The sequence below is a fragment of the Acomys minous genome, assembly GCF_964271855.1.
Source record: "Acomys minous genome assembly, chromosome: 10".
Taxonomy (NCBI): domain Eukaryota; kingdom Metazoa; phylum Chordata; class Mammalia; order Rodentia; family Muridae; genus Acomys; species Acomys minous.
The window spans coordinates 17696663-17839237 of NC_140491.1; the positions used below are offsets into that span (position 1 = coordinate 17696663).

Here is a 142575-nt window from a genome sequence, read left to right on the forward strand (position 1 = left end):
TCCAAGGCTGGGTGAGTGAATGCAAAGGACACCAGCACCAGGAACCAGCCAGGATCATGGCAAGTTCAGGTGTGTGTGTGTGTGTGTGTGTGTGTGTGTGTGTGTGTGTGTGTGTGTCTCCTCATGGAGTCCCACCCTAGCCAACAAGGAACATGTTATCACCATGGTACAGACAGAAGATAAGGCTTTGAAAGGTGACACCGTCTGCTCTTAAGCATTTTATATCTTCCAATGCAAATGTTCTGTGAGCCTTGTGCGAAATAGAAATGGTGATTTCTGAATAAAATTTAGACAGGCTGCAGGAGGCAAGAGAGAAAATAAAATCATAAAGGAGTGGGCGGTGGTGGGCTGGTAGGAATTTAACAGCAAGTGCCAGCATGGGGTGGGCGGGGGGGGGGGGGGAGCAGCAGCAGGGGGACATGGGGGAGCATGGGGGGATGGGGGCAGGGAACTTTTACAATAAGTAAATATTCCCACGGTGATCCCATTCAAGAGACCCTCCTGAAGCTTGCAGACTTCCCAATAATTTCACAATCAGCTCTTCTGAAAGGTGCAGATAGGGGGATGTGTGTGTGTGTGTGTGTGTGTGTGTGTGTGTGTGTGTGTGTGTAAAATATCAATTCAAACAAAGTGTAAGAAACACTTCAGTGAAGCAGATAGTAGCAAGGGGGAGGGGGGAGTCTGGTGACTGAGAGGAATAGAAGCTGAAAGGTGTGAGGGAAAGATAGAAAAGCCAGAACCCAGGCATGGGTTTGAGGTCTCCTCCTGCTAGATGGGACCTGGCTGGAAGTTTAGAAAAGCCAGAAGGATCACAGATACTCCTCGCATTCTGTGCCCCAGCCTCCAAGGTGGAGTTTATGGGTAAGGCTGATGGATGCTTCTGGAATGCAGAATGAAAGAGTATTAAAGAATTCGTCTTGTTTGAAATGCACCATGAGATGGGATGTATTTGGTAATTTTTTGTCAGCTTGACACAAACTAGAGTCACCTGGGAAGGGGACCCTCAGTCGAAGAACTGCCTCCATCAGATTGACATGTAGGCAGGGCTATAAATATTTTCTAGATTAATTATTGGTGCGAGAGAGCCCAGCCCACTATGGGCAGTGTCACTCCTGGGCAACTTTCCTTGGGTTGCACAGGAAAGCAGGTTGAGCAAGCCATGGAGAGCAAGCCAGTAAGCAGCACTCCTCTGTGGTCTCTGCTTTCAGTTCCTGCCTCCAGGCTCCTGCCTTGAGCTTCTATCCTGACCTCCCTCAGTGGTGGACTGTGATCTGTGAATCAAAAAGAAAAGAAAGAGCCAGGCGATGGTGGCACACACCTTTAATCCTGGCACTCAGGAGGCAGAGGCAAGCGTATCACTGTGAGTTCCAGGCCCAGACTGATCTAAAAAGCATGCCCAGGACAGCCAAGGCTACACAGAGAAACCTTGTCTTGAAAAACTAAAAACAAAAACAAAAACAAAAAAAGAAAGAAAAAAAGAAACAAAGAGAGAGAGAAAAGAAAAGAAAGAAAAAACAAAAACAAAAAACCCAACCCTTTCTTCCTCTAAGTTGTGTTTTACAACACAGGTTGTGCTTTACAGCAACAGGAATGTAAACTAGGAAGGACAGTAGGAATAGAAGGAAGAAACTCAAGAGGAATCCAGATTTACAAGGGCAAAGCTGTTCATCCACCAGTTTCGAAGGACATGTGAGTATATGGGCAAGAGAGTGAGAAACAAACAATGGATGGTCTGCTGCTGTGAGAGAGTGCGAGGTAGCCAAGCAGCAGGGGAAGGGAGAGATCTGTGGTGAACGGACCATGGGCTAGTGTGTGTGTGTGAGTGGGGATGTCGCCTATCAAACGAGCATCGGAGCACCTAAGCTAGACAATGCAGGAAGAATGATGCAAATGCACAGTCCTTGCTCTCCGTCTCCTTATCGGAAGACGTCTCTGGGAGGGGACGTAACTGTAAAACAGTTCAGAGCTGAGGTGACTCCTGCACAGAGGTGATGGCCTGTGTTATAAACACAGGGTCACGGAGTTTGAAGAAGGAAGACCTACTAGAGACTGGATGCATTCAAAAATATATTTTTTAGTTAAAAATACCTTATTAAGCGTGGTGTGGTGGCTCATAGCTTTGATCCCAGCACTCAGGAGGCAGAGACAGGTAGATCTCTGTGAGTTTGAGGCCAGCCTGGTCTACCACATAAGAGAGTCCAGGACAGGCAGTGCTCTCTAAACACAGAAAAACCTTGTCTTGAAAATACAAAAACAAAAAACTTTAGGTAACTATTTGTTAGTGCCAGGCACAGTACATAAGTGGGTCTTCATACACATAATCAAATTTGTTAGCTATCATAGATATTTATATACACACACATATGAGTCTTAGCTGTGCTACACGATGAATGCAAGTACTCCCACAGCCGTATTAATTTCTATAGCGCAGAAGCGCAAGAATTCTACAGTTAAATTTGTCACTTCCTGTTTAATTTCTCCCATTGTTTTGATCTTTCAAAGGCTCTACCATCGCTACAAAGATCTCGGCAATAGCCTCTCATTTCGGCCACATTTTAACAGTCACGTGGAATTTCTGAGCAGCATCCAAAACATGACAAGGAATGAAAAGTAGGTTTGCATTTTTCACAAGTAAAAGTGAAAATAGAACAGACTGAAGAGAGAACTTGTATATTGTCCCTGCAAATAATACAGAAGCTGATGAGCAATGACCGTCCACATTCCATCATTTGGGTGAAGAGGAAAAAATATGAAGAGCAAATTTTCAAAAAAGGTTCTGATGAGCCCAAGGAAGCATTATTTACTATCATGCATTAGATTAAAGGGATAAACTTTCTACAAAGATGGGGACCCAGCGTCACACAGCCTATTCTTAATGATAGACGCCAGTGCTGTGTATACAGTTCAGAACTGAGGTAGGAGTTCTCTGGAGAATCCTGCAGATACTCCTATCAACAATCTGAGTACTCCTACAGAGAGAGAAGGATGCACACACACACACTCATAATTAAAAATAGAAAGTAAATAGAAGAGATACTACCTTAAAAAAAGAGAGAAGGACACAATCAGCTCCTGAAAGTTGTCCTCCGATCTCTACATATATTCCATGGCATGTATATATATACACACACACACACACACACAGACACACCCACACACATATACACATGAGATTTTTTTTATATATACTATATTTTTAAGTGTTATAAATATATATAAGCATATAATTATTTATATATAAACTATATATAAACTATATAAAAATATATAAAACCATATATATTTACTTTTTTTTTTTTTTTTGAGTAACAATTTTGAGCTCAGCCTGATAGTGTAGATCTGTACTCTGAGTCTGAGACTGAGGTAGGAGGGTTGAAAGCTTTAGGTCTTCTGAGCTACAGACAAGTTCAAAGGTGGCTTGGTCAGTTGAGAGGGATGTTGACTCAGTATATAATACTAGCAATAATAGTAGACTAGGATGAAGCTCCACAATAGAGCCCCTCGCTAGTGTGCACAAGACCTTGGGTTCCGTTGCTAGTAACACAGAAAGAAAGAAAGAAAGAAAGAAAGAAAGAAAGAAAGAAAGAAAGGAAGGAAGGAAACCAGCTGGCCAGGGGCTACAGATGGTTCAGTGGTTAAGTGGCTGTTCTTCACAGGAGCTCGGCTCGATTCCCAGAGCCTTCTTGGTGGCTCCCAACAGTCTGTAATTCCAGTTCCAGGGGACCTGCCCTCTGAGGGCAACAGGCACTGGTGCGTGCAATGCACAGGCACAGATGCAGACAGAACACACATATACATTTAAAAAAAACAAAACAAAACAAGTGAACAGATGGTCCCAGTTTGGGTGACTGTGTGGCTTTGTGACCTTTACTGGCTCATATGAGGCCTTGGACAAAGGAGTGAACAGAGACCAGTTTGTCCCTCAAATTCCATGTGTCTCAGAATTATATTAAACAACCAGAAACATTGGGAATCTCTTTTTCTGAAAGGAGAGAATTTTTAAATTGTGCTCTTCTGTGGCTGAGAAGTACTATGCGGGCAGGAAATGCTGTGCTAAGGTAAGTTAAATAAAAATAGTTTAGCATTTTCCCAAACTCCCAAATTAACTTTTTTTTTTTTCTGGTCAGAAAAGCATATTCAGCAAAGAAGTCAATGGTCAAAAGCTGGTCTTTTAATGATTTTGAAAACAGACATAAAAATGCATATTTGAATTTTGTAACATCTTTAATTTGACTGTTAGAGCCATGGTAAAAGGAGATTAGAAAGTTTTTTTTCAGCTGCTTGAGCTTTTCAATGGGTTCCCTAAGGATGTGGATGGCTATCTTTGATTTTTTTCTGATCAGGCCGATTAGTAGGAAGGAACTGTAGTGTCAGGCATTAGGAACGTATTTTTGTTATCTCACATTTGTGCCATTGACTTCCTCTCTGCATCTGAAGCATACTTCCTAATGTCTTGGTTGATATGGGCGAGGGTATATTTAACAGGCTGCAGCTGTGCGTGGAGAGAGCGGGTGGCTGGCAGCCCACTCAGGCTGCACAAAACTACCTTGTACAGGGAAGGGTGGTCACCAAGGCCCAAAGTCCAGGAGCTCCAATTCATTGGAGTTCACACCGACGAGAGGACAGCTGACTCACAAACAAGCAGACTTTCTGAGGAGGTCAAGGTAGAAGAAGGTTGAGTGATGGCCAAGAGGGACAGGCCAAGTCCTGGGAAAGCACTGAAGAGTTACTCTTAGAAAGAACTGGTCTGTCAGGGCGAGGGGAAAACAACCGGAAGCTTCAACAGCAAGTTGCGAATACAGAGTAGGGCCAGTAGGAGTGTGGCCAGCGTGATGGCTCAGCAGGGAAGGGCAGCTTGGGCCACCTGATGCCATTCCTGGGGACAGTACATGGGGAAGGCAAGGACCAACTCCCTTATCTGTGCATCATAGTGTATGTGCATGTGTGCATCCATGTATGTGTGTGTGTGTGTGTGCATAAAATAATGAAATAATAAATGAAAATTTATTCTTTTCTATTCATTCTTTTATTGTCCGTGCAGGGTTGGGCATCTACGTGTGGAATGCAGAGGACAACTTAGTCGTCATTCCTTAAGTACTGTCTCTCTTCGATTTTTGGTTTATTTGTTTAACTTTTACGTGTGTGGATGTTCTGTCTACAACTATGTCTGTGCACTATGTACATACAGTGTCCTCAGAGGACAGATGAAGTTATAGGCAGTTGTGAGCCTCCATGTAGGTGCTGGGAACTGAGCCAGAGTCCTTTGGAAGAGCAGCAAGTGTTCTTCACCGTAGAGCTTGGGCTTATCACCGCCTTCTCTCTTTATTTATTTATTATTTGTTTTTGTTGTTTTATGTGTATGGGTGTTTTGTCTGTGTGCCTCATGTGGCACTTGGTGTCCCTAGGACTGGAGTTAGACCACCATGAAGCATCAAGCAGGTCCTGGGAATTGAAGCCAGGTTCTCTGGAAGAGCAGTAAATGCTCTTAAACAACTGAGCTATTGCTCCAGCCTCTGTCGACCTCCTTATAGTATGTTTTTTTTATTTTATTAATTTATTCAGATTACAACTCAATTGTTATCCCGTCACTTGTATCCTCCCATTCCTCCCTCCCTCCCGCTTTCACTCTATTTCCTTCCACTAGGTCCATGACCAAGGAGGACCTCCTCCCCCACTATATGGTCATAGGCTATCAAGTCTCATCTTGGTAGCCTGCTTATTCTTTCTTTGAGTGCCGCCAGGCCTCCCTACCAAGAGGAGGTGGTCAAATATGGGGCACCAGAGTTCATGTCAAAGTCAGTTCCCACTCTCCACATAACTGTGGAGAATGTCCTGTCCATTGGGTAGACACAGACTAACTGAATGGATACATAAACAAGTATTTTTTTAAGAGTGTGTGTGTGTGTGTGTGTGTGTGTGTGTGTGTGTGTGTGTGTGTGTGTGTCTAGCCCTGGTTTTCCTAGAACTCACTCTGTAGACCAGAGTGTAAAAGTAACTTTTATTCTTCTGATTTAATTGTTGTCTTCGGTGTTACTGCCTCTACCTGCTAACCTAGGCCTAGTCCTGGAAGCCTTAAGCCTCCATATACAACCTAACCTAGGTATAGAATGTTTTCAGCCTCTGAGACTTACTTCTGAATAAACTCACCCTTTCTAGTTCTTTCTGAACTCTGACTGTTGTGCCTCAAACGCCCCTCCAAGTTGACTGGTTCAAATCTGGCCTGTCTCATTTCACACTGAATTGCTCAGTGTTGCCTCATACTGACTCTGGCAATCTGTTCTAATCTTCTGGCTCCTTCTTATTCTCTAGATCATTCTGTGTTCACCTGTGTCTCGCTTGTTCTCTCTCTGCAACCTGCCTCTGTACAACGGTCCCAGTAAAACTGCCTCTGGACCTGTGGTGAACTCAACTCCATTGTACAGTTTCTCTCAACTCACTGACTCAACTGAACTGCCTGAACAGAACTGCATAAAACTCAGAGATCTGCATGCCTCCATCTCCTGAGTTCTGGGACTAATGGTGTATACCACCCTGCCTGGACCTATGCTGTTCTTTACCTGAGATTTTCTCTTTACCAGGCTGCCCTTAAACTCAAGAGATCTGCTTGCCTCTGTCTCCCGGGATCAAAGGCCTGTCTGTATTCCAGCCAGATCATGCAGACCTAGAAAATCTTTGGATGTGATTTCTTGCCAGAGCAGCCATGTTCCAAATTAAAATTCCTTAACACCAGAGTGAACTCAGAGATCCACCTGCCTTTGTCTCCCGAGTTCACCACTGCCCTGACTCATACTAGCTTTATTTTAAAAAAAAGAAAAAAATCTGAAGTTCTTAGAAAATTTTAGAAAGGTGTTTTCTCTCACCGTCTTCCTTTGATCATCTACCCAAATCTTAGCACAGATTGGCTGAGCCACTGTTAACCCCGTGCAGTGCATGCTTCTGTAATCATAAACAGATAGGAGCCTGCACACACACACACACACACACACACACACACACACACACACACACACACACACCAGTGTGCATCAGTGTGCCCTCCTCACTCAGTACTTGTGAGAATCCTCCATTCCCTGGAAGTTCTAGTCCCACCTTGGAAGTCTAGTATTTATGAAGCAGAGACAGAACTCAGGGGGAAAAAAAAGAGGATTTATTAAACTGTTCCCTCATGGATGTATTCACTTTGCTTTTACTTTTTTGCTACGATAATTTTGCATAAAGCCTCTCATATTGGTTCGTTGTTAATTATTTCTACATGCCCAACTCTTGAATCACCGGGTCAAAGGTTACTTAGATTCATTATTTTAATAGATGTTTCCAGACTATTTTCTCTCAAAAGGCAGTAACAGTTCACAGTTTCACAAACCACGTGTGAGACTGCAGCAGTAACAGTCTTCTGAATGTTTTCAGTCCTCGGGGCATGCGTAACATGGTGCCTCAAAATCAATGGGAGTATTTTTATTTGGTGACTTTAAGCAGCGCCTCATACAGCTCAGGATGACCTCAAACTTACTATGTAACTGAGGCTAGCCTTGTTCCTCCTGCCTCTACCTTCTGAATGTGGGGTTATAGGCTTATGCCGCCACACCTGGCTAGATACTGCACTCTTATTCTAATTTTCAATCCCCAAGATGCTGGTGAGGTTAAAAACCTTCCCCGTGTTTACTAGTCACTTGGACTTGTTGTGCTGTGAATTCCCTGGTGATGCCTTTTTGCCCCTTAAAAAAAAAAAGTTTTCTTTTCCTGGTCAGTTTCTGTGAGTTTTCTGTGTGTGTGAGAAATGTTTGCTCTTTATGTCTCATCTGTGTTGCGTGTGCTTTAACAAACACGTTTTGACGTGGCTTGCCTTAGCACCTTTCGTCATTTGAAAGTTCTGCGTTTTGTTACCTCACGTTCCACATTTGCTGAGTTGCTGGGGTTTGGTTTTCAGAACGTGCTCTCCATCGCCTGCGTGCCCATGCTGCTACCTGAGTGCTCCTGCATTCCCATGCTGCTACCTGAGTGCCCCTGTGTCCCCATGCTGCTACCTGAGTGCCCTTGCGTCCCCATGCTGCTACCTGGCTGCCTCTGTAAGGCCTGTTGCTTACACTTCAGTTTTTAACCCAGCTAGAATTTGTTTTCAGACTTGTGAAATTGAGACCCAAGTTCATTTTGTTCTAGATGAATAGCCAGTTATGCCAGCAGCATTTATTAAATAAGCCATCCTTTCCCACAGGATCGAAATACTGCCTTTGTCACACATTAAATTATGATATATGCGGAGATCTATTTTTGGATTCACTCTTCGGTTGCACTGGTTTGTCTGCCCTGCTGCCGAGACCATGTCGACTGTGTCTTTATCGCTGCAGCCTTCAGTTGGATACAGGCCTCTCATTATTTATCTTCTCCCTAACTTTTCTTTGCTCTTCAGGCATCGTGTATTCGTGTGTGGTTTCCTGAATGTTTCTGTCTGATTTATTCCACCTTGTAGAAGGGAGAACAACCAGGTCAGTGACTCGGACTCGACTGCTTATTAAAGAAGCGCATCGCTGTGCACAAAAGTATGTGAGAGGTTCAGCAGCTTTTTTAAAGTGGATATATTTTTATTTTATGAGTATGAATGCTTTGTCTGTGTGTGATGTATGTACGCCACATGCATGCAATGCTCATGTGTTCTATCCCCTGGAACTGGAGGTATTGACAGTTGTCATCCACTGCTTAAGTGTTGGGTACTGAACCCTGAGCCTCTCACAAGAGCAACGTGCTCTTAACCACTGAACCCTCTCTCCAGCCCATTTATCACATACGTAAACTTGAGTGATTCCTGATACGAGGATATCTCTAAACACTGACTGCTCTTCTAATTCCCCAGTTGTCACATGGCTTACTTTGCTAGCTTCATTCTAACTAAGGCCGTCAGGGAGGTCGACGGTACTAGGGGATAGGCTGTTTTAATCCACAGAATCTGCTCCCTTCTCCCATCCTTTACTGAAGAGAAGAAGTTGTTTCCCAAGACCACTTCCTTAGCCTGGGTTTTGGTAGCTGCGCCTTTGAGGTGTCATCTAATATAGTCCTCTGTGCCCTGTAGTTCCCACGCATTAGTGGTTAGAGCTAGAGGTTTGATCAGACTCAGGTCAAATTTCTGGTAAACATTCCTCTAGAAGACAGCAGAGAAGGCCTAATTGTCATGCTCAGAACTCCATCCATCCATCTGTTGGGACTTCCACAATGTTGAGTAGATCCATCCGGTTAGTACTCTTCCCCTCAACCCCATCAGACAGGGTTTCTCTGTATAACAGCCTTGGCTGTCCTGCAACACGCTCTATAGACCAAGGCTGGCCTTGAACTCACAGAGATCCCCTGCCTCTGCCTCCCGAATGCTTGGATTAAAGGAGTGCACCACCACCACCCAGCCTGTTTCATCACTCTTAGGTGGCTTTAGAAGTTCCCTCTACAAAAGCCGGTATCTTCTTTCACCACCTAGCGCTTCGGAAGAAGAAAACAGGACTGGTTTAAAGGTCTTGGTCACCTCAATCCACTAAAGACAACTTCTTGTTTCCTTCCAAACTGCCTGCTAGTGGATATGGTTTCACTGTAGCATAATTGTTAATGCTATGTTGCTTGACAGCTCTGTAGGAGATTTTTTTAGATGGCTCTTGAGTCTTTGGATACCTCTGGGAGTCTTTGAATCTGACAAAAGGGGAGAAAGAGAAAGAGAGAAGAAAAAGAAAAGGAAAGTCGGGTGCTCAGGTCTTGTGCATTTCCTGCTTGGGCACCACAAGGCTGTAATGCAAAGGGTTTTGCTGTCCACCAGAGCAGCTGTGTCTAGAAGCCCTGTCAATGCACTTTCTGATATTTGCTAAGTCATTGCATTGGACCTTTATCTGGGGACTGAGTAGAAAAATGCCATTTGCTTAAATATTTGCATGTCATGAGATCATACTGACATTTCAGATTCAACTAAAGGATTTTCCTATCACTCAGTGATGTGTTTTTTCCCACACCAAACAACTGTGGTGTGGACAATCTCACTGAAACTCCTTGCTGAATTTAGGCCAGGATTTATTATACATTCCTTGCAACTGATTTTCACTTGAAATTTGTTTCCAGTGCTGGTGATCAACCCCCCTTATGTATGCAAGTAGTCTATCACTGAGCTACAACCTCAACTCCCTGCCTCCGAAATATGTACATATGCATATATGTACATACATGTACATATGCATATTGTACACACACATATATATATAATGTTCATAAGACAGATAGGCAAATAAAACATTTGCTGGGAACAAATCATAAATAAATTTACTTTAAAATAATTAAGTGGGGCTGGAGAGATGGCTTAGAGGTTAAGGGCACCGACTGCTCCTCCAGATGGTCCTGAGTTCAATTCCCAGCAACCACATGGTGGCTCACAACCATCTATATAATGTGTTCTGACACCCTCCTCCGGCCTGCAGGTGTATATGCAGGCAGAGCACTGTATACATGATAATAAATAAATAATAAATCTTTAAAAAAAATAATTAAGTGGTACAGTTGGTTATATTTTAAAGACTTTTGGAGGGAAAGGGTTGAGAGGGTTTCTCTGTGTAGCTCTGGTTGTCCTGGAATTCACTCTGTAGACCAGGCTAGCCTCAAACTCAGAGATCTACTTGCCTATGCCTCTAGAATCCTGAGATCAAAGGTGGGTGCCACCCATGCCCAGCTGACATTTTTATATGGATGTGTATGTATGACATTTTTACTGAATGCATATCTGTTTCATGGGGCATGTGTGGAGGTCAAAGGACAGCTTGCAAGAGTCAGTTCTCTCTTTCTTCCATGTAGATCCTAAAGACCAAACTCAGGTCATCAGGCTTGACAGCATGTAGCCCTCTACCTACTGAGCCATCTCATACATCTGGTGTGTTGACCATCTTTCTGTCAGTTTGACAGAGGCTAGAGCCAGTTGAGAGTGTGGAACCCCAATTGAGAAAACACCTCCATAAGATTGGGCTATAGGCAAGCCTGTAAAGCATTTTCTTAATTAGTAATTGATTGGGGGGGGCTCAGCCCATTGACTTATGTGGGTGGGGTCATTCCTAGGATGGTCACTTTAGATTCTATAAGAAAGCAGACTGAACAAGCCCTGGGGAGCAAGGCAGAAGAAAGCAGCAGCCCTCCATGGCCTCTACATCAGCTCCTGCCTCTAGGTTCCTGCCCTGTTTGAGTTCCTGTCCTAACTTTCTTTGCTGATGAACGATGATCTGGAAGTGTAAGCCAATAAACCCTTTCCTCCCCAAGTTGCCTTGGTCATAATGTTTCATCCCAGTAATAATCGTTCTAACTAAGACGTCTGGTATGGTCTGGTATGCTTTTAATATCAGAGGATCAAATTTGCATATTAATTAGATGGATCATGCTGTGGTTTGAATGCAATGGGGCTCCAACAGGCTCATGTGTCCCTTGCTGGTGGGGCTGTTGAAGAAGCTTTTAGAGGCTTTATATGGAAGGCTTGCTGGAGAAAGTAGTTCAAACACATGAGCGCTTGGGGGATGGAAATAGGTGTAGGACCAGCCACTGGGGTACGGACAGGGTACCAGTGACCACGCTCCGAAAGAAAAATGACTTTCCTAGTGCCCAGTACTCATGAACTGCCCATAGTTTGCCCAGCTAGGAGTAGGTACAGCTTTGTGAAATTCTTGCTTATCCATGCTGGACTGTTGATTGGCTTGATCTTGTATAGGTCTTACACAGGAAACTACACCTCATAAGTACAATAGGATTCCATGTCCAGAAGACAACTTGCAGAACACTCCACTCTATGCTCAGGCTATTACATTCTTTCTGCACCATTTTGGGGAGATTTTTTTTGTGTGCATTGTTTGAAGATAGCCTTTGTATTATTCAAATGCTGACTTCTGTACTGGCAGAAATCTGATTACAGGCAGACTTTGGTATTGTTATTTTTTTTCATAAAGCAACTCCTGCCTCAGTATTTTGTGAACACTGTTCTCTATCACCTTCTGACCAGTCAATAACTGAGGCAAGAGAGGGAGGCAGGGCTTCTGGCAGAGACAGGGATTCTGGGAAAGAATCTCAGGGTTAGGGTTAGGGGTGTAAGGAGTCACCAGCTGGACACGCAGGAAGAAGCAGGAGCCTAGAGCAGAGACTAAGATGGACAGGCAATGGGCCACCTGGTGGGACATAGGCCACGCCAGTATAGTCAGGTTAAAATAGCTGAGAATCTGCCCCAGCTTTAGTGCCATAGCTTATAATAAATATAAAAGGTTTTCATGTCACTATTCAGGAACAGACTGTCTCCAAGAAAATCTTGTTTTAGTGCCCTCTTTGAGATATTCCTTGACTCTTAGGAAAGGTTGATGTAGATGTCGCTTTTGGGGTTGAGCACTCATCAGTCCACACAGTCTCAGCAATTTCATCAGTTATAAGTCTACATTAATCACTATTTACTGAAAAAAGAAGTTTCTCTCAATAAGCTTAAGAGCACAAATCGACAGGTACAGATGTAAATGTTTAAAAGATTGTTTGACAACGTGCCCACTTAGTAAATTCACAGTAGTAAATTTCCCCTCTAGGTCCTATGACCTCCTGAAGCTATGGAATTTGACAAGCATCAATTTTCTACTGAGGAGCAGGCTTCAAATCTAAGTAGAAAGTTGTTGGTTACTCACCTCTTTAGCATTTATGCCACTGTTATATCAGTGAATATGTCTTGCCTAGAAAGTATATTATTTAATTCTCTTTTTTTCCTCTCTCAAGTCAGTCTCACTATTGATCTCTGGCTGTTATGAAACTCATTATGTAGACCAGGAGGGCTCAAACTCACAGAAATCTGCCTGTCTCTGCCTTCCAAGTGTTGGGGTTAAAGACATGTAACACTATGCCCAGCTATGTGATTCTCTATGTAAAAATAAATTGTATGTATGTAAATTTGCTTTTATCTTTATAAGTTGCAAAATTACATGTATATCAAGGAATTGTTTTAAAATATATTTCTTGATTATTTATTATCAGTAAATATTTGATATATGTTCCTATTTTATACACCTATATACCCAGAATTACATGAAAAAAATTCTTGGACAAAATAGGAATTGTGAGTTAAAAAGCCTAAGAAATCTCTAACTTGGATTTTAGAAATCCATTTTAAGGAAAACAAAAGGGAAGTTTTTAGCCTATGACCTCACTTTGCAAGGTCAAGAAAAGAAACAAAATTTCTATATACCCATAACCTGGGAAATAATAAGATGAATAGAGAAGTGATATCTACAGAAAAGATGTGACGAGGCATGGTGGTATACTCTTTTTTGTTTGTTTTTTCCAGACACAGTTTCTCTTGTAGTCCTAGATATCCTTTTAGACCAGGCTGGCCTTGAACTCACAGAGATCCTCCTGCCTCTGCCTCCCAAGTGCTGGGATTAAAGGTTTGGGAGGCAAAGGCAGGAGGATCTCTGTGAATCTCAGGCCATGTTGGTCTAGAGGTCTACTGGTCTGCTCCAGGACAGTCAGGACTACTCTGTCTCAAAAAAATAAACCAAAACAGAAAGAAAGACAGAGAGGTATGGAAGAGTCTCCGGATCTCCAGACAAGGTTAAATGGTGCAAGTTGTTTTCTTTTTTTTTTTGTTTTTGTTTTTGTTTTTTTCGAGACAAGGTCTCTCTGTGTAGCCTTGGCTGTCCTTGACTCACTTTGTAGACCAGGCTGGCCTCGAACTCACAGCGATCCACCAGCCTCTGCCTCCCAAGTGCTGGGATTAAAGGCGTGCGCCACCACGCCCGGCCCGCAAGGTGTTTTCTTTCTATAGTTAATTAAGAGTGTAATAGGCCTAGCAGAAATGAAGGTATTTGCCAGAGACTCTCATGTCTCTCAATCTATCAGGTTATTCAAACAATGGAGCCCAAAGAAAAAGATAACTTCTCCAGGATCCTCATGCTTGGGGAAGAGAAAGGCAACAGTCAGATTAGGGAACTTGTTCCTTAAGAAGAGATTTCCCACAGTTCTAACAACTTGTCAGAGCACCAGGATGAGAACGCAGGGTCAGTGGTGGGCAGAAACACACCTTGAATGAGAAGGTTTCAGTGTGCAAGCCTTTGCCCATCTATTTAAACTTTAATCTCACTTCAAGACCCCAGAGACAGACCAGATATCCTTGTCCCTCTTTCTGATGTGGCTATATTGAGTACATTCCTTTTCTTTTCTTTCCATTTGTAATTTGGCTTTTTAAGAAGGCTTATTTAGGTCAGGTGGCCAGACCTGTCTTGGGGCACAAGTCATCACTTCCAAGTTTCACAACGAGGCTACAACAGCTGACTACTTCTTTAAATGGCAAAGGAACAGCACATGGCATCGAAGAACATTTAAAAGCAAGACACGATTAAAGGAAGTGTAATTTTCTAGAAACTGATTCAGAGAAATGGGCACCTATGGATCACCTGACAAGGGATGCAAATAATTGTGTTTGAGGGGAGTTCAGTAAGCCACAAAACAAAATGGTGGCTGGGGGTATAGGTCTGTGGTAGAGCATATGATGTGCACGAGAGTTTCTGGAAGGAAGCTGCAGAGACTGATTGGTTAGCACTGCAGTGCTGTGGAGAGGTTGGGATGTTGGGTCAGAGGACTAGTTATCTTACTCTGGGCTAGTTCTAGCCCACCTCTGTGTATGAACTACATCCTGTGACTAATAGACGGTAACATTAAGATAGGGTCAATTGGAGAATCAGAATTAAAACGATGGCTGCCAAGAGCTCAGGTGGATCAGGAGTCTATTGAAATTAACACACGGGTTAATGGGTATAGAGATTTGGCTAGGGTGATCCAGAGAGATGGTTCAGGGGTTGAAAGTACATCATAGGATCAAAGATCCGTTCCCATTGCCCACATGGCAGCTCTCAACCATCTGTAACTCCAGTCTCAGGAAATCCACCCTCTCCTGGCCTCCATAGTCACATGGCGTGGATATGGTACATAGACATACACGCATGCAAAACACCAACTCACATTAAAAAAAAAGAAAGAGATAAAACTGCCTGGAGTGGTGGTGCACATCTTTAACCCCAGCACTTTGTGGGTGGTAGTGCACATCTTTAACCCCAGCACTTTGTGGGTGGTGGTGCACATCTTTAACCCCAGCACTTTGTGGATGATGCTGCACATCTTTAATCCCAGCATTTTGTGGGTGGTGGTGCATGTCTTTAATCGCAGCACTCATGGCAAGTAGATTTCTGGTCTACATAGTGAGTTCCAGAATAGCCAAAGCTACCCAGAGAGAACTGATCTCAAAAAGCAAAACAAAACAAACAAGCAATGTTTAGAATCATTAAGAATATCATCAGAGAGCATCTTGGGCCTATAGAAGGCCTCCTCCATCTTGCTGTAATCGCCTCTCTAATGGACCCACAAATACATTTTATTTTATTTATTTATTTATTTATTTATTTATTTATTTATTTTGGTTTTTTGAGACAAGGTTCCTCTATGTAATAGCCTGGCTCTCACTTTGTAGACCAGGATGCCCTTGAGCTCACAGAAATCCACCTGCCTCTGCCTCCCAAGTGCTGGGATTAAAGGCATGTGCAGCCACCACCACCCAGCCAGAAATAAATTTTGAATTGCCTTGATTTATGACTGTTTTTGTTCTGTAAAGCTATCAAACTTCATGAAACCACTTCCACATCAGAACATGGGGTCTCGGGGGTTGGGGGACCTGGATCTGTGTTCTCAGGCCGTAATTACTCCACCTGGCTCCAGTATAAACTATCTCTTATTCCCTTGAAGAGCAGCACTGTAGGGTTTTGTGTCAAGTGTTCATATGAGATTCTGGGGTCAATCCTGTAATGTCAGAAAGTCAAGAATGTAGAGCTGTATGTAGTTCAAGAAAATAAGTAAAGCAACGTGTGACATAAACAAGTGGGATGAGGAGACGGGAATCTAAACCAACTGAATGGGAATTCTGAAGCAAAAAAAAAAAAAAAAAAAAAGCCATACATAATGTCAACAGCATACCCTATCAAAAATATAAAGATAGAAGAAAAACTGAGCTGTGTACTGCTCCCCTACTTTTTCCTGTCCTAACTTCTTAGGTGCCCCACCCCACCTGCACTTTCTCTGTCTCTCTGGGGTGCCCTTCCCCCCCTTCCTTCTCTTCCCACACTTCTACAATAAATCTTTTACCATACATGTACTGTGGTGCGTAAACACTAAGGACTTATAGGAACACCATGGTGACACTGCTGTTACAGATTATAAGGCGCGTGGCGGGCAGAATTTGTTTAAGGAAGTAGTAGCTATGGCTCTGGAGCTGGCTCAGTGGTCAAGACCACTTGTTACTCTCACAGGAGATCTGGGTTCACTCCTAGTCCCTGCATGGCAGCCCACAATAATCTGCAACTCCATTTCCAGGGCATGAGATGCCTTCTCTTGACTTTCTCGGGTACCAGGTATGCATGAGGTGCACATACATACCAACAGGCAAACTACTCATCCACCTAAAATAATAAAACATAGAAAAAAATTAAAGAAAGAAATAACCCAAACCTTCCAAACTATGGGTAAATAAAGTTCAACTATCCCACAAATATATTTAATCTAAAGACACATTATAGTCAAAACAACAAAAAATGAGACTGGAGATATGGTTCAGAGGGTGGAAACACTTTGTTCCTCTTGTAGAGGACCTGGGTTTAATTCTCAGCACTCACATGGTGCCATACATAACTCAGGTCCCAGGGGATCCAACAGGTATGGATGTAGTATATACATGAAGACAGGAAAAACATTCATATACATAAAGTAAAATAAATAAATAAATACATCTAAAAATTATTTGCTGGGTGGTGGTGGCTCATGCTTTTAATCCTAGCACTTGGAGGTAGAGGCAGGCAAATCTCTGAATTCTGGGACAGCCAAGGCTACACAGAGAAAGCCTGTGTCAAAAACCCAAAAATCTAAAAAAAAAAACCAAGCAAACAAAAATTGAAGACAGAATTTTGAAAGCAACACAAGTGAACAGACTAGTCACATACAAGTCTAACCCCTCTCTCCTGTAAGACTGGCTGTGGGTTTGTCCTGAGAATTCCTGCAAGTCAGGCATGTTGAAAGTGCTGAGAGAAATTGCCAGCCAAGAATACTTCGCCCAACAAAGCTACCCCTGAGAAATGCAGAACCGATAAGATGTTCTCAGACAAATAAAAGTCAAGGGAGCGCATTGCCACCAAACCTGTTCCACAGGAAATGCGAGAGATCTCCAGGTTGAGATGACAGGATGGTAATTAGTAACTTCAGAGTATATGAAAGGATAACACTCACTCACAAAGTATGTTGGCAAATTAAATTCTCTAATATACTGGACACAGTGGTGCATGCCTGCAATCCTAGCAGGTGACAAGCTAAGGCAGGAAGATCACAAGTTCAGTGGCATCCTAATGACATAATGAGATCTTGTCTCAAAATCACCCCAAACCCCCCAAGACCCGCAAACGACTGATAAAACAAAAAACAGTTTCTTTCTCTCTAGGATAGTAGATCTTTAATGTTCTTAACCCCCTGCCTTCCCACACCAAAAACCAAACCAAACAACAACAACAACAACAACAACAACAACAACAACAACAACAACACCCCTCAAAACCCTGTGAAGGCTAGGGATGTAGCACTTTGATAAAGTGCTTGCCCAGCATGCAAGGGTCCTGGGTTCAATCCCCAGCACTACAGAATCTGAGAAGCTTATACCAGGCCTGGCAGAAGAAATGAAGATATTCTGAAGAGACACTTGTCTCTCGTAGTCTAAAGACATGGGAATTTCCCAGGGAATCCCATACTGGAAGATGAAAAAGGCTTCAGCCAGAGTGGTCTCCAGAGCAAGGCCATACAACGATGGGTTAGCAGTGGGCAGGAGCACAACCTTAGCTGGGTTACTTAGCTGTGTATATATCTCTGGCCTTCTATTTAAACTTTCATTTCAATTCAGAACCCCAAAGATAGAATGGTGGGGGAAGGTGGGCTAAAGAATCTCTTTGTCGCTCTTCCCAATATGGCCACATTGAATAAATATCACCTTTCTGCTTTTTACTATTAATTTCACTGTTTGTTTTAAAGATTTATTTATTACATATACAATATTCTCCTGCATGTAACAACTGCAGGCCAGAAGGAAGCACCAGACCTCATGCTGGGAGTTGAACTCAGGACCTTTGGAAGAACAGCAAGTGCTTTTAGCCTCTGAGCCACCTCTCCAGCCCCTAATTTCACTGTTTTATTGGCTTAGGTGAGTGGTGGAACTTGACATCTTTGGAGAGAGAGCCTGTGACCCCCAAGTTAATAGCAAATAGCTCAGTTGATAAAGATGAAGCCTGGAGATCCAGGTTCAATCCCAGGACCATAAATAAGGAAAGAACTGACTCTGGAAAGTTGTTCTCTGACCTCTACGTATGTTCCACGAAGCATGCGCCCACCATATACAATAAGTACATTAAAAAAACAAAAACAAAACAGAGGCTGGAGAGATGGCTCTGCAGTTAAGAGCACTCACATGCTGCTCTTCCAGAGGACCCGAGTTCAATCCCCAGCACCCAGCTCACAGCTATCTGTACCTCCCGACACAGATAAACACGTAAGCAAAACACCAATGCATATAACTTAAAGATAAATAATTTAAAAACCCAACTTTAAAAAAAGAAAAATAAAAGAGCTATGTGTGTTGATTCACATACTAATTAGCTTTATTTTGTTAATGATCATGTGATGTTTATGTATATAATTGATAAAGATTGTTCACATATATCCTGAGCTCTATAAAACCACGAAGTGGAATTGCAGGCATGCAGAAGGCAGACACTGTACTTTGCCAAGCAAAGCCTAGGAATCAACACTGGAGAAAAATAATGGCAGCCATCTGTGGACATGCTGCCTCACAAGAACAAGAACCAAAAAGCAAGACCACACAGTGCCTCATTAATTCCTCTCAAGGGGAAAAACACGGACGAATGACGTCAGGCTGGTACTGGGATGCTGAACTGGTGAGCTCCTCCTGAGACTTCCCCAAGAGCGGATGTATGTGCAAAGTTTATAAAAAGGCAAAGATGGAAAGAGAAGCTGTGTCTAGCATAGCACATACCTAAAGCTCCAGGCAGAATATGTGCCTCGGAGGTTGAAAAGTTTGGTGATTTACATGTACCATCAAGGAAATATACTATAAGAGAACCAGGAGGTCACCCCACAAATAACCTGTTAGACTCCAGGGACCTGAGGCAGACTGGGATATCTGTAAGGCAGAGAAGTTACCTACGCTAGCACTCTCATCACAGGAATGCTGTGATAGTGAAGACAGCTTGCTGGAGACAGAATGTTCTTAGAATACAACTCCAACTCACATACATATGGCACAGGAGGAGGTCCAAAGCATTAAGGCAAACAGCTAGCCTCTCAGACCACATGACCCTGCACTCAGACCACATGGCCCATTGGCAAGTCCCAATGGGAGAATTATAGTGTGGATTTTGGATCAAAGCCATACCAACTGCAAAAGAGAGTCATGTACCTTTCAAAACAGCTTTGGAGCAATGCAGTGCCCAGATGGAAACAGGGAAGTGGGAATATAGGAAAGCAAAAATTTGCTTTCTATTATGATTGATTCCAAACTGTCAATATGGCACCCACAGGCCCACAACAGGTTCATAAGGAAACATGTGGAAGTGGGCACAGTGTAAAGATCTTTCTTTCTTTCTTTTTTTAAAAAAATATTTATTTATTTATTATGTATACAGTGTTCTGTTTGCATGTACACCTGCATGCCAGAAGAGGGCACCAGACCTCACTATAGATGGTTGTGAGCCACCATGTGGTTGCTGGGAATTGAACTCAGGACCTTTGGAAGAGCAGACAGTGCTCCTAACCCCTGAGCCACCTCTCCAGCCCCCAAGAGCTTTCTTTCGTGCATTCATACCTATTACAAGGCGTCCATTATACAGAAGACACTGAAAAGTCATATCCTATTCTATTACGTCAGCCAGCCCCCATCACTACTGTGAGATTAATTGCACTATTGCATCAGGAATGAACACGAGAGAGAGAGAGAGAGCCGGGGGGTCCACTGTTCATATCACACACTGCAGTACCCAGAGGCACCAGCTGGAGGGGACACCTTACACAGATGACATGCTACCCTTCAGAGCACCATGTGCATTTTGAATGAATGGCCTGTAATGCAGCCATTTCCCTAACAGGTAGAATACAAAGGTCTGGGGATCAGAGAGCAGGAACAGGACTCTCCAGGCCTGCCTGCATTCCCAGCAACCCATCTTCAGTGTTCTCTCCTAGTGGAGACTCTGGGGATCTAGCACTAAGAGTATTTTTGAGGAAGGGTGATTTCTTTGTCCTATCTATAAGCTATCTATCTGTCTGTCTGTCTGTCTGTCTGTCTATCTATCTATCTATCTATCTATTTATCATCTACCTTCCTTTTTTTTTTTTTAACTGGGTTTCTCTGTGTAGACCTGGCTATACTGGAACTCACTGTGTCGACCAGGCTGGCCTAGAGTACAGAGATCTGCCTGCCTCTGCCTTCTGACTGCAGGAATTAAAGGTGTATGCCACCACTGCCCAGCTATTTTATTATTTTAGGATTTTAGGTGTATGAATATTTTACATACAGCTCAAATTTTTTATTTTTCCAGTGATTTTTTTTTTTAACAGAGGATTTCAATACATAGCCTAGGCCAACTCTGAACTTATGATCCTCTTGTCTCTGGCCTCTCAAGTGCCCATGCATGAGAACGGAGGTCCAAGGCTCAGACTTGCCTCCTTAAGGATAGCGTTCAGGGATACATAACAGGTAAGAAGCCAGTGACATTGACGTGAGGAAGTGTGATTGGCTATGAAGGAATCAGTGTCTGTCTATGTAGTCCCATAGCTCACTTTTGGATACACTTTCCCAAAATGGTGGTGCGAGCATGGTCTGAGACTGTGATATTGGCTTCATGACGTCAGAGAGCTCAACCACTGGATAGCTGTGCAAGCCTAGAGAGTCAGTGCTTTGAACCAAACCCTAAAAGGTTAACCAGGCGACTGTTAGCATAACACATTTCAAAGTTACCCATAACAAGCCAGTGGTAGGCTGCTAACATAGCTCAACATAGTTGTATGGCCAACAAAATTATGACTTGTAAAGTCAACCTGGGTGGTGGTGGAGCACGCCTTTAATCCCAGCACTCGGGAGGCAGAGGCAGGTGGATCGCTGTGAGTTCAAGGCCAGCCTGGTCTACAAAGAAAGTCTAGGACAGTCAACGCTACACAAAGAAACCCTGTCTCAAAACAAAAACAAAAACAAAAAACAAAACAAAACAAAAATACCTAAAACCCTAAAAAACAAAAACAAAATAAAACAACAACAACAACAAAAAAACCCACCAAATAAACCCAAGACTTGTAAAGTCAACTATAAGTATCTAAAGGTAAGTGATGCCAGAGCTTCAGGTTTTCCCTCAGTTTTAATGTCATGGCTTCAGGGGAGAGCGAGCTTTCTCTCTCTCAGAGTTCTAGCTTGGCCTTCTCTTATTATGCTTAAGTCCTGGCACTTAGATCTCAGTTTGCTTTCCCTTCCCAGGGCACCTCAGAAGATCCTCTGCTCTTTGCTCTTACTCCAAACTGAAGGGAGTTCTGTTCTGTTTTTGTTTGTTTGTTCGTTTGTTTTTTGAGATACTGTCTGCCGCGGGCACACTACAAATCGGAGAGTAACAAGGCACACTGGCATATGTCTGTAATCTTAGTGCTCTAGATGTGGGGACAGAAAAGCCAGGAGTTCAAGGTCTTCCTTGACTAGCAGGTTGGAGGCCAGTCTAAGACACAGGAGTCCTTGTCTCAAAGAATAAAATAAAATTACAATGTAATAAATAAATTTTAGGGCAATCGCTCTTCCTGAGTTCTTGTTGTCACGGTTTCTCCCATATTTGAGAACTATACATTTTTTTTGGCTGAACAGCACAGGATCTTTCCCACGTTCTCGTCTCCAATACACTACAGGTGAAAGTTGCAGTCGTTTGTTCAGTTCCTGTGGTAGCTATGTATTCTTTGATACCACTGATCCATTGATGACAGAAATAAATTACTAACTCTGAGTCCAATCACAGTATATGCTTTCTTGGATCATTCCTGGGGTCAAATAGCTGGGTTGGGTTCCATGAAAGGTACATTCCAGATCAAAGATGAATGATAAGGAAGTTCATAAAAAAGCATACTTAGGACCATCAATAAAGGAAAGAATGAAAACAGCTGGGCATAGTAGCATCTGCCTTTAATGCCAGCACATGTGAATTACTATGAGTTTGAAGCCAGCCCAGTCTACACAGTGAGTTCCAGGCCAGGCATAGTGGTATAGTACTTACTTAGCATGAGCAAAGCTCTAGGTTTGAATGCTAATACTGCAGGAAAAAATTCATATACTGAAACTCAATAGAGCTTCTTTGTTTATGAAGATGGTGGTATATAGCAGGGCATGCGTCCTGATCCTATAGGAAAAGGGCCACAGGTTCTGACTGTATTCCCTTACAATGAGCACGTTGATTCCTTGAGTTCTGCAAGCTATTCTAACCAATTGTTCAACCAGAACTTGCCCCTGGTTGAACAGAGGTCAAGGCAGTCTGAGGACCACTGAGTTTATGGATCGCAGCTGCGGAGAGGATGTCTTCAGGGTATTTTTTTTTTTAGATTTATTTAATTTTGTGAGTGTGTTTTACCTGCATATAATTATGTGCACCATGTCCATACGTGGTGCCTGTGGAGGTCAGAAGATGGTGTTGGGTCCCTGGGAAGTGGAGTTGTAGATGGTTGTGGGCTGCCATGTGGGTGCGAGGAACTGAACTTAGTTCCATGACGGAGCCTTCATCTCTCTAGCCCCACATCTTTAGTTTTATTAGGGACGTTGACCTTAACTTTTGGGTTCTGAGATAGCCTCACATAGTTCATGACCATAGTGCATCGTGATCCAGAGACGCCATCTGTGTTGGTTGCTCCCCCATCACTGTGATCGAATTACCCAGGGTTGACAGCTTAAAGGGGGAAATATTTGTTTCAAGTGTTCCCCCATCAGGGCAGAGGAGGCATGGTGGAGCAGCTCGCCTTTACAGTGTGATGTGTCAGGAAGGAGAGAGTGTGGTCATGGGAGTGAGGAAGTATCCTCCATAGTCTTGGGCATTTAAATACTTAGTCCCAGTTGGTAGCGGTGTTTGCAGAGGTCTAGGTGGTGCAGCCTTGCTGGAGGAAGGATGTCACGGGAGGATGGGTTTTGAGATGAGAAAGCCTCATCTACCTCCAGTTTGTCTTTTCTGCGCTGTGTTTACAGCTTGAGGTGTGAGCTTTCAGCTTTCCAGGCTTGCTGTTTGCTGCTGTGCTGTCCCTGCTATGATGGACTCACCCTCCGGAACTTCACCTCAAAATAAGCCCTTTCTTCTATCCAGGAAACATAGAGGGAAATAACTGATGAGGTGGACTCTTCAGTAATGTAGTTGTCTGTGAGCTGCTCATGGGACTTTTCAGTGACACTGCTTTTTTATGAGTCATTCATGCCATTGGTGGGGTGCCAGTGTGTGTGTGTGTGTGTGTGTGTGTGTGTGTGTGTGTGTGTGTGTGTGTGTGAGAGAGAGAGAGAGAGAGAGAGAGAGAGAGAGAGAGAGAGAGAGAGAGAGTGACTATGTAGCTCTGGCTGTCCTTGGACTCATTACGGAGAAGAGACTGACCTCTGCTCACAGAGATCTGCTTGGCTTTTCCCTCTGGAGTGCTGGGATTAAAGGCACAGGCTACAGAACCTGGCCTAATAGATTGTTAATGTACATTTAAGATAGAATTTGTATTGGCTATTGTGAAGGTAACAGACACTCATTTTTCTTTGTATTGTCCGATTTGTGACAAAAGTAGAAGCTGTCAACTTCGATGTTTCTGTTGCATTTAAACTTCAAGATTTTGTTTTGTTTTGTTTTCGTTTTTTTTTTTTTTTGGTTTTTTTTGAGACAAGGTTTTTCTGTGTAGCCTTGGCTGTCCTGGACTCACTTTGTAGACCAGGCTGGCCTCGAACTCACAATGATCTCCCTGCCTCTTCCTCCCGAGTGCTGGGATTAAAGGCCTGCGCCACCACCGCCTGGCTTTTAAAGACTGTTTTGATGAGCAGGCGCTGGCCACATCTTTAGACCCAGCACTAGGGCGGCAGAGGCAGGTGGATCTCTGTGAGTTCAAGGTCAGCCTGGAATACAAAGCGAGCCCAGGACAGCCAAAGCTCCACAGAGAAACCCTGTCTCAAAAAAACAAAACAAAACAAACAAAAAAAGCAAAAGCAAAAAACAAAAACCCCAAAAAACAAAAAAAGCAAAAAAGACTGTCATTTTGAGATTGTGCAAGGGACTAAAGCCAAGGGGCAGCCAAAGAGAGCCTTAACATGAAGGGATACCCCGTGTTGGGGCTGGTCGTTAGACTTCTTTCTCCAGCACCTCAGGGCATGAAAGCAATTTAGAAAACACATAGGCTGTAGGCAGGGAGACTCACAAAACTCTTACCAATTTACCAACTTGCCAGCACAGCGGAGTCTTAATGGCTGAGTTAGTTGTTGACTTGCTTCAGTCTAGGTGATTACGCTATAAAAAGCCTTCCTGGGTTCACTCTACTAATGAGGACAGAAGCCAGGCGTGCTGGAGCATGCCTTTAATCCCAGCACTGGGAGGCAGAGGCCGTAGCAGCAGTGGCTAATCTCTGAATTCGAGGATAGTCTCGTCTACAGAGTGGAGTTTCAGGACAGGGAAACCCTGTCTCGAAAACCAAACCAAAAGAGGACAGAGATAGGGCTAACATTGCCGAGTGCCTAATTATGTACTCTATACACACAAACGGAGGAAGACTAGGACAGAGGATTGGAGGCAAAATAAAGTGCACAGTCTGATTACCGCCAATTTTCTGCACCCTGTCCAAACAGCTATACCTTGAATAAATAGACGTTATCCGTTCCGGGATAAATGGGCAGAACCAGTCACGGTAAGTTAACATTTTTCTCACCGCGGCTGGGGACCTGGCTCAACAACTGCAAAGTCTCGTTCTGAAGTTATAAAATAATTGTGTCTTGCTCTGCAATTTACCAGCTCTGTGATCTTCACTGTTTTCTTAACCTTCCTGAACTTCAGACCCTAAGAGCTAAGGTTAATACACGGATGGATAGATTTCCTAACTAGGGTTAGGCTCTCTCAACTTTCGGTGTCAACTCCAGGCGGCAAGTGACAGTTCGAGGCATATTTCTGTCCTGGCCGCTGCTTTAGCTAAGCGCACGGCTCCGAGGAAGAGGGCGGAGCCCTCGGCACGCAGAGACCTTCAGCCAATCGCAATGTGTGCGGGCCTGGAGTTCCCGCCCTCGGAGGGCGTGCGCGCGCACCATGCCGGCACGCCCGCTGCGGAGGCGCGCGCGCGCAGGCCCAGCCCTCGTCGCGGCCGCCATTTTAGCTCCTGGTTCGGGCCGCACGGAGCGGGCTGTGGCGGCGGGAGGGGAGGGGGTCCCCGCGAGTTGAGCAGCGGGCCTCTTCTGTCGGGATCCGGCTGCTGGTGTCTCTCTTCCTTCCTTCCTAAGCGTCCGCTCTGGGAGTGCGAGGATGTCCAAGCGGCATCGGTTGGACCTGGGGGAGGATTACCCCTCCGGCAAGAAGCGTGCGGGGACCGATGGGTAAGGCAGGCCGGGGCGCGCGGTCGCGGCCGCGGCTTTTGTTGGCTTGTGGTGGGGAGCAGGCCCGGCAGGCGAGTCTTTGTCTGCCATCGGCCGGCTAGGGGCGCGGGCAGAGCGTCTGCGGCGAGGGCGAGAGGCCTGTGGTGGCCACGAGGCCGCGGGGCGGCGGGCGTGGGGAGCGGGCCGCGAGGCCTCGGTGCTCGCGTGGGGCCCTCAGCCGGGGAGAGCGTCCGGAACCCGATCGTCAAGGGCAGCCGGGGGCGCGGGCGGCCCCGGTCGGCGGCGGGAGCGGTCTACTTGGGGCTAAGGGGCGAGCCTACCGCGGGGCGCACTGTTTGGCGGGAGACGGCGGGCCTCTTACCATTGAGGCACTTTAGAGGATGCCGTTGCCAACTTCCGCCCTCCGCCTGCCCTCCCGCCATCTCCTTTATTTCCTGCTGTGCTTAAAAAACCGGCCCTGCAGAGCATCGCTGGGGTAGGACTGTGGAAAGATGTATTATTCTCTCCCCGCCCCCCCACCTCCGCTGCATAAGTTAATTTCTAAACGCACGTCTGAAAAAGTGATCTTAAGCAAGTATGAACAAACAACACCCACGTGCAGATTGAGAAATGCTTTCACCGGTTCTTGGTCTGGCAGTTTGGTTCCTTAGACTTTAGCAAAGGGAAGACGCTTTTAAGCATGTAAGCAGTTGTATTAAAGTTATCGTTTTCCATTTATTTTTTCTTTCACAGTTCATACTTAAAAATGTACTTTGGTTTATATTCTATTTTAGTCCGTTGTATGTATTCACTCTGGCATTACAGAGATCGTTTGGTTAGTTAAAAAAAATACCCACCGAAGTCCGAATATCCAAATCTGTTGTATGATTTTATCACTTTCTCATGCCCTTTGACACTGACTTACTGTCAAGTCATCTGTGTGGCCTCTGAGTTTTTGTTCAGGGAAAGTCCTTTTGGGATCTGATTCCTGACTATCAATATTAAGTATAGTGTTCTAATGCTCTTCTTAGAGTGAAATATTGAATATGGAAAGCAGGTTTGCTAACGTTCTGAGTGTGTGTGTGTGTGTGTGTGTGTACATACATGCACACATATATTTGTATACTTGTAATCCTAGACGTTGTAATAATGCAACATCACAGGACAGTTTCAGCTGTCCCCTCAAGCAAAAATCCCAAATTAGCATTTGAGCTGGGCCACCGATTTTAGAGGTAAACAGGGTTCACGAATATTCTTCAAGAGAGAACAGAGTTATGGTGAGCTCTTATGTAATTTATAGTGGCATGTAGAGTTCTGCTTTTCTCGTCAGAAACTTAGTACTGTACTTAGGCATTACCACCTGTCATAATAACATTTATATTGGGTCGGTAAAGTGGGGAACTTTGTGAAGCCAAAATGAATGTCTCATTGGGCTAAGATGCAACTAATTTCCCTCCTTAGAGGTCACATTGGAATAAACACTGTGAGTCAGTTATTTTAGTGTTTTTTTTTTTTCTGTGTATGTTCACCACTTAAAAGGATTTTATTGGGATTAGTGGTTCCATATTACAGTGTATATAGTGACTTCCTTTTTCGTGCAAAACATGACGTTGGTAAAATGGTAGCTTCATGTTTCCTTTGAGTATTAAGTATTTGTTAGTAAGTACAGGAGAGTTAGCTCAGTTGTACAGTAATTACTTAATTTCTAGAGATTCTGTAGGGCAATGTTTATAGTTTTCCTAGATTTTTAAATTACCTTTTCTTACAGAACTGGTTTTCTTCAGTGAGTTTGTGCTTGTCATCTTTTCCCCCTTTTCTCACTTAGTTTGAAGGCCAGAGTCTGTTGCTTCTCTTTCCCTTTCTCTTTGCTCTTGTTAGTGTATTTGACAGCATAGGCTTGTTCATTTTGTCACCCCAGCTGTCACCAAGCCCTACTGTCTCATCTTTCCAGTACACTTTTGTGTGTGGGGGTGGGTACATGACTCCTGCTTGTGTGTGGCTAGTAGAAGAAAACATGGGAGTCAGTTACCTCCTTTCACCATGTGGTCCCCAGGGGTCAACTCAGTTTTTCAGTCTTGGTGGCATGTGCCTTTACCAGCTGAGCCATCTCACCAGCTCTGGAAGAATCTGAAGATGAGGACATTTTCATTCTAATGGCTTTTAGTGTTTCTGATTAGAACTTTTTAATTGTGGAAGAGTATCTGATACTGTTGTAGGTGCTTTGTATGTAGAAATGGGTTTCACTTCAATCTTGTGTCATAGCTGAGATTAAATAATTAGATGTACTGGGTAAGAAACTTTCATATATAAATGTATTAAAAAAGCATTACATTACTCCATATCTTTATTTCCATCTTTTGAGAGCATATTTATTCACAAATATGAATTATAGTATTCATGAACTCTTGGAGTTTGTGTCCCATTGGTTGTGTAACACTCCAGTTTTAAGATGCATCTTTTGTCTTACTGATGTTAAATAATTTACTAGAGGTTTTTTTTTTATTATATGAGGTTTATTAAATGAGCATGGAGAGAAGGAGGGGTACAAGAGAGAGAGACAGAGATAGAGACAGACACACAGACACACAGACAGACAGGAAGAGTAAGAAGATAGAGTAGAGAGGGAATGGGGTTTTGGGGGAGGTAGAGAGCTTGTTTTGTTTTTTATTTGTTTGTTTGCTTGCTTGCTTGTTTGTTTTTTGAGACAGGGTTTCTCTGTGTAGCCTTGGCTGTCTTGGACTCACTTTGTAGACCAGGCTGGTCTCGAACTCCCAGAGATCTTCCTGCCTCTAACTCCTTGAGTACTGGGATTACAGGCATGTGCCATTGTGCCTGGCTAGAGCATGGCTCTTTTTCCTTTCCCTCCCATCCTCCCTTTTTTCCTTCCTCCCTTTTTTCCTCCCTCCCTCCCTCCCTCCCTCCCTTCCTTCCTTCCTTCCTTCCTTCTGTCCTAGGAACTATGTAGACCAGGCTGGCCTCCAACTCAGAGATTTGCCTGTTTCTGCCTCCTGAGTGCTGGAATTAAAGGTGTGTACCACCACTCTGAGCTTGTTTTTATTTTAAAATTTAAAATTTAGCAAGTCTAGGACAGGTAAGGTTTTTCCCAGTCTCAGGAAAAAAAAGTATTGTTTCAACTAGCAAATTTTATGAACAAAACTTTTATAATAAACTTTCCTGTTAATACAAAATGTGTACATGGACAAGTCTGCATATGAAGTGGACAGAGAGTCACCCTACAACAGAACTTTTTTACCTTTGTCATTCAGAGTAGCCAGTGTGAACTGCAACAGCATTCCTAGGCCATTGAATTAGTTTTTTGCATCTTCCTTTTTTTTTTTGAGGCAGGGTTTCTCTGTGTAGCCTTGGCTGTACTGAAACTTACTCTGTAGACTAGACTGGCCTTCTGTCTCTACCTCCCAAGTGCTGGGATTAAAAGCATGGTCCACCACCACCCAGTCCTAAATTTTTTTTGATTGTTATTTTTTTTCACCTTGCAGAAAATAGATGAAGTGAGCCTTTGCTGTGGTTTTTGCAGCTGTGGTTGCCATGCCCCTCTATTTCTTAATTTAAATTCTTACTTTATTGATAAACAAATCCTTGTGTTTTGCATTGATTTTTTTTTTTTCTGTTATAGAAATGGGGTGTCCTGGAAAAGAGTTTTTATGTGGGTATTTATCACATAACATTACATAGATTGCTTTGTCTTGTATCTTTCTTCCTCCAAGTTTTGTTGCTTTGGAAAGGTTAGGTCCTTAATAGCTTGATATTTTACTTTTGGATATGGACAATGCTTATTAAATTGGTAACCTCATATGTGAACCCTTTTTAGATTTTCTCTGTGTGGTGCTGGGTGTGTGTGTACCTATTCTAATACATCACCTTGTATGAGACAGGGTCTCACTGAATCTGAAGCTGACTGTTAAAAGGTAGACTGGCCAGGAAACTCAAGCTTTATCTGTCTTCCACTCCTTCTCCACCAATGCTGGGGTTATAGGTACCCCAAGGCCATGCCTGGTTTCCATGGAACTGCAGCTTTGAACCTAGGTTTCCTGTTTTCACAGCAAGTGCTTTTACCCAGTGAACCACTAGTCCTGCAGGGTATCTAGTCCCTGAGCTATTTGAGTCTACATGCCTCCTTTGCTTTATAAACTTTCTTACTCACATTTAGGGGTGATATAGTGCCCAGTTAAGGAGCACCTAGATGAGAAGCAAAATTAAAAACAAAGGCAATGGCTGGGATATATTTCAAAGATACTAGACTATGGTTTCAAATTCAAGTGTGTGTGTGTGTGTGTGTGTGTGCGCGCGCGCGCGTGCGCGCGCGCATCTAGATCTAGTCCGTGCATGCCTTTTGGTTGGTAGTTCAGTCTCTCTTAGCCACCATGGGCCCAGGTTAGTTGACTCTGTAGGGCTTCTTGTATCCTTGTCCCCTCCAGCTGCTGCTAACCTTTCTCCCACTCTTAGAACTCCCTGAGTTAGACCTGTTGTTTGGCTGTTGGTCTCTGCATTTGTTTCCATCTACTGCTGAATAAAGCCTCTCAGACGGTAGTTCCTCTAGGTTCTTATCTGCTTAGCCATTTCCATGCCCTGTGGCTCAGTCATTTTTTTGTGTAATACATAATAAGCCTTGGCTGTCCTGGACTTGCTTTGTACACCAGGCTGGCCTTGAACTCACAGAGATCTACCTACCTCTGCCTCCCAAGTGCTGGAATTAAAGGTGTACACCACCATGCCTGTCTATATCATATTTTCTAATGGTTCATTGAGATTTACATGTTTTTAAAAAATCACTGATTTCTAAATTTTTATTTTTCTAGGAAAGACCGGGAACGAGATCGGGATAGAGAAGACCGATCGAAAGATCGTGACCGAGAACGTGATAGAGGAGATAGAGAGAGGGAGAGGGAGAAGGAAAAGGAAAAGGAATTGAGGGCTTCCACCAACGCTATGCTCATCAGTGCCGGATTGCCACCGTTAAAAGCCTCTCATTCTGCTCACTCAACCCACTCTGCTCACTCAACCCACTCTACACACTCTGCTCATTCAACACACACCGGACACGCAGGACACACATCACTTCCACAGTGCATTAACCCATTTACCAACCTGCCCCATACTCCTCGATATTATGATATTCTAAAGAAACGGCTTCAGCTCCCTGTTTGGGAATACAAGGATAGATTTACAGATATCCTTGTTAGACATCAGTCATTCGTGCTGGTTGGTGAGACTGGGTCTGGTAAAACAACACAGGTGAGTTGTTAAATGCCATGGTAAATACGTTATGTTCATATTTAAACTTAACTAGATGTGCTGACTTGATGATGGTAGCCATTTCACATTGTCTATTAACTCATTTCCAATCGTCTGGCTTATAGAGTACCTTGAAGAACAGTACTTTGATGAGCACTTTTTAGTTACTTTAAGGGTGTGATTCCAGTAGAGACTGTTTACTCATGTTTTCTCATCTTGTTAATTCAAGTATGGCAGGAATAATGTCTACCACATTTTAGTTTGTTTTCTAGTAGAGAGATCTAACAGTTTGATTAATACTTTGTTAAAGTATTTTGCCAAAAAATAAAAATAAAGTATTTTGAATTTATGTTTGATTGCCAGCATACCTTTTAATTCCAGCACTTAGGAATCAGGCAGGCAGGTCTCTGAAGTCGAGGTCAGTTTTGTCTGCATAATGAGATCCTGTCTCACAAAAAGAAAATGCTTAGACATGCACAAAGTCTCTAGTTGTGACCTGTCCCCATCTGCCTCCTGAATACAGTATTAAACACTGTTACAGCTATCTCATTAGGTGCTCACAGGTGTCTTTTGAGGGGAGGGATCGAGACAAGGTTTCTCTGTGTAGCCTAGGGTGTTTTGGACTAACTTTTTAGACCAGGCCTGCCTTTAATGCACAGAGATCTGCCTTCTGAATGCTGGGGTTAAAGACGTGCACCGCCGTGCCTGGTGGTTCCCACATTTTGTAAACATGCCATTACTTACTAGACCTTGTTGATAGACTTGTAGCCTTTTTTAGTATTTTGTATATTATTACATCTCTTTATATCTGTGGGTGGATGCGCCCACGCCACAGCACATGTGGCCATCAGAATAACTTGGGAGAGTCCTCTTCTACTATATGGGTACTGAGGACTGAACTCAAGTTGTCAGGCTTAGTGACAAGTGCCTGTAACTTGCTGAGGTGACATGCTATCCTTAGGCTTTGTTCAGTGGCTCAAGGAGCAGATGTTTATAGGTTTTGAAGTGACTGAATTTTTTGTAGTTGTAACAATATGTGTGGCCAAGTAGCCCCTCTTTCCTTACGGAGCATACATAGACTGTTTGGTTATATCCCTTAACTTGAATTCTATTAATCTGATGGGTGAAAGTAGTACTTGTGAGGTTCAGTATGCACTTGCTTGCTGAGGTTGAGTGAAGTTAACTGTTTTTCGTGTGTTCTAACCTGAAAGCCAACTGTTAAAAAAGAGTTAGGGCTTATTTTCTTTTTTGAGTACAAAAGTTGCTGGACGTGGTAGAGAGTTTGTAAAATTAAGGAAAATATTTGAAATGAACTGAATAATTGCCTGTTCTAATATGCTTTTACTGGCTTATTTCATTTTTATTAATGTAAGATAAACATTGAACATGCTGCTATTATTTAGCTGTATATTCAGCCTTTTTTCTTTTTCTCCTTTCTTTCTTTTTTTTTCTTTCTTTCTTCCACTTTTGCTGTGTAATCTGTCTAGGCTTGCCTCTGGTGTGCTGTCATCCTCCCTAACCTGAGGTGTGGAGCGCATGTCTGGCTTAGGATTTTTAAAAAGTCTTTTAAAAATTACGTGCTACAGACCAATTTGAATATTTCAGAGGCATTTTGATACTGTAGCAACCAAAAATATTAAAAAGACTTAATTGAGGGACAATTTGCTGTTGGTAAGAACTCAAATTTTTAGCTGTGTGTGGTGACACCTTTATTCTCAGCACTTGGGAGGCAGAGGCAGGGCAGAGAGAGACCCTGTCTCAACCTTCAAACTTTTTGATTTAATGTGTTGAAATCTTAAAAAAAGATTCATGAAAGAATATAGCTGTAAATTTTTTAATGTCATAGAATTTTAAGTCATTTCAGATGCTTTGCCAGTTATTGTGTTTGCTTTGTATTAAGTCTTTGTTAATTAGCACTTTTGAAGAGTCAAGCCCTATTTGTTTTTCATACTTTATCCCATTTTAAGTTTTTTATAGCTTTCCATTGAAGGGAGTTTGTATTGTGTAGACGAGCATATATGGAGAACCAAGTGCTCTCCTTTCTAACAGTGTGGACATTAGAACTGAGAATATGTAAAATATGAACCCTACTAGAAAAGTTTTGTATGAAAAATGATTTTTTTGTGGAAAAACTTTAAGTTTAGATAAGATGGATTTTTCATTAGGAATTAATATATAAATCTTTTACTTTGTCATCAATTATTTTAAAATTGAATACAAAGGATTCTGAAAAGGTTGAGATCTGACAAATTAACCCAACTGTCTTGTTTCTAAAATGAGATTAAATCATTCATTTTACTGGATTTTTAAAAATCTTAACATTTTTAAGAATTAATATAAACTGTTCCTTTAGTCTGCTGAATGGTGCTTTTGAGTTTCATGTTGTCTGATCACCACCACATTTTACTTTCTAGATTTGTAGGTGAAACGAAGGTAGATACTTAGAGCTTTCCTGGAAAAGCACTATGGGTCTGTTGCATCACAGAACTGAGGCGAGACTGTTATTTTAGTTAGTAGTTTGCTTTATTTAAGCCCTTGAAAGATAATACTATTTTCTTTGGAGAAAAAGTTTAATTGCCTCCCTTTTGAGTTATTTATTTTTATGCATTAGTCCAGTTGCTGAAGTAATCTAACTAAGTTATATAACAGTATATCAGGCATTTTTTTTCATCAAATATCATCATATAAATTCTTAGATCCAAACCCTCTGTATTTTATAGCATTAGAGGAAACTTTGGTTTTTTTTGAGACAGGGTTTCTCTGTATAGCCTTGGCTGTCCTGGACTAGCTTTGTAGACCAGGCTGGCCTTGAACTCACAGTGATCCACCTGCGTCTGCCTCCCGAGTGCTGGGATTAAAAGCGTGCACCACCACTGCCTGGCTAGAGGAAACTTTGATGGAGACAAATCTAGGTGCTTGTAGCATAGGATTCTTACCGAAGGAGGTGAACATTTCCATCTTCCTATTATTTTCATTTAAATGGGTAGAAAACCCAACAATGAGAGACCCTCTTCATGTCTACATGGTATAAGAGGTCACCATAATGGCCACCTTGAGCTTCGAATTTTCTTTTTCCTTGTTTCTTTTGGTTCCTGTTCTCAGTTCTATTGAACTTGAAGATGATGACTTTGAGAACTTACTTTTAAGATGGTAGCTAAGGTACTGTCACTATCATACCACTCCTGAGGAAAAGTAGCAGTGTTAGGACCTTTTGATGACTTGGAATTTGTAGGCACAAGAGGTATGATACTCATGTCTGCATTTTTTTTTTATTCAAAATGTGTGATTATGGTATATTTCGCTTTTGAGACTTAAAATTTTTTAAAGGGTAGAATTTAAATTGAATAATTTTTTCCATTGCTTAGAAAAATAATAATGGTACAGCTGTACTGTTGAGCATATTGAGCAGAGTGTGAATGGACCTTGTCCTCCCAGGAGTATAATTATGCCACATCAGTGTTATGTATGATCCCTTCTGCCTTGAAAAGTTCATGTTATTGTAATCTGAGTCATAAATATTTTGTTTGCATAACTGAATTTTGTTTTAAATTATTACAATGAGATAAAGTATTTGATGATACATGTAGCTTGTATGCACACAGAGTACAAATAATTTAAATGTGAAATTATTTCATAGATACCACAGTGGTGTGTGGAATATATGCGATCATTGCCAGGACCCAAGAGAGGAGTTGCCTGTACACAGCCCAGAAGAGTAGCTGCAATGAGTGTGGCTCAAAGAGTTGCTGATGAGATGGATGTCATGCTAGGCCAGGAAGTTGGATACTCCATTCGATTTGAAGACTGCAGTAGTGCAAAAACCATTCTGAAGTAAGTAGTTTATCTTTAAATGTATGCTTCTCTAATTGCAATTTTCTGTCACTAGTTAAGGAGCTTTACTGATGGCACTACCAGTTTTAGAATAGTATGAAGTAGACATTCTTAGACATGCCAGGCGATTTTTTTTTTTAATCATTTTTTCCCCCTTGGTGGTGATATATTTAGGCCTTCAGTAGAAATTCTGCTTCAAAGGTCAGATTTTAGTTATGTGGTACTATATTGTCTGTGAAATGTTACTAATAGCATAAAATGTGGTGTTTTAGTAGATTGTTCAGTTAAGTGTGATAAAGAGGAAAAATGTCTGTTAGTAAAAGTTGCTTTTATAAGAAATGATATGTGGGTGGGATGTGCTTTATTTATGGGTGACGGAAGTTAATAGTGCAGTTCTTGCTATGTATAAGCTCATGGAGGAATCTTGTTCTGTAATACAGTATTTATGATATCTCTTCAAGATCCTGCTGCTTTATAGCTGGTATGCTCTTGACCATAGTGAGCCTGTAACTTACTTGCCCAGTTGTTTTCTGTGTCTTACTGTGTTCTGCAATCTTGACCAGCAAATCTTACTTTCTCCTGTTCATTTTGCTTATCTACATTTATAGGACATTTAGTTAGTTTTAGAAACAACTTGCTTACAGTACAGTTTCCAATTGCATTGTAAAAAGATAACTTGGAATACATGTCAAGTGGTCATGACTTGAAACTGGTATGGATATGCCCCGTAATAAGACAGATGAGATGGGTTAGATTAGGAAAATCGTATAGTATATAAAATGTCAAGTGTCTAAGGTAGAACGGTATGAGGTTCAGTATCTAATATCTTCAATCTTTTTGTTTCATCCATATTGAACATTTTGGCTGTCATTACTACTTTAAATTGGATCTAAATATTAAATGTTTTTGAATTTGAATATTTAGTATGCCTCTTTTTATAGATGTATAACTTAAAACAATTCTTTAATCAAAGAACTTTTTTAGCTAATATTTTCCTTTTTTTTCCTTCCCTTGGGTATGTTTCATTTCATTCAAACTTAATAATTTCTTTTCCTCTCCTTTTCCTCTTCTCTTCTTTTTTGGTGTTTTCAAGACAGCTTCCTGCTCTGGCTGTCCTGGAACTCTCTTTGTAGACTAGGCTGGACTCAAATTCACAGAGATCTTGCTTTGGCTTCCCGAGTCCTGGACTAAAGGCATGTGCTGCCACACCCAGCTTACAGCTTCATAATTTCTTAATAGAAATTCAACTTTAAAATACCTATCAGCATATATTTTTAACTATTAATTTTCATAGAATATAGGCCTTGAGGTGATACATTACATGTGATTTGTAATTACAGTATAATTGGCTATATTTGCATAAATCAGCTCTTTTTATGATATTATAAAATGCAGATGTCAAGGACTTAAGGAAAATGAAGAACATTTTGACATTTAATTGTGTACCAAATTATTCGCAGTAAGTTACAGTTAAGGGGAGAAAAGAATTTGGGATTTGAGAAAGTTACAAGCCATATTAATAGCATGTGTGGTAAAAAGTAGAGAAAGGGTAGACTTTGAAAATATTAATCACTGTGAAATACTGGTTTAGTTTATAGGCAGTAACAAACAGGTGCATTAGTTCAAAGTGAAAGCATTTTGACACTGTCGTGTTTTCTCACAAAGCAATTCCCAAGAATTATAGTTAAGCTTTAAAAATTCTAGATCAGGTAAACTTATTGGTGTTCTACAATCTGTTCAATAGTTACAACTAACCTGTCATTAACGGAATTAGATTTTTTTCCCCCCAAGACAAGGTCTCTCTGTGTAGCCCTGGTTGTCCTGGACTCACTTTGTAGACCAGGCTGGCCTTGAACTCACAGCGATCCGCCTGCCTCTGCCTCCCGAGTGCTGGGATTAAAGGTGTGCGCCACCACGCCTGGCCTTAGAAATTGGTTTTTTTTTTTTCTTACCTTCAAGGAGAGAAATTGTAATGTAACTCTTACTAAGTAGGAAGAATGTCCAATGGTAGTTTTAATTGATAGGCTGTGTCATTAAACAGTGTTGTAAAAGTTTCTGGATATATTTGATATAGTAATGCATTATTAACTCACTGAAAACCCAGATAAGTAAAAGCTAAATCCTTAATAAACTGAAAGCCAGTTGTTTGTTAATTGAGTAGGAAGAACATATACATACAACAGCTCTTTACTCTGCATTAGCTAATTTCGTATCTAGAAATTAAAGTCCTCACATACTTATCAAATAGTCAAGAGAACTTTTAATAAAAAAGGGGCGAAGACTGGATTTTAAAGGTTTTTCTTTTCTTTTTTTAATTTACATTCATAATTTTATTTTAGTTTTTTAAAAATTTTAATTTTACTAATTTATTCAGATTACAACTCAATTGTTATCCCATCACTGGTATCCTCCCATTCCTCTCTCCCTCCTGCTTTCACCCTATTCCCCTCCCCTAGGTCTATGACCGAGGAGGACCTCCTCCCCCACTATATGGTCATAGGCTATCAAGTCTCATCTTGGTAGCCTGCTTATTCTTTCTTTGAGTGCCACCAGGCCTCCCTACCAAGAGGAGGTGGTCAAAAATGGAGCACCAGAGTTCATGTCAAAGTCAGTCCCCACTCTCCACATAACTGTGGAGAATGTCCTGTCCATTGGGTAGATCAGAGTAGGGGTTCAATGTTTACTATTGTATTGTCCTTGGTTAGTGCACTAGTTTGAGCAGACCTCCTTGGACCCCGATCCACCCATTACGATGTTCTTGTAGGTTTCTAGGACCCTCTTGGTCCTTCTATTTCACCATCTCTAAAGGTTTTTTCTTGAATGTCTCAGAATTTAGCCAGTTTGAGGCTACATTTGTGTATCTTTAAAATTGGTCCTGGTATCCATAATATTTTTCAGAGTGTGAGATGCATTAAATTCTACATCAGATACTGTGCTGTTTGTAGAGGATTTGATCTAGTACAAATTAGTCAATATACTCTAGGCCCAAGTGACTGACTACCCAGACTCAGCGGATAATTTAAGTGGTTTTTATATTTTGTTAGGTCTCTCTAGGCCTCAAACTTATTTTCCTGTTACTTCGTGGGATGGAAATTATAAACAAAATTGGGTGTGGCATCAAGGAAACTAAACAGTCTAGTGTGAAAACTAGTGGGTTAGAGATAAATGGATTGTGACAGTCACGTTAGAATATCTTGATTCATCGTGATGGGTTGAAGAAGACATTGACACGTAATACCATTGTGATGGATTGAAGAACTTCATACTGTGAATTGTGACAAATCAGGATATTTCTCAGTTTATTTTCAAGGAACAGATAATTTCGGAAAGGAAATAGCTTGATAGTCATACCTGTAGGAAAATATTTTAGAGGTGACTTTGTGGTTAACATTACTGGTAGTTAAGGGGCTAAAATCCCCCCTCCGCACCTCCAGCTGCACAATTATAAGTAGTTTAATATTTGAGGGAACCCAAGTATTTCCCAAGAAATACTCAATAATTTAGCCATAGTGCTTATGTGTTGGGACAGTGCAGTAGTAAGAAATCAGTCTGAACCATTCCTATTAGAAGCAAATACAAATACAATGTTTCAGATATCTGAAGCAGAACATGGTGTTTATGTGGAAGAATAAACTGGAGATTCACATTTGATGGAGAAATTGGTGTTAGGTGTCATGGAGTCTAACCTAGGACCTTGAGCTTGATTGACAAGTGCTTTACCAGTGAGCTGTATATCTCAGGCTTGAAAGGTTGGATTCTGAAGTCTAAGATGCAGTTGAAGCGAATGAAGGATTTAGGTATAGGGTGAGAGGATTCCAGGCATATGGGGTAGCATCTTTCTCATTTTCTTTGTTGTCTTAAGGGAAAGGTTAGCTTTTAAGCCTTGAAATATATAATTTATAATAATATAATTATATAACACAATTTTTTGAGCACAGCCTAGCATGACACTTGAGTATATACCAGAACAACTTGTGTTCTCTCTTTACCATGTGGATTGCAGCTGATCTAATTCAAATTAGGTAGGTGTAGCCGAAGTGCTTTCACTCGCTGAGCCATCTTTTCATAGTGATTATGTATGTGTGTGTGTGTGTGTGTGTGTGTGTGTGTGTGTGTGTGTGTGTGTTGAGAGAAGGTTTCTGTAGCCCTACCTATTCTGGGCTTTGCTATCTAGATCAAGACTGCCTAGAACTGAGTTAGTTCTGCTTGACTGCCTGCTGAGTGCATGTGCTACCATGTGGAACAGCTACTTTTGTTTTTAATTTCAAAAAATTAAGCAATGAACAAACTTATAAGCATTATATTTTTAATGCCAGATTACTTTTAAGATATTAAAAAAATAGATTATTATGGACACAGTATAAGATCAAAGGTGGCATTTTTAATCTGTCTTGCTTAGTTGTACCATAATATTTTTGGAACAGAATTTGTTTGGATCCTGCGCTTGCCTTGTATGTGGAACTTTTGTGGGTTCTTCCTTTTCCTCTTAATCTGAGGATATAAAATAGGCAACAGAACAATGTGAAACTTGTGACTACAAGAATCCTGATGAATACTTAGCAACTATAAGAGAAGGAGCAGATTCGGTAACAGACTTTTTTCTGCCACCCTTAAAATTTTTGTTGGTGAAGCAGGCCTTGGATCTAGTGATCTATGTAATTTCCTTTTTGCTATGAATCTGTTTTGGTTATGTGATTAAACTTTAGTTTTGGAATTTTAAAGGCGACTCCGTCTGGGGTTATAAGGCAAAGTATAATTTTGGGGCCACATAACAGAACATTTATTCTGATACTCTACTGAGAATTTTATCTTGTATATAATTTGAGGGTAAGCTGCTAGGAAGCCAAGAAAAGGTAAAGATAGGAGTACACAGTTGAAATATATGATAAGGAAACATGAATGGTAACCTTGCATTTCATTGTGATAAACTGTTTCGTGTAAAGCTAAAGGAAATACATGTTTAAGAAAAAGTCTTTGTACAATCTAGAAATATAATAGAATTACAGTTGAGGAAGGTTAGCATGATTAAAATTTAATATTTGTCTTTGGAATGAAAGTAGACAAATACAGTCTGCTACTACTTTAAGCCACAACTGTACAATTTATTAGTAATTTATAGTAGTAGGCTCTGTTCTAATTGAAGCACAACACTTAAACTAAGTAGTTTAGTTTGACCTTTGTGCTCTTAGAAAGGTAGGGGAGTAAAATGGTTAGTTGACCATTTATTTAAGCATCTCTTACAAAACCTGAAATATTGTTACTTTTCAAATAGAATTCTTTATTTTTTAAACCTGTGTGTGGGCAACTTGTGCCACACTACTTGTAGAGGTCAGAAGTTGGTTTTTCTAATCATTAGACTGAACTCGGTTCTGTAGGTACAAGGGTGTAATGCTCTCCCCCCATAAATAGAATCCTTTTCACTTTTATCAGTGTAAGCAAATTTAATTTTCTACATATATTAGTAATATTTATGCACTTGCAAAGGATTAGTTGTAGGCTCATTTTGTTTACACTATGCCAGTATTCTACAAAATACTGCATAGAAATTACAACTTCAGTTTCAGTTATGCTGTTCTGGGGGTAAAAGAGTATTGCCTTCAAAATTTAGAATTGTAGATGTTGTGAAAGTATTTAAAAATATTTTGCTCTTTTTGCAGTTAAATTTTTAGCCTTTTTCCTGACTAGGTGTCTTAAATTTAAAATAGGCTAAATATATTAAAAATACTTGAAATAACAAAGCTGTGTGTTCAATGTCTTAGGTGTCTGGGCTGTGCATTTTAGCCAACAATGAATATTTTTTTTTAAACAATGAATATTGTATATATCACAAAGGGGCTTGATGTTTTCTGGTTTTTGCTTTGTTTGCTTTATTAGAGCATTAAGGAATTTAAATACAGATGAGCACCCACATCACATCTAGTAGTTCTTACAGTAGCTGGTAATATGCTTTACTGATGTACTTCTTGTCAGATTGAACTTGATCCTTGAACTTGATCCTGTAAAAATTACGAAGAAATGTTGATATATTGAGCTACCTTGAACTAGTGTAATGTTACCTTTTATATTAGGATGACAAGTTCTTCAATAGCTGTAAGTTATTATTTAGGAGAGTTTCATGAATTTAATATCATTTTGAGTGACCTGTTTAATAACAGAAAGAGTTGTTTAGTCGGTTGGCTCTGGATATATATGCAGACATTGAGATTATTAGCCATGTTTTTATTTAATGGTGTAAGTTTTTGAGCTAGCCCATCAGAAATCCCATGTTTTTAATACACAGATAATCCTAAAGTTGACCTACTACCCTAGGTTGGGGACCGTCTTTTATCATAGATCTGTTTTATGCTAAATGAAAGCCATTTTTGCTTTGTTCTCTGTGTTACTGTTGTCATCAGAAATTATTATATAGCTAAAGGCTGTGTGGTAAGGAATACAAAAGTGAATAAGAGTACACACTGTTCATTTTACCTTTGTGAAAATGAAAGTTGAAAATAATCCAGAATAAAATCTATATTAAACTTCGACACTTGGCTTTTTCTTTCTTAAACAGTACAATTTTATGTAAGATTTGCATTCTATTCTGTGCTGTACATCTAGAAACTAAAAATATATATAGGAAGATATTCAGAGTTACATGCAAATACTAGGCAAATTTACATAAAACTTCAGAATCCACGTAGATGCTTAATGCATTGGAACGAATTGTTCAAGAATACCATATTCAAAACATAGTATCTTTCAGAAATGGTGATTCTTTATAATTTAAATAAATTGCTTCTGCTGGGTCTGGTGGCACACATCTTTAATCATAGCACTCTGGAGGCAGAGGCGGGCAGATTGCTGTGAGTTGAAAGCCAGCCTGATCTACAAAGTGAGTCCAAGACAGCCAAGGCTACGCAGAGAAACCCTGTCTCAAAAAACCCCAAAACCAGTTTAAAAAGTAAATAAATAAATAAATAAAATGCTTCCTATAAGCTTGTTTCTGTAGGTATATTAATGTGTTCATGTTTCTTTTATATGACCATATTCCAGATAATTAACAGAAGGAAAAAAGTGTATTTTGGCTTACATTTTAAGAAGGGATAGGGTACACCATGAAGAAGAATGCATGGTGGGCAGAAGTATGAGGCAGCTGGTCCAGTCCAGGACAGCAGCTTATGGGATAACGGCGCTCATATCTAGAGTGGGTCTTCCTCCTTCACTTTTAATGTTTCTAGAAATGCCTTTATTGATATACCCAGAAGTTTATTTTCATTAGTACTCTTTAGTTAGGAGAAACTTGCATGCAGGTTATTGGTAACTTTCCTGTGTCATATGTACATATTAGTTGAAAAATACTTAAGCTACTCAGCAATTCAGGTTTTTGTATATTTTATTTGCTTTTAGTTAAATAATTATGGTTGTAAGCGTGTTTAACTTGCAGACTTATGTCAGTTTTGCAACTTTCTTGTAACTTGAGATATGTCTTAGAATCAGTTGAAAGCTTGTAATTGATAGGAGTTTAGGAGTTGTCATTTCTTACGGATATTTGGTATAGATCAAGTTTTGTGTATTGCCCCTTCAAATGCATAGTGTGAAATTTTGAAAAAAAAAAAAACAGGCTGAACTAATTGGCAATTAAACTGCTTTCAGAATGTAGGATTTCCTATAGAAAAGCTAGCAATTGATATTCCAGAAAGGTGTAGAAACAGTACTGAGGTATAATAGGTATTTGAGCAAATATTGTTGAAATAAGAACCAATTCTTTTATGTCCCTCTAAAAGTTAAAACAAGAGTGCCCAGGTACTTATCCACAATTACTTTGTCACTGGATTGCCTAGCTCATGACAGAAATTCATCTGAAAACAACAATTGCCAAATGCCCTTAAATAGATGAAAAAATTTCCAAGGCGTCTAGAAGCATTATGTGGTTTATCAGGTGCTGGGCTGAATTGTTAAGACAGTCTTTGTTTCATTGATAGTAATTTTTCTTTTGTGTTCTTAAAATCTTGGAGTTGGTTCCAGAAATGGTGGTGGTTATTTTGAAAAAAGAACACTAAAGAAACACAAACTGGGGACCAGGTATGATGATTCTTGCCAGCGCTCAAGAGACAGAGGCCACCTAGTGCTATATAATAATTCCTTGCCTCAATTGACTTACATGCATGTAGTGAAAGTATACTTGTTTGCCAGGTGTTTTAATAAATTTGGAATTACTCTTAGTTGAAATAGAGGGGCTCACTATGTTATTTGCCATCAATTGCTGAATTTAACTGCTTCAGTGTATGGTATAAATTGAAGTCAAGTTGGTTCACGAAACATGAGGTATTGTTAGATTATGGGACAAAGAGCCAGAATGAAGTCATAAATGATGCATTCAGATTTTGTTATACCATTTAAATTTCTAAATAAAATAATGTGCTTTTATTTAACTGACCATGAACTTGGCTTTAGCATTTAAAGGCATACTATGTTTTTGTCCAGGTGCCAAACTTTTAAAGGCTAGTTGGTCTATATTAGTGACTGCACTGGCCACAGTGGCTTGGACATGAGATGGCTGACTCATACAGTGTTCTACTAACCACCACCCTTGATCTGATACTGCTCTACATGAATTCCAAACGCTCTCTCTGAAGCCATTTCTAAGTCTGCTTTCTTTCCTTTTTTGAGTCACCGTTTAGTCTGATACCTTTTGCTTTTTATTTTACATTTAAGTATTTCCTGGTGCTAATACAGGAGTCATTCCTAGAGCCTTTATGAATACACTCGTTTTTGTCCTTTAGGTCATTTTCATTGGTGCTGTTGATGGGGCATAGTAGACTTTTGTGCTGTCAGCTGTTGTTGCATTATTACCTTAAAAATTAGTATTTCATTTCCCCCCAAAATGTACATTTTGCACATAGTAACATTTTAATAGTGTAATGGCATGAAACAACTTAAAATTGGCTTGTTTTAAATATTTTTTAAGGATTTTTAAAGAGACTTCATTTAAGTGACAAATTAGTTTTATGTGAAACCATGTGATCATTGTATGCCACACCAGGAGTTATGTTTCTCATTATATTGCAGTATTTGGTAAGATTTTGTGATAATAGAACTTTTTGGTGTACTTAAGTGTTCCTGAAGCTTAATTTTCGCAATTGTAACTTATGTCAGATGATTAGTTGTAAAATCACGTGGTTTTGACCAATGTTGTCTTTGTGACTATAGGTATATGACTGATGGGATGCTGCTTCGTGAAGCTATGAATGATCCCCTCCTGGAACGTTATGGAGTGATAATTCTTGACGAGGCTCATGAAAGAACATTGGCTACAGATATTCTCATGGGTGTTCTGAAGGAAGTTGTAAGGCAGAGATCAGATTTAAAGGTAAAGAAGTAATTTTTTAAACTGTTTGTGTGCATATGTAGGAATATGTACATGTGTGTGGGTGCCTGCAGAGGCCAGTATGATGGGGATGACCATACACAGGACCATCAGCCCCCAGAAGACACTTTTGCTTACACTCTTGTGTGAGTGTGGTGGCCCCTTCTTGTAATTCCAAGGCCAGGGATGTGGGTATGGGTACATCCTTGGGCCTTGGTGGCCAAGCAAGTCTAAAGACCTTAGTGTTATTTTTTCAAAATATCCTGTGCTTATTAAAGATAATTCAGAAGAAAGGAGCAAATTCCTATTTGGTCTATCTGATTTTTAGCTCCCAGCTAAATCTCCAATTTGGAGATAGTTAAATCTGTACTATTGTACTATTACATATTAATATCTCTTTACTTACATAATGTATAATGAATGTATCCCTTACATAGGCCCTATGAAGATACATTCTTTACTTGTGGGGTATTCTAGTATTTAAAAATATAAATAACTCAACTGCAGTTTATTTCTTTCTGTATTTTATTTTTATTTTTTAAAAATAGGATTTCACTATTTAACTGTGGCTGGCATTGAGCTCAGTGATCCACCTGCTTTTGGCTCTTGAGATTTGGATTGAAGATGTGTGTCACTACTCCAGCCTCTGTTTTATTTTTAATTTTTCTTTAAGGATTGTCTTTTGGGAGGACAGAGGTGAGAGTAGGTCTTACTATGTAGTCTAGCTGTCCTGAACTCATTGTGTAGACAGGTTGGTCTTGAACTCACAGATACTCTTGCTTACGTCTCCCTAGTTCTGTGATTACACCGTCAAGCCCAGCCTTAAAGGCTGTCTTTATCACTGATAGTATTTGTTTAACTAGAAGAATAACTACTTGTTTCCTTTGACGTTTTCTAAGAATTTTTAGAGATAAAACTTGAAAAGTAATTTGCTGTTTTCTCCTGCAGGTTATAGTTATGAGCGCTACCCTAGATGCTGGGAAATTCCAGATTTACTTTGATAACTGTCCTCTCTTAACTATTCCTGGCCGAACACATCCTGTTGAGATTTTTTATACTCCAGAACCAGAGAGAGATTATCTTGAAGCAGCAATTCGAACAGTGATCCAGATACATATGTGTGAAGAGGAGGAAGGAGACCTTCTCCTTTTCTTGACTGGTCAAGAGGTATCATCATATGCTTTATGTAGTTTTTGTGTAGTAATTTTTATTAGCCAGCAACTTTATATTTAACATGACCAAGACTGGCCATATTATTCTCATTCCAGTCATTCAGGTTTTTCTTCAACATAATTGTTTAAGTATATGAAATATTTAACTACCTTTTCCTATATACTCATATTTAGAGGAGTACATACTGAAGAAAAATATAAAATGAATTGGCAGATGGTTCCTCTAAATTTTTGGACACCTTTTACTGTAGAAGGTCTGAGTCCTAGAGTCTTCAGTATGGTCAATAAGTAGGTTAGTAGGTTTTTGGTGTGATGGAAGAGAATTTGTTAAAGCAAGTTCTTGTTTCTGTCCAGTGCTTTTTGAAATAAGTCTACATTGCCTACAGGCTCCTTGGGTCATTTAAGACATAGAGTTGTTTTTCTATAGGAGGGTTTTATAGTCCAAAAGGTTTCCACTATGACACATAATGACATCTAAACAGCATTATGGAAAATTGTTCTAGTCTCATGCAAACCAAAGGTATGCCTCACCACACCAAAACCTCTTTATTATCTAGACGATCATTTATCAAACGTCATTCAGTTAAGAGCTATAAATTTGTGATAAGTTTTTTAAACCTGAGGGTTTTTTTTAATTGTCTTTATGATTTGTGCCTTTGGACATGGTTTTCTTGTAGAGTATGCCTTTTCAGCCTAAATACTATTTATGTTGTGAGTTGAAGATCTTTGTGTTGTCCGATGCCTGTGCATTATAGGACATTGATTTATCAACATCTCCACCTTTTCCATATTAAATGCTGCAATACTTTGTGAGGTGTAACCAGCAGACATTAGACATTGTCAAATAACTGAGGTAAAAGTGTTGGTAAATTCCCTGTAGAGATTTACTCTTAGTTCTTTTGTGAGCTAAGGTGTGTTGAAAATGCAAGTTTTCTGGATAAAGTCTTTACACTTTTGGTACTACTCATCCTTTTTATGCAGTTCAAGTAGAAAATTTTCTATAAAGCTTCTCCAAGACTTACTAACTGATTTTTGGATTGGCATGTAGACAGCATTTACGCTCTGTTGATGCTGTGATGCTTGTGGGTTGCTCATTTTGTCCTCTTGTGTTTGGTCTCTACAGTTTCTCACTTCCTCTTGACTTAAATCTGCTCCAAAAAGGCATTTATATGAATAGTATTGGAAGTTTCAGATGATATCCTGGAGAGAACCAGAATGGGTTTCCCCCCCTTCTTCTGAACCAGCTTAGTACAGTTCATTTCATTCACTGGGGAGAGGAAGGCAGTACGCCTCCTGTTCGTAGGTGTATGCCGCGTGTTGTGAGATGAAGTAAAGCTACAGTTGGGAACTCTGGAGGTTTTGAATTTGAAGATTTTCAGCTGGTTTGTTTTGTATAGATTGTATTTGTTTGTTTATTTATTTTGAGGCAGGGTTTCTCGTGTAGATTTGTAGACAAGGCTGGCTTCAGACTCAGAGATCCTCCTGCCTCTGCCTCTCTGAGTGCTGGGATTACACGCTTGTGCCTCCATGCCTGCTGACTACATATTTTCTAATGTGTGCTGACATTAACAGATCTGAAAAATTGGGAGTCTGATTTTCTTTATTTAACGTCTTTTTTCATTTTGATAGGGATTTTAATACCATATTTACATGCCAGCAGGGGGCATTCTGATCTACTGAGATCATTTAAAAGCATTTTTCCCCTAAAATTTTTTTCCCCAAATATACTCAACTTTTATATTCTAGAAACTTGAGGTCTCAAAAGGAACTTTGGATTCTTAATAGTAATTTCTTCTGTCAAAAGCTTGTTTTATCTAAGGATCTAATTTTTTTTTGAGATTTATTTTAATTTTGTGCCTATGCATATTTGTATGTTTGTACATACGTACTTGCACCTATGCAGGACACCAGAACAGAGCTGGAACTGTAGCTATAGGTAGTTGTGAGCTGCCATATGGGTTCTGGGAACCAAGCTCTGGTGTTCTGTTACAGCTAGTGAGTTTAGCTGCTAAGCCGCCCCTAAATTTTATATTCTTTAACACAGAAACAGTTGTAAGTTGGATTAAAGTCATTTTCAGGAAACCTACTTATTTATTTATTCATTCATTCATTCATTCATTCATTCATTTAATTTTTTGGTTTTTCCAGACAAGGTTTCTCTGTGTAGCCCTTCCTGTCCTAGACTCACTTTGTAGACCAGGCTGGCCTCAGACTCAGAGCAATCCACCTGCCTCTGCCTCCCAAGTGCTGGGATTAAAGGCACTCACCACCACACCTGGCCCTAGGGAAACCTAATTTGATACAAAGCCAATTTACCAAAAATTCGTCTTTTCTCTTAGTGATAATTTTTGAATACATAACTTATTGGCTAGGATACTCTACTGCCTAGTTAATACATTAAAGATTGTTGAATATTTTTAATATGTTTAAAGTTTTAATTGCTTCAGCCAAACATTTATTGTCCAGCATCAGTCTTCCCTTTTTAAGCCATTCACCACCTCCAGAGCTACTGCTCTTCTCCAGATCTTCCTTTAAAATTGTATTTGAATATAAATGCATTGTATTAGTTTGCCCTGGTGGAGAACATTCTGAAGCAGCTCTGAGGCATTTGTGTCAGCCTACTCCCAAAGTATCCATGTTGATAATATAAAGGTGCTTGTTCTCATTAGGTACAATGAAGCAGTTCCTCCATATAATTACATTAGTGATATGTGACATTAAAGCCTAATTGGCTTATTTTAAATATCTAACACATCAGTTTCTTTTAGATTGTGAAAATGAAAAGGTTATGAGTGCAGTTAAATATTCCTGGGTGAGAAATTTCAATTTCAATACAATTTGTTGAGAATTAATTAGGACTTCCCAGAAAAGGAGTATTAGATTACAAATACAGTAGTTACATATTTGCCTCAATACAGAAGTCTTTGGTGGTTTCAGAATCACACTGAAATTTATTTAATTTTGGTTACCAAATTTAAAATGAGGTATCTTAGAAAGAAAGTAAGATTGTGGATACATCAATGAAATGCATACAGTGAGGATTATAATGAATACGTTTATATTTTATGATTTTTGTTTTCATACTCAATATTTTTGTTTTGTAGGAAATTGATGAGGCTTGTAAGAGAATAAAGCGTGAAGTTGATGATTTGGGTCCTGAAGTTGGCGATATTAAAATCATTCCATTGTATTCTACACTTCCACCCCAGCAGCAGCAACGAATTTTTGAGCCACCACCTCCAAAAAAACAGAATGGAGCAATTGGAAGAAAGGTAGCATTCAGTATTCTCTATAATCATATTATTGATCTTAAAAAAGTCATGATATAACCAGTTATAAAGAACTATAAATTAAAAGCTAGATGTCATGGAACATGTCTGTAATTCTCGTACTCTGGCAGAGGAGGCAGGATGATAAAGAATTTAAAACCAGCTGGGGCTGGAGAGATGGCTCAGAGGTAAAGAGCACTGACTGTTCTTCCAGAGGTCCTGAGTTCAATACCCAGCAACCACATGGTGGTTCACAACCATCTATAATGTGAACTGATGCCCTCTTCTGGCATGCAGGTGTGCATACAAGCAGAGCACTGTATATATAATAAACAAATAAATAATAAAAACAAAACTAGCCTAGTTATGAATGAAACCTGCCTGAAAAAAAATTACCACAAATTCAAGGCCAGCCTTGTTTGGTTTACATAGTGAGAGATACTATCTCTAAAAGGAAAAGAACAGCAACAAAAAAAACAACATCCACTGTCTCACTCAAAGTTAGGGATAAGTGGTAGGACACAACAAAATGGTTTACATTTCAGAAGTAATGTAGTAAGGTCAACTGCATTTTTGGATTCTTCTATAGGACGATGAGCTACTTCCCACAGAGGCAGTTTATTTTTAGCAGATGGAAGAATGCTTTGGATGATCCAAGAAAGAGAGGAAAATTAACTAAATACTGTCTTCCTCCTATTAGATGTATGACACTCCACAACTAAGAATTTTTTTTTTTTGAGGTCAATTCTTTATTCCCTTCCTAGAGTTTTAAGAAAATAGTCAACACATGTTAAATCTATATTCTATAGATTCTAAATCATTAATCACACTTGAATAAATAAATGGATTTTTTGAAGAGAGGAACCTTAACATTCTTCTGGTAGAGGGATGTGTAGTCAGCCTAGGTTAGGGAGCACGGATACTACAGCTGAATGAAATTCAACTTGAGAAAGTTCTTAATAATTTCTGGTCTAATTGGTGCTTTGTTGGGTTGAAGTTTCCATTATTAGAAGACCTCAATGAATTCTCTGAGACGTGGTAAATCACTTCCATGGTAGAGTTAGTGTGCCCTCCAGGAAGACCCTGAGGGACTAAATTTGTGGTGAAAATACTTGTATTTCTTATGCTTATAGTTTTAAAATGTTGATTTATCTTGAAATATTTCAGGGAGCTCAAGGCTGCACAGAATTGAAAAACAACAACAAAGACAACCTCTACATATAGTCCAGTCTGGTCTCAGTGATCATGCTACTTGCTTTTCATCAGTGTTGGAGTAGCAAGCATGAGACACACCATTTCAGGCTAACGTAGTTAGTTGGGTTCTTATCTGTAGCTTAACCTATAGCTTACTAATTACTAGTAAGTCTTAAAATATGGATTGCCCTGTAAAAAGGGACATGGCCCTTGTGGGGATGGATCCATGGTTTTGAAGAAAGGGTTATTGATCCATTTTTTAAAAAGATACTTACTGTGCCGGGTGGTGTGCACATCTTGAATCCCAGCACTCAGGAAGCAGAGGCAGGCAGATCTCATGAGTTGGAGGCCAGCCTGGTTTCTAAGCAAGTCCAGGCCAGCCAGGGCTATTATTTGAGAAACATTGTCTCAAAAAGCAAACAAACAAAAAAAGATAACTGCATAAGCTAGTATCTTTGAATGGGAGGGGAACACACCTAATGTTCTGGTAGCTAAAAAAGAAAAAAGCTGGACGTGGTGATGCACACCTTTACTCCCAGCACTTGGGAGGCAGAGGCAGGTGGATCACTGTGAGTTTGAGGCCAGCCTGGTCTACAAAGTGAGTCCAGGACAGCCAAGGGTACATACAGAGTCCCTTTCTCAAAAAATCAAAACAAAACAAAAAACCAAAATAAAACAAAAAATCAAAATAGAAAAAAGTAAATTAAGTACAGTTTCTATTTGGATATAAGTTATTGAGGGCAACTTAAATATTTTAGTATTGATGCCAATTGAGAGCTTATTCTATGCTGTGGGTAATTGCTGAACGTGGTGGCACACTCTTTAATCCTAGCATTCGGGAGGCAGGCAGGTGGATCTCTGAGTTCAAGGACAGCCTGGTCTACAGATTGAGTCTAGGACAGTCATGACTGTACAGAGAAAGTATCTCAAAAAACCGAGGGGGTTGGGGAAAAGATAGTTTCTTAGTCCTGAGAGTTTAACACTTTGCAAAAGGCTATTTTTGAACACTTATCACAAAGTTGTAGTCTAGAAAATGCTCGAAACATTCCCATGTGAATCCCTCGACTAATTCAGGATCACTTTATCTGCTTACTAGTTCCTAATTGAATGATGAACTATTACATTTAGGTCAGATTTACTTCTTATTTTACCTTATTGATGAAATGGCAAAGCAGCTCTATGAACTATCTATTGTATTTACTTGTTTATTCATTTTTTTTGAGTGTGTGTATTGTGTATTTAGCTGGAGCTGGTATTTTCAGATTTAGTGGTCAAGTCTATAGAAGAAATAATCTTAATTCTAACAACTTTTGTGAAAACCTTTTTGTTCTAAAACTACCTTTCATGGTTTTAAAATTCTGTTATGTGTATGGTAGTCTTCAGTAACTGTCAAAGAAAAGTCCCCAGACTCCAAAGACTCAGCTAACATGATGGGATTTTATTTGTGTCTAGCAACAGATAACTTACAGGTAATGACATGGAGCTTGGTGAGTTAGCATAATGCTGCTTCTTAAACATGTGGAAGGCTACATGTGTCTCTATGCATATGTTTTTTGGCAGAAAAACTAGGTATATTTTAAAAATTAGAACAAGGAACCCTGCTCCACAGTTTTGCTTTCCTTGGTATTAGTTACTTGTGGACATCATAGTCTTTTTTCTTTTTCTTTTTTTTTGGGGGGGGGAGTGGGTGTTTGGGGGCGAGGTTCAAGACAGGGTTCCTTTATATAGTCTTGGCTGTCCGGACTCACTTTGTAGCTCAGGCTGGTCTCAAACTCAAAGAGATCCTTCCAGAGTGTTGGTATTACAGTCATGCACCACCATGCCTGGCTGACATCATAGCTTTAAATACTAAAGTTTTAGGAAAAACTATAATGGCCAAATTTATGCACTTTTCTAAGAAGCAGGACATTTTCACCACTGAGCTCCCCTTTTGCACATGATGTATATCTTCATCTGTTTGTTCATCATATCCTGAGGGTGCATGGTACTTTAGGATTGATTATCAAATGATGAACAGTGTTATGTTTTAACATAGATGCTTACTTGTAATTTCCTAGAGTTGATCACATCAAAAAGTTTTATTACATTGTATATTATGAAATGCACTTATAACAGAAAATAATTGCCTTACATATTCGGAACCATTATCTTTAGTTCTAGAAGTCAAAAGTACACATAATTCTAGGTAGTTTATATGGCATTTTAAATACCATATCTCCAATCTGGTTCCCCACAACTCTTGTTAACTAATTTGCAGAGTTTTAAGAGCAAACTGACTCATTCACATTATTCTGGTTTAATTTCTAGCTCTTGCCCTTGGTATAACTTTGTTCCAGTCACAACAAAAACCTGATTTTTACAAGAATAGTGTAATTGGGTTGTACTTTTCTTACCATTATTGTTGTATTTTATGTTTGTTTGCTTTCTGGTTATTGATTGTGATCTATAGAAAGTAAAAATAACTTCTGCCATTTGTCATTTTTTTGTTTCTTTTGGTTTTTGATTTTTCCTTTTTCCTTTGAGACAGGGTTTCTTTGTATATCTTGACTGTCCTGGATTTGCTCTGTAGACCAGGCTAGCCTTGAACTCAGAGATGCGCTTGCCTCTGCCTCCCTGAGTGCTGGGCAGGAGAGTGCCACCGCGCCTTGCTGTGAAAGAAATTTTTTGACATTAAATGATTCTGTAGTATTTGTTGGTAGATTTCAAGGTTTTCTGCTATATTTTGGGTAATCTTTCCATTAATCATGAAATCAATATTTTTATAGTAGTGAACATTAGTCACTGAATTTAAGGATCTTGAATTAAAAGATGACTTTTTTTTCCTGAAGTAAAAGAATGGGGATAAAAACAAACCCTTTCAATTTCTGTGTGTTCTGTCTATAGTCATACTTACATGTAAGCAAGCCCTTCTAAGTCGACTCTCCGTGGTTCTTAACATTCAGTCCCTGTGCTAAACTATTTTCATCGTTAAGTAGACAATAACTCCATTTAAGTCTCAAAACATTTCTGTCATTTACACCTTCTGTGTCTAATCTCACCTTCAGAATTGTAAAGGCATTGCAGGAGCAGACTTAGATGCATCTGTGTCAACTCTTTGCATATATGTTTCCAAACAACAGCATTTCCATCTGCTTTCTTTTGTTTTAATAGAAAAAAAATATTTAAAACCATTTTCCAAGTCAAAACAATTTTGTGTATTTCTTTTTTCCGTTTCTTTGGCCAAACCTAGTTTCTTGGCTTGCTAGTCAAGCATTTTCTGAGCCAAATGAACCCTCTCAAATGATCTTCTGAAGACTTTCTAAAATCTAGGAAGAACATGCAGATTCAGGAATAGTCTGTCATAATAGTTTGTGAATGCATTAAGTATCATTCCCTGCTAATAAATTATTTTTATTTTTGTAAAACAGTATATTGTATAATGTAGACACTGCTTTTTTATATTTTATTGTGAGGATCTGCCAATTCTTACTGGGTTGTACTTTGTTCTGTGCTATTTTTATACAAACTGTGTGTGTGTATGCGCGTGCGTGCGCGTGTTCTACAGCTATAAAAGTTACATTGTAAATAATTGCCTAAAAATCCCAGAAGAAATAAATATACCGTATGTTAACTAAGGGATATTCAATTTAAGAGGTTTTGTACACTGCTTAATACTATTTTTTATTACTTGCCTTTTGATGCTACATTTTTATTTGAATAATGCATGCTTGATAATCAAGTTGGGTTGATAAAAGAAATTGCTGATGTAAGTTGAAATGATATACTTTTAGTTTGTCTTTTAAGCCCTTAGTCATTGAAGAGAAATACTTTTTAACCTCTTACTGATTTAAAAGTTCTTTTGTTAGTGACAGTGTCTAGCTTTAAGTCATGGTAATTTTACTTGATTTCTGAACAGGTGGTGGTATCCACTAACATTGCAGAGACCTCTTTGACAATAGATGGTGTGGTGTTTGTGATTGACCCTGGATTTGCAAAACAAAAGGTAACTATACTGGAGCTTACCCTTATGCAGTGTGAACCTGAGCATGCTAAATGTTTGCTTATTTTGTGGCTACAGCAAATTTTTAGGGTTACTTCCCTAGTTTTGGGTTTTCACATTTCTAACATGATCTGATCCCTGTCTGACTTTCAGAAAGTAATGCTGTGTATAGTAAATCTAGGCTACACTACCCATAGAAAAGGCTGCTTTAAAAATAAAAACAAACAAACAAAAAAACCTCCTCAGTATAAAAGGCTGTTTTGATATCCCTTTTATGTATGATAGTGGATTAGGCATGTGGTTTCCTACAAGGAGAAAGACAGTAGTAATAGAAAAGCCTGGATCATACTTCTGTATGTCGGCCACTTGTTCAGAATTAGTTTTATTTTGTATACTGGCCATACTTTTGGTAAAATGTAATCTTCTATGGTAAGGAATACTAATCACGTCTATCTAAGTGAATAGTTGCTAAAATGTTCTGTTTTGTTTCTTTGAACATGCTTGGGTTAGTCATGTTATAATGTAATCTATAGGTATATTATTCACAGAAAAATTTCCTGTTAAAATAATGCATGTAACTAACTTAACTTATTTACTGCTCATTCTTAACAACAGATACTGAATTAGCTGTCTGTCTTCCCTTGGGATAGGGTGGGGGGGTTGTAGCAAAATTTTTCCTTTACTGAATAACATGACTAAGTTTAAGTTAAGAAAACCAGAAGTAAGCCATCCATGTTAGAGATTTTTAGATTCAGTCTTTTGGAATGGTAGACAGAATGCCTGGTAGATGGTGCGATGAGCAGTGTGGAAGCTGATTAGCATGGTCAGTAAAACTACCTGTTATTTTGCTATTAATTGTGGCCTGTGAATGATTGTTTTGGGTTTAGTTTTGCGTTTTGCTGAAGAAAGAATCATAAGTTGTTTCCATTCCAATAGGTGTATAATCCTAGAATCAGAGTTGAGTCTCTTTTGGTGACAGCAATAAGTAAAGCTTCAGCTCAGCAAAGAGCTGGTCGCGCTGGACGTACCAGACCTGGGAAATGCTTCAGGCTTTACACAGAGAAAGCGTATAAAACAGAAATGCAGGTAAGGAGTAGCACTTTATATCTTGTGCATTTAGAAGAGTAAATTTACTGTTGCAGTTGAATAAAAAGAACTTACTTTCTTTCATCTAATTTTTCAGAAAAATTATTTTCTGTGGGTTATCACCCCCTTTACGGTGTTGAACGACCCTTTCTCAGGGATTTCCTGAGACTGTTAGAAAGCATTTATGATTCATAATGCAAAATTACAGTTAATGAAGTAGCAATAGAAATAATATTCTTTTGGGGTCACCATAACATGAGGAACTGTATTAAAGGGTTATAGCATAAGGAAGGCTGAGAACCAGTTTGGGAGCCTTAAACTCCTTTCCTTACTTTTACCCCAAATGAGTTATGATATAACATATTTAATACACATCTGTTTTTACTTTTAACATTTTAAGTTGTTATAGAACATATATAGAACACATATAGAACATAGTTATAGAACATAAGCTCTAAAAGTTATGTATTATAGAAGTAGTTGGAAGAAGTCGACTGATTTTTCTTTTCGGATAACATCAAATATTTTCCCCCCATGAGATAGTTACATACAAGTTACATAAGGCCAAAGCAAGAGGTTAAGGAGGCAGAGGCCAAGGGTATTATTAACCATAACATGTGCTTTTTCTTTTATTAGGATAACACCTACCCTGAGATTCTGCGTTCTAATTTAGGATCAGTTGTATTACAATTGAAGAAGCTTGGTATTGATGATTTGGTACATTTTGATTTTATGGATCCACCAGGTACGACTTAAAACAGGACCTTTTGTCAGCTCTATTAACCTTTTTTCTGTGTATCCTATAGAGCATATATGCATTAAGTACATTTTACCTTTTATCTCCATTATACATTAAGATTGGTTTTAAGGGGTAGTATTAAAAACTTTTGAAAAGGTGGCAGTTATGTGAGTGGATAAGCCCCGTCTAGATGGTATTCTGGGATTTTAGCTTAATTGAATTATTGCCAAGGCAAGGAAACTTAAAAATTGTAATACTTTTATGAGAAGGTATGTAATAATTTTATGAAAAAATAATTTTCTGCTGGCTTCAGTCTTACTAAAGACGCCCTTAGACTGATCCTCCTAGCTTTTAAATGCAGGAGTTATAGGTATTTGCCAAATGCCTGGCTTACAACTCATTTTAGTATGCTATTGTTTGCTCTGACTGTATCATTGAATTTGATGACAGTTTGAGTTCTGCAGTGGGTCCAATAATGAAGGAAAAATGAGATTGCTTATAATAGTTCGCACTTTGTCATGCTTTTGCTTACTTAAGACAACTCATCTAATAAATTGCCCTTTTCCCCTTAGCTCCTGAAACTCTGATGAGAGCCCTAGAACTTTTGAATTATTTGGCTGCTTTAAATGATGACGGAGATCTGACTGAATTGGGATCCATGATGGCAGAGTTTCCTCTAGATCCACAGCTCGCTAAAATGGTTATTGCAAGTTGTGACTACAACTGTTCTAATGAGGTCCTATCTATTACTGCTATGTTGTCAGGTAATAGAGGGAGAGGGACCAAAAGCCCAGCTCTTCAGAGTTTGGGTGAACTTCCCTTTTGTTGGTTTTTATTATCATTATTATTATTGCTATTACTGTTATTACTATTACTCAGTATGGTAGATTTTACAGATGGTTTTAAGGAACTTAGTTTGTTTACTAAATATTTTGTAAATAGCTTTATAAAAATCCTTACAAAAGTAAAGTTTTTGTGCACAAAATATAGTAAAACATTGGCTCTGTTGAGTGTAAATATAAATTGCAATAAGAATACAGTTGAATGCAAATGTAACTGCATTTTTTTCCTTTAGATCTATCAGTCCTATTTAAAAGGTTTAGTGAAAGTACAAAAACTTTGTTAGTACTTGATATTATTCAGTAAGCCTATGTTACATTTAAGTTGAGCCTTGCCTACATGTATGTGTATTCAGTGACAAACATGAGGTTCTAATTTAGTGTCACATAGAAATAGTAATGAATAATTTGGGACTTAAAACCAGAATCTGATTTTGATATTCTTTTACAATGGCAGAAAAACACCTGCTTAAATACACCTTCTTGATAAACTTGGTAATTTTTAAACATTAGATCTTACATTGAGAAAATAGTGCTGTTTCTTAGTAGCAGTAAAACCTAAATCTCACTTGGAAATCAGATTTCCAATAAGGAGAAGAAATTGGAAATGAAAGGGTTTTTTTTGTTGTTGTTTTTGGGTTTTTTTTTTTTTAAGCTAAAAATAATCATAGTACTGTATACTGCTAGTTTCAGTACTGAAGAGAATTGACTTTAATTGCAGAGTGGTTTATTGGTCGTGATAACTTAATGCCATAAATTCACATCTATTGAATTAAAGAATAATCAAGTTTTCTAAATAGTAAATTATGGCATAGCTCAGATGTATGGTAAATTCTAATGGTGTGACTTTTACTAAAGTAGCTAAATATTTTCTTGCAGAGTTATGATGATCAGACTCAGAGCAGATGGGCAGGGCAGTATCAATGTTCTAAATAAATTGTCTTATTTGCAGAGGTGGTGGTAGGTTGTTGTCTGCCTTGCTTATATATTTTGGTATATTCTCCCAGTTGTATTTCTCCCCAAGATTTTAGATTTTAGAGAAAAGTTGGGGCAAGAGTTAATAGATGGTGTGTGTGTTACCTGCCAGGATTTCTTTTCCTGCAGGTTTTCATGTCAGACCTAGGAAACAGCATTGTTGTTGTGTTTCAAGTATTAGACCTTTACAGATGATTATTGTGAGATTGAATTTACCCAGCTAGATCTTAGTCTTAGGTGATGTAGGAATTAGGAAAACACAAAAGTTTACTGGTGGTTGTCTTTAGACTTGAGAATAAACATATACATGTATTTTAGACAAGCCATTTGTGGACAGTGTTAAAATGCACAGTGAAGGGGGAGTCATGGCAGAAAGCAAAGCTTGTGAATTTTTTGTTTTTGTTTTTGTTTTTTGTTTTTGGCCAATTAGTTTGAGGTCCTGAGTTGCAAGCCAGAGGCCTATGGGGCTTTATTTGTTGTCATTCCACTCTGGTGGCTGTTTCATGATAGTGTTTAGAGCTGTGAGATGTTTCTGTACTTGTATGAGTTATGTTGCTTCAGTTATATTAAGCAAGATCATTCATATTTACTATGATTGCTTTGATGTCTTTATTTGGCTACTTGGGCATCTTTACAGGGGAAAACTGTATGGGAAAGAGTAATTGATGTTGTGCTTGATCTCATTGTCGATTATTCCCGTTTTCTTCTATCTGAACTGATAATTCATGATTTTTATTGGTAAGGTTATAAGAGCTTCAGAATATATTTAAAAAGTCCCAAGCTTGTTAAGTATTTATTTTGATGCTGCTTTTTCTAACTATGGAATTGCTAAAGCAAATTAAGGAAGGTTGTATTAAAAAAAAATTGTAGTGCATACTTTGTAACAACGTAAGTTTGTGAATTAATCTTGAGGCTCTAAACAGCTACTGTAGTTTGATATTTTGATGACCCTTGAGATATTGTCTATTTCAGACTAATTGTCAACTCTTTAATATTGGATTTACTTTTATATTGAGGGTTTGATTAATTTTTTTTTAAACTTGGGGCTTCATTAACTAATTTTTAAAAAATTAAATGCTGCAACACTAGACTGAATATATCCCAGCCTTCTTGAATTTTCTTAATTCTAAGGCGGTTTAACCTTCCACCATTACTGCTGTCATCAAACCCAAGATTTCTTGAATTTTTTTTTTAATATATGTTTGCATATGCTTTCGCTCACCGGTGCTAATAGTGATACCCGCCAGTTGTTAATAGCCACAGATTTAGGGAAACAATTTTGATAGGAATGTGGCAGTAGACTGGTTGTTTTAGTTACTCTGGGCAAGTACGCTTCCTAACTATAGCCATTCAGTGGGTTGAATGGATGGCCTTTTGAAAAATTACAGGTAACTAAAAGGCTATTGACACCTGTACTTCTGGTTACTGGTAGAGCTATCAGCACTGGTTTTTGAAATAAGTTGAGCATTTCTAGTAATTTGATGGCCTTCAGAATAGCTGTTTTGATGCCTACTTTTAGATCTAGTTAAAATAATCAGGTACTCTGTAGCTTTGAAACCCTCTTGTCTTACAGATGTGGTTAGGTGATGTACCAAATCAAGGTAGTAAACAGTCCAAGATGCAGTTGGAGGCCATCCTGCCCTGCCCTATGCTCTGTGAACTGACCTAGCTAGGCCTTGTTCCTCTATCTGTGAATGCGTGACTCATCGATATGGGCGTTTGTGTTGGGCCCATACCAACCTTGTTTAGTCCCACAGTGTTTTGTTCGCCCCACGGAGGCCAAGAAAGCTGCAGATGAGGCCAAGATGAGATTTGCCCACATAGATGGAGATCATCTGACACTGCTGAATGTCTACCATGCTTTTAAACAAAGTAAGTAAAATTAGATTGAAGGCATTCTTTTGTCTAAATGTCATCTGTAATGTAGAGGATATTTTTTCATCTCAATTTCATTTATAATTTGTGACATCTTTACATTAAGATTCATTGAGATTCATTAGAAAAACTCCTGACTAACATTTAAAATAAAAATTGCCAATCTTTTCCAAAATTGTTTAGGTTTATAATCAAAGGAAAGAGGAACAGTTACAGAAAACTTGAAAAATACAGTGATTAAAAATGAGAGCTGATTAAATTTACTAATAACAGAAAATTTGTGATGTGCTTTGTTTTATTTCTAGATATCGTACATCTTTAAACTAATTTTGTATTACTTATATAATCATCACTAACATTTTTATAATAAAACTTAACGAATTGAACGAGCAATAGGTGTGAGTTACTGTTCTTGGTCAAACTATGAGTAGTCTGTAAGAATGAAGGGGAAAGTTCACCTGCATTATTTCTCACCTGTAAAATTAGAAAACATTACCCACTAAATTATTAAATTTCCCTAATTTCAAATACTGCCATTGTTACAATTAAAATAGGTTTTGAAGTATCCTCAATTTCATTTCAAAGCAAGTATAAAATTGAAATTATACTAGTAGTGTTTATTTATAATATATATATACTTTTGGGTTGGTGAGTTTGGTGAAAATATTAAACAAGCAGATATTCACAGATGTCTTACTCTGTGGACCAGAAGCCGGAGGGGGAAAATGAATTAGAAAATAACATTAATTCTCTAGATTATTTTATACTAAATGCTTCTTGTAGAAAAACCAACCATGGTTGGTTTTTAGACCTGTTCATCTTTCCTTGTATCAGAGGCAGCAAATGTATTTGTTAAAACAGACTTCTTCAAAGTAGAACAGTTAGCCTTTATTCACTAATTGCCACCTTTTAAAATACAAACTTTGGAGGCTGGAGAGATAGATGCTCAGTGTTTAGAGCCCATAGCTGCTCTTCCTGAGGACCTGGGTTCAGTTCCCAGCACCCAGACTGATAACTGCAACAATGGTTAACTCCAGTTTCACGAGGATCCAAAGACTTAGGCTTCTACCAGTGACTGTACTCATATGCCCCCCCACATAATTAAAGGTTATTAATAAAACAAAATAAAATAAAATGCAAATTTTAAAAGAGCATTTTCCAGGTTACTGTACAGTTACTTAAATGTTCCATATCCTATTTATTGGACTTTTTTATTTTTCTTCTGGATGGCAGGAGGTCCAGTCCTATTTTCTCCCCTGCCCAGCAATTCAGCTGCTTTATTGGCATTTTAGGGGAGCAGGGTAACAGAAATTGACATTTGAATTACACAATAACCTTATGCATATACCCAACTTTTGGTCATATTCTTTAGTTCAAAGGTGTATTTCATTTAAATGATAAGCTTATCTACTCCTTTAAGTCTGTAAGACAAAGGTACACATTGCAATTGCTTGAATCCCAACACCAAGGATAAGACAATATACTATAGATGTTACAGTAGCGGAGGAAGATCAGCGTGGTTGTAGTTTTTAATGCTTTTTTTGTTGGGGGGGGTACACTTTCCCCATTTTACAACCCTCTCAACTTTATCAATATCAAAAGATCTGTGGAGCAGATGATAACAGTTTTCTTGCATGATTGTCATTAAAAAGAGGTTACTCCAAAAGGATTCTTTTCATTTGATATATTTAGTACCTTTTAAGCTCTGAGCTGAATAGTGCTGTTTTTTAAAAATATTTTTATTTAAATTTTAATTTATGTGTATTGGTGTGAGGGTGTCAGATCTTGGAGTTACAGCCAGTTGTGAACTGCCATGTGGGTGCTAGGAATTGAACTCGGGTCCTCTGGAACAGCAGACGGTGCTCTTAACCACTGAGCCAACTCTCCAACCCGAATAATGCTGTTTTGGTTAGAGGTTTTTCAAGAATTCCTTAGTAAAGAAATATTTTTTGATAATACACATAGTAAAATTAATGCTTGACTTGCTTGTTTATTGGCCTTGGAGAACACAGAAGATAATAAAAGCTTGTTTATAAATTGCTGAGGCAGGTGTTGCTGCAGTCACAATTTAGTATCTCAGCCTAGAGGAGTAGTTCAGGTGCAGTTAGAGAGCAGCATGCTACTTGTTTGAAATTCACTTTATTACTTAATGCTGTATTTGATTTTCTTCAGCTAAGGCTGTGATTTCTTTGAAAATGAACAAAATGTGGCATTTTACCAAGTTCTCCGAATCTACCAGTGTCTAATAAATCCTTTGTTGGAAATAGCCAGGTGGCTGTTAATAGGTAAATAAATCAATTTGCTAAGAACCATTGATTCAAAAAAACCATTGTTTTACCATCTCTTAGCCAGAAACCCTAGTACTGCTTTTTAAAAAAAATTCATTTGAATCAGATTTATTTATTTTAAGAAAGTAGATAGTGCTGCAATTTATTTAGAGACGTCGTATATAAGGGTGCCAAAGCCCACTTTGGTCGTTCAGGGTGTGGGGGCAGTTGGACGCAGCATCAGTGATTTGGGTGTCCGTTTCTTTCTTGTGTTCTATGCCTGCGTTCAAACAACTTTTAAATTTGGAGACTGCAAGAGGCAACCAGTAAGGACAGGGAGACAGTTACCTCTCTGTGGTTCAGGACAGGAAAAACTGACCACTTTTTTGCCTGGGTTGCAAAACTGCAGCAGGTTGTAAAAGGAGGCTCTTTGATCTGTCGATAGGCCTCTTTGTGGAGGAAATCTCTGTTAAGCTAAAGTATGCCTGTTGATGGTGGAACCCTGAGTCTGTTAACCTATTTGTGAATATGAGAAAGAGAAAGAAGCAGGGGGGGGGGGAGAAGGAGAGAATATGAATATAGAACACACACATCCACAAAAGGAAAAAAGTGGGTGAAGTTAAAAACTTCAACACTGTTCATTGTCTGGTCATAGTTTTTATTCTTCTGAGACAAAGTTCTCCAAGTCAGAAAAGGAATTACCTCATAGACAAAAAAGCAAAAAACATGAATGCAACAGGATAATAGGTAACATTTTTTTTTTCATTAAAACTAGACTTATGTATCTATTACATAAGTTCATAGTGAGTTCAGAATGTCAAAAGGTTGACATTCTGGGTTGGTTAGAGGTGGCCTAGCAGGATCTAAGAGGTTATCAGAATATATGTCTTTTCAATTAGGACTGACCTGGCTACACATTTTTCAACTGTTAGTTTATAGTGAGTTTAAGACAATACTTTTATCTGTCTTTCATTACAAAATGCAAAGTAAATTTAGAGTGATAATATTTTGTGCCATAAGCTGACAAAGTATATGGAATTATAAGGAAACAGTATGTATTTATTTGGCATTAAGGTTTGTACTTAATTTAGACATTTCTTGGTGGTTCCATTATATTTTCGGTTCATGGGAAGTTTAAACCAACTTGTATATACTTAGGTACAGACCAAGATTCATGGTGCCTTCTCTTATCTCGGGCCACAGATCTAGCTCAAGCCTGTCCTTGTGAGGCACCTGGAGGGCCACAAAAGCAATTACTGTAGCCATAAACTTTCTGTCAGCTGTTTAGCTTTTACTTCGAAAATAGTTTGAATCGATTCGGAAATTCTATAAAGCTATTATTACGAATAATGAAATCATTAGTTCATCTGAACAGGAACGCATTTTCAGAAAGATCCTGTAGGTGGTTTGTTCAGTCAGAGTGGATAAATACCCAAAAAGTGAAGATTCACAGCATGGCAGAGTTTCGGGAGATGCAGCAGTGCAGAAAGGAAGGGGTGTCCGGGCTTGGAAGCAATTCTGGGGATGCATTTCAGTACAGACTTGCTGATTTGCTTTCCAGAAAACTCGCATGCCCATTGAACTTCCCTAATAGAATGGCTCTTAGCATAAATTTTTTTCTAAGTTGTCTGATTTATACTTCTTTCTTACTAAAGTGTGTCTGTCTGTCTGTGGGTGAATGTAAGTGCCAAGGGAGATCAGAAGCTTCAGGTCCCCCTGGAGCTGGAGCTGCAGATGTCACAATGTGAGCTGCCCAGCATGGGTGCTAGGAACTAATCTCTGGTCCCCTGGGGAAAGCAGTACACACTCTTAGCACTTAGCTGTTTCCCCAGCCTCATAGCCTATTTTTATAAAAAGTTGCCTCACTGTGTGGATGATTCATGGTTACCTCTTTTTCTTTCCTTCCAACTTTTTAGATCATGAATCTGTTCAGTGGTGTTATGACAACTTCATTAACTACCGGTCCCTGATGTCTGCAGACAATGTACGCCAGCAGCTATCAAGAATTATGGACAGATTTAATTTGCCTCGTCGGAGTACTGATTTCACAAGCAGGGACTATTATATTAATATAAGAAAAGCATTGGTTACTGGGTATTTTATGCAGGTAAGTAGTTAGGTCAGGTTTCCATAATTAAATGTTCATGTATTTATTAGTTTTTTTTATACTTAATTGGTTTGGTTTGAGTTGAAGAGTGTGTATGAACATTAGTTCTAAATATTAGTTCTCATCTCTTTAAATTAATATGTGCAGAATCATGTCTAATGAGCAATAAGTTAGTATCTTAATTAGCTAAGTTAGAAGTCTTTTTCTTTTTGGATATGATTTTAGAAGTATTTGGTTTTTATTACTGTAGTCTTTATTATAACAAATGGATACTCTGGCTATTTTCAGGTACAAATGTATATTTTAGGTCTTTAAGCATCTCCACATTTATTATTTTACGTGAGACTTTTACCTGTGTGTGTGTGTGTTTGCGCGCGCTTGCCATGTTAGTGTTTGGAATCGAGCCTGGATCCTATGGAAGAACAGCTGGTTCTCTTAACCACAGCAACACCTCTCCAGCCTCTGTATCTCCACATTAATTGTGTGTGTGTGTGTGTGTGTGTGTGTGTGTGTGTGTGTGTGTGTGTGTTTTTCTCCATAGAGCTCGTTGGTATGAATGACTGATTCTCAGCAGTGTAAATCCTTTGATTAAAGCCATTCTGAATTTTCCTAATTATAGATTATTTAATTTAAATATACTATATTAGAGGCTATTGGAAGAAAAATTTAAAAACTGATTAAATACCCTTAGCATTAAAAAAATTACCTTAAAAATATGTGGGTACTTTGCCTGCATGCATGTCTGGACCATTTGTATGCCTGGTTCAGGTAGAGGTGTCAGACACTTGGAAAACTGGAGTTAGAATGGCTTGGGAGTCGCCATGTAGATGATGGGAATTGAACTCAGTGTCTTTGGAAGAGCAGTGCTCTTACCTGCTAATCTATCTCTCCAGCTCCTGAAAATTCATTTTAAGGGGGCAGGTAAATGAAGATGATGCTTGATAGACTCTTCTGGTAGTAAGTTTACAAAATACATTGCTGAGTTGAAATGGTTTTTTAAAACCAGCCTAACTCATGCTTGTTGGATGATTCTTAAACAGAGAACATCAGCCTTAAAACCGATTGTGTTCAGTAGCTGGAAAGAATCTGGATGCATTTGGTTCTATAGTCTAAAACCAAAGGAGATCTTGTGATATATGCCTTTGAGCTAAAGTAACAAAAAGTGGGTTGGTGGTTTTGTGAGAAAGGGTCTCTCAAAAGGGTGGCTTGAACTCCCGTGATCCTTCAACCTTGGGTTTGCAGGTATGTGGGTGTTTGGGGTAGGGGAGGGCTAGGAAGAATGCGTATTGTGGTATAAGGTGAATAATACAATCAGACATAAATGTTTTTTTCTCCACACTTAATTACATTCTTAATAATTAATATATACTAGTGTGTAGTAGCTCTTTCTTCATACTAAATTTGCCTCTGTTATCACACACACAACTGATAAAACTGTGCTTAAGAACTGTAGTATCTCAGCTTCTGTTCTAAGAAGCATCAACAAATGAAATAGTACCTGGCACCTAGTAGTATGTATTTAGTATAAATACTTAACAGAAACACTATTGAGTCACATAATTTATAAAGAGTTGTCGAATTGGAAAGGGCAAAATTCTTGTCATGCATTATTATTAGGTCTTAGGTATAACCAGTGTAGGTGCGTAGTTAGTAAAACAGAATAGGAAAGAATTATGTGACCTCTTTTTATGCTTTTTCTCTTACCGTTTTCTTTTCTTTGTGGCTACTGTTTTCTTTCTGCTTAGATTTCTTTTCTTTGAGTGTGATATTTGTCTACTCTGTAGCTGGTGTGTGGTGCTAAAGAGCCCTGTCCAGAAATGTCTGAGACATGAGGGACTAGATGGTAACCTGTGGGTCCCCGTCAAATCCGTGCTGCAACCGCTCAGTTCTGCTTATTCTTGGTGCCATGGCAGCAGCCATAAATGAGTGTGCCTATGTTCAGTCATTTAGGAATACTGGAAATTGAATTTGATGTGACTTTTCTTTGTTATATAAAATATATTTTGGAGTAGCCATTGAATAAAAAGAATCACGAGGGCTGGGCAGATTGCTCCGTGGTTAAGAACCCAGGGTGCCTGGGTTCAATTCTTAGCACCACATAACAACTAAAAAGTAGTCTGTAACTCCAGTTCCAAGAAGATCCAACATCCTCTTCTGACCTCCTCAGGCAGCCACACATGTACACAGTTAAATATGCAGGCAAAACACATATGTACACATCTAAAAATCTCAAAAAAAAATTTAAGCCCCAATTACATGCTTTTTCATGTAAATATCGTCATACTGCTGGAAGTATTTCACCAGGAGCACTATCTTAGTTATTGTTTTGGTTTCAGGTGGCACATTTAGAACGAACAGGGCATTACTTGACTGTGAAAGATAACCAGGTGGTCCAGTTGCATCCCTCTACTGTGCTTGATCACAAGCCTGAATGGGTGCTTTATAATGAGTTTGTGCTGACAACAAAGAATTACATCCGAACGTGTACAGATATCAAGCCTGAATGGTAAGCACACTTTTTGTTTTCAATTTTGATTTTAGTATTTTGCTGTGGATAGAATATTACTACTTTTAGTAGACATACTCTCCTGTGCTCTCAGCTAGGTGTGTATATTCCTGTGTATAGACCTAGGATTAACATAGTGTGACTGATTATTGTTTTTTAAAGTGAGTGTTTTGGTGAGAAGACAGTGGGAATGTTGGTGTGGTCAGGAACTTGAGTAGCATCAGGAATTTCTTTGGTATCATTTTGTAGTCTCTGGTTGCAATTGTTTGTATTTTTAATATTTTACCTGTTTTATTATTTTAAATATTTTATTTGTCCTTAATTATTCATTAGATTTTTTTTTTTGGTCCTATGCAAAAGACATTCCTTTTAGAAGTTGTGAAATGTTAATGTTACAACTTGTGCTTATGTAGGCACAATCTTCTGTCTTCATACAGAGGCACTGACTTCAAAAAGTCTATTTATACTAATCTTGGCCCAAGTCCTTCCGGATCTTCTATTGTAGTCTCTATATCTACTTCTAAAAATTGTAAATAAGACTGGTTGTTCAAAATGCTACCCTTGTAATTCCTCCCTGCCCAACCCCTGCCACCATTTTTGTAAGTTATAGGAATGTCAGCCAAGAGTGGACTAGAAAGCATCTATGTTAGGTGGTGTCACTTAGTATTTGCAGCTTCTATCCATCAATGATTTATGGCTTGACACTTATATAGAATATTACCATTTTATCATATATATGCTTTGCTGAGGGAACGATGTATAGTTAGCCTTTATAAGTAATACAATGTTACATTTGTGGTTCTTAAAACACTGAAAATAAGGTGAAGTCATGTGACTATCAAAACCGTGACTTTTAAAATACAGGTTAATGTAGTGTGGCTCAACTCAGTAGCTTGGTATTATTTTCATTTTAATTTAAATAAAATATTTTGAAAAATTCTGATACTTGTTAAAAGTTGATAAATTCAACAGATTGGTATATTTACTAAGCTGGCATTAAACTGATGTTTGTAAAGATGTAGACTTATATTTTATATCATTGATTTGTATTTGAATATTTGCCTTCATTTGGCAGCAGTCTGACTATTAGCAATGCTAGTATTACTTAAATCTTGATTTCATAACTTTCCCTCCTTCTGGACAGGTTGGTGAAAATTGCCCCTCAATATTATGACATGAGCAATTTCCCACAGTGTGAAGCAAAGAGACAGTTGGACCGCATTATTGCCAAACTTCAATCCAAGGAATATTCACAGTACTGAATTCAATGCTTAGAACTGAAGTTATTCAGAGGACAGCTTTAAAAGATGAATGAAGTCAAGTTCAAGTTGTGCTCTTCATGTTGGTTCAATAATGGCCTTTATTTGAAAGCTTTTTAATTTTTCTTTACAGTAAATATTCCATTCTGATTTCATAAATTAAACATTTATGCCTCCCCTTTGTGTTGACACTGTAGCTCATACTGGAAAAGTCGATCAATGTTTTGCAGTTTATTGAAAGTAGTTCTCTATATAACAATGTTATAAGCATTTCTTTAGAAATGGTTGAAAATGCTTCTAAAATGTGATTATCGACCATGGTATGCATGATCGTTGTAATTGTTGACATTCCTTTTAGAAGTTGTGAAATGTTACAACTTGTGCTTATGTAGACACAATCTTCTGTCTTCATACAGAGGCACTGACTTCAATAAAGTCTATTTATACTAATCTTGGCCCACGTCTTTCCGGATCTTTTATTGTAGTCTCTATAGTGGCTGCTTTCCCGAAGTGTTGGGACTTTTCTTTTCTCATTGTAATTATACTGTTATTACATATTTAACATTTTTCGGAAGGAGTGCTCCTCAGGTACAGTAGCTATTAACACTAGGGCTTAAAGAGTATAATGTAGTGCTTTGTTAGGTTAATCAGTATGAGATCTAATGGGATAAAGTGTAATATTTTTTGAAATTGGATCCCCAGAGACAGAATATCAGAAGATTGGCTTTCTCCTTATTCTTAAAGTTCATCTCATAAGGCTGATAGTTTATTACCGTGTTAAATGCAGCTTTGTCAGATCTTACTGTACTCAGATGAACAGTTTAAGCACATAGCACATGTTTATTTGTATTGGATAGGAGGGAACAGTGTTATGGTTCACCATTAGTTTTACTAAATATTGAATGTTGGAAGCTTTTATGGTGTAATTTGTATACTGTGTTAAAAATGAGAAGTTGACCTTCCTATTCAGGCAGAAGACAAACTAAAATCTTTTTGGAACCAGGAAGAGATGCTTGATGTGGCCAGTCAAAAATGCTGCAGTAATTTTTTTAAAGGTAATTTATAGATTAAATACTGTTACTAAATTTGGATGCCCCTTTCTCTTGTTTTAATATTTTGTTTTGTTTTAAGACAGGGTCTTAATATGAAGTACTGACTTACCTGTAATTCACTGTGTAGACTAGGTTGGCCTCAAGTCAGAGTGATTCTCCTGCCTCTACCTCCTCAGTTTTTCAAATATGAAAGGGAAATGTATAGTTGTGTTCTCTTGATGTGTGAGCTTCAGGTGATTTGAGTACTTTTTAGTGTGCCTATTATTACACGGTGCCCAGTGGTTCAGGATCCACATTAGAGAGATGAGAGAACGGACTGGTTCGTTGGCCTCAGGAGTAAGAGAAAAGTAACAGTTATTCGCAGTCATTTTTATGTTGTTTACCTCTGTCTTAACAGAAAATTAGAACCAGATTGTTAGAGACTTTTTAATCAAGCATTTCTAGGAGAACCTACAAGGATACTATGAACAGTGCTCAGGTGTGCTTCACCACCCTGGAATTCTAAGACTGACTCATATACTTCAGAGAGAAACTGACTAGAATTCCTTTTTGATTCTGGCTTATGAGCTCATTGTTCCTCATTTTTTGTCACTACTGTCATGGTTGTCCTACCATGTGGGTCCTGGGGACTGATCTCAGATTGTTGGGTTTGTTGGCCGGTGTCTGTCTGATGAGACATCTTTCCAGTGTGAAGTCAAATTTAATCCATATGAAATTTAAAAGTAAAGTTGACAAGCACAGTAAATGTTTGTTTATACAAGAGTCAGTCACTTCAGTGTGTCCCCCCCACCCCCCCAAAAAAACTTTGGGTTTTAAGACTAAGTAAAATGCTTCACAGGCAGCCATCATACGAGGGTAAGTATTTAGCCTTACCGCCAGTAAGACAAGCATCGTTGCAGTTTTACTTACTGTGAATTGTCTCAAGACATTTGAACTCAGAATAGCAAAACTGTTCTTTCTTGTCTTATTGTTAGGTGAGTAAGATGAGTTTAAATTGGAGTGTTCGGCAAGTATTGTACACTTTGTTATTAAATTATACTTTAGTGACTAATTCCCCCCCACCCCCCACCCCCCACCCCCAGACCGGGTTTTTCTGTGTGACCTTGGCTGTCCTGGACTCACTGTGTAGACCAGGCTAGCCTCAAACTCACAGAGATCCACCTCCCCAGTGCTGGAATTAAAGGTGTGCACTGCCACTGTGCAATAGTTAATGGAGTTTTTAAAGTTCTGCTATTGAACCAGCTGCTATGACACATGCCTTTAATCCCAGCACTGGGAGAGACAGAGACAGTTGGATATCTATGAATAACACTATGTATTTACGGATATAATTTTTTATTTTTCTTGTGTCAAACTTAATTGAGGTTGTTGGATTATGCAATGCCATATCTAACTTTGAAAGCTGCTAATTTCAAAATAGACACTTTTGCTGCATATAGGCTTGCTAAATTTCATAATTACCTATTAAACTTTTAGTAGGTGAAAACAAAAAGTGAAACATTTTAATAAATGCCTGTAACAGAGCAGAATAACGTGAAGGTTGTGAATTAGAAGGGCTTTGGATTTTTAAATGTTTGGTTTTTAGCTTAGTATAGAGGTAGAAGCAACAGGCAAGTAGCCACATAAGTCAGACGCAGACAGCCCGTGTGTACGTATGGCCGTCATGAGGTATTGTTGGCCAAAGACTTATTTTTATATCCAAGCGGGCCTCACAGTTTTCTAAACACAAGGTGATGATGTTCTGATCTCTGTGAAGTCCAGCATGTGAGATTGGGCTCATAACTGACCTAATACAGTAACATGATCTCCCATTTTTCACCTTGCTAGCATTCCTTGTGTGCTGTCATTATGTGTCTGGCTTGTTGGATTTATAAGGCAAGAGAGTTCTTAAATCAGGAAAAAGCTTGCAAACTTGTTACTTTTTAAAAATTGTATATATGTAGTTATTTGTTTGGAGGATGTATATGTGTGTCATATTCTCTTGGAGTGGATTTATATCAGTTTTGAACTATCCAGTGAAGGTGCTGGGAACCAAACTCATGGACTCAGCGAGAACAGTATGGATTCTTAACTACTGATCCATCTCCAGCTTTAAAAGCTACGTAACCCAGTTGGCCAAGAATGTGAACACTTTTTGGAGGGAAACCATACATGTTTTGGAAAGCACTGCTTTGAAGTCACACTTGAGACAAGTAGAACCGAGGACAACTGGTCTTGGTCTGGTAGTTGATAGGCACAGTTTTCTTAAGATGACAGTGAATACAGAAGGAAAGGTTGAGAGAACTCTGATTATAGTGGCCCTCTTTTGTCATTGAAGGGGATGTTTAAATGTCAGTAAGCTCTGTACCCTGGGACCCGAAAACATTGGGATGGCCACCTCAGGACAAATTTGATATGGGGAAAGTTTCAATATTTCTCAGGTTTCTTGAGTGGAAGGAGTCATCAGACAAGGGAAATGCTATTTTTTATTTTAGTCACTTATTTGGGGTGTTGGGGGTTTGAGACAGGGTTTCTCTGTATAGTGTTAGCTGTTTTGTAGACCAGGCTGGCCTCAAACTCCCAACTCTGCCTCCCAAATGCTAGGATTAAAGGCATATGCCACCATGCCTGGCTTTTTATTTTTTAACTTAGAGGTTAATAATACATTCATTGTGCTCGGATTTGTGTGGCTTCTTCAGTGAGTAGATTTACCTTATGCCCTATGGCCCTGCAATGCTTGATTGAGGGCATTAAGTAAGTGTTGGTGATGCTGGCTCATGGATTTGTTGCCTGCAGAAATAATTGGACATTTAAAAGAAGAAATTTTGATTTACCCAAATCTGAATACAGAGGAGCAGAGTAGATTAAGATGTGGCTGCTTTAGGGATGACAGAAACCATCAGTGAACAGGAATTTAGTGCTTATGTTAGCCGAGTGTCAGTCTTGAGTGTAGAACTGTTACCCAGACGAGCTGAACCTTGTTCTAGGTATTTGGATATCACTGTTCAGTGTCATGACAAAGAACCTGATGCTCCATCCGGGGACACGACCCATGTTAATAACCACATTCTCAAAAGAGGGAAAAGCTTATTTTTGTGTAGTCTGTTACTTTATTCTTGATTATAGTGGCCCTCTTTTGTCATGGAGGAAGGCGTTTAAATGTCAATAAGCTCTGTACCCTGGGACCCGAAAACATTGGGTCCCTAACCCTGAGTTAGTGTACTTTTAAATGTATAATCTGTACTAAAATACTGGAGACTACTTGGGAAAAATAAGGTTATTTTAAAGCTTTGTATTTGGATGTTTCTTATAACTTAGCTCCTAAGTTAAATTATCCTTATGAAACTTTGGATTTGAAATTTTATCTTTTCCCTCATTTTAGAAGGAACTCAGTAAACTCTAAATAAGTGTACCTGTGCCTTTGTAGAAGAATCTTATTTTCTTAGTGCAGTAAGAGTTTTCACAAAGCTGGCTGCTTTAGCAGTGGACCAGATCTGCTCTTACTAACTTCGGTGAAAGTTAGCTGATAGAGACTAGGGAAGACTTAAACCCCACAGTTTTCTTCCTTCCACAGAGAGATGTGATGGCAGATAGGTGTGTTTTGGGAGAGAACTGGTTATGCTTGAGAGAAGCAGATTTTATCCAGCCCACAAGGTTCCAGGCAGTAGAGAAAAAAGCATGACGAGAGAGAAGAAAGCAGTCAGTAGTTAGGATTCTTGCAGAGACTGAGTGACATACACAACTCCAAGGCAGGTGACCTTTTTTCCCTGATATTGGAAGAAGTAGAATTAAAGGTCATTGGCCTGGTCATCAGTGCTCAACCACGTCAACTCTGCACGGTTTGGTTCTGTTGACCTTGATCAGCTGCCATCTTGTAGGATTGTGGTGCTCAATGTATTTTGCAAGATGCCCAAGCTCTACCCTAGCCTCTGATGGACCTGGGGACCTGCGTTGTTGGTGCAGTCTTAAGGACTTGCTCTAACTGGGCAGTACTCGTTCTCCTGCGGGGATTACAGGTCTCCGGCCATGCTCTTCTCCCCAGTCTAGTTTTCCGTTCTGTTGGCTAATCACAAGAAATGAACATGTAAGGTTGGATGAAGTATGGTTTTTGTTTTGGCTTTTTAAATTTTTATGTATTTGAGTGGGCATGTGCACTGTGTGTGGGCCTGGTGCTTTCAGAGTTAGAGATGGTTCTGAGCTACCGCTTTGGTGTTGGAAACTGAACCCAGATCCTTTTGAAGAGCAGCCAGTTTTCTAACCAATGGGCCATCTCCAACCTTAAGATAGGTGTGTAAAGCCAGCACCTGTATTCCTTATTCTAGTAGGTTTCAGGACAGCCACTCTTGATGGTGGCTGTGGAGCAGTGCTGTGCACCTCTGAGCAGGCTTACTCCCAAGTTTGTTGGATAGAAACCTTAATATACTGTATGGATAGTGAACTTTATCTTCTGTTTGTTCATACCCAACTGCCTGTCGTTGAGACTGGGAGCCATCTTGGTGATATATTTGTTACTTTTTCCATCTCTGGACTTGGGCATTTGAAATTCAGAGCAGTTTTCTTCTGCTAACCTGCAAGAGCCATGTTTTAAATATGTCAGTGGTGTAGCACCAAGCCCAGCGTGCTGTAATTTTTCAACAATATTTTTTTCTTTTTAATTAATGTTTTAGACTAACACAAAGAAGTGGGTTTTATTTTGGCTTTTAAAACTTTATCATCTGTGTGTGTACCCATTCTCATGGCACGCCTGTGGCGGTCAAGAGGACAGTCTTCAGGAGTCAGTTCTGTTGTGTGGGTCTTAGATTCAGGTTGTTTACTCTGCTGCAAGAGCTTGTACACACTGAACCATGTGGCAAACCCTCATTGTGACATTTTTATATATTTGGCATTTGTTCTAATTTATCCCCTGTACCTTCCCTCAACCCCCAGCAGATATAGTAAAAATGTATGCTGTGGCTTGTTTTTATGGCTGGCTCTTTGTTCCTTTTTGGTACTAGAACTCTGACTACTATACTCACTCCTTTTTCAACCACTAAGCTAGAAACTGGACTGTCCAGTGAGGAGAGTGTAGCATCCTGAACAGTCTGAACTGGGTTTAAACCTGTGCTTTCTTCTGGCAGTGACATGGTGGGCTGATGACTTTCGAGAATAATTTCCTCACTTACAGAGGGGGAGAACTGGTTACTGGGAGTGTCTGACTAACACCTCAGGGGGTTGCCCTAAGTGGCATTTTCCCATCTTTCCTTTCTGGTAGAACTAAATAAACAGTAGTTGTGGAGTCTGAGTGAAGCTGCTTAGTCTTGAAATATTTCCTGCAATGTGTCAGAGGCCACAGTAGTTTCCAACTCCTAGGATTCTTAAAGTCTTCTGAAGAGCATCTAAGTATAGATGTGATGTCACGTTGTGACGTGCTGTGACAGGAGGGCTTCACTGAGTGAGAACCACAAGCTTTCTCTGGAGAAACCACATTTTATTACTGATTCTATAGTGTTTATGATAAAGCTTGTGGCTTCTGTTGTATAGTCTGACTGTCTGCAAGTAAATGAGTGGAGTGTGTGTGTGTGTGTGTGTGTGTGTCTCCAGGGGAAATTCATGGTGTACGGAGGTTCACAGGGAAAGAGACTGCACTTGCTCTAGCCTTGTCAGTCTCCAGAGGGTGGTTTTTGACCCTGCACGGGCAGAAGATATGATCCTTCTGAGATATAGCACTTTGTTTTGTAGTAGTCTTCTCCCCCACCCTGTCCCCAGTTACAAAAAGGGAAAATACATAACCAAATGGTGCAAGTGAGGCATGTAGCCTGCTGTACTTGCTATTAGAAAATAACACATGGCTTTTCTGTAGGGAGGTTTTGGGGCTTTTGTTTCTGGGACTGAATTTTATCTACTTAGTAATTGTGAGTTTCAGCCTTATGCTCACTTACTGAGTTATCTCTTACAACTAGTAGTGCGCTGAGCACTTTCCATATCCATTGGATTTCCTATAGTATTTCTCAGGGCAGCTAGATATCCTTTTGTGGTTACTGTTTTAAATTATGCTATTAGAAAAAATTACAACTAAAAGTAAAATGACATGTCATCACCCCTACCCTTTTTTCATCCAGGTAATTATCTGGTTTCTGGCTATAGTATTGTGATGAGCCCTTAGCTTGTGGAAAGCCTGGGTGTTGTGGTGAGGGTTAAACGAAACAGGATGACAGCCTATGAAATGGTGTTGTCATAACTTATCAGTGGGTAGTAAATAGGGTAGTTGCCTTCTGACACCATTTGAGTGAAGGCAGTGTAATTGCATGGGGCCTGTTCAGATAAGCTCTTGAATCCACAGTCAGATGTGTGAATGCTGTTGTTAGAGTATTTTATTATTTAAGATTTGATTTCTTCAGTGATTCCCCCCCCCCTCCCCATAAATTCCACTTTACATCAAAAGTTATTTGGAAAATGTTTCACTGTATCCATTCCTGGAAAATTTAAACTTAGAATCATAGGGAAATCCAATAACCATAAAAAGTTAGAGACATGAAAATAAAGTTGGTAGTTTATTCTGATAAGACTCCTCTAATGTTGAAGCAGGCAATTCATGCTAGGAATTTGTAGGGTTTTTAATTTGTTACTTCTTGAAGACTTGCCCTAGCTTTCTAAACATATCACATTGACAGTTCCAGCCTCATTGCTTCTTGGGACAAACAGTAAACATGAAACCACTAAGTATTTTCCAAGGTACTCAGGGAAAGGCTGCAGCCATTTGAACTAATTTCACATGCTTTGTCAACTTGGATTTCTTACTAGGTTAAAAATTCATTTTGGTTTTATGGTGTTAAATTTTATCCTCTGATTCAACTGTTCTGATGATTGAAAGAGAAGGGTTTTAACCTCTGCAGTCATGTGCCACAAGACACTGGCTCTGGCTTTGAAAATGATAGTGTATGTTTTCTTTTTGTGGAATGGGAGGGCCATGTGCATGGGGACCTCCTTTGCAATAGGAATAACTGTCCTAGAATCAGAAAGGACAATGCGCTAGGATTGAAGGAGCTCAAGGGTCGTTGACTTCCAACCCTCACTTTTATCTTGAAAAAAAAAAAAAAAAACCAAGTCCTAGAGATAAAAGTTGTACAGGGTCATTCAGATTATTATTTATCTCTTCATTCCAAGGGAGAACATGCTCTCTGTACACAGCACATCCCCGGAGCCTTTTTCGTTTTAAATCCTACTTGATCTCCCCGTTTTACCTTTTTAAAAACAAGTTTTTGATTAGAGTCTTTATGTGTGTTTTGTTTTCATGTGCATCAGGCTCAATTGGTGCCTGCAGGGGCTAAAAGAAGGCATTGAATCCCCTGGAACTGGAGATACAGGTGGTTGTGAACCACATGGGGGTGGTGAGAATTCAGGTCCTCTACAAGATAAGTGTTCATTACTGCTGCGCTAGCTCTCCAGCCCATAAAAATTTTGAGCTGGGGGTGATAGTGCAAGTCTTTAATCCCAGCAGAAGCATGTGTGTGTCTCAGCATTAGAGGCCAGCCTGGTCTTCAGAGACTTTTTTTTTAAACAAGTGGCATGAAGGTAAACTTAAAATGTTGATAGTTTCAAATAAATTTTTTGAGTAAAAAAAAAAGCGATAGTTTCAAAACAATATCCTATGTTCGTTTTAATGATTTAACTGTGGAGGGCAGTATAAACCTTTGTTAGCTGTAGAGTGTCACTTTCAAATTGTATGATTCACTTCTGATAAGGCTATGACATATTTTTTACAACTAGAGATGAAGTTTACTTATTTTTCTTTATTTCTTTATCAGGTAGATAATAGCCTAACCATGAAGTGATTATTTTGAGGGAAAGCTTGGTTTCTGGAAGGCAAGTTTCCAGTTTAGTTGAGTCCCTGTTTGTTTGAACATTTAGTGTAGAGTAGCTACTTTGCTCAGTACTTACCACTTGCTGTTCGTTACTGCCCAGCCAAGGCAAGAGAACACTGAATTACGTTACCAGTCCTTGGTGTAGTGGTCGTCCATTGCAAGTCTTGGCAGCAGTAGGGGAGTGAGGCCCACAGTGCCCACCCACTTCATCTCCACGTCATGCTGGGCTCTGTGGTCAGCCCCCACCAGTGCAAACAGACTTCAGTGTTTTAGCCCCATGTCCTTTGTAGTACACGTCTATGGCTTTTTCACTTACTCTTACCTCTGTCTGCTTATTGGCAGATGTCAGAACACACCAGGTCTCACATCCTTATTGTTGGAGATTTCAGTCACTAGTCATCTCTAAGACATTGCAGCTCCAGTATTTTGGTGCTAGGGGCCTTTCAGGTTGTCTTCTAAATTGGTGATTGTCACTGGCCTTTCCTCCCTCATCTTTTAATCAAGAGAAAGGATTGAGGCCATAGCCCTCTGTTCTCTAGGGAATTATTTCTTCAGATTGGGAAAGATAGACATTGATGTTCACATGAGTGGAAGTTTAGTAAGTTTTCCCTGATACAAGTGGCATACTTGGGCCAACTGATTTCACATGGTTCTGTGGGCAAAATTAATTGGGGGGGGGGAGGGGTGCTAACAACCTTTATTTTCTTTTCCCTGGTGACTGACATCCAGTGGTCAGGATTTTAGATCAGGAAACCGAAAAATTCTCAGCCTCCTGTCACAATCTCCACCAAAGGAGTGGCTACAGCTCTGGGCCAGGGGCCAGCTGGCTGGTGTGACGGCCCCTACAGCCCTGGGCACGGTTAACTAACTGCAGGGAGTGTTTGTTCTCTCCTTGCTTTCTAGAATAGAAGCATTCCCATCTCCTCCAGGCTTGCAGAAGTCCCCATGCCACCTAGACTTGGCTCCCTAAGAGAGGGCTGGTAGAGATGTACACTAGGGTTTTTTTTTTTTTTTGAGGTAGATTTTTTTTAAATGGCCACCTTTCCCTCCAGCCATTGAATAGCTTGTTTTGATTTTATTTGATTTTTGTTCTTTCGAGACAGGGTTACAGGGTTTCTCTGTAGCTTTGGCTGTCCTGGAATTCAAGGCCAGGTTGGCTCTGCTGCGTTGAAGGCGTGCGTGCACCACCATGCCCGGTTTCATTGAGTAATTTTTAAGGTTAGAAACGTGTTTGGCTTTTGCTCAGGTGTGTGCATATAAAAGAAACTGGAAAAACAGCAGGCCAAGGAGGAGACTTGAGCAGAATCAAGAGACGGGCTAGTCTTGAAGGAGGGTCTCTTGTCTTGGCCCAGGATGTTCAGTATGGACAGAGTTGTTCAGAACACCATGTTTGCTGACACCTAATTCAGCTATGAATTTATCCTGTGGGGATTATTGTGTGACAAATGACGTATGAATTATCCCTGTGGTAGACTTTATTCTTGAGATATTTCTGGTTTAAAGACTAGTCTAGGCCAATACAACTAAACAGAATGACCTGAGGGCTTAAGTAGAGGGAAGTGTAAAAGGACAATCCATGTGCACTTAAAGATCCCTTCACTATGGCAATGTTGCAGAACCTCCAGCTGACCCAAGATAAAGGTGTGCATCAAATGGACTGAGCTGGTGAGGACCGTGGAGACCTGGGAGTCTGTTGTTACCTTGTAATTTAGACGGCCCTGAAGGACTACATTTGTTTTTTCCAGGCGGGGTTTCTCTCTGTATAACCCTGGCTGTCCTGGAGCTTACTTTGTAGGTTAGGCTAGAGCTCTGCCTGCCTCTGCCTCTGCCTCCCAAGTGCTGGGGTTAAAGGTATGTGCCACCACTCCTGGTATACACACAGTTCTTACCAGATAAAGTAAAAAAAGAGGTGTATGGTAGAGGCAGAGCTGTCAATTGTGAGGGTGTTTTGTTTTGTTTTTTTTGTTTGTTTGTTTTTTTTAACTAGAGTCTTGGGGGTGGTTTAGGTTTTGGGGTATTTGAGACAGGATCTCTATATACCCCCTGGTTATTCTGAAACTTATTCCATAGACCAGGCTCAGAGATCGTACACAGACCTCAAACTCAGAAGAGATCCACCCGTCTCTGCTTCTCAAATGCTGGGGTTTTTGTACAAGGTGAAAGATAACCTAGTAATTTCTTCCTCGGGTATTTTGCCAGCTCCTGTTGTTGACGAGGCTTCGTTTTTCTGCTTGTGTTGCTGCCTTTGTCAGGAGTTAGTTAGCCACACATAGGTTTGTCGGTTCTACTTCTAGGCATTTTCCATAGACCTGTTTTTATGTCAGTACCAGGTTATTTTTGTCACCGTAGCTCTGCAGTGTATATATTTGAGGTCAAATATTTTGATGCCTCCATTGCTGAGAGCAGTATCCCAGACTGCTATAAAATACCATTTATTTATTTATTTATTTGGTTATTTGAGATAGGGCTTCTCTGTGTACACTTGTCTGTCCTGGACTTGCTTTGTAGACCGGGCTGGCCTTGAACTCAAGGAGATCTGCCTCCTGGAGTGCTGAGATTACAGACATGTGCCACTGCGCCATGCTGAATATCATTTATTATGTATTATGAATCCTCCATTTACTATTTAGCTGTATTTGCCTTGATGAATTTCTGTGTATGAATGGGAAGTAAAAGATTTGCTAATGTTTGAGGAAATACTTCACAGTGTGGTTTAAACCTGTTCTTGCTTCAGAAGTTTGTGGCCAAAGCCTGGTATCCTAAAAAGAATACAGAGTTGAGAGACATGGGTGAAGTCATGGTCTTGGATTCAAATTCTGGATCCACTGGGGATATCATTTGGCATCTTTTAGGTTTTTGTTGAATGGGTATGTATATACTTTGTTGAATAGGTATGTAGCACCCTCTTGTTTGTATTAAGAAAGTACTTAGCAGATCAAATGCATCTCCTGTCTACACTAGGGTCGTATTTCTCTGATCCAGATTTCCTAGTCATCTTTCCATGATATCTCTACTTTAAATTTCAGCTTCTAGCCGTGCATGGCGGTGCACACCTTTAATCCCAGCACTCAAGAGGCAGAGGCAGGTGGAGCTCTGAGTTCGAGGCCAGCCTGGTCTACAAAGTGAGTCTGGGATAGCCAGGGCTGTTACCCCTGTCTCTAAAAACCAAAAATAAAAAATAAAAATTCATCTTCCAAGTGGCATCAGGGGCTCCTCATTAGCCAAAAGGGAAGATCAGGCCCTGCTTGGCGGGAACACGAACTAACACAGAGCTGCCTGAGAGCCTGCATAGCCCAGGCTTCAGCTGCTTCCGGTCTGCACACCCTTACTAATTGACTGCTGCAGAGTTAACGCTCAGCTGAGGAAGGGTCTTCTGTATGTGTGGGCTCTGCCCACTGGAGTCAGAGTGCCATGGTCTACAGTCTGGAAAGGTGGGCATCAGACAGCAGTGCTTGGCACAGGTCGTGATCCACATACCCAGGTGAAGTCAGCTCACCTGAGAGTCAGTTTGTACATCCCAGGGTCTTTATATATCCAGTCAATGGTGATGTTGCCCACGTTTACAGTAAGGTTGAATAGACTGCTTGGTTGTTACCCAGTTGTATGACCTTAGGGATACAAGAATAATAGCAATATTATGTAATTATAATAGTAATAGCAATAATGTGTATGGCATTTGTTCTGATTTAGAAACATTTACATCTGAAATACCAAGTGTGTGTTTGGTCAAAGTCACCACTTCAGTGACAGTAGCTTAAGTCAAACCTTACAGGACAAACCTCATCTAAGGTGACATTACCCTCAAACTTCTCCCTGCCCTGAGAGCTGACAGCAGCCACAAAGCTAGACCTACACCACAAGTCCCCTTTGGGAAAACCTATTTCTATATCAGCTGGTCCATGGCTTTTCCAGCATTGGCGCATCATGTTTGGTTTGCAGCTGGCCTTCTGGTGTCTGTCGTAGCCTGGGAAGTGTGACCTGAACACATCTGGGTGGTGGGAGGATGCACCCCTACTTTGTTACTGCAGCAGTAGCCTCTGGCCATGAGAAGCAATACCTAATTCGCAGGACACTTGGGGGTGTCTTACCTCTAAAGTGGGTTTACCATGTTCTTGCAGCTGTGAACACAGCCAGCATTTTATGTATGTGGGGCTGGATGGGTGCATGTGAAAGTCAAGAGACAACTTGTAGGACTCAGTTCTTTCCAACATGTAGGTGCTTAGGAAAGAAATTGGGTTGTCAGGCTTGGTGGCAAGTGCTGCTCACCTGCTGAGCCATCCCCGCCGCTCCTTTTGGTTTTCTTAAACTCGGGCACTGAAGCTTGTGTGAATCAAGTTCTGACAGTACATAAGAAATGAGCATGGCTGTGTCCACTGAGATTGAGTGACGCTAAGGTAGGACTTGACCTGAGTGAAAGCTGCAATTGTTTGGTTTCCATTCCCAGATAACTATCCTGTGCTTCTTGGGAACTAACTTTCTGTGTCATTCCACAGGGATACTTTATTTTGTAGCACTGTATTTTGAGTCTAGATTTTACAGTATCCCCTCTCAATGCCCTAAATATTGCAGTGGGTACATCTCATCTGTTGCTTCTCGACACTCCGTGCTGCTACCTCCACAAACTCTCCTGAGCACACACAAATCATCTGTAGCTGCCTCCTGTTCTCCGGGCTGTTGCTTCGGGCACATGGGCTACACATGAGACCAGAGGGCCTTACTGTCTTGCTTAAGCAAACACACAGCGCTAGTCTGTGTCCCCTGCCTGACTCCCCAGTGCACCCTGCCACCTATGTGGCTGCCAGCAGCTGGCCTTACTGTCCCATTTTTATTTTCTCTGCTAGTAAGTGTGCACATGTCTGCATGCAAATGGAGGACTCTACATTTGTAGTTAAAAAGCCACATTGACTCTTCTCCAAAGAGTTCAAACTTTCAACGAGACATTTCAAACCTGCACAGAAGGTGTCTGTTTCTCCCTTTACTTCTAGACCTCTTATCTCTAGGTGTACCTGTGGCTTCTTTGCTGAGGGAGTCTTTCTTACCTGTGTGGCTGCCCAGCCCCACCCATCCCTTTTTCCAGACTACCCTCCTCAATGCTCCATCCACCCCTTATCTGCTAAATAAGCCCTTCTCTGGTCTCCCCACCCAGACTAGCAGGGTGTGAAGACTTGAGTTCCTCGTATTTTGATTGGTCAGAGGTAGGCACTATACTCGTGTGATAGGCTGAATTTATGGACTACCAAAGCTGTCAACACCCTAGTCCCTGAATTCTTGAGTCTGCTACCGTCCACTCTAAAAGGGACTTCGCAGGTGTGATTAAGGATCTTAAAAATGTAAGAAGTTATCCTGGATGTTTACCTGGACCCAAAATAATCATGAGGGTCTTGGTAAAAGGGGCAGAAGGGTCACAGTGCTGGGTATGATGCCTTCTCAGAGGCTAGAGCGATGTGAGGAAGGGAGGGATACCTGTAGCCTAGAAACCGGAGGGCAAGGAAACTTCATCTCCTAAAGCTTGCTGAAGGAACGCAGGTCCGCTGCAAAGCCTGTGCTTTGTCCTAGCAGCAATAGGAGACTACAAGTGTATGGCATGCTTTTGTAGAAAGCTGTTCGTCACTGTGGCAGTCCCTTCTAGTTTCCTCTTCCTGATATGCGTTTCTTGAATACCCAGGTGGCTTGCTTTCTTCCATCCTACCCTTGCCCACCTCCTGGGACCCGTGTGTTCACAGGTCTGCTTCAAGTCATGCCCTTGTGCAGCTTACTCCTTCCATTTATCTGTCATCCCACTCGACTTGGAGTAACCTGCCGCTACTCTGAGAGTGTCGTTTATGTTTAGCTTTTTAACTGTGTATGTGTGTGTGTATGCCAAAGTGTACATAGGGAGGTCAGGACAGTCTATGGAAGTGAGGTCTTCCCATCATGTGGGTTGCAGAGCTTGAACTCTGGTCATCAGGCTTGGCAAGAAAGTACCTTTACCTCTTGCCAGCATGGAAAGCTTCTATTCTTATTTCCATGTGAGAGCAAGGGCTTAAGCACAACTCACTTCTCCCTAGCACAGAGTGGGGTCCCATTAAGTCATTGTGGAAAGAGGCGAGGAAGGAAGGAGCTAGCTTGTAAGGACCCTCTCACTTAAGGGCTTCCTAAGTGATGTTTCCACTTCATCCCAGTTCTTACAGTGCAGTTTGTATATTTTTCTTAAAATCTTCCACTAAAAGGATACTGTTTCACTATTGGAATTCTTCAAACAGTGCCGATTGCCAGCAAGACATCAGAGTTCACTTGACACAATATATGACAAAGATCAGTGCCTTAGGTCAGGGTCAACAGCTTTATAAAAGCACAAATTACAGGGATTTAAGCTGCTGTGCTGGGCCAAGAGCAAAGGGGACCAGTGGTCTCAGTAGGCCCACCTGGGCTCCCCTAAGCCGTGCTGTCCAGTAAGCTAAGTGGGAGCCAGTGGGTTAAGCCACTTACTCCCTGCCTTGCCAGAATGAGCCCAAATCAGTCTGAATGGTCATGTCGTAGCTGACTCCTGAACATAGCCTCTTCTGCAAGGGACTTGACAGGCTTTTTGATCTTGAGGTTCTCTCGACTCAGTGCAAAGGCTGCCGGGTAACTGGTGACCTTATAGCCTTTTAGATCTGGTAATGCGATCTGCCTTAGGCTGTTCCTAGATAGCCAGAGTTGCCCGAAGTAAACATCTCTTGGAACAGCCTTGAACCAGTGGGGAAGGAGGTACGTGGAGGAAAACTCTCCTTCAGCTGAGTGGCCCCAGCAGACTGGAGTTCCAGTTAGTAAAGCCCTCTGATTGGCTTCCGTGTGTCTCACAATATATCTTTGCACATTGGGAAGAGAAACCGTGCAGGGTCTTAGACCCTTGATGCTTCCCTGGTAACATGCCATAAACTTGATAGTTTATAAACAGCGCTGTCTTTCCCAGGGTTCCAGAGTTAGGAAGCCCAAGATGAAGGCACTGGTATACTCCGTCTGGTGGGACTCTTCTCTGGTTCACAGATGGCATCTTGTCAAGGTGCTACGTCTTCAAGTGACAGAAGGGGTGAGTGAGTTCTCCGGCCTCTTAAAGGTACCAATCCTCTTAAGTGTTGAAGAGCTCTACCCTCACGGCCAGGTCACCTCCTAGGCTCCCTGCCTTCTGATACAATGACTGATGGTTAGCGTGTCAACAGGAGCATCCTGTGGGAGGTCACGTGCAGACCATAGAACACCTATGATGGTTGTGGTGGGAGCAGTGCCCTCAGCGTTTGTCTCACCCACAGGACCTACTCAGGAAATATTCACCTTTACTATAATAAGCCCAGTAAATACTTTGCATATTGTAGAAGTTCTTTCCGACAAGACTGGAAGTGGCTAGTTGGTTAATGAAGTGGCGGATCTTTCATAATGTTCCATTCCATCCATACCTTAACTCAAAAGCATACACATATCTGAAGATGGCATGACAGGGCTAGTGCTGGGTGAAACAAGCAGGCAGGCGCTCATTAGAATAGACTGCTCTTGTGTCTGCCCGCTCCTAAAAGGAAGGGCCTCCTGGAAATGTACACTCTAGGCTCCTCGCTGGCCTAAGTTCCTCTTTGTCATCTAAGTGTGCTGATTGACATGCTCTGCTTTGTATAAGCCACACCCTTAAATGCTGCATCAACTGTGGCCTCCAAGAGGAACTTAAACACACTTGCAGAACTGATCCGAGGAACCTTACTTTACCCTCCAACGCTTAATGTTTTTCTAGCCCGTGCCAAAACCCACAGCATGTTCTTTTAAGCAACTTAACATCTCTCCAGTCATGCCAGGATGTTCTACTCGGTTTTTATAGGCACATGAACTTCTTTTCACACTTGTTTTTAAATAGGCTTCATAATATGTAATGCAACTGTAAAAGCAAAGGAACAGAATAATACTTCCTGGTGGTGAGCCTCTTGCATCTTGTTCTGTGTGTTTGCAGAGTCGGAATTTGCATCCACCTCCCGGGGGTCAGGTTGCCTGTTGGAGGATGGAGTAAACCAGCCGTGTCGACTTTCCTGAGCAGACGTTAACTCACTAGGTGGCCGTGTGGGGGCATACTCAAATGGAGCTTCCAGCATGTCACCAGCTGTGGCCATCACCAAATGCTCCATGGGTAATAAAAAGCTGCTTAGTTGAAGGAAAGTACCACATTATGTTTAAAGAGGTAAGGGAAGCGCCCCCAAATCAGCTGGTTTGTTTCTCCTGTAAGCCATGGACACACCTTCACTAGAGGACAGGAAATGACAACATGAGAGGCAGCAAATCTTTTCCAGTAGGAGATGAGGATCATAGAGAGTTGGGAAGAAGCCTCACCGTGGTCACTGTAGATGAGCCAGGCTCCTGTAGCTGTGGCTCTTACAGCATGAGAAAGCAACACATGGGAGGACAGAGGTGTGGAAATCAGCAGGAGATGCAGTTCTAGATGGAGGCCCGGCATCGTTGATTGTCCATCTGTGACCAGTGCCTGGCAGACCATTCCTGCCTCACAAAGACTGGAAGAGATTCCGTTCCAAGCACAAAGTGTACCCCTCATGAGCAGCAACTCACTCACTGTGGTTAGAAATGGGGGAATGTAGCTCGTTTTACATTTAAAATTGAAATGCAGTAATAGCTGGGTGTTACGCCTTCGAAACCAGCAGGTGCATCTCCGTGTTTGAGGCTACCCTAGTCTACACAGCAAGTTTCAGGTCAGGGCTGCATAGTGAGACTGTCTCGAACATAAAATAACAGTATTTCCAGATACAGCACCACAAGATTCTTTCCACATGTTTCCGCAGTGGGAGCCAGTGCAGGATTGAGTCACTGATGGGTCCTGGGGAGTACCATGACTCGAGTGCTAGCCTAGCTTACAGCAGAGAGGCCCTGCCGGTGGGGTGAAGGTGGCGACACCCCAGCACTGCAGAGGTGGGGGGGGGCATTAAGCTTGAAACTTGGGTTACTTTAGACCCAGTGAAAGAAACAGGAGCTCAGTGTATGAAGCCATTTCTAAGTCTGGCCAGTCTCTGGGAATGTCGTGGCCTTGAACTTGGGTAATAAATACCCATAGAACCAGAAGCATGTGGAGAATTCACACACACTGAGACTTCAAACTAGCCCACTGTGTTTTTGTAGGCAGGAGCAATGGTGGTAATTTCTAGAAGAGGGGGCTGATGAAATCCATTCATTGCACTAACGTTTCCACAAATTTGTATGATCCGCTTCACTCAGCCTCCCTAAGGGGTCAGCACTGAGGTTTCCTACCCGGCTGCCGGCCGCTTGCCCCAGTGCTGGGCACAGCACACTCAGCCCCTGTGCCTGGCTGTTCCGGTAGAAGCTCCAAGCTACTCCCACTTCCCACCAGGTCCTCTTCCACTTTTTCCCCCCCCCTGAACCAGTGTCCTGAGGATACCGAGCTGATTCCTTATACAAACCTGTTGAGCTAAGGTACCCACTGGCTGAGCCTGACTCATTTAAAATGTATTTTTCATATCATAACTGGATTGTGAATTCTGGTTTAGAAAATTCCTGGCTCCTAACCCAGGTATCTCAGCTCGCACTCTCTCTCTCTCTCTCTCTCTCTCTCTCTCTCTCTCTCTCTCTCTCTCTCTCTCTCTCTCCCCCCCCCTCCCTTTCCCTCTCCCTACACACACACACAGAGAGAGAGAGAGAGAGAGAGAGAGAGAGAGACAGACAGACAGACAGACAGACAGACAGACAGACTGACTGACTGACTGACTGACTGACTCTGGTGGAGGTACAATGGCTAAGTGGCCAGCTTTACTGGCCCTGCTTCCGTACTTTCTGCGCGTTCCTTATTTTGCCAAGCCATACGTTCTCAAACTGACCGTTTACACGTTTCATGTGTCTTTAACAATCAGGGGCAGCTTCAGCAAAGTCGAGCACACCTGCTTCTTCTTGCAGGGCTCAGGACTATGCACTTTGTATTTCAGCAAGACAGGCCATCTGCCATGCCTCACTAACTTCTAAGACTCCAAACCTTTCTCACAGAGAACCATCTCGCATCAGTGTCACCAGGAGCATCTGCCTATTTGGTGTGCCCACATCTCTTCCCTTCTTGCAGGCAAAACCCAGGGCTCCTCGACCCTGGGTCCTGGAGACTGCCTGGCAGAGCCAGAGAGGCCCGCTTTCCATCAACATTTCTTCTCTTAGCTCTGAGATCCTCGTTAACTAATTTTTCTAGCCCCAGATTTCTCAGGTTTAATTGAAGACACTTGAGCCTTGAGCTGGGTGGTGGAGGGGCTGCCTGTATTGCTTCACACAAATGGGCCACGAAGGTTCCCAGCTCGCCCTCCCTCCCCAGCACAGGGCCCGAAGAGAGAGAGCACGCGCCCCCTAGTGGGCACTTCTGCCGCTGCACTTGAGCTGAGGCATCTTCGCAGAGAACGCGTGGCTTGATTGCTGTTACCAACTGGTGTGCTGACAGTTGTCTTAGACTAAAATGGCAAGACAATATTCCAAAGAAGGTGATAGGTTTGAGAACAAGGACTGTGGGCTCCATCTCCACTTTACAAATGGTGACCTTGAGGTCACACAGAAGTGTCATTATGGCACTGGGATGCCAGGGTGGCGTTAACAGCCAGGGCCAAGATTTTATTAACCTTCATCATGTGTAGTTCTTAGTTGTGAGGGAACACGAGTGTTGTAGTAATCACTTTGCTTTTGTATGCCAAGGGTGTCTCTAATATCAATTTAGATACTCAAAGAATACAAGTTAGTCATTTGTTTGTTTATTATGCTGGGGAATTGACAAAGTGCTCTATCACTGAGCCACACACCCCCAGAACAAAAGTTACTGTTTATGGAGAATTTGCTCAGCTGGGTGCAAATGCTTCAGATACTTTAACCCTCACCCCAGGAAGAAAGGAGTCTCATTTTACAGCCCAAGTGGAAGCACAGCACTTTTGAGCCAGTTGCTTAAAGTCACACAGCTAACGGGAGAGGGCGGGTGCTGCAGCCCAGAGGGCCTGATAGTTGAGCAGCGCTGCAGCCCACCTCTCGGGGAAGCTACCTGTGGGCCACATGGGTTAGCCAATGAGTGTTTCTGATGTCCCTGCAGGGTGCCCACCTGTGTGCTGGCGCTGTGGAGAATACAAAAGATTCATGAGACTATTTGGTCTATATGATTGCTCCAAAATTGGTTTTGACTACTTAATAAATGGTAAAATCCCCGAGGAGATACTGGATGATGAAATTTAAAAGAGTAAGTTTTTCAAAGTAGGAAGAAACTGGTTAATAGCAAGCTGAAGGGCAAACATCTTAAAAAAAAAAAAAAGAAGAAGAAGAAGCAGCAGCAGCAACCTGGGGAGAAATCAACACTGTATTAGTGGCACGTATGATTTGTATGCCTGTGAGCAAAAGTGTGTGTGTGTGTGTGTGTGTGTGTGTGTGTGTGTGTGCCCTCTCCCTGAGTAACTGAAGCACGGAAGTTCATTAGGACCCTAAGGAAGTGTTAAGAGCAAACCCGCCCTTCAGAGCATCAAGGGACTGGAAGATAAACGATGTCAGATAGGTGCAAATTGGAAACTGCAGAAGCAAAGGCATGATCTGAGGAATGCATTTACAAAAATATCAGATAAATAATAAATTATTAAATATGTTAAAAGCTAAAAGGATCCTTGTATCTGCAAGGCTCTTAAATTCAAGAGAAAAAAAATTAAAGATGTCAGGTTGGATTGGTCCAACAGGGTAGAGGCAGGGAACTGGACACAGTCTGGCTGGATTAATGCTCCTTTGAACCAAGGAACACCCCAACAGAACATGCTCAGGAAGTCATGGGCCCAGCGTAGGATGGGAGGCTCCTGGGGAAGTGGTGGAGCAAGTTCCAGACACCAAGACATTCGGCACGTGGGTGGTCTCAGTCCAGGAGGCCAGGCCAGGCCAGGCAGGAGGTGGCACTGCTCCAAGCAGGGAGATCTGGCCTACCAAGGCTCTTCTTTAGAATTCCCTACAGTGCCCTGACTGCTGCCTCTGTTTCCAGCTGTTAGCAGCTGCCCAGAGCAGCCAAACTGGAAAGGGAGTCTGAATGTTCAGGAGGCAGCCAGTTCGGGGTGGGGGGGTGGGGGGGTGGGGGTGGAGGGAGGTGGATCATCCACTTCAGAGTGGTTTCCTCCTCCAACCTGCAGGAATTGGTTCTCTCTAAACTCAGGCTTGGCAGCAACCACTCTCCTCCACCCCAAATAGTCCAGTGGTGTTACTAATACTTAGGAAGAGGATGAAGATGGTTTTGGCTCTTGGTTTTGCTTTGGGACTGTGGCAGCTTTTCATGGCAATGAATGCATGTGGGGCCAACTGCTCACTCTGTGGCTGGGAGGAAACCAGGGGCATTAGTTACTTTTCTACTTATGCTCAAATACCTGGTAAAAAGCTAAGTAGGAAAGAAGATACATTTTAGCTTACAGTCCCAGGGGATATGTCTGTCACAGCAGGAAAGGCTTAGGGCAGGGAGGAGAGTGGCTAGTCACGTTGTTTCCATAGACCGCAAGCAGCAAGCAAATGCAATTCCCTGTTCACTTTCTCCTTTTTGTTCAGTGTAGCATCCTAGCTGGTGGATCCATAGGACTTATATTCAGAGCTCAGAGTGGGTCTTTCCAACTGAAGTTGGTTGAATGAGAAAGGCCCCCCCCAAAGTTCATATATTTTAATGCTTGGTCCCCAGTGTCTAGGACTGTTTGGAAAGGATTAGGAGGTGTGGTCTTATTGGAGGAGGTGCCTCACTGGGATGGGATTGGAGCTGCTCCCTACTTTCCCCAGCTGCCACCCAGACAGGGTTTTCTGTGCAGCCTTGGCTGTCTTGGACTCACTCTGTCAACCAGACTGGCCTGGAACTCATGGAGATCCACCTGCCTCTGCTTCCCTGAGTGCTGGGATTACAGCCGTGTGCTACTGTGCCCGGTGGCTTGTGAGTCAGGTGTAAGCTCAGTTTCTGCTCCAGCACCAAGCCTGCCTGCTCGCCTGCTGCCCTACTCCCATCCATGATGATCATAGGCTGTAGCCCTTCTGACACTATGAGCCCCAGTAAACATTCTCTTTTAAAAGTCGCCTTGGTCATGGTGCTTCTTCACAGCAATAGAAATAACTGAGACACCAGCTCAATTAAGCTTTCCTGGAAACACCCTCCTAGACACACCCACAGTGATTGTGAATCCCGCCAATCTGGCAAGATGGACATCACGTGAGACTCTCGAAATCTATTTAAAGTGCATATCCCAATTACCAGAAGGCCTTCAATGAGAACCCCTAAAGGCTCTACACCTTCCATAGACTTCAAAATGGGGATTCGGCCAGAAGCAAGCCTTCAATACGGTGAGCAGGCACTCACAGTCCCGAGGTCAGCACCGCTGCACTGCTGTAGCTTCTAGCTAGCCTCTCCCCCTTTGCCTGTGAGAAAGACCCCATGGCAGTTGCAGAGTTAAGTGAGCGTGCTCAGTGCCCATCTCAGCCTCTGACTCACTGGTTACCTTGGACCAATGACTCGGTCTTGCTTATCGAATGAGACCGACCATGCTGGTACTCCACCAATATCCACACGTTTGTGCATTGCCTCCTCTGATGAGTGGACACAGGTCTGGCTGAGTACAGGCTGCCCCACAGCATGGGGGGAAAGCTCTGCTCCACATGCACACATTATCAAGTGCCATCTGCGGGACGCTTGCCTCTGCCCTTCAGTATCTCATCATGGCCGCCATTCTATGATGCGGTAACCACAGTTACTACCATTTTACAGACCAGGAAACTGAGGTGGGGAGGGGCTAAATAAAGTATGTCAAGTCACTCAGATGAGTGCAGCGGTGTATGCTGCCAAACCCATCACCTGGAATCTGCACTTGTGCTCTGGACCCCACTGAACGCATGGATGCAGCAGAACAGCTCCCCAAGTGTAGTTGTGACCGGCAGGATGAAGGAAGAAGATGCAGAGCCTGGTTTGGAATCATCACCTGGCCATTTCATTGAGAAAGTGACATGAGCAGAGCTGAAGACCAAGGTCAGAGTTCACCAGGGAGAAATGTAGCTCAAAGGCTGATGTGAGGGTAGCGCCTGAGGAACAGAAAGAACACAGCCCAGAGCTGGCTTCATACATGCAGTGTGACCTCCCAGAGGACTTCTATATTAGTAAAACAAGGAGAAGGAATGGTAGAGGAAGAAGTTCCATTGTGGAAAAAGTGCTTGGCCTGGTGCCTGCCATGGGCTCTGGCCATCATTCAGGATACTGTGTACAGTGTTATTGCAAAAAAAAAAAAAAAGTGAAAGAGTTTGGAACTTTCCCCAAGGCCTCTTCCTCAACAGTGGCACCACCAGAGAACTGGCAAGGCCAAAGGTGGCCTTGCATAGGTACTAGGTCCCCCTAGTTCATCACAGTAAACTGATTGAATGACAAGCTGAAGGATCTTGAATTTTCCAAGCTGCCTTAGTGGGGGACGTTTAAATATGAGATGATGCCATCACTTATAAATGTGTATTTTATGAGGTCTCAGGAATCTTTTTCTTCTGTTTCTGACTAAACCTAATGTCTTAGTGTTCCCAAGATTTAACTTTCCAAATGACAGCACAATTGGACACGAGTAGACAGTTTTCTGTTTCTGTAATAAAATACCCGAGGCTGAAATTTTTATGAAGAAAAGAGGTATGTTAAGCTTACAGTTTCTGGAGGTCCTGTTCCGGCTTCTGCCGAGCTTTGTGGTGATGTCCTCAATGGTGGGAACATGACTGGGAATTAAGGATTATGTGACAAGGACGCCAGAGAGCCCAGCCTATTTTACTTCAAAGTATTTGCAGGGCTGTGGTTGTTTGCACAGAAGCTAGACAAGGGTTCTCCCACTCGGCTCAGGTTCACTCATTCAGCTAACCAGGGTCTCTCTCCATCAGTTCCTGCAGGGGCATACCTGCAATCACCTAACTTTACACTAGTCCTGTCCAAAACACTCCATCGTATCTTATGCTGCTACCTCAAAGCCAAACCTCCATTACATGAACCACTCGGGGGTGGGGAGTGGGGGGGGGGACACATTCACATATATCGAGCATTCAGGGTCCTCTGTGGGCTGGTGCCTTGTGTGTTTATTTCATGTCCCACAGGCAGGTAGCACGGGCCATCTTACAGAGGAGGTGGCTGATCTGTCTAAGGCTGCCATCAAGGGAGTCAGGATCACCGCCCCAGCCTCTGACTCCAAATCCTGACTGCTTGCTCTCTGTCCCGTCTTTATAAGGCTGTGCAAGGCAGGCGTTTCTGGTCACCGTTCCCTAGAGCTGTCACGTGAAGTGCTTGTTTTTTGTGGAGATTTAAATACATGTGACTCTAGGTGACTGCCTTGCCACCTCCCCCTTGACATTAGCGTAGCACTTGGAACTTACCTCACTCTAACCCTGAGTGTCACTGTCACATCCATCATGTGTTAATGACTATGACGTCTATGGCATATATGCACATCTCAAAGACCTTGTTTGTTGACTTCCTTTGCATGTCTCTCAACCCATTAAGCTCCAAGTTCCACACAGGAGAACTGTGCGGGTCTTCCAGTGTTCACTCTGGCCACCAGACATCTATACATAGTAAATGTGAGGAAGATTTTTGTTGTTGTTGTTCTTCGAGATAGGGTTTCTCCATGTAGCCTTGGCTGTCCTGGACTTCCTCTATAGGCCAGGCTGGCCTTGAACTCACAGCCATCACCTGCCTCTGCCTCCTGAGTGCTGGGATTAAAGGCCTGTGCCACCACACCAGGTGTGAGCAAGAGTCCTTGAGTGACAGCACCTGTGATCATCCCTACGTACCCTTTGCCAGTGACTTGCTTTTCTCACCTGTGAAATATCAGGCAAGAATACTATGTACCACATGCAATGTACACACGCATGGAATAGCATTGATGGATATTCACATGAAGGATAAATATGAGCTGTGGCATGCATGTGCTACACATACAGAATAAATATACATGTGACAAAAAAAGAAACCCACAGAAAATAAAGATGTAGAACATGGAATTAAAGGCAAAGTGACATTGCCAAGCTGTGTGCGCTCCAGCCTGAGAGCACCATGTGTTAGTTTCTGTGTATCGCTCTTCTCATTTATAAGACGAGTATGTTTTTGTGTCACAGAGGCCTTCCCCTGACTGCTAAGGGGCACTGACACACTGTGAGGTCCTGGGAAGACCAGCTACTATTGTAGTGTGATCCCTACTGCTACTATTATTGTGATGTATCCAGAGACAATAAAACGTTACAAAATATTGTGTGCAGTACAAGTATATGTATAGCTTAGAAATACAGATGCCAAATGGCGCTTGTTCTCCATGCAGAAATTATTTATCTGGTTCATCAAGATGGTTCAGTGGTTAAATGTGATTGTCACGAACCAGGGCCCCCACATGGTGGAAGGAGTGAACCCATTTCTGCAAGTTGTCCTATGACCTCCACTTATGTTCTGTGGCATGCATTTGCCTACACATACATACTCACGGAAAATAAATATAAGTGTAACAAAAAATAAAAACAAAAAAATTTTTGCTTGTTTCTTTTTTCTTTTCTGTTCTCTTTTTCTTTTCTTTCTGAGACAAGGCCTTACCTGATAACACAGACTGGCCTTGACCTGCGATGCTGTTGCTTCAGCTTCCTGGATGTGTACCACCAGCTTCCTGGATGTGTACCACCAGCTTCCTGGATGTGTACCACCAGCTTCCTGGATGTGTACCACCAGCTTCCTGGATGTGTACCACCAGCTTCCTGGATGTGTACCACCATGCTAGCTTTTGTCTCTCCTCTCCTCGCCTTGCCTCTCCTCCTTCCTTCTCCCTCCTTCTCCCTCCTTCTCTGGCTTTGGCCCTCCATTGTGCTTTCTTTTTTCCGTAAATGTGGATTCCTTTGTGTAATGGGAAAACAAGACCCAGCATAGTCTAAATAATGAAAAAAAGAAAATGATGAATTAAGAAATCTACCATTTCCAGGGAGTTGGGAGGATGCTCTGGCCCCCACCCTGTCACAATGGATGTGCCTTTTGGTATGAGAGACATCAGAAACATATTACAGGAAGTCACACTCGTCAAGTGCTTTTGTGATGTGGCAGATGCTACTCTTAAGTGCTTCACAGACACAAGCCAATTTCATCCTCTGGGCGGATCCACGTCACAGGTACCATCATCTCCACACAGGAAAGTCTCCAGGTCAGGAGCATCAGGTAAGTTGGCCAGGAGTGCCGAGCTTCTAAGACGATGACTCCCAGCCTCCCCTGTATGACGCAGAGCTCACTGGAATTATGAGCTTGTCCAAGGCAGGCCAAGCAACGGCAGGAGCTTTCTAGAAAAATGCATCTTCATAAGGCTCACACCAGCATCTGTCTCCCAGAGATTCCTGGTAGCTTGTGTGCCCAGGGAGGCTTGAGAAGCCCAGGTCTCTGCCACCTGCCAGCGGTATCACCCTTGCTGTATCCTCAGTGGCAAGTCCCTATCTCACTTTAGGGTTTCCCCACTGTCTGCCTTTTCCCTGAGTGATCCTGACATCATCTCTCTGATGTCTCAATTTTCAGTCTTTAGCAAAGGTGAGTTTCAACAACATCTGGACCAGTCACTCTGGAAACTCATCTGCAACTTCCAGACAGAGGTTTGATGGGAGGAAAAACGTTTGAATCTGTAGACCTGCGTGGGATTATCTTGGGAGTGGCTATAGCCCATTATCCCTTTCCAAATAGCATGCAGTAAATAGGAAATTATTGTTGATTAAGGAAAAGTAAATACTGCAGGCTTCCTAACAAAAAGCCTCTGTAATCTGTTCCAGGGCAGTTTGGGGGGCCCTGATGTAGAGGTCTAGTGATGGAGAGCAAAGGTAAATCCTCCTGCTGTGGTTATTCAGACACAGTGACGGAAGGTAAACAAACCCTTGTTTGTCTCAGAAAGCAAAATCGGAGAAAGCTTTATCTAGTATTAAACTATACAGAGCTGAGCATGGATGCGCTGTTTTCCTTGGTGGCCCAGGTCTGGAAGCCCCATAGATCAGTGCACATGAGAGGCATTAAGATGTGCAAGGAGGAAGTGGGACAGAACAGTTAGCGGATGTTGGCTGTGTGTCTGGTTGTTTTCTTTGTTTGCTAGGGCTGTTGGAGTTGTAATCAACAAAGAAAAGGTAGAATTGCACAATGTGCTTTGTGTGTACACGTGTATGGACACATACAGATCCATGCACACCAATGCACACATACACACAGAGATACATACATACACAGGGGCACACACAGATGTACATAGACACATATAAACACACACACAAACACCCCATCTATGGTAACTTGGTATTTAACTCTGCTTGGGTAACAGTTGCACTGGGAACAAACATTTTCTCCCATATTATCTGTATTTATGGACCACACAATCAGATAAAAGTCAAGGTTCCAAGCCTGAGCTCTTGTTTCTGCTACTTTCTTATGAAATATCAGGGCTTTTACACTAGTGTTAGAGCCAAGGCGGAGAACGAGAAAGATAAATGATTTAATTCAGCCTGTCAGATTCTGTTTGTTTGAAGCAAGGACTCACGAGGAGAAAAGCACATTAATTGAGGTCCCAAGGTGGTAGTACAACACATTTTCTTTATTGCTGCTCTCTGTGTAGGGGATTGCTTTTTTTTTCCTTCTTGTTCTTTTAAAGGTTTATACAGTCTTTTCCAGTCAACTTGTATTGAGCAGGTCCTGAGCTAAATGCAGAAGCTCAAGGTGTGGAGCTCAGCTTGCTGGAAACAGTGTACATGTAGAAAAGCAAGACACCAGCCCTTTATGCTGATGTCTGGGACCCCAGAGATGTCCCCAGGAAGATGGCTTCAGAGCTAGAACTTGAGAAGGACTTTGCCAGGCTGTCAGGATAGGGCAGGACGGGACAGAAGCAAATGCAGGTACAGTGTGGTACCCTAGGGAGAATATCATCACTGAGAATTTCACTGTGCTGGCTGTCCTCAGGCCACATAGGGCTTGAGAGAGATGGGACAAAGTTCTTGAGATTGGAAAGGCAAGTTGCTGGAATCCCATCCTGGGGGCCTTTCGGTTCCTTAGGGGCCCGTGTAAGATTACGGAAAACCATGCCATGTCAGAGGTAGGGGACAGGCAGCAAAAATGAGGGAATTGGTGTCATTTTTTCAGATAAAGATTTTGATCCAGAGATCAATAAAAGCCGTTAGAAGGAAGCTGCAATGCCGCCGTGTATGCCTGGGAAAGATGGCCGCCTTTACACAGTGAAGAATGCACTACAGAGGTCAAGCATGCATGGAACAGGCATGCTATGCTTCTATGGTGAGGCCAAGGTGGGAGGGAAAGGGGACCTGCTCTAGGTGGCTGAGTAGGGAGGGACCTTGGATACAGATATTGAGGGCACAGGGTCAAGGCTTCCCTACAACACGGTCCACACTTCTGATGCCCTTCCACTTCTCCACTGTTGTCATCCAGGTCGTCCCATCTAGCACATGTTGGCGTGAAGTCAGGCTAACAGTGTGACAGGACTGGATGTTAGGCACAGCCGCCATCTTCTTGGGAGTGGATGCCAGCAATCTGCTCTACAATAGATACTGCAGGTTCAACTTGCTCCACTTCATGTCAGCATTCTCCCTAACAACTCCAAGGCACGATGAGGTCAGAAAGCTAACGTCTCACTTCTTTGCAGGTCAGATCAGGTGACCGAGTGCTCTAGTTTCGTTCTGCTGCTATGGCTAGTAGCATGACCAAAAAGCAGCTTAGGGGAAGAGAGGGGTTGTTTCGTCTTACACCTCCAAGTCACAGCCCATCACTGAGGGGAGTCAAGGCAAGGACCTGAAGGTAGGCTAGCTCACCAGTCCACCCAGCATTGTCTCCAGCCAGGGAATTCACTCACAACTAAGATACAGCAGGAGCTATGGAGGATGTTGTTGGCTATCTGGATGCTAATTGCTAGCTGGTTGGCTCATAGCCTTATGCTTAGTTAGCCAGCCTTCTTGCATAGCCCAAGACTAGCTGCCCACGCATGGATCAGGGTCTTCCTGTATCAAGACAACTCCCCACAGACACAGACACAGGCCAGTCAAATCTGGGCAGTCCCTCAATTGAGACTCCATTCCCAGGTGACTCTAAGATGCGGCAAGTTGAGGGTCAAAACCAACTATGACATCAAGGTAAGCCCAAGAAAACCTACTATCTCTATAGACATAAGCAGAAGTTCTTGGCTGCTAAGCTCAGAAAGATCTAGTTTTCTGGCAGACAAAATGGCTAGGCTTCCCTCCAACGCAGGGCAGAAGATGACAGAGGTGCTGATGTCTGATCCCTAGTGCCATACAGTTTTTGTCTCTCGAAACTTTGTTTCTACTTATATCATCCAAACCCATTTCTCTGGTCCTTTAGGAATTCTTGCAGCTTCCCCGAGACTTTTTTACTTAATGTATTCCAGGTGAGTTCTGTTGCCCACAAATCAGCAATTTGTACCCAAGTCATAGCTTCATTCTTATTACACAATTCCTTTGTACGTGCAATGTTACTTTTCTCTAAATATAGTCTGAGCTTCTTAAAGACAGGAAGGGGGTCACGTGTCTGTGGTAATCTCAACAACTGTGTAGATGAATAATAGATGTCCTGTGGCTAAGCTGCCATTTGTGCCTAAGGGTGCACGTGTGTATAGATGTGCATGCACACGTGTGTGTGCATGCATATGTGCAATTTCCAGTGTTGTTCCTTACAAGCTGTCTACCTTGACTTTTTTTTCTTTTTCTGAGACAGGGTTTCTCTGTGTAGCCTTGGCTGTCCTGGATTCACGTCATAGACCAGGCTGGCCTCGAACTCACTGAGATCTGCCTCTGAGTGTTGGGATTAAAGATGGGTGCCACTACGCCTGGCTCTTCAGCTACTTTGTTTTTTAAGACAAGGTCTCTCATTGGCCTAGCATTCACCAATTTGTCTAGGCTGGTTGACCAATGAACCCCCGGCATCTTCATATCTTAATCTCCCTAGTGGTGAGATTACAGGTGCATGTCACCATGCCTAGTTTCTTTTTTTTTTTTTTCTCTTTTTTTCCTTCTTTCTTTCTTTCTTTTTTAGGATTTTATTTATTTAATGTATGAGTGCTCTATCTTCATGTTCACCTGCAGGCCAGAAGAGGGCATCAGATCACATTAGAGATGGTTGTGAGCCACCATGTGGTTGCTGGGAACTGAACTCAGGACCTCTGGAAGAGCAGACAGTGCGGTTAACCTCTGAGCCTTTTCTCCAGCCGCACCATGCCTAATTTCTTTTTTTTTTTTGGTTTTTTTGAGACAAGGTTTCTCTGTGTAGCCTTAGCTGGGCTGGACTCACTTTGTAGACCAGGCTGGCCTCGAACTCACAGCGATCCGCCTGCCTCTGCCTCCTGAGTGCTGGGATTAAAGGCGTGCGCCACCACGCCCGGCTAATCTATGTGCATTGGTGTGAAAGTGTCAGATCTTGGAGTTACAGACAGTTGTGATCTGCCATGTGGGTGCTGGGAATTGAACCCAGGTCATTTGGAAGAAGAAGCAGTGCTCTTAACCACTGAGCCATCTCTCCAGCCCCCCTAATTTCTTAATGTGGGCTTGGTCACAGACATCTTTACCTCCTGAGCTATCTTGCTGGACCCAGTGAGCTCTCCCTGTAGCCCCAGTTGCTGATATTTTTGCCTGTTTAGTATCTACTGATCTTACGGATTGAGATGAACATGTTTGTCCTAGTTTTCCTCTGGGGAAATCCTACATCTCTTCCAGGCTCAGTCATTTGACTTGGCGAATCTAGTTCCCCAGCCACACGTGACTCAGCCTGGCCAATCTGAGACTGTACAGGTGTATACCAAGGAAAGGCGCTTGAAACCTCGGGATCTGTGTGTGAAGTAGTGGGAAGGGAGAGCGAGTAGGGGAGGGAGGGGAGGAGAAAGGTACTACTGGGGACCACTGATAGAAAAGAGGAGGTGAGCCAGCCATTGTTGTTAGTGCTTGCCTATCAAAGGGGGAAAAGCCTCAGTCCTTAGCCTCTTTCTTCACTTAGGCGAGCCAATAAGGGCCCTTTGAAACTCTTTATTTACTTATATTTATTGTTTTAACATTGGAGTTGGGATTTTTGTTACTTGCAGTCAAGGGTCCTGAGTAATACACATTCTGTCCATAAATATCCCCAGACAAGAAGCAAAGATCTCACTTAGCTTTCTGTGTTTAAACCTACACATTACCTATCTTCCAAGAGATTAAGACCCAGCTGTGACTTTGATGATCCTGATAGAAGAAACGGTTTAGATAAAGCCCAGAGGCTCCAAGTAAGGGACAGGGCCAGGAGAAGTATGGTGTGGCTCTGAGCTGCCTTGTATACAAATTGCTACCATAGACTTGGTGGGTTAAGAACATGGATTCTGGTCAATATGGAAGTTAGCTTATGTGGGTTTGAATTCTGTGCAACACTCTTTAGACATGTAATCCTGGCTTTGTTGCTTAATTCTATAAATTGAATTTAAGGCAGCTTATAATTAAAAAAAAAATTGGCTTATGCACCCGGAAAGTCTAGGGGGCGTGTCCAGCATTGGTTGGGCTGGATCTAACTTCTTTAAACCCTGACAATGATCTGTTCTTCTCTTGAGAGTAATACAGCCTAGGGAAACTCCACCCTCTTCTGCTCTCTGGGCAGAAGATAGGTACCCCCTTTCCCAGTCACTAAATAACACCCTAGTGGTAGGAGAGTGTTAATGCAACTCATTTGTAAACAAGGAAGCCACCCTGACATCATCTGGACTATTAACCAATTTCCAAAGTGAGATTATTGCGAACCTTACATCTTACGGGGAAAGTGTTTGTGAATAAAGGCGGATGGTTCATTCGCAGGAGCAGAGAGAGTCAACACATCATGCACTTTTTTGGTGTGACACGTCACGACTTGTCAGTATGATGAAGGAACGCACGCTGAGGATGACTGTGGTTTGTCTTGGGAGAACCAGCCACTGTGGATCTAGAAACTAGGCGCTTGCTGTTGTAGGTTTCCCGTCTTCAGACGTCAGTCTCCTGCGCAGTGAGGAGCTGGCAAGGTGACTGGAGCTACTGTTTCTCAATGAGCTTGCTGCTCCCAGGGCTTCCCAAGGGGCCCAGCTCCATCTGTTCTGGCCCTGGGGGTTTTGGTGGGGGGCGGGCGGGAGGAGGGTGGTTTGTTTTCATGTTGCTGAAAACTAGCAACCAAACCTCCACATTGCTGTGCTCCTGCCAGTTAAACAAACCTACTGGGGAGGGAGGAATTCTTTTGGAGTGACAGGGCTGCCCCAGGAGAGGGCCATGAGGGATGGAGAAAGGAGACAGTTGATCAGAAACTGACTCCCCGTGGCCTTCTTTTAGGTGTCCCTATTAAAAAGTCAAGTGATAGAGATTAGAGGGGAGCCAAACGTTGATGGCTCGAGACCAACGTTCATGTGTTCAGATGCTCCCCTGAGTGGCGTGTGCCCAAGAAGTTCTTGTCCCTTGGGCCTTCCTGCTTCTCTCTGGATGCCTCTGCAGGCCCTGGGCATGTCTGGTGGGCCCTTGGATGTGTTCCCTCCTGTGTTTAGCAACGGGAGGGACCACCTTTCAGATAAAGAGAAACACTGAGCTGGAAAGTCATTTCGTCAAGACCCAGATGTGTACGTTGGAGGGGAGGCAAGAGTTTGCCGCTGACTCTCGGTTTATCCATCTATAAAACAAAATTAAATTCCGGTATGGTGGCTCACTCGTGTAATTCCAACATTCAGGCCTGAGGGAGGAGGACTGCTGTGACTTGCCTGGTCTGCATAGTGAGTTCCAGGTCATCTGGGGATACAGAGTAAGATACTGCACCATAAACCTGAAACCAAGGACAACCAGCTCCTCCCCCATAGCTGTCTAACAGGGCCCAGGACTAATGTCTACTTGTTATCAGCTGGGGACAAAGGGGATCACTGTCTCCATTTGTGAACACACATGAGTGAAATAGCCAGTACACTGACACACTCAGCTATAGCAGAGAGGGGATAAGCCCTGCATTTACTTCCTCTCATGCCCTAGCTGCCTGGCCTAGGGCATCTCTGAGCCCATTTTACCATTTATAGAATGGAGATAAGTCCTTCTAGATTATTATTATTATTAATTTTATTTTATTTTATTTTTTGGTGATGAATACATCCATCCATTCAACAAGTAGGAGGACTGAACAGAGACTGAAGTAGCTCCCATTGGCCTGGAAAGGGTACAGGAAGTAAGGCCCAAGGTTAACTCCAGATTTTGTGCCCGACTGTATTCCCGCTGTATTTAATGTGGGTAAGGGGGTACCTCATCATTGAGATTTAAATGGGAGTAGGAGGAAGAGTCTTTTCTTCATCTCAGCCAGGATACCCAGGGAGTAGACAAGGACCAACAGAGAAAGGCTCTCTAGTCAACACAGTTGAGACCAGTCATGGATATCTGAATAGAATCCCTGTAGGCTGAATACTTTAAAAAAAAAAAAATCCAACTGCATTTTGAAGTTCAATTAGCACTACTTGGTTTGGAAGTTACTACATCGAATTTCATCTCGATTTTTTTTGTTGTTGTTTGTTGTTTGTTTTTTCTGAGACAGGGTTTCTCTGTGTCGCCCTGGCTGTCCCGGATTTGCTTTGAAGACCAGGCTGGCCTCGAGCTCACAGCAATCTGCCTGCCTCTGCCTCCTGAGTGCTGGAATTAAAGGTGTGTGCTACCATTACCCAGCTTTTTAAGCTTTTCAAATTTCATCTCTTAATGTTCTTTTCAGCATTTTTTTTTTGGAAGAAACAACCCTTTTCCTCCTTATTAAAAATCTAAATGGTCAGTATACCTAGGGAGCAGTGATTTGAAATGTCATTCTTTAGGGTCCCAGAAGACAGGATGTTGACCTATTTTTTTTAAAGGTCATTAGACATATCTCAGAAAATCAATTTTGCAATAAGTCAATCACAAAAAAGAAAGAAAGAAAGAAAAGAAAAGAAGCATCTAGCCAGACATGTAGTCTATATACAAACCCAGAAACTAGGGGGCTATTCTGTTTGCAAGAAAGAAGAGAGCTGTCTTTCTAGAGAGATCCCTTTCCTTGCTTTATTTCCCTTCTGCAATCATGAGCCCGAGGTCTGTGACATCACTGGGTTGCTGTGGAAATGTTTATTCCACAGAGGAGATGGGCCTCACGTGGGGAATTTAGTAGAGGAAGTGCGAACTCTTGGAAAAACAAAATTGGCTTCAGAAAGAGAGATTCAGAAAGAAAACAATATGAACTGCTAAGAGGTTGTTTGCAAGTTTCCTTAGGAGGGATCAAGTACTGGGAAGACCATCATACACAGATAATACTTTTTTTAAAATTGAAATTTAGCTTTCTATAAATATCTATATAAAGAGTCAGAAAAGGTAAGGAAAGAATATCTTGCAGTAGGAAAAAAAGCTTTCAGCTACTCAATTATTGAGACAAAGAGTTGGTCTTGAAATACCTTGGCTGGAGGAGGGGAAGAAATTATATCTATTTACGTTTTTAATTCAGATAATGGAGTTAAAGAGGATATATCTCTTTAAAGAATTGTGACTCGAGGGGACTGACTCTTAGTGCAGAAGCTACAAAATCTTTTCGTTTTGAATGGTTATATCAACAGAACACCAGACCAGACAGAGCCTTTCTTCCTGCTGGGGCAGTATTGTCCCCTAAATCTACTTTCCAGTCCTCTCTGCCTAGCCTAGTTTGATGTAACATTGACTTCGCCTACTACAGCAACGGGCGAAATAAGTGGGTTTACGTTTGGAATGGTTGAGAAGGCAGCCACTGGTGAGGGTGTGTGTGTATGTGTGTGTGTGTGTGTGTGTGTGTGTGTGTGTGTGTGTGTGTGTGTGTGTGTGTGTGTGTGTGTGTGTGTCTGTGCCCGCGCCCGGGATTGGGTTGGACTAGCGGCACTAAACAGGAAGAAAATCCAGACATAGCAACTGTGTGAACACAATTTTTCCTGCGGCTGGGAAAAGGGTTCCTGCATGGAAGGCAATTTTAGGAATTAAGATGAAAAAGATCTTTCATCAGAGTGGGAGGAAGGCTTGAGGAAGGCGCGGGTGCTGTGTAGCTCCCAGGCGTCCTCTCTTCCTTGGCCTGGCTTGGGGCGGCCCTCTCCTCATCCACCCACCTGCCCGCGGCAGCACCTGCGCCCTCTGCCGTCCCAGGGGCGTACAGCCCGGAGGGGAGGACCAGGAGGTCCTGCCGGCTGCAGGGGCTGCAAAGGTCTGGTGGCGCGGGCTGATTTAGTGGACCCGGCTGTAAGTACAGGCTGTCCCCGGCAGCCGGCGGAGTCGGGGAGCCCACGTGATGGCCTCGGCTCTCCGGTGAGCTCCCCAAACAGACGCACACCCAGGCGCGCGCGCACGCGGGAGCACGCGCACACGCACTCACACACTCACACACGTACGCACGCACCCAGCCTCGCGCGCACACGCCTGCCCGCCCGCTCTGCCTCTGCGCCCTGCATCCCGTCTCGCTCATTCTCTCGCCTTCCCTGCGGTCTCTCGCTCTGCGCGCACACACCGCACACACGCACACGCACACACACGCGCGCATACACGCAGCCGGCACAGGCGGCGGCGGCGGCGGCGGCGGCGGCGGCTGCCGGAGTCAGGACGAACCTCTCTAGGTACCGTCTTGAGAAGGCGGCAGCAGCGGCGGCGGCGGCAGCGGCGGCAGCGGCGGCAGCCCGAGCATCCTTGCTCAGCCTGAGAGGGAGCATCACCGAGAGTTCCCGTCCCCTCGGCCATTCCCTTCCCCCCTCCTTTTCTTTATTTACGAGAGAATTTTAGCTGCCTTATTGGTTTCGTTTGATTTGGAAACATTTTTGGTTGCTTTTGTGTGTGTGTCCTTTTTTTTTCTTTCCTCGTTTTATTTGCATCCAGAGCATGGCGGGCTGCGGGCTGTCGGAAGACACCTTCCTCTCTTCCTTCTTTTACAACTACGGCTCCTCCTGGGAAACCCCTTCCAACCAGGTAAGGGGTGGCTCTGTGCCGGGCGGCGTCTCCCTGTGCCCCCCGCTGCTCGCTCACTTAGCACCAGGCGGGTAGACAGACTCTCGGGAGGGGGTGGGGAGGATTGGGGGGCCAAGTGGGTCGCACTGTCTGGGTCAGCGCCAACCGAAGACAGAGGTGTTCCCCTTCTCTATACACCCCCCCCTTCCCATAGCGCCAGCTCCAGGGGTTGGCGCGTCCCTCCGTTGCCCATTCTGCTATGGACACCTATCTCCCCCCACCCCCCATACCTCCCAGCCCAGCGGGAACCCGAGAAAGAGGCAGGAGCTGGTGCGTTACCCGGGACAACTCCAGGCAAAAGCAGGGAACTCGAGCGCAACCTTCACCAAGTCGCCGCGGGCGCCGCGCCCCTGTGCGCTGGGCGCCCGCCCGCCCTCCAGTTGAGCCCCCCCGGGCTGCCTGGCTGTGAGACCCCCCGCGACGTGTTGTCCCTTCCTCCACTCCCTTGGGGCCCGGAGCCACCTCTTTCCCTAAAATGGCTGCAATCTCAAGTAGATGCGTCCCCTGACCCGCGGGGATGGGGGTGGTGGTGATATGCAGAGTGGAGGCTCCACTTCTCCCGACCCCGCACCTCTCTGGGCGCTCACGAGCACCCCACAAACACACACTTAACTTTGATGACTGTGCAATGCAGTCCGGCTGCATCGTGTCCTGCACGCTCCCCGCTGCCGGCCTGTAGGTGTGTGGATCGGTGTGACTCGGCGGGGGGTGGCCGTGAAAGCTGGAGGTGGAGAAGGGAAGTGGGGGCGTGGAAGGAGACTGGTGTTCGCCGGCCACAGATTACCTGGAGAGAGAGAGAGAGAGAGAGAGAGAGAGAGAGACAGACGTGTGCTCAGGGTCTGGGAGGGGGTGCCAAAGCTATTCCGGGAGCCAGAGCGAGAATTAGAGGGGAGAAATGCCTTTTAATTAAATAACTGTTGTAGTCTGCTGCCCCCACCGCTTGTTTGGTGAAAGTCTACAGGCATCTGTCATCTTCCAACTACACGGGAAAGTGGAGCCAGGGTCCAGGGAGGGGAGGAGGTGTGTGTGTGTGTGTGTGTGTGTCTGTGTGTGTGTGTGTGTATGTGTGTCTGTGTGTATGTGTCTGTGTGTGTGTCTGTCTGTCTGTGAGCGCGCGCGCGTGCGCGCGTGTGTGTGTACGGCTTGGGAAAGTTGGGGCTAGAAGCTAGGTGGAAGAGCAGTGCTGAAGGCGGCACCAACTCGGTGGGCCGGCCAGGGCGCAGGGAGTTCCTGGGTCCGGTGGAGCGCGCCCCCGAGGGCGCGGGCCCGCGAGGCTGAGGGTGCCGAAGGGGATTGCCCGTTTCGGCAAGGCTCTCCAGGCTGCTGCGGCGTCTCTCCGAGCCCTCCCGCCCGCCCGCCTCTAGTCGCTCTCCGGGCTGCCCGCCGCGCTTGCCCGCGCTGGCGCGCTCCCTCCGGGGCCCAGATCTCAGCGCGCTCCTGTGATCTGGCGTATAGGAAAAAAAAAATAAATAAAAAAATAAAAAAAACCCAAAGCCCTAAAGCCAAACAACTGAAAAAGATACTATCCTATCCCCTAATCACCCTCCGCGTCTCCCAGACACAAATAGCCAAAGTAGTAGTGGCCAAGTGACGACCTCGCCTCCCTGGCGTGGGCTTTCCGGATCCTGCCGCGGCCGCCCGAGTGAATAATACATAAGCCGCTGGGGAGATCCAGGAGCCTTCCCGCCCAGGAGCGGGCCCCAAGATCCCGCCAGCTCCCGCCGCTGCGATGGGGCGCCGGTTCGTCCCCAGATTAGCCGGCCGGTCGCGGGGCGCAGGGCAGCGAGAGAGGGCAGGCCGGGTTGTGAGCCGAAACTTGGAGGAGCCGCCGAGGTGGTCGCGCTAGCGGTGGAGTTGGGAACCCTGGAGAGACACGAGTAGGGTTAAGGGGGCGCCTTGGCTTGTAGATTGCGATCCTCTGGAGGCTTTTCTCCCAGCCACCCGCCCGGTGTGGCTGGCTCCGGGTGCTCTCTCTACGCTTGCCCGCGGCAGCTCTTGGTTGCCGAAAGCCACGAACCCCTCGGGCTTGGCAAACTCCAGTCTCCAGAAGCCTGCGTGAGCGCGCCGTGTGTGTGTGTGTGTGTGTGTGTGTGTGTGTGTGTGTGTGTGTGTGTGTGTGTGTGTGTGACGCGAGTGTGGCTGTCGATGAGTCAGAAACCAACCCCTGCTCGCCTTTGAGGACCAAGGCGCGGACCTGAGGCTTGAAGCACACACCCGCCACCAGCTCCGCTGGCTGTGGGGGATTCCTAGGCAGCGCCGCGCCTCCCGTTCCTGGACCTGAATGCTTTAGGCTAAGTTTCCGGGCGAGTGGCTCCAACCAGCATCGCAGGGAGCAGAAACTCGGCCGTTTGCTATTCCTCTGGAGGAAACGTGCAGGGAGACCCGGTGGGTGTCGCCAGGCACGCGGCGACACTGCCACAGTAGGCTTCGCAGCATCTTTAAGGAGATAGGAAACGAGTCCGAGCGTGGAAAAGCGGAGGACTGGGGCCCTATTTCGATAAATTGGCAATCACGTGCGAACTCCTTGGAAACCAGAGGTGGTGGGCAGCAAGGAGGGAGGGTGGTGCCGGTCAGGTTCGTAGGGGACAGGTTGGGAGTCTTGGAAAAGATGAGAACCTTGTAGAGGGGTCGTTTTCGAATGAGGCAAACTATTGGCTTCTCTCTGGGTAAAGTTAGTTTAACTTGACTAGGAAAAGCATCTCCAAAAAGACAACACTTTCTTCTAGAGAGGGCACTCATGTTGCTAAGAAAATGCAAAGAATTTCTGATAAAGAGGCTGGGGCTGCTCGGTGGACGGTGATTAGCTCACAGACTAGTACTGCGAAGCTAGCTACCCTGAGTGCAGAGGAATTGGACGGCAGGGAAAGCAGACGATTTGAAGTATTGATTTCCTCCTCCAGTGGTACCGTATGAACTTTAAGATAAAGTGCAGAAACAAATGCAAAACGTGCATCCTTAGAGGAAGAGGTGGTCACTGCCCAAGCTGTGCTTGTCCGGTGGGCAGTGCTGGCGAGCAGTGCGTTACCCGGACTTGCGGTTTCCGGCTCAACCACCATCACCATTTTCAGGGAAGGAGAGTACACAGCGTATGCATTAGGCCTTGCTGAGCTCCTGTTTGCCTTTTCAGCGTATGAGCATGGGCAAATGACTGCGAAAACGGCTCCCAACTGTTCCTACGAAGAACAAGGGGGGGGGGCGGGGGGGGCGGAAGCAATAGTTTAAAATACTATCCCAGGATTTAGGCAGTGCTGACATGGGGAGAGGCCTGGGCCAAATTTCAAAGAGTGAGACTTATTCATGATTTTACCTGAAGTGCTGCCAAAAAGCTCACAAACCCTTCATTCCCTAAAAATAGCAAGGTTCTCCAAGTATAATTTGTTTACCTCAATTAAAAAACAAAATCCTCTCCTTAGTGTTATAAAGTGCTTATGAAGGCAAAGGTTGGCTGAACTAAAAAAAAAATCAAGCTTTTTATTTCTAGATCAATATGATGTGCTCTCAACATCTAATACCATGTAAAAGGAACCTTTTTACAACATCAATAGCAGGCAGGCATGTCTACTAAGAAACCTCCTTTCCTGGAATCACGAGGCGTTTTTGATTTCTTTCGTTTTCACAAGAAACACGACTATGACACCACTCATTATAAACAAGCGGGTGAAAAATAGGATAAGATGGAAGTTGTTGATATATAGAGCTGAAAATCTGGAAAGGAGTGAGTCATTTATTCACTTCTAAAACCAGACAAACAAAAACAAGCAAATAAACAGACATTTAAAAATTCTCCAGCTACAGATCATTGCTGAGGGGAAGGATTTTAGTTACTCTGTGACGTTTATTGAATGGGGAGGGGGTGGGGTTTTTTTTGTTTTTTGTTTTTTTTGAGAGAGAGAGAGAGAGAGAGAGAGAGAGAGAGAGAGATGTGTATTAGAGCTGAAACTACATCTGTTACCATTTTAAAACTGGGAGATTCCATCCTGTTTCTGAGAGACCATGCTGCAGGTATTTTGCATGGTCTTTCCAATGTGCAAAACAAACCCCAAGTGTGTGTGGGCAGGAGTGGAGTGTGTGTGTGTGTGGGGGGGGGGCGAGCATCTGCTGAGGTGGAATCTGCCTCGGTTAGAATGAAACCCCCAATTAAAGTGAATCTGTGAGATGTGTCTGCTTTGGCTCAGTGCAGCAGACGGCAGGGCAGCCCGTTCTTTAATTTACAGTTTCACGCCTAGGGATGGCAGTAGAGCAAGCTTTCTCTTTTCATGTTGTGCCTTTCAGCCTGGGCTTCTCCCCTGGAGTTGGTTAAGCTTTCTGGCTCCATCCTCTGCAGTGGCCATTATTACCTGCTTGCATTTTGGACCCGGGTCACCTTATTAGTTGTTACTATGTAAGCCCAGATCGAAGCAGGCCGGGTCTGTATGATACAGAATCAATCAATTGAAAAGTGAAAAATGGAGCCAATTAGCTGACTGCTTGGGTGTCCCAGAGGCCAGACAGCTGACTTCCCTTCCCTGATTGGCCAGTTCTTTGGTTATCTGTTAAGTTTATCCCCAAGTTTGTGAAAGAGACATTGCTATCTGGTATGACTATGCATTTTAACTTTCCTTTGCCTCCTGCGTCATCGAACTCTAGGCTTGCAATATAAAATGGCCGCCTTGGAAGAGCAACCTCCACATACCTTTGCAGAGCAGGCAGCCTTCGTGTTGAATTCGCCTCTATACTTTTGTTACTCAGTGCCTGGGGCTCTTTATGCTCTATGTTGTTTAGTAAGGTAGCAGTTTTAATACAGATTCATTAAGGACGTAGGTAAGTTGTGGAACACTTCTTTGTCCTGCACTTTGCTTCAGGCAGGAGGAGCAGGGGAAGCCTGGCATTATTTCCAAGAATAGGAAGAGTCATTAGCAGGAAGCACCAGGCACAACTGACTGTACATGTTTTCTTTCTGGCTGTTCCACAGTGGGAGGAAGCTACTTCCATCTCCAGTACGCACATAAAAATGCCAGGCACGATGGCCTGCTGGTGAGGCAGAGACAGGAAGATGCCTGGGGCTCAGTAGGCAGCCTGGTTGGTGAGCTCCAGAGCAGTGTTGACAGTGCTGGTGAGGATGACAGCCACCTGAGATTGTCTTCTTGCCTGTAAATACACGCGCGAGAACACACATCCACATAGACACATACGTGTCTGTTCACACACACGTAGCCCAATACACATCAATGGAACGACTTCTGATGACGTGGGTTCGTTGTGGGTCTTCCTGTAAGATGAGCTTCCTGCATGTTGCTTCGGCTTGAAAATCTTCTGCACCTGTTGTAAATTTCTATAAAGTTATTGTTTTATTTCTTAATGCTGTTTGAAACACTTTCCACATGTATTGTTTTTTTAGTCTTCATAACAACACAGGAGGTAGGGCCTTATTTTGTTAATCCCAGTTTACAGAGACTGGGGACAAGACAGAATTAAATGCTGGTTAGGAGCAAGTAGGGGAGCTTGTTAGGCAGCCGGAGGCCAGCTTCCTGGCACTGTCTCCACTTTACTCATTCTTTTCTACAACACAAAGATGCTGTGAGGTTACAGTTCACTCCTAGCATGTCTCTGATGTCATTTATTTGCCTTGACAAACAGTGGATCCTTTTCACTTTTTTTTTTTGTATATAGTGTATGCACAAGTACCATGTTCGTGTGTGTTTACACCAATGTGTGTGCAGGTTCGTACCCGTTCACGGGGAGGCGGAGGTTGACGTCAAGTGTTTTCTTCACCTGCTCTCCATCTTATTCTCTTGAGACACGGTCACTAACTGAACCTGGAGGGCATCAGTTCAGCTAGACTGCCTGGCTAGCCAGCCCCAGTGACCTTCCTGTTTCTGCCTCCCACTTTGGGGACTTTTATGTGGGTGCTAAGGATAGAGCTTTGAGCAGTCCATCGCCAACATTGCTGACTGGTCCACTCCCAAAGTCTCCCCCCTTTTCTTTCCTTTATATCAACAAATAGAATCCTTTTGGGTGAAGTTGCCTGTTTTGCTGGCGCCAACCGTAACCACCTGATGCTTTCCCCTCCTTGTAATGGACCTTGCTAGATACTTGAGTTTATCACTCTATTTGATTTGGATAGTTGATCCAGCCAGAGAAACAGGCGAAGTCTTTAGACTGGTCAATTTCCTGAATCAAATAGAATAATTTTACAATGACTCAGATACGACAAAACTTACTCTCTGTCTGTCTCTCTCTCTCTCTCTCTCACACACATTTAGGTGTGCGTTCATATTCCATTTACACACTAGCTCATATCAGTTTGGTTGGTGCCCTCTTTGAGGTTGGGCCCCTTATATCATGTTTGTGCACAGTGTAGTTGTGGGAAGGGGAGAAACGATGTTCCAGCTCAGCAGCAATACGGAGAGGGTGTTTCTCACAGGCTTCAGCGTTCCTGTGGCCCTAGCGGAAACATAAAAGTGCAGGGCATGCATTGGAATGAGAACGGGGTCACCTCCCTTTTGTAGTCATCATCAAGGAAGCAGAACTTCCTTCCAGAAAAGACCATAGGAAATCAATGATCACACCTTGCCAGCAAAGAGGTAAACGTGTGCAGCAGATGGCATTAAATCAAAGGGCAGCAGGAACGTGACTCACTCTCTGAGGCAGTGTGACTTTTTGGTCCCTTCAAAGAATGCACATTTTTGATATAATACTTGTATTTAAATCTTTCCTCTTCTTTTGCACTACTATATGCTTTAAAAACCAAGAAAAGAGGAAAATGCCAATACCCAATGTTACAATATTTTCTCCCAAAGATACTTAAACAAAGCCCAGTGCCTTTCTGATACATGGTGTCAGATCTGTCCCCCACTCCCTCCCCCCCCTTTTTTTTTTGGTAATAAGAATCGACGTGATTTATGGAAAGCAACTGGGCTTGTCTGCATTTCTTTCTTGCTTTGGTGTAGTCACTTAAGCAGAAGGGAAGTATGCACTAAGGGATATGGTTCCTTTTGCCCAGAAGGGACTTCAGAAAGACCCTATTAAAGCGGGAACCCACGGTGGGGGAGGAGGAAGATGGCTGGTGTGCAGGGAAATGTAGGAGGGAGACTTAATGAAATGTGGAGAAGCAGGTGTGTGGCTCTAATATGCTTCTCTCTGTACAGTGTGCTCCTGATTGCTTTGTGAGCTCGTCGTCTTCCTGTACATTTGAAATGGAGCTGCAGGTAATAGCGAAAGGTAGAGGGAATGTCTGGTCTCTACCGGAAGAAGACAAGACACCCAAGAAGTCTCTCAGGGGAAATAGTCTTAGAAATGGAACTGGCCAGGAAAAGGCAGGAAGGAAAAGGAAGGAGACAGAGCAGCAACCTTAGCCACATTTGATTCCAATTTATTATTTCCAGTAGCAGTTTGTCCCTAATGTTAACAATGAGTGATTATGATTCCGTAGTTTCGTTTACAGCATAAATTAGCATTTTGTTTTCCGTTACAGCTTTTGAATGAGGAATTATAATGTATAATTTGCTGAAAATAGATGTTATCATCTCTTAGGAGGAGAACAACCACATAAACTTGAACAAATGATAAAAATGGAATCAATTACATTTCAAATGGAAGTAGTTTACAAACCTCCAAATACAAAGTGGCAGGAGTAGCTGGTTATTGTAACAAATAATTAGTTTTTTTTAAACAACGCTTATTGAATTCCATTGACAATTTGGTAGTTGTTGCCACCCAGTTGGCTGTGGTGCTCCCTCTTCTGAGAGGGAACTGGCATGGAATGACTGTGTCTTTTTTATTTTTATTTTTTAAATTTTTAAATTTTTAAAATATTTCATTAATTAGCTGCGTTTTGCATCATTAGTTCATGTTACGCCCAGAATATATACTATGTTTTGCTTGTAACTCTTTCTGAACCACAGGGAAACACCAAGCTTTGGTGACAGATGCCTGTCCAAGGGCTGGCTGGCTGGTGACTGTGGTGGTTTTCAGGTTACAGCAGGGAGGAGGCGGTCAGAGTGAATGAAGGTGGGCGTGTTCGAACACCCGGCTGAAGGAAGACTTATTTTACGTGGCCCATCAAACAGGTGGAGCATATTTTGATTTGACTGTCTTAGTCCCTCCACCTTCCCACCTTAACCTTTTCCTCTCTTTATTATAACTTCTTCTGGGTCCCTGTCATCATGTGCACCTCTGAGGAAGCTTCTTTGGAGAGAAAGCCACTGCTTTCTATGCTCCCAGTCCCCCACCACGCCCAGCCTGCGGCAGACAGTATGGATGTGCTGAAAACGTGGCTGAGATCTCAGAAAACAACTTTTCTGCCATTGCTCGTGCCACTTTATTTCTCTGTATGTTTCATCACTTGGGAAGATGAAGTCAATTCTGCAATGTCATTTTTAGAAATGGGAGTCTGACTTGGAGAACAAATGAATTCTGTTTCTATTAGCTTGTCCCCAGGGAAGAGCATGGTTGGGTTACCACAGGCTCACTTAAACCTCTTAATTTCTAAAGTGAAAAAGTATAAAGTATATGCTTAGTACACTCAGCAAGTGAACGGGGGTAAGGGAGAACCAGGGATATTACGTCCCAACGCACTTTGGTAACTGCTACACACTGAGTAGATCATTCATTTTTGATTATTTCTAGAAGATTAATCCATTTCTTTAAAGTTAATATGCAAAGAAATATGTTCAACATCTCTTTATTTTTAGATCCCACGATTTTAGTCTGAAACAAATCAGTGGTGCATTATAAACACACAAGAATGTGTCTAATGACGGGAATCGAGCTGAGCAGATGCTGGGGAAGATGCCTCGTGTGAGGCCGAGGGAGCTGCAGGAGGGAATGGAAAAAAGTCTCTAGAAGTTGGAGGGCTTGTGAGGTGAATGCTGGGAGGCGGTGCTCCCCACCAAGCTTGCGCTGTGCAGGGCAGAGTAGAAGAAACGACCCTCAACCCTTAGCGCAGTTGGTGAGGGTTGAGACTATGGATCTGGAAGATCTGTGTTGTGGACTCTAAGGGGCAGTTTTCTGTGGAATACCTCCAAGGGGAGAGTCTAGGGCACAGTAGGTTCTCAGTAAATTATATTGGCTTGTCGCAATGAGATCTATCTATTGAGTATTTAGTATAACACTGAGAACCCATTAAAGTGATTTCCATGATCAACTCTTGAAAGCCGCCCTATGAGGTGGCTACTGTTGCCACTGTTATATATATTGTGAATGAAGGATCTGGGGAACAGAAGTGATGTGACCTAACCAAGATCACACAGCTGGCAAATGGGAGAGCCAGGACTTGTAGCTAAGCACGCCTACTTTCTAAGGTGACGTTTGAACTCGCATACAGGCTACTGTGAGTGTTGTGGGTGAGCAGATGGGTTAATGGACAGAGGAGCGTGAAGGAAAAACGCCTACAACGTGGGGAGCCTCACTTGTGTTCAGAGTAATTAGAAAGTGACCATCACCGCGGCCAGGTGGAGGAGGGACCTGCCTTCTTGCTGGAGAAATTGCAGAGGTGCAGAAGATGATTCTGTAGGTCCTAGACTTGGAGGAACAGAAGATGTAGGCAAAGAGAATAAGCGGGCGAACAGGACAAGAGGGAGGCACTCCAGGCAGAAGGAAAGCACAAGAGGGGTGAATCTCAGCATGGGTAGTTGTTTGGGCAAAAAAAATTTTTTTTTTATTCCATAAAACGTGTCTGCTACTTTCTTTGTGCTTGTGTCGTGACTGCTCACAAGAATATATAACTGAGTAGGAGACACACACGTTTGCCTATAGTATGTAGACATGAGATAGGTGCTTAGGTAGATGAATGCTGTCTGCATTACATATGTCTCTATATAAAGCATATAGATTCATCTATCCATATATAACATATGCATATGTTATCTTCTCTTGTCTATTGCCTGTTCATGTATATGTATATACCCAGCTGTCATCCGTCTCTCATCTATCCACCTATGTTAATATATACTACGTAACCATCTAATCATCTCTCATCTGGCCATCATGAGCTTTTAAGCCGTGTGAAATGGACAGGGAGACACCCTCAGCATCACCTTGAGGCCTTCTTTGGGGCTATTGACTTATCCATCAGCAGTGCCCCCAAGTAAGTCGAACTTTCCTTAGCAAAGAGAAGGAGCTGGCACAGTTGGGATCTTGTAAGCCAGGCGGGAGTTCTTTTACACGCCATCCTGTCTCACAGCAGCCGGCAAGCAAGCAAGCTTTCAAACTTGGGTGAAAGTTAAGATCCTCACATCATTGAAATCTGCCTGGTTGACAATGTCAAAAGAACAGTTTCATTAGTAAGCCGAATGTAAAGTTTTATTTTGAGGTTTTATTGCACTTCAGTGGATTGCTAAACTGCCTTTTTTTTTTTTTTTTTGAGATTAAAATTAGCCACCCAAGCTAGAGAGTGGGGTAGTATCAGAAGTCAGGGATGCACTCTGAGGCTTGTGTAGCCGTGCTAATGAAATCCTTGACGCCTTGCTTTGCATGATGTCAACCTGAAAGGGTTACAGGACTTTGAAGAAAAGAGCCCAAAACATCACAAATGGGAATGGAACCATCTCCGAAATACTTGTCAAAGCCTTATGGGTTTAAGAAATAAGGCTCCGCTGCTAATTAAAATGTCTGACCCTGATAGTAACAGTTGCATTAAAAATAATTTAAAAACTATTTTTCCTGATTAAATTGGTCCTAAAGTACAAGTTGATAAAAAAAACATTGATTTGACTCATTGTTTACATGTGTTAAAAATAAATATTTCTTTATTTTTCAAAAGAAATTGGTCTTGTTTATTCTTTCAGTATGTAAGTATAATCAAGTATGAAGTGGGTTTGGGGCATATTTGTGAACTGTAAAGGGCTCTCTCTGAGTCATTCTTATGATGGAAGAAGAGTCTGCCTGTGAAAAGAAGGACCATTAGCCTTGAATACAGACCCAGGAAAAAAATAGATGTTAAAGAACCATATTGGCTACTTACTCAGGAATTTATGTTCGATCACATGTTTACAGTTACAGTCACATTAAACACTTACATTGTGGGGCCTGGGAGTCATTTCTTCACTGCCTGTATAACCAGTTGTTAAGATGACCTCTTTCAGCATCCTTTCCTGAAGACTGAGGTCATCTCAGGCTGATGAGTCTTCCCCAAGCATCACGTAGTTGTTTAAATAAAGTAATTAGAGATTGTTCTGTAATGTGGGATTGGTTGAGAATATTTAAATAGTCCTTTCCAGAGAATTTTGGGAAAATTCTTTATTTTGTACGTCGGAATAGACCATATTTAAGAAGGCTGCAAGCCAAGGTGTGATGGATCAAACTTGTAATCCCAGGAGTTGGGAGGCAGAAGTCGGAGGGGTCACTACAAGTTTGAAGGTCCCAAGCTGATGTAATCGTACGTTCCAGCCAGTTAGGACTCCTCAGCAAGACCCTGTATCACAGATTCCATAAAAACATTGTATAAACATTAAGCACAGTTTGAGTGTGAGCTGTTATTAGTTCTTTTATGTCCTTTGTAAAAACAGCTACGGATTTTTTTTTTCTCAACTGATTTACAATGTCTTGAACTTTTTTTGTATTGATGTGTAAGTGTGCACGTATGTGTGTACATTTTGGTGTGTTTCTACTTTGACATAGCATATAATTTGCAACATTAAAGACAGTGAAAGGTATTTATGGCCATTTATGAGTGAAGTAACCTTGGACTGTGGCAACTTAGAGACATGATCATCTCATAGTCACAATTAGGAAGTAAGAAGGCCGAAAGTAGAGGGCTAGGAGCAGTTTTCTAAGCACCTCCATGTAAGAAGAGAGTTTTCCTCTTGGAATTAGGAGGATTCTCTCTCTCTTTCTCCCCCATCCCCCAATCTGTATTCTGATTTATAGAGACTCTGTCTCTATATTTTACTGGCTGACTTAACAATATATTTAAACCTTGTTTCCTTGTTGAAAACTGTATCTGAAAAAATGATTAAAGACATTTTTTCTTATTATAGATGTTTATCTTATGGTAACCTTTTTGCTTTGGATTTTTCTTAGAAAAACTCAGGGGGAAAAAGAGGAAATTAAAACCACCCTTAATCTAAACACTTAAAGAGAATTACAGATCATATTTTGATGCATATCTTTCTAGCCTTTAAAATTATTTGTTTATTCAGTGTGTGTGTGTGTGTGTGTGTGTGTGTGTATGTGTGTGTACAAGCACTGTAGTGTGTGTGTGTGTGTCTGTCAGAGGACAACTTTTGGATGTGTTAGTTCAATACCTCCTGGGGACTGAACTGAGGTCATCAGGCTTGGTGGCAAGCACCATCACCTGCTAAGCCGTTTCAACAGCCCCATCTTTTCTTTTCTTTTTCCAAGACAGGGTTTCTCTGTGTAGCCTTGGCTGTCCTGGAATCACTTTGTAGACCAGGCTGGCCTTGAACTCACATCGGTCTGCCTGCCTCTGCCTCCCAAGTGCTGGGAGTAAAGGCGTGCACCCCCCCCCCCCCCGCCCCAGCTCACCAGCCCTATCTTTTCCTTTAGGCATTATCTGTGAATGTTTTTTATAACCTGATTTTAGCCTATTTTCCACATGCTGCTTCATACCCCTCTGTGTCATGTGTGGCTGTTCGATATTCTGTTGTGTCATTATAGTTCCAGTGACTTAGTCCTCCTGGACCATTAGGTGTCACAAATTAATACTAGATGGTGCAGATCCATGATTATTATTATTATTATTATTTTTAGGACAGTGCACAGTAGTAAAAATTATTAGATAAAGGGCAGAGAAAACTTCCAGATTTTGTGTTCATTGTCTTTCCATGAAGAAGAATCAGCTCACTCCTGCAAGCTATAGCCAGGGTACCAAATGGTGGGTGTTATAAAACGAATCATCTCTTCCAAGAATATTCTCTCTCTATTGACAACTCAGAGACAAACCTTTCTCATTGTCATATCAGTCCAAGGGTCACATTTCACAGCAGAGAAGACCTCCCTCCAACTTAGAGTCTGCAAAGTCTTTCAACTACTGGAACAGAGTGTGTGGCTCGGGGTTCAAGCAGTGGTGTGGAGTTTGACTCTGGATATCAGGCGGGGGCTGGGCTCTCTCCTTCAGGTAGCTCTGACGGGCCTATCAGCTTACGTTCTGCTCAGACACACAGAAAAGCGCCTCTCTAGTCACGGAGCTATTTCCTTACACAGGGAACAGGAAGTCAGCCTGGGCTCCCATCAAGGTCTTGTGTCATTCCCAGGAAATCCGAAGACCAACATTTTTAAATATAGGAACGCATCACGTTTCTGGTGTGGATTGCGCCCCAACCATGACAAACGGTAAAAATTTCTGTGAAGATAAAGTTCTTAAACAAAATGAAATGCACCCACAAGGTATAGAGACAGTCACCACGCGTGCTCTCCAACTTGTCCCCCTTCCTTCCTCAGTTGACAGTCACAGCTTTGCCGGATTCTGTCTTTTGAAAATGAACTCCTTTTTCTTCACATCTAGCCTTTGCCACAACCTGATTCTTCCTTAAGAAAATGCAGAGGGTGAGGAGAAGACAGCGAATGTTCATTTGTCCTCACCCTTTAGGCCCAGAGCAGTGGTTTCCAAGTGCTGAGATCCTTTAATGCCATTCCACATGTCATGTTGACCCCCACCCATAAAATTGTTTTGTTGCAGCTGGGCGGTGGTGGCGCACAGCTTTAACCTCAGCACTAGGGAGGCAGAGGCAGGTGGATCTCTGAGTTCAAGGCCAGCCTGGTCTACAGAGTGAGTTCCTCGACAGCCAAGGCTACATAGAGAAACATTACTCAAAAAACCATAATGATGATGATGATTATTATTATTTTTGCTACTACTTCATAACTGTCGTTTTGCTACTGTTATGAATAGTAATGTAAATATATCTGATATGCAACTCCAAAGGGGTCGTGACCTACAGGTTGAGAACTGCTGGCCTGGAGGCCCTGAGAACACAGGTTCCAGGGCAAAAAAACTGCACGGCTAAGCCCCGTACACATAGCACATCTTACTTTCTTCTAGCTATTTTAACATCTCCCTGATACTTCCTCTATTCCTGAGGGCTCAGCCACCTGCCTGTCTTGTCTCCTTCACTACCCCAGCTTCCAACACCATGGTGATCTTTAGCATCTCCGTGTGGAGGACTATCTGGTGACTTAGCGTCACAGTTGCGATGCTTCAGGAGCTCAGTCACACCACACCAGCCCCGTCCTTTGGAATGCCTCTGCTTCTGGAACCTTAGGCTCCTGTATAAACCGCACCTGGCGACCGCCTCTTCCACCTGCTCCCTCTAGCATTTATTTTCAACGTCTCTGATCCCTGAACTAACTGTTCTCTTCTTTCTAATCATCCTCCTGTACCTACTGCTTCTTAATGAGTGAGTAATCTCAGGATAAGCTGCTATCTTGCTGGAGTCACAAAGACCACAGTCTTGTCTGCTTCTGTATCTGCCCACGACAATCCTAACTTAACTGTCTTGCTTGCTTCACTCATGCAAGCCATAGGGTTGGAAAAAAAAAAACCCAGCTACACCACAGAATAACACTGAAGTTTTATTGTCCTCAGCCTCAGTGCCGTTCACTGTCTATATCTGCAACTTCGAACACTGTCTATTACTTTTAACTCCCTTGACCATCATTGGCTCCTTCCCAGATACAGATTCCTGGTCATCCTTTTTTTTTTTCCTGGCCTCTTATCACAAAATCACCACTGTAGCTTTTCTTCCACCAGTGCTGCAGACATATCTCTTTCCAGCTTCTAGACTCTGATCCATCGCTTATGACTGCGTGATTCAATAACGCTGGGAAACAATGTGCCCAAGTCTCTTCTTTTAAGAAATTCCTCTGTGTGCCTTTCACTTTCCTTCAAGAGTTGCCTTCCTCCTTCCTTTTCTTGTGTGGCATGAAAAGCTCAGTTTATGCTGGAGACCACAGGTTTTCACGACAGCAGTCTACGTGCCTGAGCTTAGTTGTCTTCTGTAGCTCATGGGTTCTTAGAGCAAGAGGCAGATAATATTCAAGGCAGAGTAATACATTGGTGCTAGACTCAGCAAGAGAATTGTATCTACTCCTGATCTAAAATCCTTCCCCTTCATTCACTTTTTAGTGATCTCTAATACGAGTTTGGCCTTCAACACTCTGCTTCTGGTAATGTTGTCTTAATTAAGAAATGTTGGAATTCTTTTTTTTCCCCCTAAATCTTTGTGTGATATGTGTGTGTGACAGAGAGCGAGAGAGAGAGAGAGAGAGAGAGAGAGAGAGAGAGAGAGAGAGAGAGAGAGAGAGAGAGAGGGAGGAGAACACATGTCATAACATGTGTGTAGAGGTCAGGTCAAGGGGCAACTTTCAGGAGTTGGTTCTCTGCCTTCCACCTCGTTTTGAGGCAGAGTCTTTCCATTTCTATTGGTGCACTGTGTGCCCAGGATAGCTGGCCCTGGAGTGCCCTTGTCCTCCACCTCACTCTAAGCAGGATGGAGTGACTGATGCACCGGTACCAAATGTGGCTTTTTGTTTTTTAAATGTAGAGCCCAGGGGTATGAAATCGGGCTATCAGGCTTCTGTGGCAAGCTCTTTTACTGAGCCAACTCCTCATCCATAGTTGTCGGAATTTTAGCAGCCCCCCCCCTTTTTTTTGAGACAGGGTCTCATTATGTAGTCTGGGCTAGCCTGGAGCTTATAGAGCTCTGCCTAATTTGTCTCTCTAGTGGTGAGATAAAAATAAAAGGCACATGCCTCAGACACACACACACACACACACACACACACACGCACACGCACACGCACACGCACACGCACACGCACACACACACATGCACACACGCACGCACACACACATACCAATGATTTGACTCTGGTAAGTCTGTTTTTTCTTTTCTTTTCTTCTTCTTCTGTGGTACTTCGACAATCTGTCATCCTGTCTCCTCTCCTTTCTTGACTTTCTTGCTTTGTCTGTCTTTAAATGTTGATCCCGAGGTCTCACTATGAATTGATTCCCCTTTCATTCGGACCATATTCTTTTATAGGGACCTCCTATGCATGGAAATCAGCCACCTCACTGTTTTTCTGATTTGTATTTCAGATAAGCCTTCTCCCCTGTGTCTTTCAGGATTATGTAACCAGCGAGACACTCAATCGTCTCATAGACATTTGTGACACAGTATGTTGAAGACAGAATTTCCATCCAGATTGCTTTGCTCCTGAATTACTTATCTGGGTTAGAAGGCAACAATACATATTATATAGTGCTGTTACTTTTTATAGTGCACTGGAAGTCACCCCACTTTAGTCTATAACAGAATCCCTGTGTAAGTGTACAATTACATGCATCAGCAAGGGGGGTCTAGGTCAGCTGGGCGCTTCTTCCAGTCTACTCTGTTGGTTCCCTTGTGTCTGCAGTCAGGCAGCCGCTGGTCATTTTGCCTATGGTGGCAGGTGATTGGCTGCTGACAGTGGGGTGGGACTAACAGTTATGAGTCCAGGTACTCATGATTCAGAAGCTAGCTATAACATACCCAGTGCCAGTGGTCATAGGATTCCTAAAAAGAATACGAAGAGAGAAGTCTCGGGAAGCCTGGATTGGAGCTCATAGGAGATCACGTCTAGTTTCTTTCTGTTGGTCAGAGCAAATGACAGGGCCAGCCTCAGGCCCAGCTTCATGGAGAGGAGGAAAGTACTCTATCTCTTTTTAGAGAGTCTTTAAAGATATACCATAAGAAAGTTTCATGCATGTGCGGCAGAGTGAATAGCTACCTTATAGCTTATAGCATCCGTAACCCTAGTTGACCCACATTTCTCTCCCTTTCTTTTTTACTTATGGCCAGTCATCAAGTCAGGATGGTGTCTCAATGGCAACTTTCTCATCCTCCTACATCTTCAACTGCTGACCAACATGCTTCTCACATTTGACCTCTGCGCTAGGGCCAGTGTGGCAAAGTACTAGAAATTGGATGTCCTAAACCACTAATGCTTGCCTTATTGTGGTCTGGAGGCTACCAGACATATTGGCAGTTTGGATTCTTCCTAGGCTCTCTCCTTTCTCCTTGTGTGTCTCATAGGATACTCCTTTCCTAGGCATCTCTGTCTAAGTTTCTCTTTCTTACAGGGACACTGGCCCATGTTGGATTAGGGGATGCTTTAATTTTGTTCCATGCATGTATTTATACCTGCAAGGACTCTTTCTTCACCTCCCTCCACATACTGAAGACTTCAATATGAGTGTAACCAAAGTACCCATGTTGGTATAATACTCGCTTTCTATCAGCTATTTTCAACTTCACTCCACTGTGGGTTGAGGAGACGGCTCAGGGGGCACCTACGTAAAACTGGGCGTGGTAATCTCTGCTTTCCTGTAAGGAGAAGGGAGGCAGAGACAGAAGCTCTTGGCAAGCTACCCTGGTGTACCTAGCAGTTCACAAGAGATCCTGCCTTAAATAACCTAGAAGGTCAGGTGTGTGCATGTGCTCACAATCATACACAAATATGAGTGTGCACATACATAGAGCAATGTGTTCTAGTAACAAGACTGAAATTTCAGGACCTTTGTAGGATGGCTAATGTCAAACACACACACACACACACACACACACACACATCTCCATTGCTTTTATTTGTTATTCTAGACTCTAAGCTCTTTGAAGGTAGGATATTTGCCTTCATGTATATTCTAAGTCATGGTCTGCCAGAGATATGATGGTCTAAAGAATAATAAGGTGAAGAAGAGCAGAGAACGCAGAGTCTATGCTGTTAGGCTGACCAACAACATGGAAGTGAAAAGATTCCAGTCTTCACTCATTCGCAGCAGGATTCTAACCAGAGCAGAACGATAAAAGATTGACAGAGTGGGACTTCCCAGCCTGCTGTGTGATCAGCACATGTTCTGTTAACTGAAGAAATGGACACCTTGCCAATGACAACGTTAAAATTGTATCAGTCTGTGTTATTCAGAATTCTCTAGAGAAATAGACAAGAGATATATTATCTATCTATCTATCTATCTATCTATCTATCTATCTATCCATCTATCATCTATAATCTATCATTTACTAGATCTGTTTGTAATTAATTGGCTCATGCTGCTCCAGAGACCCGGTAAGTTCAAAATCTGCAAGGTAAGCTGTCAGGCTTGAAACACGGGGAAGAGCCACAGCTTAAATTAAAAGAATGCCACTCAGCCTTCATCAGCCTGGATGAGCTTTACCTACCCCAGAGAGGGTAATCTGCTTTGCTCAAATCCACTCATTTAAATGTTGATCATCCAATTTAAACACTACCACAGGAACATCCAAATACTATTTGGTCAAACCTTTGGGCATCGTGGCCCAGTTAGTGAACATGTACAATAAAGTATATCATACAGTCCATTTCTGATGGTCCCATGGCATGGGATGTCGTGGCCATATTGTGGGTCAGATAAAAATAATTTAGCCACTGATCTGTAGGCATGTGTAGAGGAATGACCTTGAAAGTGTCATTAGGATCCTGCTTGATTTAAAATCATGCAATGTTTAAAAAATACTCAGCCATTTAAAAAGAAATAGCCACAGGACTTAGGGTAACTACAGTAGAAGATAGGAAAAACACTGAATATTTAAGGACACTTTAATATCCTTATTGAAGGTTAATTAAATTCTTGTCAATAAGACATAACAGAAATATAGAAACAGTATTCATTTTTTTCAGTATTCATTTTTATGCAAACATAAAATCAAAGTTTATGGTGTGTGCTTGGTAAAACAGTGAAAGTCAGGAAGTTATTTGATTAGGAAGGCAGGCTTAAGTGTTGACAGCCAGTGTTTCCTTGTCCTCCCTCACTGCTACTCTATCTGTGGCTCTTATCAAATGCCCAGTACTTTCTGGCTCTGAGCAGACTAAAAAGAGTTCAAAGAAATCACTGCATTCTTAGACAGTTTTTTGTTTCCGAGAAAATTGTTCATAGCAGGAGTGGTGTCCGTGGGTGGTCATTCATGAGACAGGAAGAGGCAGGTCGCTGCATCATCATCGGACTATGGAAACACTGGTAAAGGTACTTGGGACAAGCTATTTTCTTTTCTTCAAATGGCCAGATATTCAGATGATAAAATACTCTCTTCCAAGATGACGGTAGGCACCTGGCCCAGATTTAATATGCAGTGCTTATAAAAATCAAGGCTTGAGAAAGGCTACTTACAGTGATAAATTCAACACGGCTGTTATTAACGCTGCCATCATTTTTTACCAGTGAGTGTTGTCCTTTCCCTTTTTACCAGGAAGACTCTTAGAAACATTTCTATTTTCCTAGGCAGACTTATATAAGAATTCTGTGTTGCTTTAATGTTGTGGTCTCCCTAGTGTGAAATCCTCCCACAGGAAAGTTCCAGAGGGAATGTGACTCAGTGTGACCATGAAGTTCTCATACCTCACAGTTGCTTTCTTTCTTTCTTTCTTTCTTTCTTTCTTTCTTTCTTTCTTTCTTTTTATATATCCAGCACTGATCCAGTCTTCTGATCTATGAAATGGACCTGCAACATCTACTTTCCAATATTAGGAGTTAATTGAGATTATAGACACAAGAAGGTAGGAACATGTTTGACACAGAGAGAGCAAGCACATGGGACGGTGATGTCAGTTTTATATTGAGAGACAGACTGGTCAAAGTCTTGAGAATAATTGACTGTTGAACGCTCAGACAGAAGTGGGACATCCGTGTTACCCCCAACATCCCAAGTGTCAGAGAGCAGCGTAGCAGAAGGACAGAAAGAATGTAAGAGCTGGAGAAGGACTGCTGTAGTAGGATTGCTGACAAGATGGCGTGACTTGGCTGCCATGTCTTTGAACTCAGAGCAGCTGTGATGACTGCCTGCACAAAATCCACAAAAGATTGGGATCACCAGCACTCTGCCAAGGAGAAGGAAGGAGCTCTTGGGGTCTCCTCCTCCTTCCTGTTATTTGGGGGATGGTGAGACATTTTTTTAAGTGGTATAGCCACTAATGGTAAGGTGAACATTCTCCTGTAAACAAACTCTCTCATACAAATGACTGAAAGCCACCCGAATGAAACCCAGATGGGACACACACACACACACACACACACACACACACACACACACACACACACACCCTCTGTCTCACCACAAATAAAAACTGAAGAAAGAGTAACTGGGAGGAAGAAGGTTAATAGGAATGGGAGGGAGACAAGAGAGAATAAAGAGGGAACGTGATAGAATACACTATGTACACGTATGAAAATGTCACAATGACCCATGACTATGTATAACTCATATATATTAATAAAACAGTTAGAACAAATGAGACGGAGGGATGGCATGTTAATTAGATATACCTGAGGCCATTTTGAGAAGCCGTAGTCTATTTGGTCCAAGCTAGCCCATTCCGGATTTATTCCCAGGGACCATATTGATGATGAGTTAAGTTTCAACACAATATTTTCTAAGGACACATATGTTTATGGCTTTATTCAGAAGGCATATACTCAAATATATACCAGTCAGGCTACTTCTAGGAGGCTTGTAGTCTGATTAAGATTTTAATATTTCCCTCCTGATTTCTGCATGCAAAAATGGAACAATTTGCTCATTTATTTGCAAGGAATAAAAACATATAATACCAAAGAAAATTAGAAGGCAAAACTCTAGAATAACATGATTCTTCAGAAAATACAATCCAATTATAGGAGACAGGTAATATCCAGTTCTTTTTTGGTTGACCTATAATAAATGCAGATTGTCTAGGTATTTAATATAGAGTGGTATTTCAAAGCCAAATGGTGGCTATTATTTCTATTATTGGGGGGAAAAGTAATATCAAGGTAGAAATTAGTACTCTGGGCTTAGAAATGGGGGAATGTCTTATGAACAAAAGTGTCTCAAAACACCTATTCTTTAGAGCGCAGGCTCGGGGGCTGTTCTTCGGAATAATGCTTTGGGAGTGCCTATGGCCGTGGCAGGCACGATTCGAGGACCTGGGCGCAGTGCAAAAGCAGAAACACTGCCCCCTAGCTTCACTCGGTAGAGTAGCATCAACATACTCTCCGAAAAGGACTGTGACTGTTATAAAAACCGGCCACGTGTCAGAACAGAGAGTCACACATGAGATATGAAGTATCCAGGCTGGCCATAGGAAGGCTTTCCAGGGAGGTCTTGGTTGAGCCTTCTCTCAGAGGAATCACTGTCTACCCAGCAAACTGTGGCTGGGGAACAGGGAAGGTTAAATAAGGTCAGGGGTCATATAGCTCAGGTCCTGCTGGACTGCAGGCCGCATGAAGAATTTGAAGTTTATTTCAGCGACACTGGAAAGCACTGAGAATGTTTCAAGCAGAGGAAAGACAAGGCCTGAGTGCTGCTCTTTGTAGAAGAGTCTGGCTCCTTAGCAGAGAAGGGGCAGGAGTGAGGTCAGCTGGAGGCTCTTGAGTGAGGCAGGTGAGAGGTAGCCATGGTGACTGGTAAGTGCTAACTGAGGTGCGTTTTGTTAATTGTCAACCCTATAGAATCTAGACTCACATGGGAATAATCTCTGGGCATGCCTGTGTGGGGATTATCTTGATTGCATTAAATTGAGGTGGGAAGATGCGCCCACTGTGCATGGCACCATTTCCTGATTGAGACCCGGGATTGTAAAAAAAGGGAGAAAGCAAGCTGAGTGCAGCAAGCAAACATGCACCCACAGCTTCCTGTTTTTTTGACTGCGGGTGCATGGTGACCAGCTCCCTCAAGCGCCTGCTGTTGCCAGCTGACTTCCCTGTAACCCATCTTCCCTTGAGTTGCTTTCATTAGGGTCTTTTATCACACCAACAAGAGAAAAGGCTAAGACACTAATTCAACCCAAAATGCGTTTGTGCAGCTGCCTCTGCTTGCCAGCACGCCAGGATCATGGGTATGCTTTGTAAAAAAGAGCAGAGGAATTTGAGCTCAGTCCCCTCAGGCGCTGGACAGCAGACAAACCCTTCATGCCCAAGGTGTGCTGAGCCACCAGCTCCCGCACTGAGGTTATTGTGAAGTGAGGAGAGTGGTCCATCTGCCCATGTAAGGGAGCCATGTTTATCTGAGGGAGAGACAAAGGAATTTAGAGTGGCAGAAGCTAAGGGCAGGTGTCCATGTGTGTCTGCTAGGAGTTGGGACTCCACAGCTGATGAGGACGGAGACGAGGTCTAGACACATGATGTTTTGGATGTTGAAAGAAGCAGACAGCTGTTCTGTTGCTTAGGGAGCAGAAGAGCTGCCCAGTTGGAAGGGATCAGCCGGAACGACATTTCTGGGAGATGTGAGTCATTGCCTGCCATTGTCCTGTAGGAAAGAATGTCCCTTGGGACTATTTCAAGCCAATGCTTTTTTTTTTCCTAATATTGAGGGGATCCTAAGTGGGGCAGGTAAAGGTTAAGGATGTAAGAGAGAGAGGGAAGAGTGGACCAGGGACAGAGTAGAACGTAGGGACAATCTGATTTTTATTCTTTGTTTTGTTTGACTCTTTGGTTTGTCAGAGTGGATAGCACAGCAGATGCCCCAGGAGGACTCTGGCATACTTTGCAATCCATGGTCTGGAGTGAGGTAAAGCTGTATCACTTGTGACATAAGGCCAGATGGTTCTTAGAGTCCATTTCTGCTCTGACTCACCTGGGCTCGGGTCAGCACAAGGGCTGCTGGCATGTGCTGACCACAGACTCTCTCCGATCAGAGCCATCTCTTTTTAGCACTCCATCACTCATCTCTGCTTCATTCACTTGGCCCAGTTTTAAAGAGGGCAGTTAGTGCTTTGTGGTCAGCCTTTGGAGCCCCAGGCCTCATCCTCATCACTTATAGGATCTTGGGGAACCTCTGATTGGGCAGGGGGTCAGGAGAGTTGGGTACGTGATGGTGGACGTGCACTGTTGTCTGGCAAAGAACCATCTTCTGTTTCTGCAAAGTCTGGCCATCATGCAGCAGGCAGAGAGGGAGGGCAGAAAGCATTGCTGGCCATTCTTGAAGAAGGTTCCACTGGTGCTGTGTAGCTGGCCTGACCTGCGGACAGTTGTGGAACATCTTTAAGGGAGGCCTGGAAGAACACAGTGGTGAAATGGGAACAGTCGGATGGATGAGAAAAGCTGGCAGGGTAAAAGGACAATATTGGGAAGCAGTGAGTGTGTTTGTGTGTGTGTGTGCGCGCACGTGCACACGCATGTGTGCATACGCATGTGTACAGTGTTTTCAGTATACAGTGTGCAGTTGCATACAGATTTGCAAGGAAAGGCACAGATATGAGACAAGTTTCCAGATTCACATTCCCACATTCTCCACTGTGAGAGCCAGACCTTTCCTCAGCATCTCTTGCCTTGGTACAGAGTCTGCCCCTTTTTCTTTTTTTTTTTTTTTAAATGGATTAAAATGCACGAAAAGTTTCTACACTCAATAATGAAAAGCCAAATGGGTTCAAACAGACTCAGAATAACAAATACCATGTTTTCTCTGATATGTGGAACTTAAATTGTGTGTGTGTGTGTGTGTGTGTGTGTGTGTGTGTGTGTGTGTGTGAATTTGCACAACACAGAACTAGAAATGGGACCACGAGAGAAGAGATTAAAAAAAGATTTATTTTATTACTTTTAATTATGCGTACCTGTTTGTGGGTATAAGCATATGATGCAGGTTCTCACAGAGGCCGAATGAGTCAGATCACCCTGGAGCTGGCGTTACAGGCCATTGGGTGCTGCTCCATGCAGGTTCTCGGAGTCAAACTTGGGCCCTCTGCAAGAGCAATATGCACTCTTAAGCACTGAGCCATCTCTCCAGTTCTGAAGGAAGACATCTTTAGGGAGGTGGGAAACAGAAAGAGTTATGGGACTCCTGTAAAAAGTAAGTAAGAGGCAGGGTGGGGACAAGGGGGAAGAAAGGGACCTGGCCGGTGGGGGAGGGGGGGAGACACACTTGAGGGCAGAGCGGGAGGGGACAAGTGAAATAAAGTATAAGGACACACATGTGAAGATGCCACGATGAAACCCACTGCTCCGTGTGCTAACTTAAAAAAACTAATTAAAAAATGTAGCCCAGGTACCTGAATATACATATCACCAAAAGAGGCACGGTGGCCAACAGGTATGAAAGGATGCTCAGTCACTAAATAGCAAGGAAATGCCAATCAAAACTACAATTTGATGCCATCACACATCTATGTGGTTAGCTACTATATAAAAACAACAAACACAAGAAACAAAAGCAACAACTGCTAGAGTCCCTTTCATATCCTCCTACCTTGACTTAGGTCTCCAGCTTGTCACAGAGCTGCCCCTGCCCACAGTTTCTCTTTTCTCTACAGGCCTTTTGTTCCCCTGACCCATGCTCTCCCCAGGTCTGATCTCTAACCTCATAGGTCTCTATGTTTTAGTAGCAGAGGCCATAGAGGCTGAAGAGGACACCCTCTAACCAACAAGTCTCCTAGCAGAGGGAGGGGAACACCAACCCACCCACAAAAACTTTGACTCAAAATTCACCCTGTCTACAAGACACGCAGGGATAAAGATAGAGAAATAGAATAGAGATTGAGAGACGGTCTAACCAATACAGGGCCCCACCCCAGTGGGAGGGAACTAGGCCTGACACTATTAAGGATTCTCTGCTATGCTTGCAGACAGGAGTCTAGCAGAGTTGCCCTCTGAGAGGCTCCAGTCAGCAGCACCTCGAAACAGATGCTGAGACTCACAGCCAAACATTGGGCAATGTGTAGGAAGCCTTGCGGAAAAGTGGGGGAAGGAGAAAAGGACTTGGAGGTGACAGGAGCTCCACAAGAAGACCAACAGAGCCAACTAACCAGGGCCCAGAGGGGTCTGCTGAGACTGAGGCACCAACCAAGGACCTTGCATGAACCGAACCTAAGCTCCCAACACAGATGTAGCTGATGGGCAGCTCAGGCTTCATGTGGGCCCCCTAGTAAGGGGAGCAGGGCCTGTCTCTGACATGGACTCTCTTGCCAGCTTTTCAATTACTTCTTGTTGGTGGGACTGCCTTGCCAGGCGGCAAGGGAAGAGGATATGCTCAGTCCTCATGGGACTTGGTGAGCAGGGGTGGGTGAGAAAGCGAGGAATAGGGGGAGAGGGAGGGGGAGGGGGCAGGGGGTAGGGGGAGGAAGAGCAGGACTGGGAGGTGAGAGGAATGGGGCTACGACCAGGATGTAAAGTGAATAAATAAATAAATAAATAAATTAATTAATTAAAAAAAAAAAAGAAAGAAAGAAAACAAGAAAGCAACAACTGTCAGTGGGGATGTGGAGAAAGCCCACTGCCTGCTTTCTCATTCTGGCTTTTCATGCCAGGTTCCAGAGTGAAGTTGGCAGTTTGAAGCCTGTTGAGAAAACCCCACTCTTCCATCCCCACTCTTGCAGTGGCCCTGAATGGACATCTGTTCCCCAGAAACACTCTCTGCATTCCTCAGAATGCATGCATTTCCCCAATAAACGTAGAGGTGCCTAGTGGGGAGAGTCTTCAGATTATTTTCACACATCTTTCCTGACCTGCTCAGAGACCTGAGAACGTCAAATGTGCCAAGGACCATGTTTTTCTTGACCACAGGAATGCCTTAAACCCAGAGCCGAGCAAACGCCACATTTCATCCTCCACATGTGAAATCATTATTATTGTATAATTGCAGTAAACCACATCACTGGTACTTTGAAAGGAGCTCGTGTGAAATAGCAGGATACGGCACTGACAGCCTGGTTGTGTCGTCAGAGGAGACAAAGAGGAATTGTCAGAGTATTGATTTTTGTCTCAACCCAGCTTCACGGACACATGATTTAGAAAACGCTTAAATAAAAAAGCAGCTAGAGAGGGATTAGACGCCTTCAATAGAGCAAGACGATCAGTCTTGAGATCTTACTCAGCGCTCACACCTGTGGGTGCTGCCGGCCCTTGGGCCTGGATTCTGGCTGATGTAGTGATTGAACACGGATTTGTGTTTGGGGGCAGACCCGTCTTTTCAGTGGCCTAATACCAGGAGGAGGTTTCACTGGAAGATTCTCTGCGCTGACTTCAGGCCTTGCAGTGTGAAGCACGGCTGCGCTGGCAGGTCTCAGGTGAGGCTGTCCAAAGAGCCGTCCTCTGCTTTCCTTTCTCCCGGGCAGATGATAGATTCAGTTGCTCATCAGCTTGCTCAAGCCGCCCTTTCCTGGTAAGTCATGAAGCTGGCTCATGGTTCTCGTCCACAGTGACAGCCTTCTTGCTCCAGAGTCCCACAGTGGTGCTGGGCATCATGTGGCAAGAGACCTAACTGAACTAGTTCATGCAGGAGAGGTCCTGTTTACCACTGATGCGCTTCCTCTATAGGTGGCTGAACCCACTTACTGGGGCAACATCCTTATTCCCTTCTCTCAATATTTTATAATAGGGATTATAATTTTATAGGTGCTTCTTTTTTTTTTTTTGAAAAGGACAACTGGTTTCAGACCACAGCAACTTTGTATTATTCTCTGTTATTTATTCATTTGAACAAGTCTCTCTCTGTGTAGCTCAGAGTGGCCTTGAACTAAGAAGCATCATGCCTCTGCCTCCTGAGTACTAAGATTATAGGTACGTGCTGCCACGCCCAGCTGGTCTGCTTTATTGAATTAGCTCCATCTTCCAGGTGACCAGGAGCTTCCCTGCAGGCAAAAATTCTCAAATCCTATACCCACCCCCCCCTCTTTGCTATAACTTTAGTTTCTATGTTTGCATTTATTTATTTTTGGCTTGGACAAGTTCTATAGAGAATAGTCTGTAATCTGCCTAAAATCAGTGTTTCTAAAACATTTTTAAAAAAAAACTTCTGAAACAGAAGTCTGGCTGTGATAATGCCTGTAATTGGAGCACTCAGTGGCTTAGGAGAAGACGGGAACATCAGGGCCTCCTGGGCCACCGATAAAGTGCCAGGCCAGCCTGGACTCTGACCTGCTTGGTGGCTCATGTGTAAGCTCTGTGGTTTCACTTTACTGATGCACCACGCTCCTTCCCTAGTGCCAGAGCGGTCGGGGAGATCTTTCTTGGTGTCCGTGGGTGACGTGGCTCTCATGCCGACTGAGTCTTGGCCCTCATGGATCTCTTTGCCTAAATCTTCCCTTTTAGTTCTGATGCTTCTGTTTTTTTAAAAAAAAGTTTCATTTTGGGGGGGAGGGGGAATTAAAATAGTGAAATTAAAATGGAAGGAAGAGAGGGAAAAGACTCTATGAAACAATGGAGATTGTTTGCCCAGCCAGAAAAATAGATATTTTGTGCAGGTTAAAAAAAGCATATTAATAACTTCATGAGGCTAACCAATTTAGGACTCAATTAGGAGTGTGATCCCAGGAACTACATACAAATTATTGTAATTATCGTGACAGGAAATGGTACTCCTAGGAAATGGTAGGAGGCAGAAATTTAAAAGGGGGGAATATATTATTTAAAAGTCAGGCAGCTCGTCTTTGTGGCCCTAAGAATTGAACTGGGAAAATTAAAGAGCTCAGATCATGAACTAGCAGCAGAAGGGAGTCCCAAGCTACCCACTCAGCAAAAAGCAGCATCACGCCTGGAAACGCCACCTGTGGTTACTTAACGGAAGCAGCGAGTGCTTAAGCGTGTCAGGGCCACTGTGTGCCATAGATTTAACATACCCTCGCAAACATATTTTGCAACTTGGACAATTAATTCCACACCTGTACTGTCCCACATCCAGCTTTATAAAACATGTCATCCCCATAAAAATAAATGTACGTGGCAAATAGCCCTTACTCCCGGTTGCCAAGAAAACAGATTACTATCAGGATGGCCGAATTATCACCTGCTGTCAACAAATGGATTACCCAAGTTAAGGTCATTATTGTTGCTGTCATTATGGTGCGTATTAAAGCTGGCATGTATGAACAGAGGGCAGAGATGGATGGGCCGGGACCTAGCAGGGGCTGCTATTAGACCTTTGTGAACCTCATTGTGCATGCTTGCAAGATGATGAATTAAATCTATCCATGCAGCCGTCCCGGTTTTCTTTTTCTTTCTTCTTTCTTTTTTTCTTTCCTTCCTTCCTTTCTTTCATTCTTTCTTCCTTCCTTCTTTCCTTTCTTTCTGAAACTGCCTCTTTAAATTTTTTTCTTTCTTGCTAAAGGTTTTAGATTAATTCATCATCTATGAATCTTTTCATGTTGTCATCTCCTGACATTTTTCCTTCTGGATTTTTAGAAATATAATACAAGATTAAAAATACACTTATAGAGTCAAAACAGTGAGAAGTAGAGATAACAAGAGTATTTATTTAGTTTACTCCTCAGCTTTTTACTTTCTTCTCTTATTATTTATGGAATTTCTATTTCTATACCCCTTAACAAAACACCTTTAAAGTCTTCTGCAGTTAACTTTGCTTTCCATGTTTCTATTTTATTTAATTAAACTTTTTGAAGGCATTTTTTTCCACCCTATTTAAATGAAACACGACCGAGGAGATGAATATAAACATCTCTGCATAGCCGATATGTTGAAAAATGCATGACCACTTAAATGTCACAACTCGGTGAAGCATTTCCTTTTCATTCTTGTGCTGGTGAATTTTAAGGACAAATCACACTTCACATTCCTTGCGCAAAGTCAGGTAGTGCTGTGTGCTTCTGGGTAAGAACCCGTTCTGTGAGGAGCCTGCTGGAGCTCAGCGGTTCTCCTGCCCTCTTCTTTCCTGCCTCTTCCCTCCCTTTTCTCCACTCTGCTCCCCTGAATTTCCTTTTCTTCTCTTGGCAAATAATCTGGTCAGTGGAAATGACAGATGTGAGGCTGGCCTTGGCCTGCGCCAGCAAGCTGCTAGGCCTCAGCTCTTCCTCCTCCTCCCTCTTCTACCTCCAGGCACTGAGACTGGCCTTACCCTGTTATGCCAGGTCTAGCCAGCTTTAGGATTGAGTTTTGTCGCCGCTCTCCTTGCCCTTGGCCTGGCCCGTGGCCCCGCCCTTGGCCCCGCCCCAGCTCCTCATAGACTTGCTTCAGAAGCAAGGCTGCAGTAGCCTAGACTCCGAGAATGAGGTAAGGTCTGGTTCATATGTCCTACCAACAGGATCCCACGGCCGGTCCAGGGCAGGGGAATACTAATTCGGAAAAGGAAGTAGAAGGGCACAGGAGCACTTAGGTAATCATAGCGAACATAAATCAAAGCAGGGGGAGGAGCGCCAGGACAGGGGAAGTGGGTCAGGAAACCTGTGCTAAGCTACGGAAGCAGGTGGCGCTCTCCCAGGACTACAGGAGTCTGGCTGCGTGGTGACTGGAGCATGCGCATGTCCCTCGCCACAGTCGCCACTATCCCACAGTGTCTCTAGCCAACAGTGACAGCTGTCCCAAGGAATGTGAGGTTTACATGATCTCCAATCTTAGCTGCATGCTGTTCTAGATTTCTTGGAACATGGCAAACAAAAAACAATCTCCATGTCTGGTTCATCATTGCCCTGTAGGCTTTTTCAGGTTTTTACCTATGTGTTCACTTGTTTTGTGGGTTGTCTGTTGACAACCAAATACAAACACAAACATGGGAACATTACCAAATAAGCATGCTGGGGTGGATGTGTATAAATGGGGCTGGGTATCCAGTCTCTTCTTGGTAGCCTGCTCTGAGTGCCGCCAGGCCTCCCCATCCAGGGGATGTGGTCAAAAATGGGGCATCAGAGTTTGTGTGAAAGTCAGTCCCCACTCTTCACTCAACGGTGGAGAATGTCCTGTCCATCGGCTAGATCTCGGTAGGGGTTCGAAGTTTACTTCCTGTATTGCCCTAGGCTGGTGTCATAGTTTGAGCAGGACCCCTGGGCCCAGATCCGCCAGCCATAATGTTCTTGTAGGTTTCGGACATAGGGGAGGGGAGTAGGGGGAAAGCAGGAGGGAGGGAGGAATGGGAGGATACAAGGGACGGGCTAACAATTGAGATGTAATATGAATAAATTAATAAAATATTTTAAAAAAATGTGGCCGGGGCCAGGGGTTATAGCTTGGTTTTATGTGTGTGGCACCGAGCATCTTCTATCATCTGTTTGCCTCTCTTCTTGGTCCAGCCTCAGTCCTATTCCCTTTGACTGGAGCTAAAGGGAAAAACTAATGAGGAGGTTAGAAGAGACCTGGAATTCAAAAAGTGTCCCCTGATCTCCACTGTGTGCAGGACAATGTACAAAGGTTTTTGTTCTGCAGCTCTCTCCGGTCAGTCTCAGAGCAGTGGAGGGGTGTCTGCAAATGTCGCCACCTTTAGACTGAGATGACAGGGTACGGGCCTCTTAAGACTCAGTGTGGAATGAATAATACAGATGACCCTGTTACAGGAGCGTTGAGGAAGGAGAGAGACCTCTCTTTGGGCTTCATAGGCCAAAGGGTCTTCATGGACCAAAGGAGCAGACATATTATTATTCAAGATAGAGTGGGTAAAGAGGAGAGAGTTCAGAGTTCTCTTTCAGGAAAATTTGCTCTGGAGGAGAGGCGCTGAGGTGAGAGACTTGCAGATGGGTACAGAGGCAGTAACAGCAAGCAGAACTGTGGTCCCATACCTTGCTCTGTGTGTGTGTGTGTGTGTGTGTGTGTGTGTGTGTGTGTATCCATTTAGGTTATTTCATTAGCTGGGTCTTGAACCGTTGATGTTTAGGCATGGGAGTAGTTATAACAAAGTCACCCCATGCCACTTCAGGGTTCCCATGGGTGGTGGTTAGAGATGATCTAATGCTGGCGTGGATTTTTAAAATTTCCTTTGAAGAAAGTTGTTTCAATGTGAAAGCAGTTGCTGTTGGAACCCAGATGGTGGCTGTATAGTCCCTGGGTATAAGAGTCAGCCCAGTACCATTTGTACATTGTAAGGAGACACTGTGACTGACTTGGACCTGAAAGAAAAATGTAGGGGGCAAAGTATAGCAAGGGGGTATAGCAAAATATGGAAGGGAGTGAGCAGGTGACTTCTTCCCAGCAGGCATCACGAGCTCTCACTGCTCTGGAAAGCTGTGCTTTTTTAGACCTGATCTTATTAACTACAAAGCCCAGTGCTCAACTGAATTTCTCACTCAAAACCCTCAAATTTAAAACAGATGAACATGGTGCTCCCATCTCTCCCCAAGCCTTCTCTCAGGGTGCTGCGTTTAGCCCTGGGGCTTGGGAATCCAATTACACTGGTTCTTCTCTCAAAGGATGAGAAAAATGGAGAGTACGGGAAGACTGTGGAGGCCAGGGCTCTCCACACTGCAGGGAGTTTCCCTGGGTGAGGACCCCACAATGAGGATAGCGACAGAGGCAGAAGGTCTATGTGACTCTAGTTACTGTCTCCTCAAGTTCTTTTTGGAATATGGCTCATCATATGCATAATATATTAATTAGCTCAGTGGAAAATTACAGTTAAATTACATTATAAATTATATTATATTATATTATAAACCGAACAGCAGCATGTTTTAGAAGTATGCAGCAAACTTAAATTTTTGTTTTTAATTTTGTTTTTTTTTCTGCCGATGAGCTATAGTATCAAAAATATCTGGAGACCACACAGTCCTAGATTATAAATGTCAACCTCTCCTATTGCAAATCGTATCTACTCCAGGATCTAATTCCCACCATGCTAGAATCAAGAAGCCCAGCCTTCCCAAGAAGAGAGTTTAACTGCTTAGGGGCCCTTGGCAATTTGTCATTTGTGGCAGGTTTTGAGGACATAAACATTGCAGTGGTGTTTTTGAAAGGAAATGTTTATCATCATAGCTCCCAAATACATCACAAACAGAAACAATAATTTCATTAGTAGCTGAAAATTGTAATAATGTTGTTGAATATAAATTTCACAGCTATGGTAATTCTAAAACACACGGATGATGAATAAACAATTGCAGCAACATTATTGGGAATAAACGGCATTGCTGTCAGCAAGATGCAAGTGGCAGGGCTGATAGAGACTGCAGTCTGGGGTGATTGGTTTCAGCTGCTGGTCCTGTGGTTGCAGTAGGTATGTGTCCTGTTGTCCAGAGTCATACCTTCACCAGAGACTGTGACTACAGCCCTTCACTCTACCCTGAAGCTCACATTTCCTTTACTTTAAATCTTTCACCATCTCTCCAACTCTGTCCTGTTAGGAGACTCCCGGGACCAACCTCCCTCTCTGTGTCCCTCCACATTGAACAGCTCAAGAAGCAATGTTGTTTCTACCCTCGGATTGTGTCTGGAGTCAGTTGCTTCTTCCCCACCTCCTCCGGCAGCTCCTGGTCCAAGTGGACCACAGTGTTGCTTCCCTCCAACTGCGCCACCAGTAGACTGGGCATTATATTACTACTGTGTGGTCCCTGGGTCAGTCCCCCTTCAGCTTCAACCTGCCTATGGCTTTCTTTTTCTTTCAAAACCAACTCCAGACTCCTTAATTACCCTTCAAAGACCATGGGATTGCCTCATCTCATGCACTTTACCCCCCCAGAGTCACTATTTCATTTTGGAAGCTTAGACACCAGCTCCTATCAACCCCAGGATACTCCTGTCCCCTCAGCTTATAACTGATTCATGTTTATCTTTCAAGACTACAGCTATTAGTCCCTTTTCATAAGTGCTACGATCTTTTCATGTCAGCGAAAGTAGCCCCTGAAGGCTTTTTATCCTGTTCCTCTCCCTAGAGTTGTGACCTCCAAGCCTCGAAGGGGCGACATTTCTAATAGAACATGGGGTGGCCCAGATGCCCCCCGAAACTCTTCCAGGAAGTAGCCCTTCATCATTTGTGGCTTTCCAGATTGTAGCTCTACTTCTAATGAGGACAGGAATCAACACACAACAAGCAAAATGCTCACATATCTGTGGACACTCCTCTGGGCTCTTTATGGAGCAGGCCAGACAGATGTTCCTAACCTGCCATGGGCCTGTGCTCTGAGGTGTCTGATAGATGTCAAATTTGTCTGCCACCTCTGCTCACCTCTGAGAGCTGCACATCTCAGAGCAGAACCCCAGGCAGCCACCTTGGGGCCCAAGGCAGTGGAAAGATCAGTTTTCCACTGTGTCTTTCTACAAAATGTAGACATTTTGCTTATTATCAAACTTTTGTTTCTCTCTTCCCCTATCATTTTCCCCCACTTAAAAAAAAAGATTTGTTTTATATCCATGATGTCTTTGTATCATGAGCATCCCTGGTGCCTACAGAGGTCAGAAGAGGGCATGTGATAGCCTGGGACTGGAATTAGAGCTAGTTGTGAGCTGATGAATAGGCTGGTGCTGGAAAAAGAAGCTGGGTTCTCTGCAACAGCAGCAAGGGCTCTTAACTACTGAGCCATCTCTTTACCTTCTTCTCTTTGACTCTTTAGTGTCAGGTGAGTGTTATACCACCGAGCTATGTCTCTAGCCACAGATGTCAGGGTGTGTGTGTGTATGTGTATGTGTGTGTGTGTGTGTGTGTGTGTGTGTGTGTGTATGAGAGATGCATGTGAACATAAGTGTGCAAGTGTGTGTATATGTTATGCATGTGTACATATGTGTGCACATGTGTGCATGTGTAGGTGAGAAGTCAACATTGTATGTCTTCCTTAATTGCTCTACCCCTTATTTTTTGAGGCAGGCTCTCTTACTGTCCCCAGAGCTTACTGATTTGGCTATGTTGGCTGCCAAGAGAGCTCCAGGAATTCAGCTATCTCTGTCTGCCTAGTGCTAGGATCACAGATGAGTGCCAGGCTGCACCCAGCTTTTGATAGGGTGCTGGGGAGGCAAACCGTAGTGTTCACATTCCCGCAGCAAGCACTTCACTGAGTGCACTGTCTCTCCAGCCCTGCATGTCAGTTTTTAAACACTGCATTGAAGCACCACTTTGCTTACTGAAATTCTGGTGACTTTATATTTGGAACCCAAGGCAAGTGCCTCACGTACCTCACTCTGTCTAAGAACAATGTTGACCAGGATATGGGGGCGTCTCAGGATCCAGAGAGGGTATTTTAGCTGAGGGGGATGATTGGCAAGTATTTCTGGTTCTGGCAAGTATGGATCCAACCCAGTTTCCTGCCCTGCCAGGCTGACAGACACAATGTGGCTGAAGACAGGGATATTTTAAAAAAATCTTCTAGTATTAGCTGAGGTCCATGAGCAGTATTAAAAAAAAAAAAGACTTACTTATTTTTTATGTATATGAATGTCCTATCTTCAGGTACACCTGCAGGCCAGAAGAGGGCATCAGATCACATTATAGATGGTTGCGAGCCACCATGTGGTTGCTGGGAATTGAACTCAGGATCTCGGGAAGAGCAGACAGTGCTCTTAACCACTGAGCCATCTCTCCAGCCCCCTGAGCAGGTTTTAGTACAATGGAAAAAGCAGAGTTTGGGAGTCTCAGAGCTATAGGCTCAAGTCTTTGCCATCTTACTGCACCGTCTGAGGTGAGGTTGTGTCCTCCTGGAGTCCTAAGTCAAATGAAGAGTAGTAAGAGCATGTGTGTTGGGTTGTGTTGAACACTAGAGACTTTTAGCTCATGCCATGCCTGTGTACAGAGCACCCATGGCGTGCCTGTTTCCCATGTAGTTTTGGGATTCAGAGGAGAAAAAGTGACACGAAAGCATTGCCCTCACCTCTACCTCCTGGGGCCTTCAGGTAGAGGGAGCAGTAGAAATTCTTCTGGGTCGTGTGTGCTTTTGGGTCCCCTATATCATTGTAAGTTCCTGTACTGTGAAAAGCCAGGGGAGGGCTTCTTTGGGGGAAGCTAGGATCCAGGGGGTCACAGCAGGTAGAAAGAGCCACCAGTCAAAGAAAGGCATAAGGGAAAAAAGGCAGTGTGTATGAAGTGCTAGACATTCATTTATTTATATTGCTATTTTCCCATCACTAGTCTCTCTGCTGGGCCCTGGGTGATAGGAGGGTGAATTCTAGATGCTTCCCTGGCTGGCTAAGCCAGCCTCGGAAAGAACAGTTCTGCCTTCAACTCTAAGAGCTGAGTTCTGGGGGGGGGCAGGGTAGGACTATACTTCTTGCCGAGTTTCCAGAAAGAGACAAAAGAAACCCCATGGAATGATGACAGAGGGAAAAAAAAAAAAGAGCTAAGCCAGAAAGACAACCTTATGATGGCCAGTGAGTAAACAAGAAGGGACATTTCTGTGTCACCTGCCATTTTTCTTGGGAAATAAAAGTTATTCTCCAGAAATAACTCAGGTGTTTGGCAAGAAAAGGTCCCAAGCTGTGGAGGGAGTTCCAGTGTTGGGGAAAATTCCCTAGTGTGTTAACATTTGTGAACAAAGTGTACAGGTAGCTCTCATGGACAGTGTCCATTTGCCCACAAAGCAGCTATGCTAGGGCTTACTGTAAAGATTTGAACTGGTAGCTAACGGGTAATATGTTTCCACTGTTCGGTCAAGAAGGGGTGAAAAATCAAGAGCCAGGAAGAACAAAAACTGTTGAACTGTAAACGTAATCTCAATGCAGCAAAAGGAAATTTGCCCACACGCCTGTACTATTGGATGTTGGCAGGAACCATTTCCCCTAGAGGCAGGCAGCAGGACAGGTGGAGAAGGGCCACTGAGTCTGTCCCTCAGCCTCGTGGCGTGACTTCAGAGAGTGTGCGCTACCAAGTCCTGCCATGAAACGCCATGGTGAGTGTTGGTCATTTGTGCAGCTGACACACCCTAGAAACTTATAGCTACCAGAAGGTCTCTGCAGTTGTATCTGAGTCAGTGATAGAGAGGTGAGAAAGCCTATATTCCATTATGAAGTCACCAGGGCCATGTGTGGCATGCTCCATCGGCTCAGGGGGAAAAAAAAAAGCTACATCAGACTGAAAGCCAATCCGCCAGCCAAACCCCATGACACCAGCTTGGCAATTAACAGTTCCAGCTTTCCTGAGGGGGCTCGTCACCACCAAGCTGCGAAAAGTCCCATCTGAGAGGTGGCAGGGTTCACAGCAGAACTCCTTCTGTCGTCTGTTGTTTATGTCTCTCATAGTTCCTTCCTTCCTCCAGAGAGAGGGGGTCATTCTCATCAGTAGCCTTCAAGAGATGGGGGGCGGATCGGGGGGGCGGGGGACACAAGTGAAGATTTGTGCCGTTCACAGGTCACAAGGTGTTGACAGTGATGGCAAGAGAGGCCAGTCAACAAGTTGTCCTCCCACCCACGGCTTTGGAGGATGGGGAAAGGCAGCTATTTTAGAGGCCAGTGAGCTTGGAGGCATTTGTGAGTCAAGGCTTTATGAGAAGCAGGAGCACACCATCTGGTCCTGGGCCCTGGCCAGGCTGAGGACACTTCAAGCTTCTTGTGTTTCTACAGCGAAAACTGGGACCAGAGTGTGTTCTCAGGGATGGTGAAGAGCGCGGGGGCTTAGTTAAAAAGGATGGAAGGGTAGAGGTGACATGCAGCCGATGCAGGTTCAGTCAGTGGAATGGCGAGAGAGGAGTGGATCCGGCTTAGAGAATCCTTATGTGTACAGAGAGATAGACACCCCCCCCACCCCCCTGAGGCCTGAGTACCTTCTACAAGGATGAGTTATGTATAAATAACTACAGCTGCAGCTTAGTATCCTAGGCTACCCCCGTTGTCTGTGGTCTGTGATTGACAGAAGGGGAGAGACAGACCATGAGGCCTTAGTTCTTACTCCAAAGATAGGGAATGAAAACCAAAAAAGAAAAAAAGAAATGGTTAGCTTGGTGGCTTATGTAAACTTGTAATTCCAACACTTGGAAGGGTGAGGCAGGAGGATTGCCATGAGCTACTGAGTAGCCAGGGCAGCCGAGTGAGATCCTGACTCAAAATTACTGAAACAAAGACGCAGACAAATAGAACAAGGTACAAAAGGGAGAATGTGTTATGGGCGTGTTTAGTACCCTAAGTAGATCTGGGATCGGTGAGCGGGCACACTGGGATATAGAAGCCTGTCACATGCTCCTTGGTGTGAGAGATCTCATTCATGGGAGGTGGAGGTGCCCACGATGTTCAGCAGATAATGTTCAATGGGACCTGGGTTTTTCTAATTTATCAAACGTGGAGGCCAAACTAAAACCTGGTGACCCATTGCATGAAGTAAATGGCTGCAGGGTTGGCAGTCAGCCCCCAGAGAGTCGCTTGTCGCCCCCTGAGCAAAGTAAGTTAATATTTATTCATAGTATTAAAATTTTTAAATGAAGTCATCCAGGAGTAGGCTCCTGAGAAAGAAATAAAAATGTGCAGAGACACTGGTTGGAAATGTTGTCACAGACGAAGACTATGGAGGCAATTAATGTTGAGGAAAAAGTCAATCTAGCAAGCTAAGAAACTGAAATATTTATATAAAAAAGTTTTTTAAAAATCCCATTAGTTATTACCCAGCTGGACATATCTCCATGTAATTATGGAGTCTGCTAACAAAAGCATATTTCTCTCTCTCCAGTGCCATCTCCAAGGCATTGAGTTGGCGGGAATTCTCTTCACGAGGAAGTAATTTAAATAGACAGGGAGCGAGTTTAGGGTTTGCTGTAAAATTTTCTTATTTGATAGGTCAAAATTGTGAGTCCCAGGGCTGGAAAACACTGGAGAGAGGAGATGGCATGTGCCGCATGGATGCTTCGCGCGTGCTCAGGGAACCATTTTGTGAAAAATGCTGGAGATACTGTATTATGGGGAGTTACCGAAGCAGCAACACGGGCAGGGTAGGGTATAGGAGCTGTCAAAATAACCATCTTGTTTGCTCTAGTGAGACCAGACTCTCTCCCTCCCTCCCTTCCTTTCTCCCTGTCTCTGTCTGTCTGTCTGTCTCTTTGTGTGTGTGTGTGTGTGTGTGTGTGTGTGTGTGTGTGTGTGTGTGTGTGTGTGTGTAGTGTTTGGGATGGATCCCATGGCCTCCTACATGCTAGGCAGGTACTCTAGCACCGAGACATATCCCCACCAATAGGGACCCAACACAACTCATGCCCATAAATAAGAAGCTCGCCAGAAGAATGATAGCATCTCAAGACCATAGCCTCCTTAGTAGGTGGGGATAAGATTCATTTTTCTAACCAGAGGAAACAAAAAAAAACAAAGCAAAACTGGGAGCAATTTTCTCACGACCACGCTCTGGTTTCTCGCTTCCTTCTCTGAGGCTCTGTGTCTTGCTAAAGGCAATGGTGCTAGCTGAGACCGTGGAATGGCACACTTTCCAGCTCAGCTTCTTTGATTACCTTCCATTGGATTCACAGTAGAGCCACCCAAAGGGAGGTTTCATCACCCTCATCTTGTAAAGGGAGAGCTAGGATTGTATCATTTGGGGGACCACTTCATTTCCCTTACATATATTTAAACATTTGCTCTTGATAATCATATCCCATCTTCCCCCCCCGAAAAAATCATCAGGTCAACTTTTCACTCTTTCTCTAGGCTCTGTGCCACGTTCACCTGATTCCACTTCTTCACTTACAGCTTAACTTTCATTTTCTGGCTGATTTGCTGAAATCTACAATTTGATCTTAGGTTGCTTCCATCTCTCGTCCCCAGAATTAATCTTCTAGTCCCTTGCTCCAGCGTCCTATCCCACTTTCTTCAAAGCTACGACGATTTAGCTTTTCTACCAACATTGCAACGACTCTGGCTAAGCTCATTGGTGACCTAATTTTCAAATTTAATGACCTATTTTCAGTCTTCCTTCTTTCCCGATTCTTTAAAACAACTCCCCTACTTTGAAAGCCTTTCCTTCTTTGGTTTTGCTTTGTTTCTTCATTTGCTTCATATTTGTTGGTCCCTACTAAGTGCTAGGGGGCCACACCCCAGAGACACATTTGGAGACTTAGTTGTATAATGTATACTAGTGGAAGAAGCAGGTAATGAATACTACAGAAGAGGAGAAAGATGCTGTTCAGTAATGATGTGGTCAAGAAGTGCCTTCCGTGGCTGGACCACCCTGTCTTTCCCAATGATTTTGGCACTATCTCTGGATACTATTCCACCTGGTTCTTTGATAGTCTTTGTTCCATGCCCTCTAAGAGAGCTTGCTCATTACATATGAATCTATAATTGCATTGCAGGTACATCTACTAAACTCGATTTTTTTTTCCCTTCAAGTCACATACTGGACATTTTGATTGGAATGTTTACAAATTTGCTAAGATTAGAGGGGCAGGCTCCTAGCACCTAAGTCTACTCTTCATCTGACTTTGTTGTCCTGGTTACAGACAGAAGTCTCAGGATCTGGAACTTGGCCCCCATCCCTACTGTCACAGTTGCTAAGGGAAGTTGGTTCTGCATCTTAAAAGGCCCTCAGTCTTGGTCTTTTCCTCCTTCCTTTACTCTTAGGGTCTCTCCTGCAGCTTGGACTCCTGCCTTGAATTATGGGGCTCTCTACTCCAGGCCTCCTTTCTCCTTGATATTCCAATCACTACCTGGTTTTGTAATTTTCCACTTTCCCCATTTTTTCCCTATGTATGTATGGGTACATATGCACATGCATGTGTGTTCATGTGGAAAGATAATATTGATGTTGGGACGTGTCCTTGTTTGTTCATTTATTTTAGAGCTCTTTGACATGGCTAACCTCAACAGTTAGCCTGCTCTGGGGGTTCCTCTGTCTCCACT

General features: G+C 42.6%; 1 protein-coding gene and 1 long non-coding RNA gene across 2 annotated transcripts; both read left to right on the top strand.

The window, feature by feature from the left end:
* Positions 1–25431: 25431 nt before the first annotated feature.
* On the top strand, positions 25432–67795 carry DHX15 (DEAH-box helicase 15). Its single transcript, XM_084797619.1, has 14 exons — positions 25432–25669; positions 30466–30901; positions 34539–34732; positions 43922–44081; positions 45027–45245; positions 48355–48522; positions 53609–53695; positions 54629–54778; positions 55415–55523; positions 56090–56281; positions 59081–59203; positions 63390–63580; positions 65917–66086; positions 67231–67795. Exons 1-14 carry the CDS (start codon positions 25599–25601, stop codon positions 67346–67348), a joined length of 2388 nt encoding a protein of 795 aa, XP_084653745.1. The 5' UTR covers positions 25432–25598; the 3' UTR covers positions 67349–67795.
* Positions 67796–68377: 582 nt separating this feature from the next.
* On the top strand, positions 68378–88255 carry LOC311606342. Its single transcript, XR_014782301.1, has 3 exons — positions 68378–68400; positions 83152–83268; positions 84172–88255. It is a non-coding gene; the product is annotated as an uncharacterized lncRNA (long non-coding RNA).
* Positions 88256–142575: the final 54320 nt, after the last annotated feature.

Bases quoted from the DNA above. Each gene is read 5' to 3' on its own strand.
- DHX15 (XM_084797619.1), top strand. From the start codon at position 25,599: ATGTCCAAGCGGCATCGGTTGGACCTGGGGGAGGATTACCCCTCCGGC. The intron at 45,246-48,354 runs GTATCATCATAT...TTTGTTTTGTAG, and splicing joins TTTTCTTGACTGGTCAAGAG to GAAATTGATGAGGCTTGTAA. The intron at 63,581-65,916 runs GTAAGTAGTTAG...TTTTGGTTTCAG, and splicing joins TTACTGGGTATTTTATGCAG to GTGGCACATTTAGAACGAAC.